Here is a 144,179-nt window from a genome sequence, read left to right as displayed (position 1 = left end):
TTAATTAGATATTGTTGTAAATGCATTGAGCCAACATGATACATCACATCTTGACTTATTTGTAATTGATTTAATTTTAATATTCTTGGTGAGCTGACCTACACATTTGGTCTTAGGTTTTGGTATATATGTAAGATCTCATTTGTGAGATAAGGTAATAGGTAGAGAGATGATATATGGTTATGGTATTATGGTATGTGCGAATATTGAAGATCATTTGAGCAGACCATAAAGAAGGTTCAAGGAAGGTTTGAAGGTGATTAAAAGAGCTTAACCAATACTAAATCCAACATTGAAGATGGTACTTTGAGCAGTACATTATCATTGGATTTAGCCATCCAATTGTAGTCATTGTGACTCTTATTTTGTGATTGAGTAGTGAGCTCTAGTCGGTTGGCCTTTTTGCATGTGCAGACCCCATTTGTATACACATACTATCTACAGTAGTATCATCTGATTATGGGTAAGGTGTCCCACCATGGTTTTTCCCCTTATAGGGTTTCCATGTACAAATCTTTGTGTTATGTGTTGTGGATATTGTTTCTCTTTTTGTTCTATGCATTAAGTTTCACCGGTATTAATATTAATTGCTAATCTGTCTATCGGCATTAAGTTTGTTTAACCGGTATTAAGTATCAAGTTTGATTAAGTTATATTTGGGTTGAAATTAATAGACAATTGATTCACCCCCCCCTCTCAGTTTCCTTTGGGTCCTAACAATTGGTATCAGAGGTAAGTCCTCTTTTTGCAGAAGATTAACAACTTGAGGAGATTCTATGACAACTAACTTTTTCAGGAAGGACTGCCCGAAACTTGATGGAACTAACTATGGTATATGGAAGATTAGAATGGAGACACATCTGAATTGCATTAGAAGAGACTGGGATGTTACAAAGAATGGCTTTGTTGCTCCTTTACCGAATCAACCTCATCCACCAACATTGGCTAAGGATCTAGAGAATGATTGGAAAGCAAGAGAAGCACTTTTGAGCGTATCGTCAGATCAACAAATCATGGGATTATTAGACCCATCTACTGCTAAAGCTATTTGGGATAAATAGGAGACATTTAATGAAAGAGATACCACTATCAAAATTACAAAACTGGAATGCTTCCGAGTCAGGTATGAAAATCTGAAAATAGAAGAAGATGAAAGAATTTCTACTTTTATGGAAAGGGTTAATGAAATTGTTTTGAGAATACAATGTTGTGGAGGATCCTTAAGTGAAGATGAAATTGTTTCTAAAGTTTTAAGAGAATTTACCCCAGCATACAAAATGAAATTAACTATTATTAATGAGTTGAGAACAATGCCTAATACATCAGTATCTAGAGATACCTTGATTGCAAAACTCAGTATTTGTCCTTGAGGAATTTGGTCTTGTTTCTATAATTAAGGTAGATTTAGCCTTCAAAGAATCATCATTTGCATCATCATCATAATCATCTGATAAATTTGATTGGAAAGCACTTTATGCAAGAGAACTTGAAGATATCATAAAGGAAAATGAAGAACTAGAAGAACTTGAAGCACTATTTGCAAGGAAAATACCTAGTAAGTATGAAGGTAAAGAACCATTTAAATGTTTTAACTACAATAAAGTTGATCATATAGCATCTAGATGTCCTAATAGTCATGCAAGATTGAGAGAAGAAGCTAAAAGGACATATAAACCTAACCCTGAATATCAGAGATATAGATTTAAGAAGAATAGTGACAAATCAAGTTACTATGCTGATGGAGTTACTGATGATTTTGATCAAGAACCGATAGACAATGGATGGGATTTTGTTTCAATAAAAGAAGATCAAATGACACCTACTGTTCCACTGGTAGAGCAAGCCCTGACAACTAAAATTGAAGAAAAAGATGAATGGATTATAGATTCTGGATGTTCACATCATATGATTGGTGAGAAAAGTAAATCCTTATCTTTTCAAGAATAAAATGGAGGTCTAGTAAGATTTGGGGATGATAAAGCTTGTTTGATTAGAGGAAAAGGCACTATATCTTTTGATGGTAAGCACAATACTAAAAATGTTTATTATGTTGGAGGTTTGAAGCATAATCTTTTGAGTGTTGGTTAATTAGTTGAAAAGGGATTTTAGTTATAGTTCAATAATGGTAAATGCAAAATCATGAATAGAACTGGTTTGGAGATCACAACCAGTAATCAGACTAGAGGTAATATCTTTCATTTGAATAATAGTGAAAAGAAATGCTTGATTGCACATATTGAGGAAAGTTGGTTATGGCATAAAAGACTTTGTCATGTGAATTTTGATTGCATTATAAAGATTAGTTCAACTAAGGCAGTAAGGGATTTACCTAAGATTGTGAAACCTCATAACCTAGTATATAAGGAATGTCAAATGGGAAAGCAAGTTAGAACAACTTTTAAGAGTATTTATGAGAAATCCAATAATGTTCTTGATTTAATCCATACTGACTTGTGTGGTCTGTTAGGTCTCGGAGACAACTGAGAGGGGGGTGAATCAGTTGTCAAATAAATTCAAACCAAAAACTTAATAACCAACTTAATGCTTAATACTGGTAAACTAGTTAAGTATGCTGGTAGACAGTGTTAATAGTAAATTGCTATACTGGTAAGGATTAATGCATGAAACATAAACATAAAATCATCCACAACACATGACACCAATATTTGTATGTGGAAACCCTGTAAGGGGAAAAACCATGGTGGGAAACCTTACCCACAATCAGATGATACTACTGTAGATAGTAAGTGTACATAAATGGGGTCTACACATGCAGAAAGGCCAACATCTTAGAACTCACTGCCCAATCACAAAATGGGAGTCACATTGACTACAGTTGGATGGTTAAATCCAATAAGAATGTACTGCACAAAATAGCATCTTCATATGCTGGATTCAGTACCAGAGTAATGCTGATATGCTTCTAGAAAAACCTAACTTCACCTTCAAATGATGTCTTCATGTATATCCCTGCTTGATCTCACATATACCTTCACTTAATTCTTTTTTGCATTCCACACTTGATCTTACAAATAAGATCTTACATTTATACCATACCCTAAGACCAATTTTAGTAGGTTAGCTCTACAAGATATTACAATAAAAACATTTTACAAAAAATATAATATCTGATGCAATAACTATTTAAACATGTTGGCTTAATGCATTTACAACAATAATAAATCATCTCCATAGCATCCCATGCTGATTTGGAAAAGATAAACCTACCAGTGTAACCCTAGATAACCTAGACCTATTTGCCGGTAAAAGCAAATATGCAAATATGAACATACCAATGATTAATTCTTCAAAACAAAGTGTCCACATGATGTCTTCAACATTACCAAGTGTCTTCCATATCATTCCAGGTACCGGTGAACAATATATCCTATCGCTGAACCATATACCAGTAACTGTTGCATAGTTTACTTGCTTGCTGGTGAATGTTGTTGGATCTTCAGAGTAGGTGTTGACATCAATGACAAAACCATACCAAAATACCAACAATCTCCCCCTTTGTCATTGATGGCAACACAAGATGGAAAAACCATCAAAGTACCAAAACAGAAATGCCAAATACAAAAACCAACAATCTCCATTTCTCCCCCTGGGAGTAACATTTGTTTATCCAAAGATTTATTTTCAATACCAATTTCTCCTTAAATGTGTTTTTCAAAATCTCTCCCCAAAAAGATAATTTGTTTTTCCATATATATCTCTCCCCCTTTGACATCAAATGCCAAAGTGACAAAAGGGTCAAGTTCATACAAAATACCAGCCAATTCAATATACCAACTACTCCCCCTGAGAAGTATCTTCCTCATCAAATACCAGAATAAAAGATTTGTCTTTTTAATTCTACTAGTTGATGACAATCATCAATTGTCTAAGTCTCTACCGATGGTGGTATGACTCCAAGTTGATCTCTAAGATACTCAAAAGTCTCCTTAGGAAAAGGTTTTGTGAAAATATCTGCAAGCTATTCTTTAGTATTCACATAAACCAGTTTTATCTCCTTTTCTTCAACTTTTTCCCTTATAAAATTCAATTTGATAGAAACATGTTTTGCTTTAGAATGTAATACTAGATTCTAAGATATATCAATTGCTACAATGTTATCACAATATATAGTAATGGGTTCCTTGCATTTTACCTTTATGTCTTTCAACATTTTCTTAAGCCATAATACTTGTGTACAGTTAGTTGCTGCTGCAACATATCCTGATTCTGCTGTTGATAAAGATGTACAACTATGTTTCTTAGTTAACCAAGAAACTAATCTCTTTCCAAGAAAGAATGCTCCTCCAATGGTGCTCTTTCTATCATCTACATCTCCTGCCCAATTTGCATCTATGTATGCACATAGATCAAAATTTTCATCTTTAGGATACCATAATCCAAGATTTGTTGTGCCTTGTAAGTACCAGAAAATCCTTTTTACTGTTGATTCATGATTTTCCCTAGGATTACTCTAAAATCTAGAAATAATACATACTACATTCATAATATTAGGCCTGGTTTGTGTCAAATACAATAAACCTCCTATCATAGATTTGTATCTAGTTGGATTAACAGGTGTAGATTCATCCCTTTGAGATAATTTGTCATTTTTAGTCATAGGTGTACTTACCGGTTTAGAGTTCTCCATCCCAAATTTCTTTAGTAATTCTTTCAAGTGCTTGGATTGACTCAAAAATATACCTTCATTAGTCTGAGAAATCTGCAAACCTAAAAAAGAATTTTATTTCTCCAATTATAGACATTTCAAATTCTTGCTGCATTTTAATAGAAAATTCCTTACATAATCCATCTTCTCCTCCAAAGATTATATCATCAACAAATACTTCAATAATCAAGATGTCATCATTAGTTATTTTGTAATATAAATTGCTATCTGCATTTCCTTTAGTAAAGCCAATCTTCAAAAGATACTTATCCAACCTTGCATACCAAGCTCTTGGGGCTTGTTTCAATCCATACAGAGCTTTTCTTAACCTGCAAACAATATCATTGTCATCTGTCAAAGAAAATCCATCAGGTTGTTCAATATATATTTCTTCTTCAAGATCTCCATTCAAAAATACACATTTAATATCCATTTGATAAACTTTGTAGTCCTTATGAGCTGCAAAGGTCAAGAATAATCTAACTGCCTCAATTCTGGCTATCGGTGCAAAGGTTTCATTGTAATCAACTCCTTCTTTCTGAGAATATCCCTTACACACTAATCTTGCTTTATTTCTAAGAACCTTACCATCTTCATTAAGTTTGTTTCTAAATACCCATTTAGTTCCAATTACATTTTTATCTTTAGGCCGGGGAACTAATGTCCAAGTATTATTCTTCTCAATTTGTCCTAATTCTTCTTCCATAGCTTTAATCCAAAATTTATCTTCACATTCCTCATTGATAGACGATGGTTCAATTTGAGAAATAAGACATACCTCTTCATTTGCCAATCTTCCTCTTGTCATAGCTCCTTTAAATTTGTTTCCAATTATCTGATCTTCAGAATGATTCAATCTTACATACCGGGGTGTCTTAGTTTGTTGTTGTTCTTCAATTATTGTGGAATCTTTTGATGATACCGGCATAACTGGATCTTCATTTTGTACCGGTGGATTCAGTATAGGTTCATTTGTCACAATTTCTATTGCCGGTTTAGAGTCTATATACCTTGAAGTTCCTCTGATTTGTTCATCAATCTTTACATTTGTACTCTCAACAATTTTCTGCAATTTTTTATTAAAACATCTTTATGCCTTGCTCTTAGATGAATAACCAAGAAATATTCCTTCATCACTTCTAGGATCAAATTTACCAATATACTCATCTCTTCTAATATAACATTTACTTCCAAAAATTCTAAAATATTTAAGAGTAGGAGTGTTACCAAACCATAGTTCATGAGGGGTCTTACCAATTTCACCTTTGCTATGAACTTTGTTGAATGTATAGACAGCAGTGCTAACTACCTCTCTCCAATACACATGTGGTAGATTTTCTTCAGATAACATAAGTTTGGCTGCATCCAAGATAGTTCTATTTTTCCTTTCAACAACTCCATTCTGTTGTGGTGTCCAAGGTGCTGATAAATGTCTTCTGATTCCATTCACTTCACAGAATATATTAAAGTCTTTAGATGTGAATTCTCCTCCTTGATCTAATCTTAAACATTTTATTTTCTTACCGGTTTCATTTTCAACCATTGCTTTGAATAGTTTGAACTTTCCAAGTGCTTCTGATTTCTCTCTGAGAAAAGTACCCCAACACATTCTAGAATAATCATCAATAATTAGCATGAAATATCTATCACCTTGTAAGCTTCTAGTTCTAGCTGGACCACATAAATCAGTGTGAATTAAATCAAGAGCATTATTGGATTTTTCTAGAATACTTTTAAAACTAGCTCTAACTTGTTTTCCAAATTGACATTCCTTACAAATTGTATCCTAAGGTTTCAAAATTTTAGGTAGATCTCTAACTGCCTAAGAAGTATTGATTTTTACCATGCAATCAAAGTTTACATGACATAGTCTCTTATGCCATAACCAACTTTCATCTATATGTCCAATAATGTTCTTGATTTAATCCATACTGACTTGTGTGGTCCAACAAGAACAAGAAGTCTACAGGGAGATATATACTTTATGCTAATCATTGATGATTATTCTCGAATGTGTTGGGTTACTTTTCGCGAGAAGAAATTAGAAGCTTTTGGGAAATTCAAACTATTCAAGGAAATGGTAGAGAATGAGATTGATAAGAAAATCAAATATTTATGATCAGATCAAGGAGGTGAATTTACATCTAAGGAGTTTAATACATTTTGTGAAGTGAATGTAGAAGACAACTATCAGCACCCCATACACCTCAGCAAAATGGAGTTGTGGAAAGGAAGAACATAACTATTCTAGATGCAACTAGAAGCATGATATTAGAAGCAAATATACCTCATGTGTACTAGAGAGAAGGAGTGAATACAACGGTTTACACATTTAACAGAGTTCACATCAAAGGTGAAACTAGTAAGACCCCTTATGAACTATGGTTTGGTAATACTCCTACTCTTAAATATTTTAAAATATTTGGAAGAAAATGTTACATTAGAAGAGATGAGTATATTGGTAAATTTGATCCTAGAAGTGATGAAGGAATATTTCTTGGTTATTCGTCTAAGAGCAAAGCATATAGATGTTTTAATAAAAGATTGTAGAAAATCATTGAGAGTGCTAATGTGAAGATAGATGAACACTTTAGAGGAAATTCAAGATCTATGGATTCTGAACCACCAGTTGAGATGATCATAAATGAACCTATACAGAGTGCACCAATATAGAATTTGGATCTAGTCACACTGACATCATTAGAGAATTCCACAGTGACTGAAGAACAACAATAAGTGAACACACCCAGGTATGTAAGACTGAATCACTATGAAAGTCAAATAATTGGGAATAAGAATCAAGGTGTTATGACAAGAGGAAGACTGGCAAATGAAGAGGTATGTTTAATTTATCAAATTGAACCAGCATCTATTATTGGCCTGTGAAGATAAACATTGGATTAAAGCTATGGAAGATGAATTAGAATAAATTGAAAAGAACAATACATGGACATTGGTTCCCCGACCTAAAGATAAAAATGTAATTGGAACTAAATGGGTATTTAGAAATAAACTTAATGAAGATGGTAAGGTAATTAGAAATAAAGCAAGATTAGCGTGTAAAGGATATTCACAAAAAGAAGGAATTGATTACAATGAAACCTTTGCACCGGTAATTAGAATTGAGGCAGTCAGATTATTTCTTGCATTTGCAGCACACAAGAACTATAAATTATATCAAATGGATGTAAAATGTGCATTTCTGAATGGTGATCTTGAAGAGGAAGTTTACATTGAACAACCTGATGGGTTTTCATTAACAAATGATAAAGATATGGTTTGCAAATTAAGGAAAGCTTTATATGGATTGAAGCAAGCTCCTAGAGCTTGGTATGCTAGATTGGACAAATATATTTTGAAGCTTGGTTACACTAAAGGTAATGCTGACAGAAACTTATATTTCAAAGTGACTAATGAAGACATCTTGGTTATTGAAGTTTTTGTTGATGACATCATTTTTGGAGGAGAAGATGGATTGTGTAAAGACTTTGCTAATAAGATGTAGGAAGAATTTGAAATGTCTATGATTGGGGAGATATAATTCTTTTTAGGATTGCAAATTTAACAGACTGATAAAGGTATATTCATATGTCAAACAAAGTACTTGAAGGAACTACTAAAGAAATTTGGTATGGAAAAATCTAAATTGGTAAGTACTCCTATGACTACAACTGACAAATTGACATTGAAGGATGATTCAGCTCTTGTTAATCTGACAAGATACAAATCCATGATTGGAGATTTACTGTATTTAACACAAAGAAGACCTGATATAATGAATGCAGTATGTATTGTTTCAATATTTCAGAGTAATCTTAAAGAAAATCATGAATCAATAGTGAAAATGATTTTCCAGTATCTACAAGGCACAACAAATCTTGGTCTATGGTATCCTAAAGATGAAAATTTTGATTTATATGCATACACCGATGCAAATTGGGTAGGAGATGTAGATGATAGAAAGAGAACTAGTGGGAGGGCATTCTTTCCCGGTAGTAGATTGATTTCATGGTTGAGCAAGAAACAGAGTTGTAAATCATTATCAATAGCAGAATCAAAATATGTTGCAAAAACAACTAATTCTACTCAGGTATTATGGATTAAGAAAATGTTGAAGGACATAAAGGTAAAATGCAAAGAGCCTATAATCATTTACTTTGATAATTCAGCAGCAATTGATATATCTAAGAATTCGGTATTTCACTCTAAAACTAAACATGTTTCTATCAAATATAATTTTCTGGAAGAGAACATTGAAGAAAAAGTTGAGATTGGTTTATGTGAATACTAAAGAGAAGATTGCAGATATCTTTACTAAGCCTTTGCCTAAGGAAACTTTTGATTATCTCATAGAGTAGCTTGGGGTTATACCCTCACTAGTAGAGACTTAGACAATGGATGATTGGCATCAAGCCGACAGAATTAACAGAGAAAACCTTTTTCCGGATTTGATTGAGGAGAGCTACTTGTCAGGGGGAGTAGTTGGTTATAACAATTGGTTATTGTAATTGGTTCTATGAATTGGTTGTGTCTAGTATTTATATTGCTTTGGCATTTGATTTCAAAGGGGGAGAGATATCTATGGAAAACCATTATCCTTTGGGGAGAGATTATTCATCGGGGGAGTGATATATACTCTTTGTGTTTGTATTTTGATTTCTAGTATTGATCTATTTGGGAGATTGTTGGTTTTTGGTTTTTGGCATTCTATTTTGGCACTTAGATGTTTTTCCATCTTGTGTTGCCATCAATGCCAAAGGGGGAGATTGTTGGTATTAAGGATGTGTTGCATTGGTTTTGTCATTGATGTCAACACTTATCCTTCTAGAGATCTTTGGTTATGTTGAACTGGCACATTATGTTCACCAGCAAGTTTGGTGACTTATGCATAGTCACCGATATATCACTCACCGACAGGTTATATTGTTCACCGACACTGAAGATGACTTGTTATCATCTAGAGATCATTTGGTTATGTTAAAGAAATGGTTTGGACACTTGGTTTTGGTTATTAGTCTAATTAGGTTGACATATTTGTTGTTACCAGCAAATTGGTCTAGGTTATAACCGGCATGCATTATCTATTCCAGATTAGCATGACACGTTATGGAGATGATTTAATTAATTGAATATTATTGTAAATCCATTGAACCAAAAATGATGCATTGCATATTGACTTATTTGTAATTGATTTAATTGTAATATTCTTGGTGAGCCGACCTACACATTTGGTCTCTGGTTTTGGTATATATGTAAGATCTCATTTGTGAGATAAGGAAATAGGTAGAGAGATGATATATGGTTATGGTATTATGGTATGTGTGAATATTGAAGATCATATGAGAAGACCATAAAGAAGGTTCAAGGAAGGTTTGAAGGTGATTAAAAGAGCTTAACTGGTACTTAATCCAGCATTGAAGATGCTACTTTGAGCAGTACATTATCATTGGATTTAACCATCCAATTGTAGTCAATGTGACTCTTATTTTGTGATTGAGCAGTGAGCTCTAGGCGGTTGGCCTTTCTGCATGTGCAGACCTCATTTGTATACACATACTATTTGCAGTAGTGTCATCTGATTGTGGGTAAGGTTTCCCATCATAGTTTTTCCCCTTATAGGGTTTCCACGTACAAATCTCTATGTTATGTGTTGTGGATATTGTTTCTCTTTTTGTTCTATGCATTAAGTTTCACCGGTATTAATATTAACTGCTACCGGCATTAAGTTTAGTTTACTAGTATTAAGTATCAAGTTTGATTAAATTATATTTGGGTTAAAATTAATAGACAACTGATTCACCCCCCCCAATCTCAGTTGCGTCTGGGTCCTAACATGCCTCTCTTAATGTAAACCCATTTGGGAACCAACATGATATTTTCTATTACTTCTATGGGAATAAGGATAAGACAACTAGTGCAGGGCACCTAACTCTCCAAGCATGACATTTTGGTTTTTTTCTAAGTTTTTGTGTTCTCTCTCATGATGTACTAATGGACCAACCCTTTGGGACTCAGTAGAGCCATGGTTGAGTTGTCCAAGTTTTTGGTTGTGTCATTTGTGTTCAGGATGCTATCAACCTAGGAAGTTGTAATGATAATGTTGATCATAGGAGTAGTACTCTAGATCATTGTCATCATGTAATAGGGGTCTCTTGTATTGTGTTTAGGTCTTCTAGGATGCTTGAGGGCCTTCAGGATACTTGAAATGCACTTGAATACAAAGTTGCATCTCAAGTGTCAAAAAGATGTAAAAGTTGCTGAGCAACGTTTTGCAATATTTTGCAAAAGTGGCATTTTTGGATGTTGGCATTGAAAATTTGGTTCAACCAACTGAAACATGGGCATATAAGCCAAAAACACCTTCATTGTACGGGTTGGAGAATTTGGAATGCAAGAACAAGTTTTTGAGTTGCAAGCAAATCTTGTTTTCTTCACCGTTTAACATTTTTCTTGGTTTTTTTTTGCATTGTATGGTCCAGTACGGAGTAGTCAGTAGAATCTCATTGTAGGGAATGAGATTTTGTTGAAACATCTTTCCAGTAAAGTAGATTAGCAGTTCTAAGTGTGTTTGGTTGCAGAGATCTGATTCATTTTCTATAACTAGGTGTAAAACCCTTGCAAAGTAGGGTTTAAGAGAAAAATGGATCTAACCTGAGCATCCATTAATGGCACTAGTTGAAATCAAATGGAATTATAGGTAAGGTTTTTTACATATGATTATAGTAGGTTATGTTGTTTTTCATGCCTTTGTGGTGTTTGTGCAATGAAGCCCTAGACTCATTGCTAGGAGTTAGTGAGTGAGGACAACAGAAGATGTACAAATTCTGAGCACATGTGGATTGGTGGAAGAGAAATGGACCCATGGTTGGAAATCCCTTTGAGTTCCCTTGAAGAATCCATAATTATCTTTGGTAGATGTTTTGACTGGTGAACCTTTTTAAGCACAAATTGGTGAGTCACTCAGGTAGGCCTAAACCCTTGAAAATAGGACAGTTTTGCTTCCCATCTATGTATGGAAAACCTAGATGCAATTCCTCAATATTTTATGCAACTCTGAAAAGGGTACTCAAATCTACAATTTATTTGTGGCCTTGTTTAGGGCAATTTCAAGCTAAGCCCTGAAAACCACCAAGGAAGGGCTAATTGTATTAGGCCTATTTGAACCTGGTGGAGACAAAGAGAGGTTAGGAAACCTTAGCGATGGGTTTGAAGGTTCAAAAACCCCTAAAAGACTTCAAAGACACTATGTAAATGTATTTTCCCCACCTAGAACAAGTTGGTGTGTTGTGATCCTTTGCAGAGGTTGTTGGAGCCTTAGGAGTGGTTTTGGGGATTGAGGTAGAAGCCTAAATAGGAGGTGTTGATTGTCTAAGATCAGTGGATATATCTTGGAGGAAAGCCAAAGTGGATCAAACCTTGGAGATCTAAATAGAAAAACCCCTACTAAGTACCATTGGATGGGCTTGAGGAGTTAGAGGGTTGAGTAAGACAAGAAACCAAGAAGGTGAATAGAACAAGCTCCAAGACTCTTTGGATCAACAACACTAGTATAAAACCCATGAAGCCTCAATTTGGGCAAGTTGTTAGTCCCTAATGTCTTTGTGGAGCCTCTATTGATCACGGAGCTTAGCAAGCACTATAACCCCGAGAGTATAACAATGAGGATGGCAAGTGGTCATATTCTGGTTAATATAGCAAAAGATGCCACAGTTTAATATTTTTCTTTGGATAGTAGTGCCCTGAAAACCATTAACATGAAAAGGTTGGAGACCAAACATGTGGGGTAAAAGCACAAACCTGTGTCACAATTTTATAAAGGAACCGACCAACACAACTTTTGAAAATCAATCGACTAGGTTATAAGGTTAATTTGAAGGCCATTTGGACGTATTTTTGTTGACGACTTTTAAAAGGTATTTTTTATTCAATTTAATTTTTTTTATTAATTTTAATTTATTAATATAAATAATATTTTAATATTTATATTATGTGTGTAATTTGATATAAACATTAAATTAGATAAAAGTGAGAGCATTGAGTTTTTACCCATTTTTTCTTTTAAATAATGTTAGAAAATTTGTCTACATGGTTGTTTGTTTTTCCTTTCTAGTTTAATTAGGCTCACACTTTTATTTTATTTTGGGGTTAATTAAATTGTTTGAAGTTTCTTATGCCTTTGGCATGCTTTGTGTTTAGATAGAACCCTAAAGATGATAACAAAAGTATCTAAACTTCCCTCATCTTCCATTGGGTATTGGATGTAAGAGAAATTGTTGTGATCTTCTTTTTAGGTAGAAGGTACTGCCCTCCCAAGAAGCCCATAAGGTTGGGTGAGATGGGAACATGTAGAGTGGTACTTCTTCAGCCCGCTATATAAATTAATATGTTAGGAAAAAGGTGTGATGACTTGGTATAGTTGGCCTATCTGACGGTTCCCTCAGTATCCACACTTGTGTGAGATGCCTAAAAATCCTCTTTATGAGGACTAGGATAGATTCTTAAGTGGATCACCATTGCATTGATAGGCACCAAGGACCGCTGAAGTTCCCCCACTAGACACCTTAGAGTAGTGGCCCACCCTTTTTTGACCAAACATCGCAATAATTTCAGTGCAAGGGGATAGCTAGTTTTCCCTCCCAAGATACTCACCATAAGGCTCCCGTGAGATGAGGCATAAATCCTCAACTTAGCATAAGCTACTTGTAGCTTTTCAGGGAGAGGGTGATAGGGTCATCCTTCCAGTCTTAGAAGCCCCTATCTATCCTCTCACAAAAAAGGAAAAATTAGTGAATACACCCCTCAAGGTGTCACTACACTTGAGCTAACGGAGATTCCAGGTTGTGGGTTTAAGTTACCACCATGAGAACATTGACCTTAGGATAAGAAAGTGTTTGATGTGTTTTTGATTTTGTTTAGACCTGTGTAAATTGGGTTGAATTTAACCTATTAACATACACATTGATGTTAATTTTTATACTCACTAGTTGTAACACCCATTGTGTCTTCTTGTTTGCAATGTTTGATCTAAATGGCTACAAAAAATTTATGTATGTCTTTCTATATGTATATGTGTACATGAATGTGTGTATGTGTGTGTATGCATGCAGGTGTGTATGAGACATGTATGTATGTGTATGTGTGTATATGTATATGTATGTGTGTATATGTATGTGCATGTATTTGTATGTATATGTATGTATGTGTATATGCATGTGTATGTGTGTATGTACATGCATGTATGTATGTGTGAGTATGTATGTGTGTATGTGTGTGTATGTGTGAGTTAATGTGAGTATATGTGGGTATATGTGTGAGTTTATGTGTGAGTTTATGTGTATGTGTGTGTATGTATGTGTGTATGTGTATGTGTGTATGAGTATGTGTATGTATATATGTATGTATGTGTATGTGTGGGTATGTGTATGTGTATGTGTATGTGTATGTGTATGTGTATGTGTGTATATATATGTGTGTGTGTGTATATGTGTGTGTGTGTATGTATATGTATGTGTGTATGTGCATATGTATATGTGTATGTGTGTGTATATGTGTATATGTATGTGTGTATGTGTATGTATATGTATATGTATGTGTACATATGAAATATGTGTGTATGTATGTTCATTCTATATGTATGTATATGTAGATTATGTACATGTGTATGTGTATATGCACATATATGCATATGTATGTGTATGCATGCATGTGTGTATGTATGTGTATGTGTATGTGTATGCATGCGTGTGTGTGTATATGTGTATGTGTATGCATGTGTGTGTGTGTATATGTGTATGTGTATGTGTATGTGTATGTGTATGTGTATGTGTATGTGTGTATGTGTATGTGTGTGTGTATGTATGAGTGTGTTTGTGTTTGTGTGAGTATGTGTATGTGTATGTGTATGTGTCTGTGTGTGTGTGTGTGTGTGTGTGTGTGTGTGTGTGTGTGTGTGTGTATGTGTATGTGTATGTGTATGTGTATGTGTTGTTGAACATAATGTACCACTAAGAGGGGGGTGAATTAGTGGTTCCTAAATTCTTTTATTTTTAAACAACCTTGGAATACTAGTTATCACCCTAATCACTAAACAATCAAATCGAGTAAGACAAATGTGGATATCAAGAGATGAAAACACAAAAATGCAACCCACAACACCAGATGTACAAGGAAAAGCCAATATGGGAAAAATCTCGGTGAGAAATGTTGCTAGAGTCTATTGCTCCAATCTAGTCTCACAATGAAACAATAAATTATAATGATTTGGGGTACCAACCCCAAGAGCACCAACCCCTGCACCAAGCTCCAACTCGGTGTTGTATAATGAAATAAAATTTAGATACAGTTATAGCACCTGGTTGCAAATGAGTTCTGCAATACTTGATCAATGGATTATGTCAGTTAACAACCTCCTCCTCTCCACTGGTTCTCACACTATCGGTTATCAAATTACTCTCTTTGATCACTCACTGGTTACTCCTAGCCTCTCTTCTTTCTCCCTCAATCCCACACCACACTGTGTCACTCTCAAATGTCTTCTTGATCAATCACACCTCACCAGATAGCTTAACTGGTAGACCTGCAACAATTTACTGGTTACTTTGTCTCTACCGGTTAGACCCTTTCACTGGTTCGCCTGCTAGCTCACTCTCTAACTTTCTTAGAATAAACTCTAAGGAAGATGATATTTCTCCTTGCTCAAGCTTTGTTCTCTCTCACTCTTCACATCAGCATCAACTAATTTCTATCTTGATCTCACATATTTACCATCTAGGGTTCCCACCAAAACAACATTCAAATAGTGTCGTGTTAGGTTTTGCCTTCACCAACTCGATCCGTATTGGATTTGATTCAATCTGCTTTTTTAGAGAGATGATTTTCATGTCATCAATCAGCACCGCCAACACCTCGCATCCTAATGTGCATTTTCTAGATCTAGAGGTCTGCACTATTGGTATTTTGGATATGTTGATATGGTTTTGTCATTGATGTCAACACTTGGAGATCTTTGGTTATGTTCACCGGCATGATCAGTGACTTATGTATAGTTATTGGTATCTAGTTAACCGATAGGATTATATTGTTCACCAGCACTAAGGATGATCTGTTATCATCAGGAGATTACTTGGTTATGTCGAAGACATTGTTTGGACACTTGGTTTTGGTGATTTTATTATTGATCTAATTGGGTTTGCATATTTGTTGTTATCGACAAATAGGTCTAGGATATGCACCAACAATCTTATCTATTCGAGATCCATATGACACATCATGAAGATGATTTATTATTATTGTAAATGCATTGAGCTGACATCATGCATCGCATATTGATTCATTTGTAATTGATTTTATTGTAATATCTTTTAGTGAGATGACCTACTCATTTGGTCTTAGGTTTTGGTATATATGTAATATCTCATTTATGAGATTATGTGAGAGTGTGGAAAAGGATTGTAATAAGGTATATATGAATATAAGCAAAGCTATACATGCAGACATCATTCAAGATTGAAGGAAGGTTTGAAGAAGGCATATCAGAGATTAACCGGTACTGAATCCAGCATATGAAGATGCTATTTTGAGTAGTACATTATCATTGGATTTAACCATCCAATTGTAGTCAGTGTGACTCCCATTTTTGTGATTGAGCAGTTAGCTCTAGGCAGTTAGCCTCTCTACATGTGTAGACTCCATATTGTACACACATACTATCTACAATAGTATCATCTGATTGTGGGTAAGGTTTCCCACCATGGTTTTTCCCCTTACAAAGTTTCCACGTACAAATAATTGTGTTATGTGTTGTGTATGTTATTTGTCTTCTATTTTATTCATTAAACTTTACCGGTACTACAATTAACTTTTAATCTGTCTACCAGCATTAAATTTTGGTTTACCATCATTAAGAATTAAGTTTGGTTAAGTTAGTTTTGGTTTGTAATTATTGGACAACTGATTCACCCCCACCCCCCTCTCAGTTGCCTCTGAGATTTAACAATTGGTATCAGAGCTTAGTCCTCTTTTTCCAAAAGTTTAACAGCTTGAGGAGATCCAATGTTTACTAACTATTTTAGGAAGGATAGTCCAAAACTTGATGGAACCAACTATGGCATATGGAAGATCAGGATGGAGACACATTTGAATTGCATTGGAAAGGACATATGGGATGTTACAAAGAATGGATATATTGTTCCTACTCAAGGTCAACCTAAACCACCAACCTTGGTGAAAGATGAGGAAAATGATTGCAAAGCAAGAGAAACACTTTTGAGTGCATTGTCAGATCAACAAATCATGGGATTATCAGATAGATCTACTACTAAAGCTATTTGGGATAAATGGGAAACACTGAATGAAGGTGATACCACAGTCAAAATTGCAAAACTGGAATACTTCAAGGCCAGGTATGAAAATCTAAAAATGGAAGAAGATGAAAGGATTTTTGCTTTTATGGAAAGAGTAAATGAAATTGTTTTGGGTATACAATGTTGTGGAGGGACCTTAAGTGAAGATGAAATTGTTTCTAAAGTTTTAAGAGCTTTGCCACCAGCATATAAAATGAAAGTTACTACTATAAATGAATTGAGAACAATGCCTAATGCATCAATATCTAGAGACTCTCTAGTTGGAAAACTTTTATCTTTTGAACTTGAGGAATTTGGTCCTATTGCTACTATTAAGACAGATTTAGCTTTCAAAGCATCATCATCATCATCTAAGAAATCTGATTGGAAAGTCTTTTATGCAAGAGAAATTGAAGAAATTAGAAAGGAGAATGAAGAACTGGAAGATCTCGAAGCACTATTTACAAGGGAAATTATTAAAGGTCCAGTTGGAAGTAAGTATGAAGGTAAAGTACCATTTAAATGTTGTAACTGCAATAAGATTAGTCATATGTCTTCTAGGTGTCCCGATAGACATGCAAGATTGAAAGAAGAAGCTAAAAGAAAATACAAGCCTAACCCTAAATATGAAAGGTATAGATTTAAGAGAAATAGAGATAAATCATGTTACTATGTTGATGAAGGAGTTACTGATGATTCTGATGAGGAATCAACAGAAAATGGATGGGCTTTTGTTGCAATAACAGAAGATCAACCAACACCTACTATTCAACCAGTAGAGCAATCCTTGGTAGCTAAAATTGAAGATAAAGATGTATGGATGATTGATTTTGGATGATCACATCATATGACTGGTGATAAGAGTAAATTCTTAACCTTTCAGGAATACAATGGAGGTCTAGTAAGATTTGGAGATGACAAAGCTTGTTTGATTAGAGGAAAAAACATTATATCTTTTGATGGTAAGCATAATATTGATATTGTTTACTTTGTTGAAGGTTTGAAGCATAATCTTTTGAGTGTTGGTCAATTAGTTGAAAATGGATTTCAGTTACATTTCAAGAATGGTAAATGCAAAATCATGAATAGAACTGGTTTGGAAATTGCAACCGGTAATCAGACTAGAGGTAATATCTTTCATTTGAATAACAATGAGAAGACATGCTTGATTTCACATATTGATGAAAGTTGGCTATGGCATAAGAGACTGTGTCATGTAAATTTTCATTGCATTATGAAAATCATTACAACTAAGGTAGTAAGAGATTTACCTAAGATTGTTAAACCTCACAATCCAGTATGTAAGAAATGTCAATTTGGAAAGCAAGTTAGAACAACTTTTAAGAGTGTACCGGAAAAATCCAATAATGTTCTTGACTTAATTCATACTGATTTATGTGGTCCAGCAAGAACTAGAAGTTTACAAGGAGATAGATATTTTATACTAATCATTTGGGTTACTTTTCTCAGGGAGGAATTAGAATCTTTTGGGAAGTTCAAACTATTCAAGGTGATGTTAGAGAATGAAACTAGTAAGAAAATCAAATGCTTGAGATCAGATCAAGGAGGTGAATTCACATCTAAGGAATTTAATACATTCTTTGAAATGAATGGAATTAAAAGACAGTTATCAGCACCCCAGACACCCCACCAGAATGGAGTTGTGGAAAGGAAGAACAAAACTATTTTGGATGCAGCTAGAAGCATGATATCGGAAGCAAATCTACCTCATATGTATTGGAGAGAAACAATCAATACAACTGTTTATACATTCAACAGAATTCACATCAAAGGTGAAACCAGTAAGACCCCTCATGAACTATCGTTTTGTAATACTCCCACTCTTAAATATTTCAGAATATTTGGAAGTAAATGCTATATTAGAAGAATTGAGTATATTGACAGATTTGATCCTAGAAGTGATGAAGGAATATTTCTTGGTTATTCATCTGAGAGTAAGGCATATAGATGTTTTAATAAGAGATTGCAGAAAATCATTCAAAGTACAAATGTGAAGATTGATGAACAGTTTAGAAGGTCTATAGACTCTAACCTGATAGCTGAGATAATCACAAATGAACCTACTATGAGCACACCAATACAGAATGTTGATCCAGTCACACCGGCATCATCTAAGGATTCCATAGTGACTGAAGAATAGCAACAAGTAAAAACACCCCGGTATGTAAGATTGAATCACTCTGAAAATCAGATAATTGGGAACAAGTATCAAGGAGTTATGACTAGAGGAAGACTGGAAAATGAAGAAGTATGTCTTATTTCTCAAATTGAACCAACATCTATTAATGAGGCATGTGAAGATAAACATTGGATTAAGGCTATGGAAGATGAATTAGAACAAATTGAAAAGAATAACACATGGACATTAGTTCCCTGGCCTAAAGACAAAAATGTAATTGGAACTAAATGGGTATTCAAAAATAAACTTAATGAAGATGGTAAGGTAATCAGAAATAAAGCAAGATTAGTGTGTAATATTCACAGAAAGAAGGAATTGATTATAATGAAACCTTTGCACCGATAGCTAGAATTGAGGCAGACAAATTATTCGTAGCTTTTACAACACACAAGAACTATAAAGTATATCAAATGGATGTTAAATGTGCATTCTCAAATGGTGATCTAGAAGAAAAAGTTTACATTGAACAACCTGATGGATTTTCTTTCACAGATGACAAAGATATGGTTTGCAGGTTAAGGAAAGCTTTATATGGATTGAAGCAAGCTCCTAGAGCTTGGTATGCTAGATTGGACAAATATCTTTTGAAGATTGGTTTCAATAAATGTAATGATGACAACAATCTATATTACAAAGTAACTAATGATGAAATCTTGGTTATTGAAGTTTTTTTTGATGATATAATCTGTGGAGGAGAAGATGGATTGTGTAAAGACTTTTCTAATAAGATGCAGGAAGAATTTGAAATGTCTATGATTGGAGAGATAAAATTCTTTTTAGGATTGTAGATTTCATAGACTGATAAAGGTATAATCATAAATAAATCAAAGTATTTGAAGGAATTACTTAAAAAATTTGGCATGGAAAACTCTAAACCGGTAAGCACACCTATGACTACAACTGATAAGCTATCTTTGAAGGATGAATCAGCACATGTTAATCTGACTAGATACAAATCCATGATAGGAGGTGAAAAGGGGAAAATGGATTAGAAGGTCAAATGATCAAATCATGATGAAATAAACATGAAAATGCTAAAATATCATAAAGAGACCATTTCACCTTTCTATTTTACCTTCTCCTTTGGATTGAGCTTGATGAAGTGAAGGCACCCCTTGATGATGCTCCACTTGATGTGCTCCTTTGATTGCTTGATGTGGAATGCTCTCCTTTGCTTAACAAGACTCATGGATGGATTATTGGATTGTTGGATTTGAGTGATGGATTATGAATTTGATAGATTTGAGAGAGGAATTAGAAGAGGATGAGAGGAGAATAGAGCAGCATGAGGATGCATGAGAAGTCCATCCTTTTGTGAGGATAATTGGCTCCAATTTATAGATTGGAAAATGCCAATGGAGGGCCAAGATCGATTTGATTATGAAGGGTTGAGATTGATTTTGGATAGAAGGCATGGATCAAAGGTGCCTTGGGAAAATAAACAGGAATATAAAATTCCTTTGTAAAAAGGGGGGAGAAATTTGAATTTCAAACTTGAGGAATTAAAAATTCCAAAATAAGGATGCATTGAGGGATTCAAAGAAATTTTAATTTCTTTGAGAGATTCAAAGTTTGATGTGACATGAGTGGGAATTAAAAATTGGAGAATAATGATCATGAGAGATTCAAGGAGGATTAATTAGGTTGAGTGGGATTAGGAAAAGTGATTTGTAGGAATCACATGACTAGGTTAATTAATTAGAATTCATTAAGTGATTGGGTTTTATAGGAAATAATTATTGAGAGGACTTTAGAAGAATAGGAAAAATTAATTTATTTGATAAATTAATTATTGGACTATAGTGATAGGATTAATTAAATTAGATTTAATTGATTCTGAGAGGAATAAGGATAACAAAATTAAGTTAATTAATTATATTGATAGGCTTAAATTAATCAAATGTTAATTTTAGGTGTCTATAGGAGGTTTACTATATTTGACACAAACAACACTTGATATTATGAATGTAGTATGTATTGTTTCAAGATTTCAGAGTAATCCTAAGGAAAATCATGAATCAACAGTGAAAAGGATTTTTTGGTATCTACAAGGCACAACAAATCTTGGCTTATGTTATCCTAGAGATGAAAACTTTGACTTATGTGCATACACAGATGCAAAATGGGCAGGAGATGTAGATGATAGGAAAAGTACAACCAGTGGAGCATTCTTTCTTGGTAGCAGATTAATCTCTTGGTTTAACAAGAAACAAAGTTGTACATCTTTATCAACAGCAGAATCAGAATATGTTGCAGCAGAAACTAATTGTACACAGGTATTATGGATTAAGAAAATGTTGAAGGACATAAAGGTAAAATGCAAGGAACCTATAATCATTTATTTTGATAATATGGAAGCAATTGATATATCCAAGAATCTGGTATTTCACTCTAAAACTAAACATGTAGAAACTTAGACAATTGATGATTGTCATCAACCGACAGAATTAACAGAGAAATCTTTTTTCCGGCTTTGATGAGGAGAGCTTCTTCTCAGGGGGAGTAGCTGGATAAATTGATAAGTTGGTATGTTGTGATAAGTTCTTTGAACTGATTGTATTTGGTTTTGTATTTCTTTGGCATTTGATGTTAAAGGGGGAGAGATATCTATGAAAAAACACTTTATCTTTTGGGGAGAGATTATTTCCAGGGGGAGAGATATTATGTATTTTGATTTCTGGTTAATGATCTCTTTGGGTGATTGTTGGTTTTTGGTTTTTGGCATTTCTGCTTTGGCACTTAGATGGTTTTTCCATCTTATGTTGCCATCAATGCCAAAGGTGGAGATTGTTGGTATTTTGCATATGTTGATATGGTTTTGTCATTGATGTCAACACTTGTCAACACTTGAGAAACACTTGGAGATCTTTGGTTATGTTCACCAGCATGATCAATGACTTATGTACAGTCACCAGTATCTGGTTAATCGACATGATTATATTGTTCACTGACACTAAGGATGGTCTGTTGTCATCTGGAGATTACTTAGTTATGTTGAAGACATTGTTTGGACACTTAGTTTTGGTGATTTGATTATTGATCTAATCGGGTTTGCATATTTGTTATTACCGGCAAATAGGTCTAGGATATGCACCGGCAAGCTTATCTATTCTAGATCAGCATGACATGTCATGAAGATGATTTATTATTATTATAAATGCATTGAGCCGACATCATGCATCACATATTGATTCATTTGTAATTGATTTTATTGTAATATCTTTTAGTGAGCCGACCTACTCATTTGGTCTTAGGTTTTGGTGTATATGTAAGATCTCATTTATGAGATTATGTGAGAGTGTGGAAAAGGATTGTAATAAGGTATATGCAAATATAAGAAGAGCTATACATGCACACATCATTCAAGATTGAAGGAAGGTTTGAAGAAGGCATATTAGAGCTTAACTGATATTGAATCCAGCATATGAAGATGTTATTTTGAGTAGTACATCATTATTTGATTTAACCATCCAATTATAGTTAGTGTGACTCCTATTTTGTGATTGGGCAGTGAGCTCTAGGTAGTTGGTCTTTCTGCATGTGCAGACTCCATATTGTACACACATGCTATCTGTAGTAGTATCATCTAATTGTGGGTAAGGTTTCCCACCGTGGTTTTTCCCCTTACAGGGTTTCCACGTACAAATAACTGTGTTATGTGTTGTGTATGTTATTTGTCTTTCTATTTTATTCATTAAACTTTACCGGCACTATAATTAACTATTAAACTATCTACCGACATTAAATTTTGGTTTATCGACATTAAGCATTAAGTTTGGTTAAGTTAATTTTGGTTTGTAAATATTCGACAATTGATTCACCCCCCCTCTCAGTTGCCTCCAGGACCTTACATTCACCATGATTTTTTGTGTTTCTCTATCACACTTCATTAATGGCTTAGTTGTTTCCTTCAGCAAATAGGTATGAAGACTTCTTATAGGATAAGATCAATTGCTTGCTAGCTTGTCTTCCTTGAGCTGCAATCTTCTACCATCCTCCCATGACTTGTGGGTTCTTGATAAAAGTCAACCTGCTTGCTGACTATTACGTCGATGCACACTTCACTAACTTGTGCATGATCACCACCTGGCTTCTAGCTATCATCTTTGTCGACATCCACCTCTGCTTGGTTTTCTATATCGGTTTGACATTATTCTTTGACCAAGATTGACTACCAGTTCAACTCACCTTATTAGTATAACGTAACTCCACCAGTGGGCCTTCATACCTACATACCTCTTCTCTATCGATGGATCAACTTGGCCTTCCATAAAACATGTTGGTCCTACTACATGTGTACCACTAACTTACCTTAAATCTACTTACATACATATGGATTGGCATCAACATGTCTTAATTCTCCTATACCAGTCACCACTTCTTACTCACCGGTGACCATGCCAAACCAGTCAACATCAATGAAGACTTAATGCCAATAATGCCAACAATCTCCCCCTTTGGCATTGATGTCAACTTACTGCAAGACTTCACATCGGTATATTTCTCCCCCTTTCACAAAATGATAAAGGGTCAGGGTACTTTATACTCCCCCTTTGATTCATACCTATCTCCCCCTTAGTCAAATCTTCTCTTAGAGAGTACAGCCAGTTCTGAAACATACAACCTTGAACTTTCCCTATGATTAGCATGTGATTCAAGAGTTATAGATGCTTCTATGAACCCCCCCTGAACCATATAATTCCTTACTAACCTAATTACATTAGGCAGGTGACACAACTCCCAACTTGTGTCTTAAGTACTCAAAAGTGCTTACTGGCAATAGTTTGGTGAAAATGTCTACCACTTGTTCTCTTGTAGGGACATAGTCCATCTTTACTTCTTGTCCTTTAACCTTCTCTTTTAGAAAATGATACTTGATGGTTATATGCTTTGTCCTGGAATGCATCACTGGATTCTTTGATATGTTGATGGCACTTGAATTATCAGATTGGATGGGAATAGGATTAGAGATGTCCACTTGTATGTCCTTGAGGGTTTGCTTCATCTAAAGCACCTGAGAGTGGCGTGTAGCTGCAACAATGTATTCTTCTTCAACAGTTTATAAAGAGACTAAATCCTACTTCTTTCTATGCCATGAGACCAACCGATCACCTAGGAAGAATTCACCACCACTTCTTCTCTTCTGGTCATCAATACAACCTACCCAATCAGCATCAATATATGCTTCCAAGAGGAATTCCCCTTGTTTAGGGTACCATAATCCATAACTGAGTGTTCCTTCCAAGTACCTAAAAATCCGGCTTACGATATTTATATGTGATTGCTTAGGTGCAGCTTAAAATCTACCCACAATGCACACTGCATCCACTATGTCTAGTCTAGAAGCAGTAAGATACAATAAGTTGCCTATCATGGATCTATACAATATCTGATCCACCACTAGTGATTCATCATTCTTTCTTAATTTTCTTCTAGTCACCATGGGAGTACTTACCAGTTTGCAGTCCTCCATTTGAAATTTCTTCAACATATCCTTTGCATACTGGTTTGTGAGATAAAGATGATCTTATCTTGTTGTGATATCTACAAATCAAGAAAGTATGTATGTAGACACTTAAAAATAATTATTTTAATTAATTTTAGTTCCTCACATAATTAATTAATTAATTATGTTAATTCAAATTCTCCTCAATATTAATTAATTATAATTAATATTGTCACTATAGTATGTAATTAATTTATTTAATAAATCAATCTCTCTTTTTATTCTTTTAAAAATTAAATCCTCACAAATATTCCTCTTAGCTAATTAATTTCAATTAATTAGTTAACCTACATGATTCCTACAAATCATCTTCCCGATTCATCATTAACCTAATAAAGTCTTCTAGAAATTCTCTAAACTCACTTAACCTTATTCTTCTAATTTTTAATTCCCTCCACTCATTCTCTCTCCTAGTCAAATCCTCCTACAAATCCTATCCCACCAAATCTTTCCTCTAATCCCCCTCCTAATGAGTTGCTAGTGGCTAATCATCATGATTAGCCACAAATTCAACTCCTTGTCTCTTCCATCCAACCACTAGCTTTAAATGCTCTTTTCCTAGGTGAATGTGAGATTTTCAAAATCCCACATTCCTCTAGGCATCTCCTCTCCCAAGGAATTTTTAATTCCTTCTTATTCCTCAAATCCCCATAATCATCCCTTTTTGGAGAATTTTAAATTCCTCCTCCCCATTCTTCAAGGAATGTCACATCCCTTGCTTTCCTCAAGGCACATTGGGAAGTCTTCCCAATGCACCTTGCTCTTCTCAAGGCACGTTGGGAAGTCTTCCCAATGCACCTTGAGGAGTGTGGAGACAAGAAATGCTTGTAAGACATATCTCTTGGTCTCCACACCCTCTCTTGGGCCTTGTGTGAGCTCACAAGAAATCCTAGCCCTTCATCTTGAATCCATCCTAGCTATCCATTTTTCCTCTCCTCTTCCTATAAATTGATGACTTCATCCCTTCATTATCCATCTCTAAGTTTAGTAATCTTATGTTGTTAATTTGAGCCTAGAAAAGTCATCTTAGCACCCTTATCATGTCAAAATCATCTACCATCCATACTTGATCATCTCATCCCTATCATTCCTCAAGATCCATCTCATTTTGTGCACAACATTGGAGAGCCATCCACATCAAGCAAGCAAGAGGAGCACATCAAGTGGAGTATCATCTAAGGGCTCCTTCACTTCATCAAGCTCCATCCAAAGGAGAAGGTATAAGGTTTGTGAGGTATATGCATCTCATTCTTGTTTTTGTGTGATTCAAATTATGTCTTTCAATTTCATATGTTTCTATGATTGATTTGCATGGTTCACTAACTAAATCCTCCTCACTAATCTTTTCCCCTCTTCATTTTGGCATGCCTGGTGGGACCCACATCCCTAAAAACTAATGTTTTTTGTGAGTTTTTATGAGTTGTGAGCCGCAGATCTTGGAATAGCACGACAAAAAACCTACTTCAGTGTGAGCATAGACACATCAGCGTGAGCAATAGTGCACCAGCATGACCGCCCTGAAATATTTTAAATTTTCCCTACTCGTCATTTAAAATTTAAAAGTTTTGCTATCTATCTGTTTGTTTGTCGCGTGCGCAGGTGTTTCGGCATGAGTGATTTATATCAGCGCGAACACTTTCATACAATTCCTACTCTAATATTTGAATTTAAATTTTGAAAATTTTACCTGCTACTCCCCCAGGTTTCTATTTTACACGGTTTAGCACGAGCGCACGTCTTTTAGCACGAGTGTTTTAGATTAGCATGACTGACAGGTATAAAAAACCCTTCTCTGTTCTATCTTGGTTGTTATTTGCTTTTACTGGTTTATTTAGTTCAGCACGTACGCGGGCATTTCGGTGCCTGCACAGGTGCTTCAGCATGGCTGACTACACTTCAGCGCATGTGTTGTATGTGTAGTACAGTTAGTACTAATTTCCATCTTTTTAGTTTTGTAGTTTAAATCGACCATCTAAGACTCAAAAAATTAGAAAAACTACTAATCCACCTTTTTGCAAGCTGCCCAGCAGATTCAACCAAACATTGTGCATTTTTTTAAAGTTAGGCACCTAGATGTTAATTAAAAGGGAATGAATAATTGTTTTACCTATTTTAAGAAAAGCGTAAAGGTAGGAGAGTATGCTCTCATCTAGCTAGATGATCATAAATCTAGACCCTCCAACATTTTCTTATTTGATTGCATGTTTACCTTTAGCGAGTCTGCCCTCCCAACTTTCTCTTTGAGAAGGTAAGAGGGGAATGACCCAAGTGAGTACACCCGGACCTGGGGTTCCCAACTTACTATAATAAATAGGCCATTTACTATGAAAGGGTCAATGGTTGGGGCTATATGAGAGTTCACTCTCACATTAGGTACTTAGTAGGATCCTAAAGATCTCAATCATGCTTGCATGACTACTAAGTTCTTGGTGCTTTTTTGGGCTATAGGCCTCAATTACGCTTGCACAACTATGAAGGGTAGTTCCTAACAGGAAGACTTACTAAACACCTTGTTCATAGCAGCCAAAAAACCTTCTAGTCATTGGTGCAGGAGGTCAGACCTTCGAAGCCACCCATATTTTTACGGCCCTTAGTAGAGACACAAAGTTTGCCATGAGGATTTTTCATGGGAATTGATTCTTGGCTACCTTGGAGAAGTGGGTACCGTGGAGGGGAGCCAGTGGGCTCAAGCATCTAAGTGTCTACTCTGGGTAAGCATAGTTGGGAAACCAATTGGGATCCAATAACTATTGTCCTTGCCAATCTTAAGAGTGTTGTACATGAGCATGAGTGTCTTTGAGATAATATGCATTTGATCATTGTGTTTTCTTTGTTCGATACATACTTGCCAAGAGTAGACTAAAAAACACCTCACTAATCCCAAACACCTTGCAAAAATACTTGTCAAGATACAAACAATTATCCAAGTCCTTACCCACAAAGTCCAAAATTGCATCCAAACTTTGTTCGTCCCATGTCTCATAAGCCCAAGTGAGAAACTAAGAGTCCATGCTCTCCATCAAGATTTAGATTTGTCCTTTAAAACACCAATTATCATCAAAACCAGGGTGGTCATGTCCCTTCATACAACTTGTCATTCTAATCGATCCTCTATTGAGTCATGTTCATGCCAAGAACAACCTAGTCATCAATTTTCTTCTAAGTCATCACTATCTCACCTCCTCAATCAATCATCCTCAAATTTCCTAAGGACTTAGAACATCAAATCAATCTCCCACCACTATCAAATCAATTATCAAAATCCAAATCCAATCATCCTTTAATCCAATTTAACCTCACATTAAGGTTGCATACCTTGTGAAGTTCTATTTAGACCTCATCATTAATCAATTAGCTCTCATGCTTGAAGAAGAATCCTTGTTAGGATTCCCAAAGATACTGAGATGGGGGGGTGAATTAGTATCTGACTGGTATAATAATTTTCTTAACTTATAACATGAAAAGCATATCAAAACTATGTACCGGTAAACCAAAAATAATGCAATAAATAAGAATAGAAACCATAACATAAGAGACACACCATAACATAATATTTTAACAAGGAAACCCGGTGTGGGAAAAACCTCGGTGGGATTTGTGACCCACAATATTCACTTACTGGCCAATAAGAGAATATCACTACTTACAATAGGGGCGTGCACATGCAGGAAGGCCAAGTGCCTAGAGCTCATTGCTCAATTACAAAAGGAAGTCACACTGACTTACAAAAATGGATTATACTAATCCAATGTCTTGTACTGCTTCAAATCAGCATCTACTATGCTAGATTTAGTACTGGTTTAAGCTCTTCTATATACATAAACCCTTATCCAATATCTACCTTACAATTCGCATATTAGGTCTGCATTTATCCTTCCATCTCTCTATCTATATCTCACCTAAATGATCTACAATGATCTCATACATATATGAGTCATATTGCAATACGCAAAGTCGACTTACAAAAGATTTTACAATTAAATATAAAATGCATTTAAACAAAATTCTTGTCAGCCATGGTGTTGATGATCAATCTTTTTGGTGCGAGTGATCTGTATGTCAGTGTAGAGTCTGCCGGTGCTGGTGCCCATGTCTGCATGTCAGTATCACATGATTGTAAGGTTGCCATCAATGACAATACCTTCAATCACCTACAATTTCCCATTGGAGTGTGTATTTGCCAACAATCTCCCCCTTTGGCATTGATGGCAACACTCATGAGAAAAATCAAAAAGTGTCCAAAAAATAATGTCCAAAAAGAATTTCTTATCAAAACTATGTTGTCAAAAATCCATGCTCCCCTTGAGCTGATGATGTCTTGTTCTGATCATTTTTCTCATCTCACTACTCCCCCTTTGACATCAATGACACAAGTTGTCATTTGATGTCAATGGAGTGTGTTTCCTGCCTGGATCCTTGTATCATGTGGGTTACAATCTGAAAGAGTTCCGCTAATACCAAATTTAGACTCTTAGTGAACTTTTCACTGTCTTTCAGTGCAACCTTTGTCCTTTGAATAGTACCAGTGAGGTGATGCATTTGTTCCTCCAGTGTCTTCAGTCCTTGAACAAGTACCTCACAGATCTCTTTACTCAAAGAGATGAGGTACTCCAATTTGGGGCTGAGTTTGCATTTAAGGTCTTTTGCCTTCCCTTTTATTTTGTCTTTTTCGTTTTCAAATTTCTCAAGTTTTTCTTTAAGACTGTGTATCTTTTGCTCTGTAACTGATAATGGTTCAGATGAACTGATGAGGTTATCAGCTATATTGTCAATTTCCTTTTGTACCTTACATATTTCCTTGTCTATATCTGTTGTCAGAACATTTGTCTTGCATGTATCTCTATAGAGTTCCTTAAACTCCATTATTGTTTTGTTTAATGCTGGTAAAAGGGTGCCAATGTGTCCCATGCACTTCTTTATTGTTTCATCAAAGAATTTCTCTTTCTCTTTATTCATTTTCTCCTTCACTGTGTCCTCATTTATTTGATCAATTATCAAAATATTGTCAGTGATGTATTTAGACAATGTGTCTAGTTGACCTAAAGAATCTTTATTATCCACAATGCACTTGGGTGCTATCAATTTAAGAATGGGGATTGTATCATCAATAGCCTTATAGGCTTGTGCACTACACTGTGATTTTCTTTATTGAGTCCAATAAGACCTCTATTACATTTGTAGGCCGAAATTCTGCTATAGAAGTACCAGATGTCTGTCCAACTATTTTTACAATTTCCATGTTGCTGGTTGTAGTAATAACCATGCTTTCCTATTTCTCAAGAGGATCTATTTGGGTATGCATTTCTATTAGCAATGGTTTAGGATTTTCAGTTTTTCCCTATGGCATTGTCTCAGTTTGAACTTGTACATCAACCTATTTCTGTTCCAGTGCCTTAGATGTTTTCTCTGAGCTCTCAACTACCATTTTCTTAGATGTAGTCTCTTAATGTACTTCCAGTTTGTGTGTATTTGCCTCTACACTATTCATTCCTTGTTTCTCTGATTGTTTCTTAGTAGAGTCCTCTATCAGTTTTTGTGTCTCTGTGCTAACATTAATTTCCACATTTGCAGTCGATGGCTCAGTAGCCACATCTTTCTTCTTATCTTTAGTGGTCTCTTTATCTACCACAATATTCACTCTTGTGTATCAATATTCATGGTATACAAAACTTCAGACTCAAGATTTGTATCCTCTAGAGGAGTCTCCATACTCTCTATAGTTGGTTGTGTGTCAACTGTTTCTACCAGTGGAGTATCAGAAGGAGGTGGGGGTAAGTTGTCAGTTATCTTAAGGTTTGAAGGTCCACCTTCCTTGCCTTTCCCCTTATCCTTGTCATTTTATATACTCTGATAGTCTTGGGTCTTTTGAGTTCTTTTTGTTTCTCCTTTTCAACAAAGAATATGTCCCATTGGTCCGCAGTCTCTTCTGAAATTACATTCATTCTCCCTACCATCAGTGTTACATGTCGGTGACCAGTTGAGAATACAGTCCGGTTGGCCTCATTGATTAATTGATCAATTTCTTCAGGTGAGTTCAGTGGGTGAACTATAAGTAATTTCTCAATTTTTATTTTCTTATCCAACTCAACAATAGCTACCCTTCTAGCTTCAAGTCTTTTGTAAAGATCAGTGGGTATTTCATCAACAATTTCCATCAAAAATTTCTTGTAAATATCCAAGTGTAAGATTACACTATTTTCTATGATTTCTCTGTCATTAGCGGAAAGTGTATTGTATAGTTTTCTAATGTTCTTCAACTTTCCATCCTCTATTATTTCACTAAGGAGCTTATCTAGTGGAGCAATATCTTGTTTTGCGTTTTTCTTCTTTAGAGTCAACTTCCTTACTGGAGGCCTCACTGCCTATTGCTTTTGTCTTGTTCTCCTAGGTGTGGGTGAGGGTACCGGTGAGGGTTTTGTTTTCCTTTCCTCCCTTTTGAATACTGTTGGTATATCACTCTCAGAAGAAGTTCCAACCGGTGAAAGATGAGCTTACAGTTGAAGTCCTTCCAACTCACTTTCCTTGATACCAGTTTGTTTCAAAACATCTTCCTTAATTGCATTTTCTTGTTGGGTTCCCTTCTTCACAGTTTGTTCAACTTTCTTAACCCTTTTTCTTGACTGAATTCCACTTTCAATTGTTTCTGCATTTCCAAAGACTTTCTCAATGGGTTCCTTCAGTGCTTCAAGGAGGGCTTTTGCATAAGTTTCTATGATGTTATCATCTGTTTCATAGCCCATTTCAGTTACCCAGATAGTCCTAGGGACAACTGCCTCCATCCAGATTTCATCTTACTTAATTACAAAACATATTTCCTTTTGATATTTATCCACAATTGCCTGTGACAGTCTTGTTCTAGTCTTCATTTGAGCTTTTAGTGCCTGAAAATGTTCATTTATGTTTTTCTCCCTGTTATCTCCCATGTTGTTTAGTGAATCCAAAAGTTACTTTCCTACCGGTATGTCAAAACCAAAATCTCTCCTACCAATACTAGGTACTTGCTTAGTAATATACAACATTAAACATACAAGTAAATTTCCAAATCTAAAGGTTCCTTTCTTATCTCCCTTTATCTTCTTCAGATTGTCTATTAATTCATCTTTGAGCCATTCACACACATCTATTCTAGCATTGTTGTTAACCATATCATATGCACTTTTAATACATAGGCTTGATACTAAGTTTAACCTATTTGCATGTGTAGCCTTGTAGCCTAAAATCATACTAACAAATCTGACATTGATATCCTTCACATCATTTACCCTTAGAGACCTTTTGTCAAATGTTGTGCCAGTTAGGTCTATTACTGTGTCATTAGAGACCTTTTTAGTTCTATCAGGCCTACTACTGGTGGAAGATAACCCTATTACTACCTTTACTACTTCTTTGGTGATCTTATGAATTGAATCCAACCAAAAAAATTCCCCATGAACTCTACTTAGCACAATCCTTATAATATCCTTGGGAAAATTTGGGACACTAAGGATTTCAGTAAAACCTAGGGTTTCCACTATCTTATGTTCCAGTTTGATATTTCCAGATTCATCACAAATCACAGTCTGATACATGTTCTTGATTCCATCATCTCCTAATTCCTCTATATGACAATGTATGTATATCCTAGGGTCTTCAGCATATACTGCTCCCTTAGGAATTTGAGAAAATGCACCTAGGGTATCATCTTTCTTTGCAATTTTGGGAACAAGCTTGAATACGGGTCTAGGGCACTTGATTACTTCAATCACAGTAGGGTTTGCAATAAATTCAGGAGTGGATGAGGAAGCCATAGTTATAAATACCTCAATCTGCCTTTAGGATGAGTTCTTGGATGAACGACTTCACTTCTTCGCTAAGGATGCCTTCGTTCGGGAGTCTTTGCACTCTCAAAGATTTGAATGCTCGGTGAATGAAAAAGGAGCCAAAACACTTGCTTTATAATGTTATTTTCTCCAACTACCACATTTAATGCTTGCCGGTTAAGTCACAACTTAACTCATCTATCGGTAAAGAAGTAATTTCAACTTCTCACCATCAACCAAGGGTATGTTAGCATGTTTTTTTAGTTTGTTGCTAAACCCCCAAAGATTTTTCCTTTAGTTAGATGAATAGTCTCCTGCAGGTGGAGTGATACTCTATTCTACTAGTGGAGGAGTATTCCCATCAACATTTTGATTTGACTTTCTGATCCATTGTTTTGAGAATTCGTTCTTTTCCTCTTCAACTTTTTCTTTACCTTTCAAACTAGGACCTTTCTTATTTGCCAATGAAGTCTTGCTTCTACAAAATTTTGCAATATGTCCAATTTTGTTACAAGCATAACAAGTCACATTGTTTTTCTGAATATCTTTCCCATATCCTATGTCGGTATGTGTTCTGTATTGATTAGATAGATGTCCAAATCTTCCACAAACATAACATCTTACATTCATTCTGCAGTTTTCTGAATTATGACCAGTTTTGTTGCATTTAGAACATTGACCGCTAGGTGTATTAGTGTTCTGATAAGTTCTAGATCTCTGATTTTCTCTATGACCATACTTGTTACAGTTAAAGCATTTCCCATTGAATTTGTAAGCATTAGGTTGTCTTACCAGTTTACTATGATCATGATTGTTTGCAGTACTAGAGCTTTCACCAATTTCAAAGCCAAGGCCATTTGTATCACCATTAGGTTTCTGATTCTTCAGCATGTCAACAAGTTCTTCTAAAATTTTCTTTAATTTCTCCTTGTGTTGATTTGCAGTAGTCAATTCATTTTCCAAGATTCATTTGTGTCTCTCAAGTTCAGTTCTATCATTTTGTGTATGCCTCAAATCTGTCTTCAACATATCATTTTCATGATTGAGTCTTGTGTTTTCATTTCCAGCATCATTTAGTCTTCTAACCAAATCATCTTCATTCTTCTTTCTATCTTCAATTTCTTTACAAAATCTCATAGTCATATCTTGCATCTCATTCTTCATTGTGATGTTCTCTTGTCTCAGTTGGTTCACCAGATCATTAAGAGTTTCTTTTTCATCTTCATCATTTTGTATCTTTTCACAAAGTTCTCTTCTTGTATTCCTTGAAGTCCTCGAATAATATCCTATGTAGCCTTCAAATCCTCCTCAAGTTTGATATTCTTTACTTTTTATGCATCATAGTCTAAAAGAGTTGTTTCCAATTGCTTTCTCAAATTTTCCATCTCTATCGGTCTCAAGATCTTCCTCAAGCTGTTAGGCTTTTGAAAATAGAGGACTAGGCTTTGATACCAATTGTTAGGATTCCCAAAGATACTAAGAGGGGGGTGAATCAATATTTGACTAGTATAATAATTTTCTTAACTTATAACATGAAAAGCATATCAAAACAATGTACCGGTAAACCAAAAATAATGCAGTAAATAAGAATAGCAACCACAACATAAGAGACACACCATAACACAATATTTTAATGAGGAAACCCGATGTGGGAAAAACCTCAGTGGGATTTGTGACCCACAATATTCACTTACTAGCCAATAAGAGAATATTATTGCTTACAATAGGGGCCTGCACATGTAGGAAGGCCAAGTGCCTAGAGCTCACTGCTCAATTACAAAAAGAAGTCACACTGACTTACAAAAATGGATTATACTAATCCAATGTCTTGTACTGTTTCAGATCAGCATCTACTATGCTAGATTCAGTATCGATTTAAGATCTGCTATATACATAAACCCTTATCCAATATCTACCATACAATTTGCATATTAGGTCTGCATTTATCCTTCCATCTCTTTATCTATATCTCACCTAAATGATCTACAATTATCTCATACATATATGAGTCATATTACAATACACCAAGTCAGCTTACAAAAGATTTTACAATTAAATACAAAATACATTTAAACAAAATTCTTGTCGGCCATGGTGTTAGTGATCTGTATGCCGGTGTAGAGTCTGTCGGTGTCAGTGCCTGTGTCTACCTACCAATATCACATGATTGTAAGGTTGCCATCAATGACAATACCTTCAATCACCTACAATTTCTAATTGTAGTGTGTATTTACCAACAATCCTCTCCAATTATCTTTTGCCTAATCCTTTTTGAGTCAATCAAGACTCTTAACTCACGCCTTTACTTTTCTTACAGTCATTAGTCAACCCTTGGTGGAAAAGAGGCTTTTTAATCATCATTCCAAGGTCTAAATTCTACCCAACTTGGTCATTACCTTGATTGTGGTTTCATTCACTACCTAATATCCTCATCAAAGGTCTAAGGTGCCAATCCTAATCAAATCCGTGCTCTAATCCAAGAACCCCACCAATCAGAAAAATCCCTTGTCATCAAAGACAAAATCCAAAATTTCACAAACATCTTGCTAAGTCCTTTCATCAAATATTTCCTCCTCCAATCTTTTCTAAGGTTATTCATGTATGGTCACAACTTGATCCCAAAAGAAAAATATGGCTGAACAATAATATGGCATGCCAAACATTAGTGTCCTATATGAAGATCCCATGCAAGATCCTACACAAAGTGGGCAACCTATCAATCAAGATCAAAGCCAAAATCCTAACATGGTTAGCCAAGATGAACTCTCCCAGAAAGTGCAAACTTTCCTAGCAGACTCTTATAACCAAGAGATGATTGAAAAGTTCATCGAACACAATCCTACTACACTTCTAAAGACTCTCCTTGAAAATGGAGCTCAACTTCCACCTGAATTTGATAAATTCACTCTCGGCCAACAACCCCAAGGAGACCTTGCTTCCACATAAAATGTTGCACCTATTATTCAAACTCAATCAATTGCAGCCCCACCAATCATCCAGACTCAATCAATACCACCCGCGGCACCTCTCACTGTGGTCTCTATCCCACCTCCTCCCTCTTTACCATCTATACCACTATCAAATCTAATCTCATCTATTCCCTAACACACTTCTATACCATCTCCGTCCATTCAACCACATATTTCTATTCCATAAACTTCCCTTCATGTCAACAATGTCACAAATTTTATCCAGGTCATACTCAATCCCATCACAACAATTTTTGGACCGCAACCAACTATCACCCAAATCCCTGTGACATCGGTCATCACATCTCAAGTTCTTGCCTCCTCATCATATCAATACATTGGTGGTGGTGCACCTTCTTGACTCACCCAATTCTTGGGGCAAATACGATTCATCATTATCAAAATCTACAACAAGACCTCATCAAGGAAATTCAAGACATGAAAAATATCATCAAGGACATGAAAGAAGGGACTAACAAAAGGAAACCTTACTCGTTTGAGGAATCTTGTCCTTATCCTTATGACCCATCTATATCAATTGAACCTTACCCTCTAGGATTTGAGATTCCTAAATTCACCAAGTATGAAGGCAAAGGAGACCCCCGTGGCCATGTTCGGGAATTTCACATCTTATGTCAATAAGTCTCCTATAGTGACCTATATCTTTGCCGACTCTTTCCTAAGAGTCTCATAGAAGACACCCTCACATGGTTCTCATCTCTACCATGATGCTCCATTGTCTCCTTTCCAGACTTGGCAGAGAAATTTATAGCCCACTATGCCTACAACATGGCTAATGGCGTTTCCATGATGGACCTATGTAACACAAAACAAAGGCCCCAAGAGACTTTTGCCAGCTTCTTACAAAGATGGTGACATCTTATCAAGAAATTTCAATGGGACATGCCAGAGCAACATCAAATTGAATTATTTCAAAAGAACTTGGTACCCAAACTTTCAAGACCTTTGACGTCCCAATGTATCAAATCCTTCCAAAAATTGACCAATAAGGGCCTCTCTCTTGAACATGTCTTGTTGGAGGAAGGAACCAAAAATCAACACAAAGTTCTTCCTCTTATCATAATGACAAGCCAAAATTCTAGTCTAAAAACAAAAATGTGGTCAACGATGGTGTAACTGATGCAAAGCGGGTCCAGACTATGGCTGCTCCCCCAAAATCCACCACCAATAATCATCAATTCAGCAATCAAAACAATCAAAATCAATCCCAAAAACCTCACAATAATGTCTCAGTCCAGGGATGACCACCCCGATCAAATAATAGGACTCCAAGAGATTTCACTCCTCTTGTTGAGCCTATTGAAATGGTGTTTCAAAAACTTGTCCAAGTAGGTGTAGTGGTTTTTCCGATCACTCACCCATTTGACCCCAATCAACCCAATCCTAGATGGTATAATGAGAATGAGTTTTGTGAGTATCAGCATATCAAGGGACATGACACACGAAAGTGCATGAAGCTCAAAATCTACATACAAGATCTCATTGATAGGGGTGAGATTGAAGTAGAAAATGCAAAACCTAGTAATAACAATGACAAACTTAAAATATACTAGGAACCCTTCCCGAAGCATGATAAAGGAAAAGGCTCATCATCTAATGTAGCGGGTTATGACTACACCAATCACGTAATAGGTTTAGTAGGTTGCATTGAGCCTACAGACAACCATGTTAATATCATAACTATCCAAGGAGTTAACCCTCCCCCTCCCCAAAGAAGACCAAATCTGGCTAGGATAGTCATTCAAGGTTCCATGCCTTCCACCTCCCATCCCCAAAATGACTGCAATGTAACCATGTGCCGAGGCAAAGTCACTATCCAAGGAGTTCCTCCCCCACCAAACCCCCCACCCATGTCTTCCACCCACCGATATGACCTCCTAGACCAACTTGGGAAGACCCCTGCGCAAATTTCCATTCTTGAACTTCTCAAGACTTCCCCTGTACATAAAGAAATTTTGGAACAAGCCCTCCTTGAGTCCCGTGTTCCTGATAACATCAATGCTACTCAATTCCAAGCTCTCATTGGAAACCTTTCTACCCAACAACACCTTGTATTTACCTCCAAAGATGCTCTTGTAGATGAAGATCACAACAAACCTTTGCACATTGAAGCCCTTATCCAAAAACACAAGGTTAAATGTATTTTGATAGACGATGGATCTGAACTTAATCTATGTACATACAAATCAATAAAACAATTGGGACTTTCTGAGGACTTGGTAGACACATCAGGAAAGATCACCATAAAAGCATATGATGATGCAGAAAGAGTTTCGAAGGGCATGATCACCTCACCTCTTCAAGTGGGCCCTATCACAGTTGAAACCCCTTTCCAAGTACTAGATCTTGATCTCCCCTATAACATTCTCCTTGGATGGCCATGGATTCACTCCTTGCAGGTTGTGCCCTCCACCTATCACCAATGCATCAAAATCCCCTTTAATGGAAGAGAAATCACTATCAAAGGTGATCCCCAACCTTTTCAATATTGCAAACTCTTAGAGGGGAAGCATCCATATCATTGCCCATTAAATAGACCCTTGCCAATGCCTTCGTCTGACACATCAAATGTTGCCTCCACTTCATCCCAATCAGATACCCAGATCAAAATCTTGGACAAAGGCTGTGGAGAGTACAAATTGGAGGATGTCTTATTAATAGGAAACCTCCCCCTCTCTCCTAAGTCATTTGGCAAACCAAAAGAGCTCAAAAAAGACTCAAAACCAATCATGCAATGCCAAAACACTACCTTCTAGTAATGGGGCCCACTTGATGAGGAGAGCTTCGAAGCAGATGTCTCTTCATGGTTGTACCGGGAAGAAGATGAAGATCCAGCAAAAATATCCACAAAGATGTACCCAAAAGCATTAGCCATAGTTGAAAAAATGGGTTACAAAGGACACGGCTTTGGACTAGAGGAGAAAGGAAGAAAAGCACCCATAAATCCTATCTCCTACAAATACAACAAAGGCTTGGGGTACACCCTGGTGCCTAAGATTACTATCACTAGTGCCTCTTCTAGTCCTTCTTTGGATATCAAAAGCATTGACGAAGAGGAGTTCCACGAAATGCGTTATGAAGACGAAAATGATATCTTCTTTGACACTCACATCAATACCATAACCCCTTCCACTTCACACAAGCTACATCTTGTCCATCCTGAACTCACAGACTGGGGCCAACAAGACAAACCCATGTTAAACATCTGCACTGATGATAATGCTCTCATTACTCTCCTGATGGTACAAAATCTGGAAGATTATAATAGAGTAGAGGGTATTCAACTTCATAAAAAGGGATACTTTGGTAGTCAGGTCAATGCCCTTAGCCACAAAAAACATAATCAAAGCAAAAAACATGATTCCTTAGGTGAAAACCTCTCCGAGGCACCTTTGGATGAGCAAAAAATAAAAACAAAGGGCGTATCTGAAAGTGAAAACCTAGAAAAGGCACTTGACGATGAGGGACTTGACCTCCCTACCATTGGTTTCCTTCTATAGGATAGATCAAATTTGCTGATAGAAGAAATAGATAGCATCAACATGGGCACCGAAGTCATCCCACAAAATGTGCTCATTTCTAAGTCCCTCATAGAAAAAGAGAAACAAGATTTCATCAACTTCCTTACAGAGGTAAAAATTAATTTTGCATGGTTCTAAGCCGATATACCAGAGTTGGATCCTGCTTGGTGGTTCAGAATCTTGATGTCCACCCAAATGCAAAACCTATAAAACAAAAATTGCGGAAAATGCACCCGCATATTTCTCTCCTGGTCAAGGCGAAACTCCAAAAGATGTTAGATGTAGAATTAATCAAACCAATAGACTATGTTGAATGGGTCTCCAACATTGTACCTATCAGCAAACCCATCAGGGGCATCCGTATCTGCACAGATTTCTGAGATCTAAATAAAGCTTGTCCTAAAGATGATTTCCCGCTCCCCAATATAGATATGATTGTGGACCTTACATCACGACATGAGATGCTATTGCTTATGGATGGATTTTCTGGATATAACCAAATCAAGATCATAGATGAGGATTAGCATAAAACCGCATTCACAACACCATGAGGTACCTTTTGTTACCGAGTCATGCCTTTTGGCCTAAAAAATGTGGGAGCTACATATCAACGTGTCATGACAATAATTTTTCATGATCTCTTGCACAAAATTATAGAGGACTGTGTGGATGATCTGCTAGGAAGATCTAAGAAAAGACAAGAACACATCCCCATCCTAAAGCAAATCTTTGAAAGACTATAAAAATATAAATTACGCCTAAATCCCAAAAAGTGTGTGTTTGGAGTCACATCGAGAAAACTATTAGGATTCATTGTTTCCCACAGAGGCATTGAGGTCGATCCTGCAAAGGTAAAAGCTATCATGGAAATGCCTCCACCAAAAACTCTTAGACAATTGCGTAGTCCCTAGGGGAAACTCCTAATGCTTTATTTCACAACTAGCAAAAAAGTGTCATCCATTTGCACACCTCCTGGGCAAGGACACAAAATTCAAATGGGACTGCTTATGCTAAAAGGCCTTTGAGAAACTAAAAGAATACCTAGCATCACCTCTAGTGTTGATGCCTCCTACTCTTGGAAAACCCCTTATTTTGTATATATGTGCTACTATAGTGGCACTAGGGGCATTACTAGTGCAAACAAATGATCAAGGGGAGGAACATGCCATTTACTACATCAGTCCGACATTAGTGGGGTATAAACTCAATTATACCGCCATTGAAAGAGCATGCTTGGCATTGGTATTTAGCACACAAAAGCTCTGACACTATATGCTAAACAAAACAACAAAACTAATTGCTAAGATTGATCCACTTAAATATCTCCTATCAAAAGTTGCTCTCACTGGCAGAACTGCTAAATGGGTCATGCTTTTAAGCGAGTTTGACATTCAGAAAGGTAATCAAGGGACAAGTCATTGCAGATCAGTTGGCTGAAGCTCCACTTCTAGGTGACCATCCTCTGCTCACAGAATTACCAGATGAGTTCATTATGATAGTTACCACATCCTGCACATGGTGATTGTACTTTGATGGCTCTTGCACCCAAAATGGATGGGGGGCAGGAATATTATTGATCACACCTCAAGGAGATGGCATCCCAAAATCATACAAGATAGCCTTTGCATGTACCAACAACATAGCAGAATATGAGGCACTCATCACAGGTTTGCACTTGGCTATCCACTGGAAAATAAAGGAATTACAAGTATATGGCGATTCCCAGCTCGTCATAAAACAAGTCAATGATGAGTACCAGACAAAAGATGATAAACTCCTTCCCTACTGTACCATGGTTGAATATCTTAAACAACATTTCATGACAATCAAGTTTGATCAAATCCCATGAACAAACAACAGGTTTGTAGATGCAATGGCCACCATTGGGTCCCTCCTTCAAATGCCATCACACAGTCAGAAGTGTGAGTTCTTGGTTGAGCAATTGTTTATACCGACATATGACCTACCAGAGTCTGAAATGGTGTGTGTTCTCATTGGTCCTAAGTCCCCTTGGTACCAAGAAACCTTCACTTTCCTCAAAGAAAACACCATTCCCCTACATCTTACCAAAACCTAGCAACAAAAATTCATTCGGTGATGTGCTCATTACACCATCCTTGGAGACACCCTATTCAGAAGGCATTTTGATGGTTCCCTCCTAAGGTGTTTAAATAAACAAGAAGTGGAATGGGCATTACGTGAAGTACATGAGGGAATCTGTGGGGCATACTCAAGTGGGCTCACATTGGCTAAAACACTTTTGAGAATAGGATACTATTGGCCTAAAATGGAAATAGATGCATATAACTATGTGAAGAAATGCATCCCTTTCTAGCAACATGGTGACAAGATTCATGCACCATCACAAGAATTGCAGCCATTTATTACACCATGGCCCTTCTCGCAATGGGGGATTGATCTCATTGGGAAAATTTACCCTCCATCTTCCAACAGACATAAATTCATTATCACCACCATCGAGTATTTCACCAAGTGGGTAGAGGATATCCCTCTTACTTTTACCCTCAGGATATCCAAATTCATACTGAACTACCTAATCTGCCGATATGGCATCCCAAAAGCTATCATTACAGATAATGGCAGACAATTTAAAAATGAGGATGTCAAAGAACTCTGCCAAAAATTCAACATCCAACATCGCTTTTCCACTCCATATTACCCCCAAGGCAATGGCCAAGTTAAGGCTTCTAATAAGACCCTAATAAAAATCCTCAAAAAGATAGTCAATGAAGGTGGCCATGATTGACATCTCCAATTCCATCCTGCTTTGTGGGCCTACTGGACCCCCATAGGTGCCACCCCTTATTTCTTGGTCTTTGGCTCTGAAGCCATCCTTCCCCTTGAGATCGAGATCCCCTCTCTAAGGGTATCACTGCAAAATATCTTACTAGATGAAGAATACAGAATTACCCGCTTACAAGAGCTAGAATTGTTAGATGAAAGGTTCCTTAAGGCCTTGAATCATCTCCGGGTATATCAAAACCATCTGTGCATGAGTTATCACAAAAAAGTCAGAACCCAAGAATTCCAAATTGGTGATCTTTTCCTCATGGAGAATCAGAAAAATCTACAAGAAAGAGAAAAGAAAGGCAAGTTTGAGCCTAATTGGCTTGGACCATATGTAATCACAGCAAAATATAGATCAGGAGCTTATCAGTTGGCTACTCTTGAAGGCGATCCTTTAGATGATCCAATGAATATCATGCACCTCAAAAGATTTTATGCCTAGTCCTTAGAAAGTCTTCAATTGTGAAAAATATCAAAAAATAAATTAAAAAATAAGAAAAAAGATTAAAAAAAATCTGTCCATTAGTGAAAACCACTTTGTGGTGCTATGGACAAGTACCTTGGTGAAAACCTCCAAGTAGGCACCAACGTAAATAACCAGATCCATTGTCTATTAGGTCGACACTGCAAATTACCTGCCATCCAGTCCTCCCATTCACAACATTCCTTCTCTTCCACCTCCTAATAAAACATGTGTATGCTGATGAGTCTTGGCTTGAGTCATGAACAAGGAATGTCCCATTAAACTGAGCTTCTATGCCTTTATGTGAGCTTCAAGAAGTCTTGAGAAACAATCCCAAGTCTGCAAGTCACTCTTCAAAAACCATAAAATCACTTGCCTAAATCCACAAGTCCACTTTGCCCTATGGATGATTCCTTCCCTCGCCTGGCAACCTAATCCCCCATCCTAGTCCTACTCTTGGCAAGAGGTATCATTTGGTCACAAAGAAGTGACTTGTTAGATTTTGTTGGATCTTTTCATTTAGACTTGCATCTTTTAACCTATGACTGCTACTATTTATGACTACCTGGATTTTCCATATCCAAGTATGTTACAAATAGGTGCATACTGGGGCATATTTTTCATAGAATAGCATGTTTCAGATCTCTCCTATATAAATTGACGACCTGGTATTAGTGTTTGTCAACACTTACCTTCTCGTGTACAAGAGCTATTAGTGTGTTTGAGGGTCTCTTTGCATGTACCCACAACTTCGTATTAGTGTTTCTTAACACTTATATAGCTGTGTGTAAGGAATTCTTGTTTATCTAAGAGTCAGTCCACGCCTTGGGTTTCTCATGGCATCCTGATTCCTATAATAAGTGGTACAAGTCACCTAAGGCAATATCAAACTAGGTTGGCTCTCCACATTTGTTGTGCACAAAATCTCACTATCATTCCATAAAATCCTAAACTCAATAAATCCCATGGAGTTCTCAATTTCCCCCATTTCCCATCTATTACATATTCTTCTATCTAAGATCATTGTCTTATTATTGGCATATTCCCTCTTTGTATTATTCATTCACATCATATAGATTGCATTACTTATTTCATTTAGATAGTCATTTTTTCACAAAACATTTAGATTGCATCATAAATCATTTTCACATCTATGAATCCATCACACATTTGCATATATACATAAAGCATAAAAAATCACTCATCCTGCATCCAAAAATATGTCGACAACACATCATAAGCATACATGTATAAGCATCCACTCTAGATGACAAATAAGTCAGCATAACACATCCATAATTGCATTCATATATGACATCATAAAAAAAACAAAAAGAATCCTTCACAATAAACGCTACACATCATCTATCACCAGTCAAATCATGTATATATATATATAAAGAGGAAAATATGTTTGTCATGATACAATGATCACCCCGAATGGTCAAAAATATAATACACAAGCAAAACAAGGAGCTAGCTCTCCCCTCCCGTCTCTCCACCCCCCTCTATTGTACCTCCCCCCCTAATCCTCCTGCTCCCCCTGCTGGTGGCCAAAAACCCATTGATCCCCTATTTGCTGACTCTGAGTTGGTCACTGACTATGGGTCCTGTGAGACTGCACACTCTCAGTGTACAAGGCTGCTCGTTGTCCTGTAGGCACTACTCCATGATATAGCCCCCTATAATATTGTGCCTCTCAAGCTAACCTCTCTGCCCTCTCCCACTATTGCATACTATCAGAAAATATTTGTGCCAATCCTGCAGGAACCAATGCCTGGAGGGCTGCATCCCTCTCCCCCCACAGCCATGTTGCATCTTCCTCCGCCCTCTGCACTCTGGCCTATAACCCCTCTAACTCAGCATCCTCTTGATGAAGAGAATCATGTAGTCCTATTATGTTTGTCCCCATCCGGGCCTCTAGCATCCTCTCTACCTCCTCCCCCTCCACCATCAAGGCATCCACTTTTATCCTGCAGTATGGAGACTCTCTGTCAAATCAGCTATCTCTTGTCTCAACCGCTCCACCTCTACCCCCGTGCTCTCCCTCTGAGCCCTCTCTACTTGTAGCTTGTCCTCCACTAAATGAAGCCTCACTCTATAAGTATCCTGCTCCTTTTGAACATGGTCAAAATGAGCCTGTGACACCCCTCCCCTCTCCTCTACCTATGCCTCAGAGACATCCATAGGTACAACCTCCTCTCCCTCACCAACCACAGCCTCCTCTCTCTCACCAACTGCGGCCTCCATAGCCTCTCCCACTGGGGCATCCTCTCCATCTCCCCCCCCTCCTCCACATCCCTCCTCCACACAAACCAGACTCTGCTCTGTTATCTACCCACACCATGCCATGCACGAACCACAACTCTCTCCTAGGCCATCATCCTCCCCACCCACCACCTGATCAACCCCTGGTTGTAGCTCCTCATTGTCCAAAACACTAGGAATGGTAAGCCACACTGGAAAGTGTCCCTCCCACCAGCTCATGTAACCACTTGTCATGCTTGGATCCTCCCATACCCCCATCCACTCATCCCAGACTATGTGAAATGTTGTCTGGAAGCTTGTCCGCCCCTCCAAGGGACTTGTTGTAGGCCCCCAATACCTCACCTCTTGTGTAATCCAGGGATACACTGGAATATCCTCGACTATATCTTCTACCTACCCAAGCTGTCAAGCCACCCTGAATGGAGCATAGTACTCCATGATATACATAAATCTCCCAAAAATCCACATCTTGACTCCTACCCAGTGTAGCTGCCAGTCAACCGTCCACTGCTTACATCCAAAAATGGTCTCCATGTGAACTGCACTAGCTCATCCAGGATCCTCCTCCAAAACCACATAGACATTTGTGTGTAGTGCAACAATCCCCTACACCTATCCATAAATGACTATCGTGGCCACCTGTCCTGAAACTCTAGTGGCCGAGTCACTGCAATATGCTCCCATGCCCAGATGTGTAATAGTATGACCCCTGCAGATAAACTGGCATACTCTCTTTACACCACCAGATGCATATCATGATAAAGATGGGCTAGCATCATTGTGCCCCATGGATACTACTGACCATCATGCAACATGAAGTACAAACATCTGCTCCACCCAAGAGGAAATCCATGACTGCCCAAATCTGGAATGATTCGCCCACTCAGGAATCCACAAATTACGAAAACCAATCAAGGAATATGCCAAACACCCATTGTCCGACCCAAGTGCATCCTTCTCCTATCTAACATAGGTGGTGTCTCATACTCACACACCTCCCACAAATAAAAATCAACTATGTCCAACTGATACTCAGGGATTACACCACGAACGGGGATCTTCAAGATCCTCCAAACATCTAACAAAGTGATTCTGGCCTCTCTAGTCGGCAAACAAAAGGTGTTATACCGACTATCCCACTTGTCCACCAATGTTGTCATCATAGTAGTATGTTCTTGTATCCTCGACCACTTGCCTACGTAATGCAACCCTAGCGCAGCTAGCACCTCCAACTCATCACGAGCTAACTCATGATATAGACTTATCATGGCAGGCCAATGCTCTCTCAAAGCTAGTGGTCCCCTCTCCACCTGCATCCATTACACCAAATCATTACTTTCACATATCAAAAGCCCCTCCTGACCTCCAGAACCAACCATACCCTTCCCCCCATTCCAAAATTCTAAGCCAAAATTGCATTTCCACTCATCCCAAGCGCACACGTTGATTTACCAGGAGCTCGTGCCAAAACCGTGACACTTGTGCCATTTTGCAGGCACTCACACCAACAAAGAAACCCTTTCCCTCTTTTGCCCCCCTCCTGGGCCCATTAATGCGAGTGCCCATGCTTCAGTGCGAGCGCTCGCGTAATCCCTTGGGTGCCCATACTAAAGCGCGAGCAATCGTGTTGATCCCTAATTCTTGTCCCAAAACCCCCTATTCTAACCAACCCTACGCGAGCACCCGCACTGATCGCTAGCACTCGCGCTGGCATAGGGGCGTGCATGCTAAAACAGTAATCAGCACGAGCATGTCACCTAATCTTGACCCCTATTTCTATCCCTAAAAATTACTCAAAATCAAAAAAATTCAAAAGAGGGATAGTCCTACTCACCAGTGGTCCATAGCGCGTTGGTCGGTCGAATCGTCAGATCCTCTCGGTGCAATGATCATGAACTAGAATGCGGTCCATCTCTCCTTCTCCTCTTCTTCACTCTAAGTGGCTCGAAGGCTTGTGTGTAACAATGACCCCTCATTGGGCTCGTTGTGGCTTATATGGTCCCCGTCAAGGCCCATTTTTCCTCTGCAGTCTCGCATATCCTATTCTTCTTTCCAAATTATTCATGATTGCTTCATATTTCTTCCTCACCTGTCTCTTCCACCCAAAATTCTTCTTTCTTTATTTTTTGATAATTTATCATCCCTTTTCCCGAAAAAATTCTCAAGGGGGCATACACCTCCCATGCTTTATGCTGGGGCATCCTTTTCTTCTTCTATCTTTTACGCATCACCAAAATTGCCGCTGTGTAAAAGAGGGGCAAAATGTAGACACTTAAAAATAATTATTTTAATTATTTTTAGTTCCTCACATAATTAATTAATTAATTATGTTAATTCAAATTCTCCTCAATATTAATTAATTATAATTAATATTGTCACTATATTATGTAATTGATTTATTTAATAAATCAATCTCTCTCTTTATTCTTCTAAAACTTAAATCCTCACAAATCTTCCTCTTAGCTAATTAATTTCAATTAATTAGTTAACCTACATGATTCCTACAAATCATCTTCTTAATTCATCATTAACCTAATAAAGTCTTCTAGAAATTCCCTAAACTCACTTAACCTTATTCTTCTAATTTTTAATTCCCTCCACTCATTCTCTCTCCTAGTCAAATCCTTCTACAAATCCTATTCCACCTAATCTTTCCTCTAATCCCCCTCCTAATGAGTTGCTAGTGGCTAATCATCATGATTAGCCACAAAGTCAACTCCTTGTCTCTTCCATCCAACCACTAGCTTTAAATGCTCTTTTCCTAGGTGAATGTGAGATTTTCAAAATCCCACATTCCTCTAGGCATCTCCTCTCCCAAGAAATTTTTAATTCCTTCTTATTCCTCCAATCCCCATAATCATCCCTTTTTGGAGAATTTTAAATTCCTCCTCCCCATTCTTCAAGGAATGTCACATCCCTTGCTTTTCTCAAGGCACATTGGGAAGTCTTCCCAATGCACCTTGCTCTTCTCAAGGCACGTTGGGAAGCCTTCCCAGTGCACCTTGAGGAGTGTGGAGACAAGAAATTCCTTTAAGGCATATCTCTTGGTCTCCACACCCTCTCTTGGGCCTTGTGTGAGCTCACAAGAAATCCTATCCCTTCATCTTGAATTCATCCTAGCCATCCATTTTTCCTCTCCTCTTCCTATAAATTGAGGACTCCATCCCTTCATTATCCATCTCCAAGTTTAGTAATCTTATGCTGCTAATTTGAGCCCAAAAAATCCATCTTAGCACCCTTATCATGCCAAAATCATCTCCCATCCATACTTGATCATCTCATTTTGTGCACAACAATGGAAAGCCATCCACATCAAGCAAGAAAGAGGAGCACATCAAGTGGAGCATCATCTAAGGGTGCCTTCACTTCATCAAGCTCCATCTAAAGGAGAAGATATAAGGTTTGTGAGGTATATGCATCTCATTCTTTTTTGTGTGTGATTCAAATTATGTCTTTCAATTTCATATGTTTTTATGATTGATTTGCATGGTTTGCTAACTAAATCCTCCTCACTTATCTTTTCCCCTCTTCAATGTCAATTCTCTAAGCATTGACATCTCAAATTCTGACTGCATCTGATCAGCAAATTCTTTGCAAAGAGTGTCCTTGTTGCCTCCAAAAATAATGTCATCTACATACACAACCACAATGATAATGTGGTTTCCATCTTTCTTGATGTATAAATTGTTGTCAACACTCCCCTTTTTGAATCCTTGCTCCTTTAGGTATTGATCTAGCCATGAATACCATGCTCTAGGAGCTTTCTTTAAACAATACAAATATTTCTTCAACTGGCATGTTGTTCTCGATTTCTGATTTCTTTATCTTCTCTGTAAGAATTTTAAGCCTTTGTCACATATGGAGAGAACAACAAGAAAATAAAATTCTAAGACAACATTTAAACAAGGTTTATACAAAAACCTTCCACACTTCAAGCTTATACTAGGCTTAGGTGGGTGCACCTTTTGTGAATGCTTTTCACAACTATGACAGAAGATTCACAGGAAACCAGTGTCAACATTTTGCAAACCTTATCACTTTAACATTACTGAATGTAAAATAAAAACGCGTGTCCATTTTCATTTTTGATCTCCAAGAAGGCTATAAAACTCAAAAAATTATATCAGTGCCTTATCTAGGCTTTAGAGTCACCTAAAATTAGGTAAAAATTCTCAATAGGAAACTCACATACACATCATTATATCAATTTTCACTAAATTTATATATCCCTGACATATATAAACTTTCACCTTATACTAGACCCAACCATCAAATTATGGCAGAATTACTAGTTACCAACGAGAAGATTTTAAGTATATCTAATTTCCCCATTTTAGAGAAAAACCTAAAACATTCCCGTAAATTGCCTTGCAACTCATTCGATTAAACAATCCTAGATTATCTAATCAAACTAGTACATCAATCACACATGCAAGAAGACAACATGAGTTAGGGCTCAACATTTTCTGATTTGTATATTAATATCCTTCATCAAATTTTACATAACTCAAAGTGATTTTCCAAAAATACCAGAAAACACTCAATATATTTTTTGCCAGAGTTTCTCTTCAAATTCTTGTGATCACCATCTAAGTAGTCCTGGTATCCATTTATAAAGATATGGATGCAACAAGCTTTAGACTTCCCTAGAAAACAATACCTTTATCCTAACCACCATTTTCTTCCAAAATTTTACATTGCTCAAAGATTTGAGAAAGAGAAATCTAACAACCAAAGTAGCCAGTTGGAAACAAGCCAACTAACTTTCTCAATATATTACAAAATTGATGCCTCGTGTCTTTGATTCTTTAAAACCACCGACCCCCCAGTAAACCTGTTGCAACAACTAACTACTTTCAATTGCTTCAAGATTACCAACTATCTGAGTATCAATTGATTCCTTTTGTGCTTCTTCTCCTTTCATCACATACTTGGTTTCCCATTCTTTAAAAGTGTCATCATTAGGCTAGGAAAAGTTAACAATTTTCTTTTTCAACTTATTTACTCTTTTTCATGTATTCTTTAACTGCTTAACTTCAGTTTCCAAAAAACCATAATGTGACTTTTTTCTTTTTAATTTCCTCAATTGTTTGAATGAATAAAGATGTATCATCTAAATAGATGACATCATTTATCCATTGAGATAATTTGTGGCCTAACTCGCCAAGTCATACTTCTTTATCTTTTCACTTGCTGGCACTAACAAAACCTCCCAGGAAAAGTTAAAACTTTTGGTTAGCATATTCTTTCACTAATTCACAAGTGGATTTTGTAGACGTCTAAAAATGGTCAACGCTTGTGCAGTCATACTTTAACATCTGCACATTGCCTTATTTTAGGATTTTTGCATCGCATTAACATTTCTTCTATATTGCACACTTGGTCTTTATCATTTGTGAGCATCGAGTCCTTCTTCTACATTCCTCATTTTTCTCACTTTCAAATTTGGTCTTGTCGATAACAATCTTCAGTCATGATTTTGGTCGATCTTATCCTATCGCATCAATGTGTGTGCTCATTTGTCATATTTTGGACATCGTCAATTTGATTTCATTTTGAACATCATCAATCCTAATCGATGATAGAATTAGGGTTTTGTCCTCTTGTCAATCTTGTCATCTTGTGAACGAATCGTCATCGATCCTCGATCTTGTCAATCTTGTCATCTTGCGATCGATTCGTCATCGATCCTTGTCCTCTTGTCAATCTTGTCATTTTGTGATCGATTTGTCATCGATCGTTGTCCTTTTCAATCATGTTGATTTAGATCAATTAGTCATTGTTCCTAATCAATTGGCACCCATCAATTTGATCTCTTTGTCAATCTTGGTCAATTTGTCAACCAATCTTAATCGTTTATCAGCATTGGTCCTTTGTCAATCAAAATCATGATCGAATCAACATTAATTTCTTGTTGTCTTGACCTAATTCCTGGCCCTCTTATTTCTAGGGTTTTATGATTTGACCATTTAATCCTTTTCTTCTTCTTTGTGGGTTAAATAAATCTATTTATTTAGTCCTAGGTCTTTTTCATGAATTAATTAATGGATGAAAACCTATTAACTAATTCACCTAATTTCTATTTCATCTTTTTCCTCAATTTTCCAATTTACTAATTTCTCCTAATTCCTAATTTTCTATTTCTCCTATTTTCTTCAATTTTTCTAATATTTCCCCTAATTTCATGGGAATGGCATTTCAATTTTGTCATAATTTGTCAATCAATCAATCTTGCATGTCAAATTTGTCATAATTTTGTCAATCAATCAATCTTGCATAGAAAATGTCAATCTTGTCATAATTTGTCATATTTGTCATTCTTGATTTGAAATTTCCTTTCAAATCTCTTCATGCTAATCTTGTCATCTCTCCAATTTGTCTATAAATTGGAATATTTTCTTCAAAAAAAGAGCTAATCACATTTTCAGAGGATCAATCACGCTTCTAGTATCCTTATGCTGCCATTTCATCTTGTCAATCTTGCTTTCATACTATGCTTTTGCATTTGTAGGTGAGATTCACAAACAAAGTAATTTGAAGGAGAAAGAAGGACAATGGAGAATTATGGAGGAGATATTCACATTTGCAATGGTTTGCATTTGGTTTGATTATCTTGTCTTCATACCTCTATTGAATGTTTTTAGGATTTCTTATCATTGCAATCTAGTTTTTATGGTTGAGCTAGTCTAATATCTATTGCTTTGATGAATTCCAAATTCCTATCTACATTTTTTGGTGAACCCGACATGAACTAACCATTTAACCATGTTGTGAGTGCCTTTTGAGCTGTTTGTAGGTGAAAACCCAAGAAACAGGACAACTCAAGGCTTTCTGGACACTTATGCGTCTATGTTAAGGAGATCTACACCTGTGTCAAAGAGATTTGTGCCTGTGTCAAGGCATTCTACGCCTATGTCAAGGCTTTCTGCACCTATGTTGAGACATTCTGCACCTGTGTAAGGCCAGAAATAGAGGTGAAACCAATGTTTTTACTTGAAAATTACTTTGTTTTCATTCTGTTCTTATATTCTGGCTTTTATTTGGTACTAATTCTTTGTGCAACACCTTGACATTACGTGTGACAAAGACTAAAAATGAAACTACTAACAAATCTTATGTAGGACATGGTCAAAGACTTTTATTAAAACATCTTGCATGTGATTTTTAAAGTAGTTGCACATTTAGTTTCTTAAAGGTTAATGAACACCATGCATGCTTTGATTGCTTTTAGTTTGATTGCATGTTTTAACCCTTATAATTGGGCCTGCCTCCTGATTTTCCTGGCACTTCACACAGGCATTAGTGAGAGAGAATGACCCTAAGTGGTGGCAAGCTAAAGATAACCTCTTCCGAACCACTCTAAATAATTGTGGATGCAATGAAAGTTGTAGACAATGGGTGTTGGAATGGTATTGCGATGATTTATTCGTCGGATCAATACCCACCCGAATGGATGCCCTTACTAGAATCTCTTATTTTTAGAGGCCAAAATCCTTCTATCTGTTGGCTCAGGCATTGTGATATGCGCATGCTGAAGACACCTCTCATGTACTCCTTAGTTAGAGATAGCAAGTTCTTGGGAAGTGATGCCCCTTGAACTCGAAGCTTGGTATGCCCGAGAAGTGAGTGCACAGTAAGGGGGAGCTAGTGCTACCAAGCGTCTACCTATATGGCTAAGTGTTGTATTTTATGGTTAGAGGATTCAACAGATATTGTCCTTGCCAGCCATAGGATTTGTTGTGAATGTGCTTGATTGTCTTGAGTCAAAGTCAAACAAACATTTTGTCTTCTGTGATTGTCAAAAGTTAAATCAAAAACAAACTTTCAAAAGTGCTCATAATCAACTTGGGTTTTCAAAATTAACAACATTCAACTCAAAACACAATCTGAACAAAGGTCCACATTTGTCCAAGTATTCATCCAACATTTGAACATGGCTTTCAAACACATTGAAAAACTTTGTCTCAACATTCATGTCACTTTAGGCTAGGTTTTACATAGTCCAACTTAGATCCTAGGACATATTGTCATCTCCCTTCATTTTAGTCCTTTTCATTGCAAGTTTCCTCATTTTGCACTTAGGTCCAAGATCATTTTCCCTAAGTTTTCATTTCATTGTCATATCCAAGTTAGATTTCCATTTAGGTGACATTTCTGCATTATCCTTGTCATGATAAAATTAGGTCTTGCCTAGGTTGCATTTTGCATATTCCAAGTCATTGGTCTTCGCATATCCTTGTTATTGTATTGTCATCTTATCTTGGCTTCATCTTGTCATATCATATCCTTAGATAATTTTCAAATCCTAAGTCATTTTCATAATCATTTCCTTCTTGCATTTAGTCTCAAAAATTTGATTTGTCAAACTTGGAAAATCAAAACTTTGGATGATACCCCAAGTTGTTGTTAAGAAGTCTTGACCTTGGCTAAAATTTGTCCTTTCATTAATATAATTTTAGTCAAACCTAGCTTAGTATCCAAGCATATAGGTGAGACATTGTCAATTTGTTCTATTGTCATTTGATCCTTTGTCCTTTAAGGTCTTGTCTTCATTCTAACTTCCTAAGATTGTGTCTTTAGCTTTGCATTTCAAAAGTTTGTCTCCAAAAATTCAAAAGGTACAAAAACATTAAGTTGCATTGTCATCCTTTTAGGTTGCATTTGTCAATCCCATTAGTTGCATTGCATAGTGACATGTTTGTTGAAATGAGGTCTCAACCTTCTTACGAAGCCACGTCATCACAATTGAGCAATCAATCATGTCAATCCAATCTCTACATGTCTCATAACTTGGATCAAACTTATCATGATGATTCAAATGTCCAAATACAAAAACTAGAGGAGAAACTAGCTCAAGAAAAGGAGATTTTGGAACAAAAAGTGAAAAACATTGAGAAGAATAGGTCACAAATGTCCAAAATGTTTCAAAAATTTCTAGGTCAAAATCCAAAAATTGAGCCAATTGATGTAAGATCTCTTATCTAACGATCAGACATACCAGCTCTCCTCTCACAAATAGAGATGATGAAACAATTTGAAGAAAAGAGACAACAACATTATGTGCCTTCACAACAAGAACAAGGTGTTTACTATCAATCAGATTTTCAACCATCACAACCAATTGTCCAACATATTCAACCAACACAACCAGTGGTCCAATTTCAACAATATGTCCAACCAACTATACAATGTCCACAAATAGTTCAACTAATGGTGGAATATCAACAAGTTCAATCAACATATCAATGTCAACAACCACAACCAAACATTCAAAAACAAAGGTTGCAGCACACACCAAGCCAAATTTTGAACATGTCAAACCAATTTCATCAACATCTAGTTCAAAATCAAAACATGACATCAGACCAGAACCAAATTCTTTCCAAGCAAGTTCAAATTCCAGATACAACCATGTCAAAACCTTGAAAGAAAGGTGGCCTTATTGCAAGGATCTTAAGGAAATTACCAAGTGAGTTCTTTGAGGAAGATCAAGATAATACACTTATGTCTAGCAATGCCTCATCCCCCCACAAACAAATTGACTCTCCAGTGGCATCTATCCCTACACCTTTAGAAGTTTCACAAAAACCTTCCATTTTGTCCTCATCAAACAATACACCCAAGGATCAAATTATCCAAGGGCTATCCATAATTGATTACCAAGATAGTCCAATTCATGATGCCCATCCTTGTCATGTTTCAGAAATACAAGACCCAATGCCACCATGCACTTTATTGCCATTACCTATTTTAGAGGACCCCATTTGAAGTCCCTCTTCCTCATGTTCAAGCATTGATTCCCTGCCAGAATCCATCACAAATGTTCAAAGTGCATTTCCTTCATGCCAAAACATTGATTCCTTGTCAGAATCCTCCATGCATATCCAAAGTCCAACCTCATCTCAAGAGGATAATTTAGAGCATGAAGAAACATGTCTTAAAACAGATCAAGATCAAGATCCTAAAACCTTATCATCCCGTCCAATTGTTGACCAAGATCCCATTTCCCCAAACACTCACAATGATTCATTTATTCCTATCAATTCTATCCAAGAACACAATATCCTTTCAAATCCTATTGACATTTCACTTCCTAAGAAAGATCAAGATATCCCTTCCATCCTTTCCGATGATCCCATTAAAAGTCAAGAGCAAAGCACCTTTAAAGAGGATTCCAATGATCTTCCTCCTTGTCAAGATCAAAGTATCCTTCCAAATTCATTTCCAACACAAGACCCTATCATTCCTTCAGATCCTCCACAAGATCCACTTGTTCCTCCATCTCCATGTCCTAATCCAGCATATCCAGTCCAAGGTCTCATTTCTTTTGATGATCCCATTATTTCTCCCATTCCATCTCTTGAAGAGCCTATCATTGAACCATATCTACTACACAATCCTAGCCCCCCTCATGATCCTAATCCCCCTCATGATTCTAACGTGTCAGTGCAAGATGTTCATGAACCCTCGACATGCATAATGGGTTCTTCCACTTTGGTGCAATCCGATCCACTTCATGATCTCATTATTTCTCTCATATCATATCCACCTCATAATGGACTCGTGTCTTCTTCCCAAAGAATAGAGTATCCTACAAGTCAAGATATTCATAAAGGAAAAGGACTAGATCTCCATAAGCAAGCATCCCTTCATGTTAAAGAAAATATTAAGGGTCATGTCTACACAACTCACTCTCAAGAAGTTGGTATCCCTCCATCAAAATCAAAACATACCCCTTCCCCATCATCCCTTCCATCCATCTTAGGTCCTTATATCCCTTCATCATCTATGTAAGGTCAGCAAAGGTAGACATCTTTGAGAACCTTCCACTCATCCAAAAGAACTCCACTTCATTCCTATCCATCCATGCATTCCTTTCCCCCTCCAAGCAATTTGGATGCCAAGCATAAAAGTTGTAAGTCTAGAAATCCACATGTATTCAAGGATCAACATGTCCAATATAATCGACATGTCAAAACAAAGAACAATATGATCTATAAAGAAAAAAATATATACAAAAGGCCACAAAGGCCCACTAAGCAAAATAAAGAAAAGTCAAAATATATATGGGTTCCTAAATCCCTTGCACAAGCAATGCACTCCAAGAAACCACAAAAGCATGAAAAATCAAAAACCATGTGGATCCCTAAGCAACTCCTTGAAGCACAAAAGCCTAAAGAAACATCCAACTTGGCATCCAAAATTGCTATTCCTCCATCCAAACCTCTCAAATTTGTTCCTCCACCGCCTTCTTCATCCATTTTGGGCCCTTATGTCCCAAAATCCCAAGCTATTCCTCCATCCAAATCTCACAATCCGAGATCCATTTTTTCTCCATCAATCCACCACCCCTCAAGGTGTGTGCAAATGTCAATCTTGCCTTCATTTCCATCCAGTGAAGCCCAATACTTCCAATACCCTATCCATTATCCAATGCATATTTTCCATCCTTCCATCCCTCTGGTCCAATCCTTTGCATAAATCCTTGCCTTAGGTTCATCTCATTTTCCATGTCCTTATCCTACCAACGTCTTTGAGAATACTTTTAAAGGTCATGGTCCATTTTTTTTCAAGGCTACTATCCAAAAAAATGAGATTCTTGAGTCCTTCTTTCATCCCCTATCATGTGTCCATCTTCTCTTGAAAAAGTCAAAATACAAAAAAAAAAGTTAAAAAAAAAAAGAAAAAAGAAAAAAAGTAAAGCAAAAATAATTCGTCCACTGGTGAAAACCTGGCAAACAAGTGCCTTGGGCAAGTACCGTGATGAAAACCTGGAAAATAGGCATCATGTGTAATCTATGAGCTTCTTGCATACCGTACTTGGGGACAGGTTTTATCCTATCATATCCTTTTGTCCTTCATTGTTCCATTATCCTATCGAACCCCCGTCATTACCCTCCATTGTCCTATTGTCCCTCATGTCCAGTTTCCCTTTCCACCTTTGATCTTGACAAGGCTGAGAATCATCATGAGCATCAGGCATCTTGTTTGCAGCTTTAAGTCTATCATAGCTTTTGGTCTTTATCCATTTTCTTATTACAACCTTTCATCCATATTCCCTGTCTCATTGCAACTTTTTGCCACTATCCCTTAGCCAATCCTGACCTTTAGTCCATGTCCCTTATCCATTCTTGGTCTTTCTTATCCTATCCATATCTTATCACTATCCATACACTCTTTCTGTCCCTTGATCTTGATCTGACATAAGGACGTGAAATGCAAAACATAAATTTTGAAAACCTCTTGACATGTCCCTCATGCCATGTCACTGCTTTGCATTGTCATATCGAGTCTCTTGTCCCATCACGCAATAGCCCTTGAAAATTGCATTTGTATTGTCTCCATGATAAAAATCCTTTGTCTTCCCTCTATCCACCAACATTTTAGAAAGCCTATTTATTCACCTGTCATATTCCTTGCCTTACTAGACACTGGGGGCAAAATCATAAAAATTGAAAAATGTCCTGAAATAAAAAAAAAAAAAAATTGAAAAGTGTCCCGAAATAATCAAAAAAATTGAATAAATGTCTTGAAATAATCAAATAAATGTCCTGAAAAAAAAAATCCCTAAAAAAATCAAATAAATGTCCTAAAAAATCCCTAAAAATCAAATAATGTCCTGAAAAAATCCCTAAAAAGTCAAATAAAGCCCTGAAAAACGAACAAAAAAAATTTCAAAACATCAAAATCCAAAAACAATTCCTTTAGCATTTTGCATTTTGTCAATAAATGGTACCCTCTGTGCATAGACAGATCACTGAGCATACATCCAATGACAATCGATCAAACATTTGTGTAGACAACAAACAGATAACATGTTACAACACTGCACTTTACTAAAATCATTCGTTAATAGATGAATTTTTCAATCAAACTAGACATTCAAACTGATCAAAATTGTCATATCAATCAATCAACATCAATATCATTTGTCCTTGTCATTATTATCATGGGTCTTATACAGGGTGTGGTATACTCGAAACCAGACTATGTCTTGTCTTAGACGAGGTACCGCATTCCCTGGAACCAGACAGCATGATCATTCTTGTGTTCCACTTTTGACAATGACGATCAGAATGTTTGTTTGACTTGGTCAAATTTGTGAGTCTTATCTTTTTACTGATTTATCTTTGGCTTCGATCATGTTCCTATGTTGCTTGAGGATGTCACTGAGTGATTTAGACTAACCGAGATGGTTCATGGTCCCTTTTTCTTTTCTTTGTTGTGTTTGCTATTTGTGGAATGTTTGTCACAAACTGGGGCAACTATATCATTGGGTGTCTGTGATAAGTACGTTCACTTTGTGAACGCCGCACATACCTTGACCCTTGATGTATGCACCCTAGGATGATTCACTCATTCCTTGTGTGCGATGTGTCTTTCTTTTGCAAAAGGGGTTGCATTTTAGCTTTGGCCTTCAATGCCATGATGCTTTGCATCCGCTTTGCTACATTAAATAAAGGTTCTCACCTACTTTTGTGCATTGGTGAAAGCAAGTTTTTCTTCATCTCTAACTGTCCTCTGTCTCATTTCTTCTTACTAACATTTCTTTCATCAATTTGGGTAGTCAGTTCGATCTAGTTCTCCGATCTCCACAAAAAAAAACATAAGCTGCATCCTACATTCATTGGTTAGTACGTTTGCATTATATCAAGCCCATATCAAGCATTTTATCCATTTCATATTATAAATGCATCAAAAACACATAAAATATATTCATACATGTTCCACAATGGTACATAAATAGTGCATAAGCCATCCATACATGGAAAGTACACATCAGCCATAACACATTGCATTCCATCATATAGCTGCATATCATATCATATATCAAAATAATATCGGAGTACAAAATTGGACTGTCTGTCCTAAGTATGGCCCATAGGCTGAGTACATAATGTCAAACTATATATGTCTCTATCATAAGGAGCACGTGCCTCTATCACTGGGTGCTCCCTCTGTCCTCCTCATCCCTACCATGTCTCAAGGATGATGTCCCTCCTGCCCTGGGTCCTGGCTTTGGTGGTCTTCTAGGTCCACTCACCCCCATGCTACTCACTGACCTCCAAGAGCGTGGCTTGCTCTCTATCCTTGACCATGACTGATATGATGCTGCTCTCTACTCTGCTGGAACTGCACTCTCATATAGTGTCCTCCAATGGCATATCTCATCTCTGGTCTCTACCAACATCTATGCCATCTCACGTGCACTAGCAACCCTAATCGACCCAATATACTCAGTCACTCTCTTCTCTGCTTCTTGTGCCTGGGCTATTGCTATATCTCAAGTCGCTATTAGTCTGGCTATCTCTGCTCTGAAGTGATCCTACTCTATCCTCAACATAGCATTCTATCTCTCTAATGTCACAATGTGATCATGCTGACTCGCTATGGTGGCCCTACATATCTCCATCTCCTCTATGCTAGCTATCTCTAACTCTATGGGTATATCCTACAATGACTCTTGATCAGCTGGATCTGGCTCATCCTCCTCGTCCTCATCTCCATCCTCATCATCCTCTCCATCCTCATCATCCCCTCTGTCCTCATCATCCCCTCCATCCTCATCATCTCCCTCATCCTCATCTTTGTCCTCATCATCTCCCTCCTCTCTAGTGAGTGGGAAGTCCTCCTGTCTCTTAGATACCAGAATATCAGGATCTATCAATGGCATAGGCTGTCATCATGCAAACCATCGCTCATACTCCTCTGTTGTCCCGACATCCATAACATCTGATCTCCAATCCCACTATCTCTGTTGTAGCTGTGTGAAGTTGGTGTATGCTATGTGTGGCTGAATCATCCTCCCCCACTGACTCGTCTCTTTGTGAGATCGGGCAAAGTTTGCAGTCCCTCTTGGTACATCCTACCTCTCTCCAAACTATCATCTGACTCTCTCTGGAAGATACATCTCAATCACTCTCTGGTGATTCACTGGTCGCCCAATCAGGTATCTCTCCTATCTACAATACGATAGCTTATCACTATCATCTAACCATCCAGGGCAATCCTGATATGGCCTCAATGTGAATTCTCTCAATCTGTCTAGCTCATGTCGCCAATGCAATATGTATCTAAAAGGACCCTATCTCAGTGTACCCCCATAACAATACATATACGGTCAATGTGGTACTACCTGTCTCTCTGCAATCAGTCGACATATGGCTATGTGCTCAAATTCCCATACCTGTAACAGTGTGACCCCACAGCTCAAAGTCTGCACCCCCTAATATGCTATCTGATGTAGCTGAAAAAATAGCATAGCAAGCACACATGGTCCCCATGCATATACAATACCCTCTATCACCATCTACTCTAACACTCTTCCCCATCCAATAGGGAATCCATGTCCTCGTCTGTCCCCTACTAATATGCATGCTATAACCACTGCTATCACCACATATCGCTGATCATACTCTGATGCCATGGTCTCCCAGCCAATCTCCCTCTCTACGATATCAAGGTCATCTACATCGCACTCCAATAATCTGTACAAAGCATCTCTCCCTATTGATGGGTCGTACACCACCATCTCCCCATAAATCGGAATGCGGAGGATACGCCACACGTCATCTAGTGTCACAACCGCCTCTCCAGTCGGTAGATGGAAAGAAGAAGTCTTTGAATGCCATCACTCTACCAATGTGGTAAGTAGTCTTGTGTCTGCCCTAATCTTGTGCATGAATGTAATATAGTATAATCCAAGTCCTACTAATGTATCTCTGTCCGTACTCCTGAGTCTATGTCGCAACATGAAGCAGTCGGGTCTATTTTCCCATGTAATCAATGGATACTGTTGACTCTGCATCACAATTGGGGCACACTTTGTCAGTTTTAGGGTTTTCTCCTAAGGGCTGCATTTCCTTGTTTCATGCACCAATCAGGGTGTTTCTTATCTATTTTGACCTATTCTACCCTTATCCCTCTTTTCAGGATCATCCGTGCACTATTTTCAGTAAAATTAGGGTCCTAAGTGCACAACTATACCTGTGTACCCTATCCTATGCCTGTGCAGCATCAAGTTGCACCTGTGTACCCTACACAGGCATATAACATCCTCACATAGGCGCAGAATGTGCCCACACAGGCGCAAATGTCCTTTTTTCCATTCCCTGTGGGCCCTGCAATATCCTGCAATCAAGCAAAATTCATGAAATTGACAACATGGATTTTTGAGATACATACCACTTCTCCCATGTCATTCGGTCATCTGTAGGTGTGTACACATTCCCCAAGGTGATCTACGATTGGAATGTTCGCCATCTCTATGCAAGGGTCCTTTTCCAGAGCAACAATTCCTCCACTTCGGCTAGTGCAAATGAGCTCTTTTCCTTCTCCTTGTCTCATTTATAGATCTTTGTCAGTGCCTAGATGGACGTGCATGCTCTCCATCTTATGCTGGTCGCAGTCTTTTGTGCCTTTTATTGCTTGTAATTTGTGCATACGACCTTCAATTCTTGATCTGTTCGAACCTATCATTTTCTATTATTCTTATCGACTAATTGGCCTCTTTTTTGGATCTTTCCGGCCAATTCCTCGAGGGGGCATGCATATGTCATTGTTATTGTCTAGGGAATTTTCATTATTTTTCTTTGAAACAACGCTTAGAATCACATTGTCTCAAAGAGGGGCAAAATGTAGACATCTAAAAATGGTCAACGCTTGCGGAGTCATACTTTAACATCTGCGCATTGCCTTATTTTAGGATTTTTGCGTCACATTAACATTTCCTCTATATTGCGCACTTGGTCTTTATCATTTGCGAGCATCAAGTCCTTCTATATTGTGCACTTGGTCTTTATCATTTGTGAGCATCAAGTCCTTCTACATTCCTCATTTTTCTCACTTTCGAATTTGGTCTTGTCGATAACAATCTTCAGTCATGATTTTGGTCGATCTTATCCTGTCGTATCAATTTGCGTGCTCATTTGTCATATTTTGGACATCGTCAATTTGATTTCATTTTGAACATCATCAATCCTAATCGATGATAGAATTAGGGTTTTGTCCTCTTGTCAATCTTGTCATCTTGCGATCGATTCATCATCGATCCTCATTCTTGTCAATCTTGTCATCTTGCGATCGATTCGTCATCGATCCTTGTCCTCTTGTCAATCTTGTCATTTTGTGATCGATTTGTCATTGATCATTGTCCTTTTCAATCATGTCAATTTTGATCAATTAGTCATTGTTCCTCGTCAATTGGTGCCTATCAATTTGATCTCTTTGTCAATCTTGGTCAATTTGTCAACCAATCTTAATCGTTTATCAGCATTGGTCCTTTGTCAATCAAAATCATGATCAAATCAACATTAATTTCTTGTTGTCTTGACCTAATTCCTTGTCCTCTTATTTCTAGGGTTTTATGATTTGATCATTTAATCCTTTTCTTCTTCTTTGTGGGTTAAATAAATCTATTTATTTAGTCCTAGGTCTTTTTCATGAATTAATTAATGGATGAAAACCTATTAATTAATTCACCTAATTTCTATTTCATCTTTTTCCTCGATTTTCCAATTTACTAATTTTTCCTAATTCCTAATTTTCTATTTCTCCTATTTTCTTCAATTTTTCTAATATTTCCCCTAATTTCATGGGAATGGCATTTCAATTTTGTCATAATTTGGCAATCAATCAATCTTGCATGTCAAATTTGTCATAATTTTGTCAATCAATCAATCCTGCATAGAAAATGTCAATCTTGTCATAATTTGTCATATTTGTCATTCTTGATTTGAAATTTCCTTTCAAATCTCTTCATGCTAATCTTGTCATCTCTCCAATTTGTCTATAAATTGGATGATTTTCTTCAAAAAAAGAGCTAATCACATTTTCAAAGGATCAATCACACTTCTAGTATCCTTACGCTGCCATTTCATCTTGTCAATCTTGCTTTCATACTATGCTTTTGCATTTGTAGGTGAGATCTACAAACAAAGTAATTTGAAGGAGAAAGAAGGACAATGGAGAATTATGGAGGAGATAATCGTATTTGTAATGGTTTGCATTTGGTTTGATTATCTTGTCTTCATACCTCTATTGAATGTTTTTAGGATTTCTTATCATTGCAATCTAGTTTTTGTGGTTGAGCTAGTCTAATATCTATTGCTTTGATGAATTCCAAATTCCTATCTATAGATTTAACAATAGCATTAGCATCTTCTTGGGATAAGAACATGAGTTCTAAATCAACCTCCCTAGCCATCCATTTATTCAAAATTGGCTCTAGAATAGTACTGTCCTCCTTCAAAGTTGTCAACATGCTCAAAACTCTTTTCATATATATATACACAATGGAAGCCCCGACTATGTTAGCAAACATCAAAAGTATGCCCCTGATCTTCTCCTCATATTTGATAGGAAAGCTAGTGTGGAAATTTGCTTCCCTTAATGTCAATTTACAGGGGAAAATAAATAGTGTTTGCAAATTTTTAACCTTTTACACAATATGGCACAAACAAAGGGCATACACAATTAAACAAAATAATTAAACAAAACACAAAGAGAGAACACACAAAGTTAATCGTGGGAAAACCCTTTCGGGAGAAAAAACCACCACCAACAGATAATTCCCTTTATTAACAGTGTGTCAAAAACAATACAATAAAGTCTAATCTGCAGACTTCCTTCACTCTGTCATACAATCATTCTAGATTAACATTCAACACTTGGATCACGTAATAGTTCTAGAATGCTCATTGGCTATCATGACTTGTTTTCACCCATTTGGTTTACATTCGGCTTCAAATACCAAACTGGTTGGCCGTTACATCTATCTGAGACGGTTGGGAAGTTGAATTGTTTCTATCGGTCTGCAATCATGGAAAATAAATTATCCCACATGCAGCCGAGAATTAGGTCGGTTCATATTCATTTACAATGGTGGTCTCATACTTAGTGTCTGAGTGTTTACCTTTTAGAACCCGGTCAAATCGCACACCCACAGTTGATCCTCATGCCATCGGCCATCGGTATAACTCTTAATTGATAAAGTCGATCACCCAATGATACTCGATCACCAAAGGTGACTTCATTGGGTCATCAACTGGACATGTAGACTGCTACTCTGATCTTTGATGACTAAGAGACAAACACATCAACCCATCGGGACCAATACAGAAAGGCTATCCCGATCTCTGATACCAAGAGCATGCACCTCATCAGGACATCAGAACTTTCTCATAACTGCTATGATGATATGCATTGATAGCCCAATAACATAAGGTGGTCTCATCGGGACATTGACATGACATTCAGAATGTCAACCCAATTGCCGATATGCAACCTGATCGCCAAAGACGACCTCATCAGGTTTTGGCATAAAGAAAAGCATGAACTTTTGATCTCCTAATGGTTCCTAAGGTGAATCCATCCGCTTGAGACCAAAACCATCGGTCATTAGCATAACAAGGAAACAACTACTCTGATACCCATAGATATGATGTTAGGATTCCCAAAGATACTGAGAGGGGGGGTGAATCAGTATCTAACCAGTATATCAAATTACTTGATTTAAAACATGAAAAGCATATTAAAACTAAGTATCGGTAAAACAAAAATAATGCAGTAGATAAGAACAATAACAACAACATGAGAAGCACACCATAACATAGTATTTTATTGAGGAAACCTAGTGTGGGAAAAACCTCGATGGGATTTGTGACCCACAATATTCGCTTACTGGCCAATAAGGGAATATTACTCTTACAATAGCGGCCTGCACATGCAGGAAGGCCAAGTGCTTAGAGCTCACTGCACAATTACAAAAGAAGTCACACTAACTTACAAAAGTGGATTATACTAATCCAATATCTTGTACTACTTCAGATTAGCATCTGCTATGCTAGATTCAGTACCAGTTTAAGCTCTTCTACAACATAAACCCTTAACCAATAATTCGCATATTAGGTCTGCTATTACTTTTTCATACTTTGCATCCTATCTCTTTTCTACAAAATGATCTACAATGATCTCATACATATATGAGGCATATTACAATCTGCCATGTTGGCTTATAAAAGATTTTACAATTAATTACAAAATATATTAATACAAATTTTTTGTCGACCAGGATGTCGGTATTCTTCCTTTTTATTGCCAGTGTAGAGTCGGTCGATGTTGATGTTTGTGTCTTCTTGTTGGTATCACATGATTGCAAGGTTGTCATCAATGACAATACCTTCAATCACCTACAATTTCTCATTGGAGTGTGCATTTGCCAACAACCTCCCCCTTTCGCATTGATGGCAACACTCATGAGAAAAATTCAAGAGTGCATCCGAAAATTGAAGTCCAAAAATGTGTGCTTCCCCTGAGCAGATAATATCTACTTCCTTCTGACCATTTTCCTCATCACACTACTCCCCATTTGACATAAATGACAAAGGTTGTCATTCGATGTCAGTGGAGTCCTGCCTGGATTCTTGTAACCAGTGGGTTACAATCTAAAAGATATCTGTCAAAATCAAATTTATACCATTATTGAATGTTTTGTTTTCTTTTATTGCCTCTTGTGTTCTCAGCACTGTACCGGTGAGTATGTTCATTTTCTCTTCTGGTGTCTTTAGTCCAGGAACTAGAGCCTCAGATATTTCTTTTCTCAAAGAAATGAGGTATTCTAGTCTTGGATCAAGTCTACATTTCAAGTCCTTTGCTTTATCCTTTATTCTCTGTTTATCATTCTCTAACTTCTTGATTTTCTCTTCTAGCTCTGCAATCTTCTTTTCTATCTCCAAAAATGAATTCGATGATCCTATCAGATTGTCAACAATATTGTTAATCTTATCTTGTGCTTTGTTGATTTCCTTGTCCAGGTCTTCTGTTAAGATATTTGTCTTACAAGTGTCCTTGTACAATTTCTTGAAGTCAAAAATTATTTCTCCAAGTTTCGGTAATAGGGTATCCATTTTCTCTTTGTTCTTCTTCACAATTTCCTCAAAGAATTTATCTTTTTCTTTAATCATTATTTCCTTAAATGTATCCTCATTTATTTGGTCAACAGTCAATATGTTGTCAAAGATGAACTTAGACAATGTGTCTAGTTTACCTAAAGAATCCTTATTATCAACAATACACTTTGGTGCTATCAATTTAAGAATTGGAATTGTATCATCAATAGCCTTATAGGCTTGTGCATTACATTTTGTGATCTTCTTTATTGAATCCAATAAGACCTTTGTTATATTTGTAGGTCTAAATTCTGCCATAGATGTACCAGATGTTTGTCCAACAGTCTTTACAATAACTTCATGCTATTGGTTGTGGTAATTGCCTTACTTGATTTGACCTCTGGTAGGTCAGTCTATGTTTGCATTTCTATAAACAAAGGTTTATGCTTTTCAGTTTGGGCTGGTGGCACTCTCTGTCTGAACCTGTGCTTCAACCTGTATCTATTTTGGTTTCTCTATGCTTTCAACTACCAGTTTCTCAGATGTAGTCTCAGTTTGTACCTCTGAACTCTCTTCTACCAGTTCTTCAGATGGTTTTTTAGTTGTTTCTACCAGTTTCTCAGTGGTATCCTCAGCCGGTTGTTTTGCCTGTGTAGGTTTTTCTATACTTATCTTAACCTCTGTAGTCGGTGACTCAGTAGTCACATCTTCCTCCTTATCTTCAGTGGTTTCTCTGTCAACCACAACATTTACTTCTTGAGTGTCTACATTCTTAGTATACAAAATTTCAGACTCAGGATTTGTATCCTCTAGTGGAGTCTTCATACTCTTTGTGGCCGGTTGACTGTCAGTAGTATCTACTAGTGGAATATTGGAAAGAGGTGGGGGAATATTGTCAGTTGTTTTAAGGCTCGGAGGTCCACCTACCTTACCTTTACCCTTATCTCTATCCTTTTGATATACTTTAATAGTCTTTGGTCTGAGTAATTCTTCCTATTTTTCTTTTTCCGCAAAGAATATACCCCATGCACCTATTGTTTCGTCAGAGATTTCCTTTACTCTACCTGCCATCAGTGCTACATGCCGGTGAGCAGTAGAGAATACTGTCTGGTTTTCTTCACTGATTAGTTTATCTATTTCATCAGTTGAGTTAACTGGATGTACTGCAAGTAGTTTTTCAATCTCAATTTTCTTGTCCATCTCAACGATTGCTAGCCTTATAGCTTCAAGTCTCCTATACAAATCATTTGGAATTTCATCAACAACTTCCATCAAAAATTTCATGTATATTACTAAGTTTAAAATTACACTGTTCTCTATGCTTTCCTTATCATCAGCTGATAGTGTATTATATATTTTGTTAATATTCTTTAGCTTACCATCCTCTGTAATTTCACTAAGAAGTTTGTCTATTGGAGAAATATCTTGTTTTACCTTCTTCTTCTTAGGAGTCATTTTATTTGTTGGGGGCCTTACTACCTATTGTTTTTGTCTGGTTCTTTTTGGTGTAGGAGAGGGTACCAGTGTGGGTTTTCTTTTGCTTTCTACCCTTTTAAATACTGTCAGTATATCACTCTCAGAAGAAGTTCCAATTGGTGAAAGATGAGTTTCTAGTTGAGGTGCTTCCAACTCACTTTCATTTATACTAGTTTGTCTCAAAACATCTTCCTTGATTGCTTTATCCTGTCGGGTTCCTTTCCTTACGGTTGCTTCAACCTTATTAACCCTTTTCCTTCATTGAATTCCACTTTCTGTTGTTTCAACATTTCCAAAAACTTCCTCAGTAGGTTCCTTGGGTGCTTCAAGGAGGGCTTTTACATAAGTTTCAATGATATTGTCATCTATTTTATAGCCCATTTCAGTTACCTAGATAGTTCTAGGGACAACTGCCTCCATCCATATTTCATCTTTCTTGATCAAAAAAAAAATTTCCTTCTAATATTTATCCATAATAGCTTGTGATAGTCTTACTCTAGTTTTCATTCGAGTCTTCAATGCTTGAAAATGTTCATTTAGGTTTTTCTCTTAGTTTTCTCCCATATTGTTCAATAGATCCAACAGTTATTTTCCTACCGGAAAGTCAAAACCAAAATCTCTTGCACCAATACTGGGTACTTGTTTTGTTATGTACAACATTAGACAAACAAGCAAATTTCCAAATTTGAATGTTCCTTTCTTATCTCTTTTAATCTTTCCTAGATTGTCTATCAACTCATCTTTGAGCCATTCACATACATCTATCCTTGCATTATCGTTAACCATATCATAGGTACTTTTGATACATAGGCTAGAAATTGAGTTCAACCTATTTTCATGTGTAGCCTTATAACCTAAGATCATACTGATAAATCTGACATTTATGTCTCTTACATCGTTCACCCTTAGAGACCTTTTATCAAAAGTTGCACTGGTTAGGTTTATCACTGTGTCATTTGAGACCTTCTTTGTTTTTCTAGGTCTGTTACCAATGGAAGGTAACCCTATTACAGCTTTTACCACTTCTTTTGTGATTTTATGAATTGAATATAACCAAAAAAATTCACCATGTACTCTGCTTAACACAATCCTTATGATATCCTTGGGAAAATCCGGGATACTAAGAATTTCAGCAAAACCTAGGGTTTCCACTATTTTGTGTTCCGGCTTGACATTTCTAGACTCATCACAAATCACAGTCTTATACATATTCTTGATCTCATCATCACCTAATTCCTCAAAATGACAATGTATATCAATCCTAGGGTCTTCAACATATACTACTCCCTTAGGAATATGAGAAAATGCACCTATGCTATCATCTTTCTTTGCGATTTTGGGAACCAGTTGAAATACGGGTCTAGGGCACTTAACAACTTCAACAATAGTAGGGTTTGCAATAAATTCAGGAGTGGATGAAGATGCCATAGCTATAAATACCTCAATCTACCTTAAGGATGAATCCTTTGATGGATTGCTTTACTTCTTCGCTTAGAATGCCTTCGCTCGGGAATTTTTGTGCTCTCGAAGATTTGAATGCTCGGTGAATGAAAAAGGAGCCAAAAAATTTTCTTTATAATGTTATTTTCTCTAACTACCACATTTAATGCTCACCGGTTAAGTCACAACTTAACTCATCTGTCGGTATAGAAGTAATTTCAACTTCTCACCATCAACCAAGGGAATAATAGCATGTTTTTCATTTTGTTGCTAAACCCCCAAAATATTTTCCTTCAGTTAGATGAAGAGTCTCCTGCCGGTGGAGGAGTATTCCCATCAACATTCTAATCTGACTTTCTATTCTGTTGTTTTGAGAATTCTTTCTTTACCTCTTCAACCTTTTCTTTACCTTTCAAACTAGGACCTTTGGTATTTGCCGATGATGCCATACTTCTACAAAATTTTGCAATATGTCCAATTTTGTTACAGGCATAACAAGTCACATTGTTCTTATGAATAGTTTTCCCATATCCTATGCCGGTATGTGTTCTGCATTGATTAGATACATGTCCAAATCTTCCACAAATATAACATCTTACATTCATTCTGCAATTTTCTGAATTATAACCAACTTTATTGCATTTAGAACATTGACCAGTGGGTGTATTAATATTCTGATGATTTCTAGATCTACACAGATTTTCTCTATGACCATACTTGTTACAGTTAAAGCATTTTCCATTAAATTTGTAATTAGTAGGTTGTCTTACCGGTTTTCTATGATCATGATTGTTTGCAGTACCAAAGCTTTCACCAACTTCAAAGCCAAGGCCATTTATATCACCATTAGGTTTCTAATTCTTCAGCATGTCACCAAGTTATCATAACTTTTCTTGAATTTCTCTTTGTGTTGATTTGCAACAGTCAGTTCATTCTCCAAGATTCCTTTCTATCTTATGAGTTCAGTTCTATCATTTTGTGTGTGTATTAGATCTGTCTTTAACATATCATTTTCATGATTGAGTTGTGTGTTTTCATTTCCAGCATCATTTAGTCTTCTAACCAAGTCTTCTTCATTCTTCTTTCTATCTTCAATTTCTTTACAAAATCTCATAGTCATATCCTGCATCTCATTCTTCATTGTACTGATTTCTTGTCTTAGCTTGTTTACCAAATCATTAAGAGTTTCCTTTTCATTTTCCTCATTCTGCATCTTTTCACAAAGTTCTCTCCTCTTGTTCCTTGCAATAGTAAAATTCTCTTGAAGTGCTTGAATAATATCCTGAGCATCCTTCAGATCATCCTCAAGTTTGATATTCTTCACTTTTTCTGCATCATAGTCTGTAAGAGTTGTTTCCAATTGCTTTCTTGGGTTTTGCATCTCTACTGGTGATAAGATCTTCCTCAAGTTGATAGGATTTTGAAAATAGAGGACCAGGCTCTGATACCAATTGTTAGGATTCCCAAAGATATTGAGAGGGGGGGTGAATCAATATCTAACTGGTATATCAAATTACTTGATTTAAAACATGAAAAGCATATTAAAACTGAGTACCAGTAAACCAGAAATAATGCAGTAAATAAGAACAATAAAAACAACATGAGAAGCACACCATAACATAGTATTTTAATGAGGAAACCCAGTGTGGGAAAAACCTCAGTGGGATTTGTGACCCACAATATTCTCTTATGGGCCAATAAGGGAATGTTACTCTTACAATAGGGGCCTGCACATGCAGGATGGCCAAGTGCCTAGAACTCACTGCTCAATTACAAAAGAAGTCACAATGACTTACAAAAGTGGATTATACTAATCCAATGTCTTGTACTGCTTCAGATAAGCATCTACTATGCCAGATTCAATACCGGTTTAAGCTCTGCTACAACATTAACACTTAACCAATAATTTGCATATTAGGTCTATTATTACTTTTTCATACTTCGTATCCTATCACTTGTCTACAAATGATCTATAATGATCTCATACATATATGAGTCATATTACAATCAGCCATGTTGGCTTACAAAAGATTTTACAATTAATTACAAAATATATTAATACAAAATTTTTGTCAGCCAGTATGTCAGTATTCTTCCTTTTCACTACCGATGTTGTGTATGCCAATGTAGAGTCTACCAGTACCAGTGCTTTTGTTTGTCTGTCGGTATCACATGATTGCAAGGTTGCCATCAATGACAATACCTTCAATCACCTACAATTTCTCATTGGAGTGTGCATTTGCCAACATATGAAGACATCGATCTAAGTCACACTGATCAGAAAATGATCAACAACCAAGAGGTATCACTCTGCTGCTTCATCGGTTTAGGCTAGTCCGATCATCCTGAAACTGTCAAGTGAATTTGAGGCACATTTCCAACAATATTTACTTGCAAAAATGGCCTGAGTGTGCTTCAATTTTTCCATTTCATCTTGGATAGTCTCAATAGATTGGAAACTGGGAGTCATAGGGGAAGGGGGAAACTCAATGATTGGAATATTAGATGGAGGTTTGGCTGGAGAGGAAGCAATCATCAAGGTAGAAGATTCACCTTTCTGATGTTTCCTTGCTATTTGGTTCTTCAATTTTGCAATTGTACTATCCTTTTGAGCTATTTCAATTTTAGCTTCATTATAGGCTTTTAGGATTAGCTCCAACTTTACCTGGAGATCAACCTTTTCCTTGGACTCTTTCTTAGCTACAACCATATTGAATTTTGTGGATTCCAAAATTGTACTAGCAGCTTCCACCACCCCTGTTTCATTCACCCTCTTCACAATCATGCCTCCAGAATAGCTAGACTTTGAGGAGTCTTTCCTATTTTTGCTACCCTCCCTTCTTAATGACCACATGACTAAGGTAGCATGATCATTACTCTAGGTTACTCCCTCCCATAGAAGACTCACCTCTTATCGGCATTAGTACACTATATTTTGACCTTTTATGCATTACATATTCACCCAGGGAATCACCTTGACATAGGCAAGCTTGGCTAAAACTAGGTTATCCTTTTTAGGATTAGCTTTCATCACAACCTCCTTCTTCTCCTTCAAAGTTTGCATTAAATCCTCAAAATAAACTACCAAAAACTTGATCTTTTCTTCCAAAGGATGAAAGATAACCAAGGGATCATAGTTGTTGTCAAAATGGTGAATGAAATCCAAGGTTTTCTTGAAGGCTATCCATTTTTACTTCCTTATTTCTTGCTCATCTAAATTGAACTCATTCCTTATTAAGTCCTTAGGGAAGTGAAACTGGTGGGCCCTACCTACACATTTGTCTCTCTTCTTAAACATATTGTTAAATAAATCCTCTGGATCAACAAACCTCACCACTGCATTAGATAACCTATATGGCTGAAAGAAATCATCAAAATGTGTCCAACCACCCTTAGTGATTACAAACTAATGTGCTAGGGTAACAATTGGGAAAATTGTTCCCTTCCCCTTATTTGTCAATTCTAATTCCTGCAGGCCTTTGATTTGTCTCAGGACCTTAGCAATTGCTATCTTCAAAGGGACTTGATAGGGGAGCAGATATGGAGTTCCTCTAAAACCATAAACTCTGAACATAGTGGAGACTGGGTACAAATATATATCACCCCAATTGTGTACAATTTTGATGTCTTCAACAAACTCTTTAGGCTTAAGGAATTCAAGGAGAGCTTTAGGAATCCTAGGGTTTTGTGGGCACAAAAGAATTCTAAGCCTAGATGTAAAACATCTATCAAACTTTAAGTAACTTGCATCCTCTCTATCCCAAGACAAAATTGTGCTCCATAACTGAACAAGCATCTCCTCTCCATCCTTTTCCTTGAGCAGGTCCATTTCATTAGCAAAATATTCAGGACCTTTGAATAAAAACATGTGCATGAGGAGAGAATACCATACAAAAGGTCTTTCCACCTTAGAATTATTTATCCCTTTCATTCCCTCATGAATGGAATCAGTGAGGTTAGGTGCAAAATCAAAAGTCACTGCTAGAGATAGGTTCAAAATCTATGCTATCATGAGCATATAGTGGGTTGGCATGGTAATTTCCGCAACTTCCCCAAGAATCTGACATAAGGACCAATACATTCCCTTAGCCCTCAAAGTAAAGAAGTTTAAGGAAAAAGGTTCCATGGTGCTTGGGCCTACTACTGTCAATCCTCCTATTTTGGCAAATAATTCTTTCAAGGGTCCATTTCTGAGGTGATCTCTCTATGCCTCATAGACCTTCGCCAACATTTCAAAATTGATAGGTTCTAGATAATTTGACACCTCACTGAGTCGAAAAACTCTCCTGAACTCATCATCATTTATTTCAATTAAAGACCCACCATTTACATTCCTCACAGTCCTGGTATTGGGATCATAATTGTTTGCAATTTGGGTTAACAGGTCAACGTCCATGAAAACCCTAGGGACTATAAGCTTCCCAACATCTAGCTCCCATATGCTATTAATTGGAGTAGGAGAATTTTTCTAGTTGAACCCCACTTTGAAGAGTCCCAAGCCCACCATTCCTATCTGGGCATCTCTCAACTAGTTCCCTTTATCATATAGACCATCGCCAATTCTCAAGTGGGGAGATTTAGGCACCAATTCCTTTATTTTAGCTGAACTATTAGTGGATTGAGTTAATTTCTCTAGAAAATCATCACAAATGGATCTCTTCATAATCAACCTTCCCTTTGAATTCTCTTCATGGTGCCATCTCAAAATTATATTTATTTCAGTGGAATTTCAAACAGACTCTTTGGAAATTCAAACACCCAGTAACACCAAGGAAACTATAATTGTTAAACAATTGCAAGAAACTACTTGTTTCCTGAGAAATTTTGCCATGTGCACTGGTTCCTTGAACGCATGCAAAAATATTCAACTCATGTAAGTATTATTATGGCAATTGAGCATTGATTAGAGTCAATTAAGCCACATGCTTAGGCAATTAATTCATAAATCTTAATAGTCGAGCTTCTCTTCATAGTGGTTTAGCGACAGGCGTGAGATCATGTAAAACTTGCACATCCTTTACCTTACCTAAGTCATCCTCTTTATAATGGATCCCACCACTTTGTTGCTAGTTCGCAAAGGGTAACCTTCGTGTTACTTCCCTTTGTGACACAATGATGTCCATCATATCAACAACTAACTACTCGATCTTTATTCTCCACCATAACTGTTTGCCTTTACAAATGACTTTAACCGCCATCACCAGTGGTTTGTTGTTGTTTTGTAAAGGGTAACCTTCATGCACCTTCACATTGCGAATCAGCGACAATCATCGATCATCTTTGAATGTGCCCAATCATTAACTACCTCAGGCTTCAAAGTGGGCCCCTTATGTAAATCCATTCACCTGCAAACTTCTGCCAAATGTCTCCATGTGTATGTCACTTATTTTCTCAAGAAATTTGTCGGGCTACACCTTCTAACCACCACGTGTCTCAACAAACTAGGAATTCCATCAACACTGTTGCTTTATTGAATGGACTAATTGAAAATCCATTGGAGCTATGCATCCTGTTGATAGATCACCCTCTACATCATCTGCACATCTATTTGTCTTGCCACCTAACCTACCACATAATAGCCCCTACATCTGCCACCGGACAGCTAGCTCATCGGTCATTGTTTCATGAAGGGTTACCTTCGTGCACCTTCTCATTGTGAATCAGTGACATCTGCTGATCATTTTTAAGATGCTCAATCTTTATTTTTATTTTTCCACATGTGCTTTGTCATTTTTTCATGAAGGGTAACCTTCATGCACCTTTGAATAGCGAATCAGCGATAACCATCAGATTAACAAGAACTTGCATGAACATTACGAATCCTGACAGACAAATGAAAGGGAAATAAAACTTTTGGAAAAAGGTGACAAATCAATAAAATATTATAACCCACCTAGGCCACGACCTTAAAAGGGGCCCCCTTTCTAACAATGGACCGACCCTTCCACTTAAGTGGAAAAAGGTAACGAGGAAACATAAGCAAAAATCTTGCATAATGAAAATTTGAAATTGCAAAACCTTGAACCCTCAGAACTTCAACCTTAGGATGAATATAACTCTGAAAACCTGAAAACTTTATGGATTGCAAGGAAAAACTCCCAATACTCAAAATACTAACAACATGGCACATAAAGGTTTCACCTCATGTAACAAAAACCCTTCTGGTTTCTCCATATACACTTCTTCCAAATATCCACTGAGGAAGACAGAGTTTACATCCATTTGATATACTTTATAACCCTTGTAGGCAAAAAAGGCCAGAAACATTCTAGTTTCTTCTAATCTAGATACTGGTACAAATGTTTCTTCAAAATTAATGCCCTCTACTTGAGAGTAACCCTTGCACACAAGTCTAGCTTTATGCCTAACAATTTTACCTTCTTCATTCATTTTATTCTAGTGGACCCATTTGGTGCCAATGATGTTCTTGTCTTCCGGTCTAGGGACTAATTCCCAAGTCTTGTTCTTCTCAATCTGCTACAACTCTTCTTCTATGACATCCATCCATTTCTGACTTTTTTTGGCATCATTGAATGTTTTAGGTTCTACTTCAGTCATGAGGTAGAAGTTGACTTGTTCATCATTCTGGGAAAGTCTTCTCCTAGTCTACACACCATCACTCTTATTACCTAAAATCTGCTCTTTCGGTTGGTTCATCTGCACATACCGGTTAGGAGCCTTTTTGGATGCTTCTTCCAGTTCATTGTCTGGCTGAGATTCCTCACCTTCATCACCAAAATCATCATACCAGTTTACCTATGATTGACTTCCTTTGTGCATATCCTCATCAACTCTTACATGCACACTCTCAATGACTCATCTTAGTATTTTTTTATAGCATTTATAGACCTTTCTATTAGATGAGTAACCGAAGAATATTCCTTCATCACTCCTGGAATCAAAACTACCTAGACCATCCATATCTATCTTGATAAAACACTTGCTTCCAAATACCTTGAAGTATTTGACTGATGGTTTCTGGTCATACCACAACTCATAAGGTGTCATTTTGTTGTTTGTTCTTAGTTGAACCCGGTTCAAGGTATATGCAGTAGTATGAACTACTTCCTTCCAATATATGTCTCGCAAACTAGCCTCACTTAACATGGTTCTGGCCATCTTCTTGACTATCATGTTCTTCCTTTTTACCACACTATTTTATTGTGTCATCCTAGGGATTGAGTATTGTCTTCTAATTCCATGTCTTTCATAGTAATCTTCAAACTCATTTGATGTGAACTCTCCACCCCAGTCTGATCTTAGACATTTCATCTTGCGCCCACTTTCCTTCTCCACCATGTTCCTAAAGATCTTGAATCTATCAAATTCTTGTGATTTATCTTGTAGGAAAGTGACCCACGTCATTCTTGAATAGTCATCAATGAAGAGCATAAAATATCTTTCACTGGCAAGATCTCTTGTCCTAGTTGGACCATACAAATCTTTATGTACAATTTCAAGTGGTCTTCAAGTGTTGTGTTCTTTTGTTCTGAAGCTCACCTTAGTCTACTTCCCTTTCACACATTCACCACAAAATGTGTTTACCAGTTTGATGATGGGTGGAATATTTTTGACACACCCCTTTTTGCATACTACAACTAAGTTATCAAAACTTATGTGGCCTAATCTTATGTGCCACAACTAGCTTTCATCCACTTGTCCCAACATACAATGGGATTCAAAACATTCTTTCAAATTATATACATTACCATTTGTCCTCTTTCCTTCGGCTACAGTTTGACCAATACTCTCTTTCTTTATCCAGCAGCAAGTAGAATCAAAGGTGAATTTGTAACCTTTATCACACATCTAACTCACACTTAGCAAGTTGTGCTTTACCCCTTCCACATAATACACATCATGTGCCTTCAATTTTCCATCAATGTTTAGAGTACCTTTTCCCTTTATTTTGATGGATGAATTGTCTTTGAATCTTACTGAACCACCATTCCAATCTTCAAGCTTGATAAACTTATTTTTATCACTAGTCATGTGGCTGGAACAACCATTGTCTACAACCCATAGATTTTTCCTTTCAGCATGTAAGGCAGTTTGCACTATCAGACTTGATTTTTCCTTGTCGTTTTCTTTCTCAACCCATACTAGTTTGGTTTCCTTCTTCTTGTCATCTGCAATTTTGTGCTTCGGTTTAACTACCGGTTCTTGATCAGGATCTATCCTCTTCTGCTTGATTTTCCTATTTTTACAAAACTTTGCTATATGTTCAAACTCTTGACAATTATAGCAATTCACATTTTCATTTAAGGATGAATCTTTGAAACTATTGTAGGACACTGGTTTATTCTTCCTACATTCAAAACTCATATGACCAAATTGATTGCACTAATAACAAACAACATCCATATCCCAGAGTACATTAAATGGATTTTTACTTTCATAACTCATAGTGGGCTTTCTAGTTAACCTACAGTCAACTATCACATGTCCAAATTTGTTACACTGATAACAATAACCATGAAAGTTTGGAACATACTGGTTAGGTTGCCTTGGTCCTGCAAACGTCTGCCTCAATGGGGGTCTTCCTTTCATGCTGCAAACTCTAGTGAATCCTTCATGATCAACTCTTGCATTTCTCCTTGGATTTGCATGTCGGTACATTGAGTGTGGCCTTCGGTTCATTAATTGTGTATACCGGTTTGTGTGGTGGTTTCTAATAGCATCTTCATAAGTATTCTTACTAGTATCCTTTCTTACCATGAATGTCTTCTTCTCTTCACCTTCACTCGAAGAAGTGAACTGTATCTCCTTATTGGATGTGTTCTTATTGCTTTAACTTTGTCCTTCTTCAAATCCTAAGCCACCAGTATCTTTAGATGACTTCTATTTGCTCATCATCTTGTCCAAGGCTTCGGTCCTACCTTCATTATTTCTTCTCACTTTCATTTCTTCCTTACTTTTTTCAAGCTCCTTTTTTAGCTTCACTATTTCGGCTTCTAGATCTTGATACTCCTTTTCTTTCTTCATCAGATTAGAGAATGTAACTTCACATATCCTCTTGGCTTCTTCCAACTGGAGTTTCAAGTCAGATATAACTTGATTGGACTCATCCAAGGATTGATTCAAGAGACCTTGTTCATCTACTGCAACGAGCTTGAAATTGTTGGGTTCTCTTCTTATTTTACTCATCTCCTCAAGAGCACTTATGAGCTCACCTTCTACATCCACTTGAGCCTCAATATCTTCTCCTTCCTCATCTTCACCAACAGATTCATCAAGTTCCATAAAGAGATTAACTTCTCTTTCGTTCTCATGGTAGTCATCTTCTGATGTTTTTTCTTTGTCTATGGCATCATCATCAATAGTATATAGGTTGTTCTACTTTTGGTAGCCTCTTCTTCCTTTCCAGTAGACATTTCTTTCTTTGTCTTTACCAGCAAATCTACTCAAACTTCTTTGCTCATCTCCACCGGTTTCATTATAAAGACATTTTGTAGCAAAGTGTCCAACTTTACCATAGTTGAAACATTTGAGTGGTAACTTTCCTTTATACTTGTCGGATCCTCACTTGAGCTTTGTGACAAATTTTGCTACCTCTGCATCCAAGTCTTCACTAGATCCTTTATGAGAAACCTCTTCTTTGGACTTTTTGGTGGAGTTGAATGCTGCCTCTTTCCTTGAGGATGCTTCACTGGTTGTTCTCATTTCATAGGATGTTAGAGAGCCAAATAACTCATCCATTGTGAAAGCCTACAGATCCATGGCTTCCTCTATGGTAGAAACCTTAGTATCACACTTAGATGTGAGAGATCTAAGTACCTTCTTGACAATAATCTCATCTGTAATTTCTTCTCCAAGTCCTCTGATGGTGTTCACAGTTTCATCTATTCTGTGAAAGTCTGCAATCTTTTCTTCATCCTTCATCTCAATGCCTTCAAGTTGACCCCTTAGTGCTTGCAACTTGACCTCTTTGACTTTTGCATCTCCTTCAAATAGCCTCTACATTTTATCCTAGGTCTCCTTGGTGGATGCACAGTGCATGACCTTGACAAAATCTTTATCAGATAGCCTGCTTAAGATAGTATGTTTAGCCTTTGCATTATTCTCATACTCCTTCTTAGCATCTAGATCAGTGGGAGTAACACTAGGGATAGTATACCCATTCTTGGCAGACATCCACACATCAAAACCAAGGGAGGAAATATAGGTCTCCATTCTTCTGCTCCAAAAGGCATAGTTAGATCCATCAAACATGGGGTCTTTTGAGGAGGCAAACTCATTTCTTTCCATTGTGTTCTAAGACCTATAATACCGTAAAATTGGTCACCTGAACCATGGGCCCCTAATCTCGACAACATCACCAAGGTCCTAACCAAAGGCAATTAAATCAACTTTGAGCACACAATTAATTAATTCTTCAATCATTAAATGTCACATGGCAAGTGAATTATTCTATATTAATTAAATATTTATTTAATTAATTAAATCATTCCAAGTAAATGATTTTGATCAATTATCCTATTTAATTTATTAAATATCCTAGCATATTTAATTAATTAATAAATTTGCCATTTAATAATAATAAAAGGAATTAATTTATTACAAAAGAGGAATCAATATGCAAACCAAGAGTTAAATTAAAAATAAAATAAAAGAATTGAATTGAGAGAGAAATCAAACTTAAGATATTATTTCTTCTTCTAAATTTAGAACTTGAAATTAGAAAAGTAACTAATTGAATTATTAATCATTCTCTAGAATTGGAACTCAAAGCTTTTGAGAAAAGAAGTTCAGTTGCATTGAAAGGACTTTTTTTCTTGAATAAATCAAACAAATCGCATGGAATCACCTATTTTCATCACAAGTGCATGAAATTAATTGAATTTTATCTCCAATGCAAACTCAAACTTATAATCTGAATGCATTTCAATCAAACTATAATTGGAATCTATCTCAAGGTTAACTGAATCTGGTCTCTTAATTATTTCAATTATCCTAAATTGTGCTTTTTCTTTAATAATCTCAACCGCTCGTTGCTAATCGATCTTGACCATTGGTCTCTTTTGTGATTTTCTATAAATTTAGCCTTGCTCTGGAGTCATTGAAGATATTATTCTTGCTTTTTTGAGATTATCACATCTTAGTTTATCTTTTTTTGCATTATTAGTTCAATTATGATTGTTTGAATTCAGATATCTTACTATTCATCCATCTAGCATAATCTTGCATCCATTTAGCTTAATATCATGCTCATATAGATTAAATCCTTCATCTTGGTGTAGTCTAGTCACTAGTATTGCTTCTACAATTTTGAGAGCAAGTCTATACTTGCATATTTTAGAAGGCAATTGGTCTATTTGTGATGGTTTTATTATTCATGCTTATAACTGTCTAACCATACATGTAATGACTTAATTGAAGTGTTGTGTCTTATAGCTTGCAGATACTTATTCCACTTTTCACACACACATTTTTGGTGCCGATCGTGGGGTAGAAGACTACATCTTTCGGCCTCAAAGACTAACTTTTTTCTTATTTTTCAGATTTAAATTTTTTGGATTTTTTGTCCGTACAATTACTGCGAAATATTATACAATTTTTCTCACAGTCCCAAATGACAAAATGTAGGTATTGTATGGTCTCATACAAATTATCATACAGCTTGGTGTCAAATTGTAGATTGCTTTCTTCAGGTTCTTTATTGGATTTTGATCATACTAACGCTGACCTAGGCTTGTTGTCTTTTTGTCTAAGGAATTTACACAGGCTTGTTGTCTATTTGTCAAAACTCTGTCCATATCAAAAACTAGTCTACCTTATTCATCAAAACTCTTTCCATGTCACAAACTAGTCTACATCAGCTATCAAAAACTCAGTCCATCTCAAAACTAGTCATCGTCAGTCATTGAAAACTCTATCTGTCAGAATCTCATCTTTGTCTAGTAAACTGTCGTAGGAGTCTTCTGAAATATCATCCTACTACCTACAGTTTGTCATACAAGGTTTCATCAATCCTGACAGCTTGTCATCTAATTCTCTATTCTGTGTCATACAAAATCTAATAAATTATTGTCCTGGTTAGGGAAGTGTCGTCTGAGTCTCTATTCCTATCATACGAAAAAATCTTCATATCCATCAGTTTATCGTCTTAGGTATACCCACCTGTTGTATGAAACTAGGTAGAAACTCATAGGAAATACTATTTTCATCATCCTAAAGCTATCAAACTATCATCTAGTCTTGTAAACCCTATCGTATGAATCTCGGATTTTGTTAGTCCAAAATAGTCAAAATTGCCTAAAAACATTCTACATCGAGCATAAAACTAGTTATCACCATCTTAAGTATAAACAAATCTAAATAGTGTACTTTCATCATTGTGTTGCACAATTTTGTTGATCATCTTTTAGCTAGTTCAATCAACCATTTATAAAACTTAAGTTACTTAGATAATGTCTTACATAGGATAGATCATTCCTAAAACCACACTGAGTCTTAGTCACTTCTCCCAAATCAAACTAGGTAACGTAGATCACATCTTACATAGGATAGATATTTCCTAAAACCAGACTAAATCTTAGTTGTTTCTCTTAATCAATACGTTAAATGAACAACTAGCTCCAAATTTGATCTTGACTTCTGCATCACAAACAACTCTAGGTCACATCAGTCAATAAAAATGCCTACTCAAACAAGAAGTTCTCATAAGAAAGCCGACATAGGAAAAGGACCATCCTTTTCATATTAGGATAATCCATTTTATGTAGAGGACCCTGTCACTAATAAACCTTCATCATCAGATATACCATTTTTTTATCAACCCTTGTCTCCCACCATATCTGGAACAAAACAAGAAAGACAAGCTGCTAAACACAATGCTTATGGTGATCTCAGTATCCATGCTATTGACAGTGATTCCTCATCAGGAAAATCTGAAGCCTCTGAACCTACTAAAATTGATATTCATAAATGTCAAAAGGATAAAGATTTCCAAAAAATGATGAAGGTTATCATGGCTAGAGAAAAAGAAGACTATTTTCTAGAACTAGCAAAGCAAGGCACGAAACTTCCTACTGATTATAATGTTGAGGCCCTCATCACTAAAGAGAAAGAGACACCCTTAGCAATGGTAAACAAACAATTAGAAGCATTACGGACTGAGATCACATAACTGAAAAACAAGGATAAATCATCGAAACGATATTCTTTGGACATGATATGCCCATTTCTATTTGATAAAAACCTTTACATGCCTCCATTTCCTTCATGAGTGGAGATTATAAAACTTGACAAATATGATGGCAACTCAGATCCTCAAGACCATGTCAGAGAACTTTGTGCTTTACGTATGGAGTTCATGCACGAACAAACATATCTCATGTGCCTTTTCCCAAGAAGTTTAGGAGGGAAAGCTATGGAATGGTTCTCAAGCCTACCTATGGGGATCAAAACTTTTGAAGAATTAATCCAATTATTTCTACAACAATACTCCTATAACATTTGTCATCTAGTCACTATGATTGAGCTTTGCAATACCAAATAGAAAACAAGAGAGCCCTTTCTCACTTTCCTCCAATGTTGGAGAAAGATGTTCTCTAGATATTCACGACCTATTCCAAATTCTGAGAAGATGGATATCTTTGTCAACAACTTGATCCCTGAAAAAAATACAATATACAAATTTAAGTATACCCTTCATTCAACAAAATGGTAGACAGTGCCCTCAGAATGGAAGATGTGCTTATAAAGAAAGGAGATATCTCACTTTGGAAAGAAACACAACAAGCTTCTAGTTCCAAAGAAAAGAAAAAATATTGGAAATATGGCAAAGACAACAACAAAATATGTTGTTAATAATGGAGTGGTAGACACTGTTAAAGAAAAATCAAAATCCATGATATTTAATCTGGCTAGTGGCACACAAGCACTCAAAGCAGCTGAAACTACAATAGAAAATTCTTTGAAGAAAGTAAAAGAGTGGTTTAAAGAGAAACCTTGGCTTTCGAAGCCTAAACACGACTTCACTCCTTTGGAAGAATCATACAAATCTGCTTTCAAAACTTTATTAGCAAATGATCTGATAACCTTACCAAACAATTCTAGGCCATATGATCCTGAAGTCAAACCAAAATGGTGGAGAGAGAATGAATACTGGGAAACCATCAAAACAAAGGTCATAACACAAACAACTACATGAAGCTCAAGCATGAGATTCAAGATCTTATCGGCACTTGCAAAATTGTTGTTGGAAATCACACAACTAATGCTTATCACAAAGTTTTTAAAGATCCCTTACATATTTATGAATAAGGTGATTCCTCAAAGTCAAAAGGAGGTGCCAAAGTTAATTACACCTATACCAACAATGACAATGTGATCAACATGATTGATTCTTCCCAACCTAAATATTGCAATGTGATCATAATCAAAGATAAACAAAACAAATCACAAAATGCAAATGTTGTGACCCGCGCTCAAAAGAAAGTCACTCTCCAAGGAGCTCGTTCTTCAACTCCTACTCAAACAACATCAAACTTACCAACTTCTTCGAACAGACAAATAGATACAACCATGGCTAAATCCAAATAGTTGGCTTCATCATTCTCTCCTAGTTATAGCATTGTCAAACAATTGAAAAGAATGAATGCTCAAATCTCCATATTTGAATTGCTCAAAATCTCTTATGCTCATAAAGAGATCCTAGACAAAACCTTTCTCACTACTAATGTCCCAAAAGATTTAAATATCGATTGGTTTCAATCTATGGTGGGTCACTTGACTTTGCCTCATTATCTCACTCTCTGAAGAAGATGACAACTTGTTGAATCACCCACATAACTAGCCATTGCACATTGAAGCTATGATTCATAAACACTGAGTTAAATGTGTTTTGATAGATGGAGGTGTTGGGTTGAATATTTGTACCTATAATCTGCTTACACAGCTGGGCTTTTCTGAAAATGTCATTGATTCGGCCAAGAAAATAACAATCAAAGCTTATGATGGAGAAGAAGGAACCTCAAAAGGTTTGGTACTATTACCAATGAGGGTAGGACCTGTAGAAAGAGATATTATTTTGCAGGTACTTGATCTCCCTCTTTCATACAACATCTTACTGGGCAGGCCATGGATTCATGAAATGAAGGCAGTTCCATCTACATATCATCAGTGCTTGAAATTTCCTTATAATAGAGTTGAAGTCAATATTACTGCTGATACAAACACCCCCTATAATGCATCGACAAAGAGTGTCGATACCTTTGTACCTCATAATAGAGAAGCCTCTACAGCTAAAAGTTCAGAAACCTTGATGAAGGACTTAGAAAAGAAATTGAAAATTACAAATAATGGCATGGATGGATACAAGATAGAACCAATACTTTCACTAATCTCTCTCCCTCCATCACCAAGATAGTCAGGAAAACCATCAGAGGTTATGAAGCCACATACTTCAACTCCAAATTTTATTTATGATGGTCTCTTTGTACAATCCTCTACTTCCCTTGCAGATGAAATAGAAGAGGATGTTATTCTCAAATGACTGTTCAAAGAAGATATTGAAAACAAAGAAGTATGACACTCTGAATTTCTCCAACATGATATGGTCCAAGATATAAAATGATTCAACGCATGGGATATTCAGGTACCGGTCCTTTGGGAAAATATAAAGAAGGTATTGTTGAACCTATTCAACTACAAACTAAGTCTACAAATGATAAAGCTAGATTGGAATACAATCCAGGAAAGACATCAGACCAAAAACAACTTCCCATCATCAGTCTAAGTGGAGGAAAAATATACTGCCTTCAACATCATAGGAAGTAAACACTCAACAGACTCAAGAAGAGTATGAAAAAGAACAAGAAGAACTAGCAATCAGGAGAGAGGAAACAATCAATACTCAAGCTCCAATGGTATCAGTTACAACACTACAAGGAGTAGAAGTCCCAAAGGATATGAGAGAAGAGGCAGAAAGAATCAGAGAATTGTTTCCACCGCTGAAAATTCCAGTCACATACAATGGTAGAAAACAAGTAGATGATTCAAAAACTTACTCGAATGAGTATGAATGGGGTCTAGATCATCTCTCAGATACATCTATTATAGAAACTCCAGAAGAGTCTAGTTATATCATAGATGACACATAAGAGATGATGCACTTAAAGCTGCAAAAGGAGATAGAAGAAATCAAACTAAAAATACAAGAAGACTACGCACAAAAGCTAAAAGAAGGAAGAACATAAGAAAATTCTTCACCTAGTATATCTCCCTCTAATAGGACAAAACAAATCAGGTATAGAACTAGACAAGAAGAAGAACTAGTCATTAGTCCAGAAGAAGCTGAATGGAGTAGACAACAAATATTCACAAAGCCATCAAGGTTATATAAACAGGCACGCCAGACACAAGTGATAAATGAACAAAATCATGAAGGAACTTGCAGCATCAAATATGTAGGTATTAACACTATACATACTTTTACTCAATCACATGAAGAAGAGTCACAAACTTCATCCTATGACTCTGATGACTCCAACAATAGCTCTATTTATGACAATACCAATTCAACATCAAACTATGACTCCTCCATCATGAATGTCGAGAATCTGTCTACTGACCCTATTGTTGTTGAACCATGATATTTAGTCTAGTCTAGCATACAAAATGGTGCTATGAGTAGGTCTATTGGATTTGGTCAACTAAATATTAACATACACTTCAATGATCATGTTGTAACTCTTCCTATTCTTGAGACATTTACGCAAGGTAGTCTTCTAGAACTCAACTTGTTGGTCCAAAGTTATGATGATAATACCGTTAACTCCCTTGAACCTGTTCAAACTTTATCCTTGGTACATTCTGAACTAATTAAATGTAGTCTCGAAAACCAACCTATGAATGTACCTATCTTTTCCAATGACTACACGTTAGCTTACTACCTTAATGTCATTGAACCAATGGACTCTTCCACCAGCGAACAAAGTGAGAACATGACTGAAACATATATCAAGTATCTTAGTCACCAAAAAAATAAAAAAATAAAAAAAAGATCTGATGGCGAAAACCACATTGTGGCGGTGTCAAAATCAAAAATAGAGAAAATAAAGGATGTACCTAAGGGTGAAAACCTCTCTTAGGCACTTGAAGGTGAGATGCTTGATATATTGCCAAGTCACTTCTAGGAAAGGTCTTCTATATTGATTGAACCAACATAGCCAGTAAATATTGGGATTCAAGAGACACCACTTATCATCCACTTAGCTCAATCATTATCAGCAGAAGAGTTCAAATATTTCAGCAATATCTTTTTAGAAAAGAAGATCAACTTTGCATGGACATACTCTGATATGCCAGGCTTAGATCTTGATCTTATCATGCACCATCTTTCTATTACACCAAGAGTTAAACCAGTCAAGCAAAAAATCCATAAGATGCACCCTCATATGGCACTACTAGTCAAGGTTGAGCTAGAAAAATTGCTAAAAGCTAGATTTATCAGAGTTATAGACTATGCATAATTGATTTCAAACATAGTACCTATATAAAAGGAAGACAAATCTATTAGGGTTTCCACAGACTTCAGAGATCTCAACAAAGCTTGTCCGAAGGATGATTTTCTATTGCCTAACATTGATATGATAGTGCATATGACTGTTGGGTATGAGATGTACTCATTAATGGATTGATTCTTCAGTTATAATCAGATCAAAATAGCTCCTGGGGATCAATAAAAGATAGCTTTCACCTATGCATGGGGAACCTTCTGCTGGAATGTCATGCCATTTGTGCTAAAGAATGCATGAGCATCTTACCAAAGAGGAGTAACAACTATCTTTCATGATATGATGCATAAAAACATGGAAGATTATGTTGATGACACCTTAGTAAAAACCATGAAGAGATCAACACATATTCAAGAGCTAGGCCTCATACTAGATAGAATGGAAAAATTCAAGCTCCGGCTAAATCCTAAAAAGTGTGCATTCGGAGTGACATAAGGGAAATTACTTGGTTACATTGTTTCAAAGAAAGGAATTGAGGTTGATCCTAAGAAGGTCCAAGCTATAATGGAAATGCCACCTCCAAATAATATTAGTCAAATGAGAAGTTTACAAGGACGTCTCCAGTCAATAAGACATTTTATTTCTCAACTAGCAGATAAAGCTCAACCCTTCACAAAAGTATTAAGGAAAGGAGTAACATACAACTGGGATCAGGAATGTGAACAACACCTTCAACAAATCAAAGAATACCTATCTAATCCACCAATATTGATGTCACCAATTCAAGGTAAACCATTGATTCTATACATTTCAGCTATTTATTCATCACTGGGGGCACTCCTGGCACAACAAGATGAAAATAAAAAAGGAAAGAGCTATATATTATATAAGCAGAACTTTGGTGTCCTATGAAATGAACTATACTATAATAGAAAAAGCATGTTTGGTATTAGTCTTTGCATCACAAAAATTGAGAAACTACCTGTTAGCACATTCAATCAAGCTGGTGGCTAAGATTGATCCACTCAATATCTTCTCAACAAAGCAACACTTACAGGAAGATTGGCTAAATGGGTCATGGTTCTTATAGAATTTGATATTGAAATATAGAATGCAAAGCCATCAAAGGATGAGTCATTGCAGATCAACTTGTTAATGCTCCACTTGAAGACACTTAACCTTTGCATATATAATTTTGAGATGAATCCATCATACACCTTACTCAACAATCATGAAAGATGTTCTTTGATGGGTCTTTCACTCAACATGGTTCCGGTGTTGAAATACTTTTTATTACTCCTCAAAAATATTCAATCCTAGAGGCTTACAAGATTCTCTTCCCTTGCACAAACAACATTGCAGAGTATGAAGCTTTGGTAAACGGGATCAAGTTGGTCATTGAATGGAAGGTTCTAGAATTACACATCTATGGAGATTCTCAACTAATCATCAATCAAATCAATGATACATATCAAACTCGAGATGAGAAATCGATGCCTTATAAGAGAATGGTTGATGATCTCAAGAAAGATTTTACTTTTGTATCATTCCAATAGATTCCCAGATCAGCAAACAGTGCAGCAGATGCTATGGCCACCTTGGCATCTATACCAGAGTTACAAGAATCTAATTTTCACTTTGAATTCCTAGTGGAAGAGTTACCTTACCCTGCCTATGATTCTCGTAAGTCCCAGTCCTAGATGGTCTGTTCTATTATTGGACATGACTCATCTTGCTACAACCACATTTACTCTTATCTGCATGACCAAATTTTCCCTACTAATCTTACCCGTAATGAGAAAAGGAGCCTAATCCAAAATGCTTCATAGTATGTCATCATCACTAACGATCTATTTAGGTGAGGTTTGGATAGTACTTTTCTTAGGTGTCTATAAACTGAAGAGTCCCAATGTGTGTTATCTAAAGTCCATGAAGGTATTTGTGGATCTCATTCAAATGGTCTAACTTTAGCTCAGAAACTACTAAGGGTTGGCTACTACTGGTCAGATATGGAGAAAGATGCTATAAAGTTTACTAAAACTTGTGAGAAGTGTCAGCTACATGGTAATCTCATATATGCTCTAGCAAGGGATCTCATACCCTTCATTACACATTGGCCTTTTCAACAATGGGTGTTTGATCTCATTGGCCAAATATATCCTGCATCATCTAATGGACACAAGTTTATTATTGTAAAGCGGAAAATCGCGATCGAACCCTAGTTGCTCTCCCCTCTTCCAACTCCAAGGAGAGAGAAGGGAGATTCACTAGGGTTGATGGTTTTCACTTAGGGGAGAGACTTTACATTCAAAAGAGGGGTTGAAACCCACAAGATCCAATCCCACACAATGCAAGATTGGATGCTAAATGTGTTTCAAGGGTTATGACAGCAAGGCTACCCTCTTTTGTAAAGAATGTGCATAGAATAATTAAGCTAGGAATGCATAGAAAGTGAGAAAGATTCGCTTATAAACTGAGATAGGAATACAGTATGAAGCTACGGACCTAGAATTAGCAGTAAAATGTCGATACGGCGCTGTCCTGCAAATTTGAGCGAAAGTTGCCGAGACGATGGCGCCCGAGCGCCACAGTCCTCTGAAAAATCCGCAAAACGAAGGGGGATCTGTTTGTCTCTGCACAAGGATTCCAGATCTTCAATTTCAGCCGCGTACCTGCAACCTACACATAGAAAAGCAAAGACGATTGGGGGGTTAGGGATTAGGGGTTTGCCTTTAGGTCAAACCCCAGTTTTGGAATTAACCAAGAAATGAGCAATGCTGTAAATGTAAATGTTTGTAATGTAAAACAAGTACTAATACCTTGTTGTAAGGATGTTTGTATCCTTATGTGCGAAGGTATAGATGGTGTATGTTGTATGTAGCATGTAGTATGTGATCTCCTTTTCAATGGTTGAATCCTTGTCTTGAATGCAACACTTAGCCTTGAATGGAGACTTGAAATGATCAATTGCTTGAAGGAATGCTTGAATGCTTGAATGCTTGAGTATAGTTTCCATGCTTTTGCACATATGACCTTCTTTTCTCAAATGGGAGAGGACAATGTAGTCTATATACTTGTCATTTAGGGCTGATAGACTGATTTTCCCGACCTTAGGCCGACCAGGAAAGATAATTTTCCAATTTGCAAACATAAAGACCCGAAGTCCAAAAGAGACCGGGCCCAAAATAGGACCCAGGGACTAGGGTGCTGGGCACCATGGTCCTGGGGGACCAGGGCGCTGGGCGCTCTGGTCCCACCTCCCGGGACAGCAGGGTGCAAAGGAGGTTCAGGCTAGGGTGCAAGAAAATGCAGTTTTTAGTGTCATAATCAGGTTTCGGGGTCTCCATTCAGGTTGCGTGTTGCGTCGCCATCGTGAAGACCCAAATGCGGTCGAAATTGTAAGTGTCACAATTTTAGGATGCTACATTTAGCCCCCACTTTAGTGGGAGTATGTATGCCCATACTTTCGGTAAAGTACAAGGAAACAACATTGAAAGACTTTCACTACGTCAAGGAGGCAAGATACACCAAGCCCCCAGTGGACTAAGGATCTTATGACTTCGATTGACAAAGTAAAATGGAAGATCACGAGGGAGAACCATGACTGTCAATAGTAAGGTTCCCTCACTATGAGTCATGCAAGAGAAATATCAAAAATTTTCAAGGCAAAGCTAAATTTGTCAAGAAATTTTCAAGTATCTTGAAAAGATATGAACGGGATGTATGCCCCCCTATGTTAAAGCGATCGCACACGCCTCACCGGGGGTGATTGCTTTAAGGTAGTGATACATATAAGGAATGAGAAGGGAAAGGAGCACGTTATCACAAGGATTTAGCCCCCAAGTGTGAGATAAGCCCAAGGATAATAGACACAAAACACAAAGCACAAGGTGACTTCGCTTTCCTCGGGGTCAGTATGCTGTATGATAATTCATGTATATCATATGTATGTATGCATAATTGTTCTTCTTTCCCCAATCAAGGAAGGTCACCTAGAAGAAGGGAACACATGTGTCTTTTGAGTCAACATGAGAGAGATCAAGAGATCTCAATGCTTTGCATCGTCCTCAAGTAGACAACACTAAGGACAACAAATAGAAGAATGAGAATAACATATAGAAGAAGTAACACAAGAGAGGAGGAGAGAATCTGCTATGCTAATGTATCTAGTCTAGCACGTCATCTACCCCCCGATCTTGCTGATCAATGTTTCGGGAAGGCAGGGAACACGCTAGAGGAGGAACATTCAACACAACAGATGGAGCTATCACAAGATCCAAACAAGGGCTATGTTCATGTTCCAAGCCACGTTGTTCTTGTCTAGGAGCTAGGATAAGTGCTTTAGAAAATTCATTAGATAAATGGTTATCAATATCAACAAGTTCATATTCACTATCAGAAGCAAGAGAAGTAGCATTTTCATCATGAATAACATTTTCATCTATATCATCATCAAGATTTATAAAAATAGGGTCTTTAATTCGCACAGGATCAAGACCATCATGCATCTTATGTTTTGGAGATTTTGGAGAAAATGGAATAATGCTTGTTGAAGGTGTTTTTGGAGATTGCAAAGTTTGAGAAGCAGCTGCTTGAGCTCTAAGATGATGCTTTCATCGGCGTTCGCGTGCAGAACGATTTCGTCTAGTCTTAGTAGGAAGTGAAGAAGATTGAGGAGGAGGAATGTTCTCATCCTTATTACTTGGGTGTTTAGGTTGTGGTCTCTTAGGCTGGATAATAGGAGAAGAAGAAGGTCTCTTCTCTCTATAAAAAGAATGAGGAGGAACTGCTCCATATAAGGGAGGAATATTTGGTTTAGGAAGGAGACCAAGTCCCTCATGACGAGGAGGGATAGGTCTACTTTTAGGAAGTTTATTAGATATAGACATAGTCACATCCATAGGGATGGGTTGGGAATCTTCTTGAGGAAAGACATTAGTTTTATCTTTCAAAGGAAGAACTTCCTTCTCAAGAACGATAGGAATGTCAAGTTTGGGTGTTCTAGGTTCACTTAGAGATAGGATCATATCTGTTTTCCACTTTTGATAAGATTTGAAAAGATGATCACTTCACGGAGGAAGAGATTGGAATTGTTTAGGCCAAAAGTAATCAAGAGGAACGCTAGAAATTCTCAACTGGTTTAAAGAGACTATGATTGACAGTAACAACTTCACCATTATGGAGAAATTTCAAACACTTATGAATAGGAGAAGCAATAGCTTTCATGGAAGATAGCCAAGGATAGCCAAGCTTCACACGAAATTGTTCGGAAGATGGAATAATAGAAAAGTTCACATCAAGGGATTTGTTATGGACCTCAATAGGCAATGTAATAGAACCCATTGTAGGAGAAGAAAATGCATCAAATAGTTTCACAATCACATCTGTTTTGTCATATATCACTTGATTCAATTGCAAAGTAAAAAGAAATTCTTCAGTAATAACATTAACCATGCACGAAGGATCAATAAGCACTCCACGGCAAGGTGTATTCTTGACTTTTGCAACTATGTATAAAGGACCATCAGGTGCCCTAATGGTTTCACTGGAATCAAATGTGATGGAAGGTTCTTTAGGGTTTTCTTGCTGCTCTACAAAGTTAATCACATTCGAAGTCATAGACACAAGACCATCAGATGAGAGAGAGGAATCATTAGTCTCAATCGCATTAGAGATATGAGAAGGTAATGGATCAGTGAAAATCTGAAGATTTTGATTAGGAGGAGCTACAGATGTATTGCCTTTATCATTCACTCCAGAAACAGAAATAGTATTATTATCAATCAAATCTTGAATTTTACCCTTTAAAGAAAAACATTTTTCAGTATCATGCCCAGGCTGACGATGAAATTGACAAAAAGCTTTGTTATCAAAATAAGGTGAAGTAATCTTTGCAGGATCAATTTGTCTTATAGGAGGAAGAGTAAGCACATTTTGTTCCAATAACTTATTCATAATACTATGCAATGATTCATTCAAAGGAGTATACTTTCTTTCTTTCTTGAAAAATTTAGAAATAGGAGGCACACCTGATGCTGCATTCACATTGTTGTTGATGATGTTTTCATTGAATTTGATGGAATCTCTGTTCGGTTTAAACTTCCCAAATGGTTGTTGACTGCTATCACCCTTATCACTCGGAGCCATAGGATGTGATTGTTCCATTTGACTCACAGTTAGTTGATAATTGTGAAGAGTTGCACACAACTGTTGGAAAGAAGTAAACTCAGAAAATAGAAGTTTGTCTCGAATATCTTTTTGTAAATTAGAAATAAAGATTCTTTGAATATCATTGTCAGGCACTGGAAAAGAAATTTGAGCATACAAATGCTTATATCTACCAATGACATCAGTCACTTTTTCTTTAACGCCTTGTTTACAATGCATTAAATCAATCAAAGTAACTTTAGGACTTATATTGTTTTGAAATTGTTGAATGAAAGCATTTGCAAGTTGTTCAAAAGAAGTAATAGAATAAGAAGGCAACGAGCAATACCATTGTAGGGCTTTGTCTCTTAATGTTCTAGTAAACAATTTTGCAAGCAACCTTTGGTCATAAGCAAAATCAGTACATATTGTTTGAAAGGTCTTAACATGTGTTAGAGGATCACCCTTACCATTATAAAGCTCCAAATGCGGAATTTCAACATGTTTAGGGGGAATAGCTCGAACAATGTCAAGAGACAGTGGGCTCGCAACATCAAATGTGGGCACACTAAACTTAGATTGATTTATAGAGGCAATTTGTTGCTGTAAAGAAGAGACAGTTTGTGCAAGATTGTTAATGGTCGCATCGGTCGAAGAATTCATATTAGATGTGTTAGATTGAGATGGAGGTGTTATGTTATTGAAAGAAGGTAAAGAGTAAGGTGGTGGGACTCTATGATAATTAGTCATAGGAGATGATTGGACAGGAGGAACACTACAAGGAGGAATGGAAAATGAATTGCCCCCTTGTGTCATGTTCATTTGTGGTGATATAATAGGAACACTCATTGAAGGAATGAATGAAGAAGTTGGATTAAATGAAGGAAGAGGGTTAATTGAAGAAGAGGGATTGACCCCATGACTGGTGATCATAGGAGGAATGTCTTGTGTAGAAGTAGCCATTATGTTTGATGTAAAGGTAGGTATGCTAGCAATAGAAGTCATCAAAGGAATAGAATGATTGACTTGAGTAGGAGGTTGTGTATAACCCAAATTTTCAGCACAACTCTTCACAGGCATCACATTCGAATCCACAATGTGTGCAATACCATGCAAAATATCAATTCCATTCTTATCACTTTGAAGCATATGTTTTAGACCCTCAATTAAAGGAAGAGCTTGACTATCGGGGTATTCTTGAGACATCCATTGTCGAAAATCGTCAAATTGGTTATCCAATTTTGAAAGTTGTTCTTCAGAAACCTCATGGAGAGCTTCTTCATCATTAGGAGGATTAGAGGAATTACCCATGTCCTTGTTAAAAAGGCTATTCAAATTAGGTTCCATCTCCTCGGTAATTAAACCTCGGAAAGACTTAATTCTACGGCTTCGTCTAACGGGAATAGTGTAAGTAGGGCTTATTGTTGTAAAACTCATGCACTAGAGAGGGAGAGAAAATTTTGATTTTAGAGGTAGCAATTTTCAGTAAAATCAGCCAATCTTCTGGATTTAAGCTATTAAATGCAATCACGACAATCTCCCGAAATTTTGGAAAAAATGTCCGGGACCGTGGCGCTCGGAGTGCAACACGGTCCTTGCAATTTTTTTCAAAATTTGTAGGGATGAAAGGTATGATGATTTTAGAGCTAATCTGAAAAAATTGAGTGATTTTACAATCTGTAGATAGGCCAAATTAAAGTTGCAATCTCAAAATTGAACCCTACCAAGATTGTCGAAAAATGCAAAATTTGAATTTTTGAAAAAGAGAGGGAAACTAAAATTTTGAATTTTATGATTTTAGAGGGAATGTCAAGAGCAATGCAAATATTAAAATTTAAAAATTGACTCAATTTCATGCAAAATTCAATTTTGAAAGCGGAAATTAAAGTTGTTGTAATTAAGCACTTAATTTCAAAAGTCACGAATTGCAAGAATTTGAATAAAGCACTGAAATTTCGAATGAATGCAAACACACTTTTCAGATTTAGGACAGTAAGAACACAATTTTGACACAAAATTTCAGTTTCAATGATTTTTGAATGATTAGAAGCGTTAATCCAAGCAATCCCTAGACCAACTTTGACTGTAATTTTGAAAGTGTTAAAATTGATAAAATCAACCAAAATTCTGGATTTTAGCAGGAAAATACAGTAAGATCTAGCTCCCAAAATTTCGGAAAAAATGTCAGGGACGATGGCGCTCGGAGTGCACACGGTCCTCACAACTTTTTTCCAGATTTTCAGGGATGAAAGATATTGTGATTTTATTGCGGAATCCAAAGTTACAGCTGATTTGGAAATGTTTTGATTAGTGAAATTGTCGGACAAAGGTTGAATCAAGAGGGTTTCAAAAATTAGGGTTTTAACACTTAACCACTTAATTTTTAAAATTAAAGCACAAATATGAATTGATAATTTGTAATAGAAGGGCAGATCTGAAACAAGCATTAACATTTAGACATTTCACATGTTCAATTACTAAAAAGAAAATTTAGGGTTTTTATGCAATTAACCTCTAAAATTTTGCAAAAGATCAACATGGAAATGTAATCAAGGAATCCAATTTTCAGATCTAACCATGAATAATCAGAAAGGATGTTCACATCGGGTTCACCAAAATGTAAAGCGGAAAATCGCGATCGAACCCTAGTTGCTCTCCCTTCTTCCAACTCCAAGGAGAGAGAAGGGAGATTCACTAGGGTTGATGGTTTTCACTTAGGGGAGAGACTTTAAATTCAAAAGAGGGGTTGAAACCCACAAGATCCAATCCCACACAATGCAAGATTGGATGCTAAATGTGTTTCAAGGGTTATGACAGCAAGGCTACCCTCTTTTGTAAAGAATGTGCATAGAAGAATTAAGCTAGGAATGCATAGAAAGTGAGAAAGATTCACTTATAAACTGAGATAGGAATACAGTATGAAGCTGCAGACCTGGAATTAGCAGTAAAATGTCTGTACGGTGTTGTCCTACAAATTTGAGCGAAAGTTGTCGGGACGATGGCGCCCAAGCGCCACAGTCCTCCGAAAAATCTGCGAAACGAAGGGGGATCTGTTCGTCTCTGCACAAGGATTCCAGATCTTCAATTTCAGCCACATACCTGCAACCTACACACAGAAAAGCGAAGATGATTGGGGGGTTAGGGATTAGGGGTTTGCCTTTAGGTCAAACCCCAGTTTTGGAATTAACCAAGAAATGAGCAATGCTGTAAATGTAAATGTTTGTAATGTAAAACAAGTACTAATACCTTGTTGTAAGGATGTTTGTATCCTTATGTGCGAAGGTATAGATGTTGTATGTTGTATGTAGCATGTAGTATGTGATCTCCTCTTCAATGGTTGAATCCTTGTCTTGAATGCAACACTTAGCCTTGAATGGAGACTTGAAATGATCAATTGCTTGAAGGAATGCTTGAATGCTTGAATGCTTGAGTATAGTTTCCACGCTTTTGCACATATGACCTTCTTTTCTCAAATGGGAGAGGACAATGTAGTTTATATACTTGTCATTTAGGGCTGATAGACTGATTTGCCCAACCTTAGGCCGACCAGGAAAGATAATTTTCCAATTTGCAAACATAAAGACCCGAAGTCCAAAAGAGACCGGGCCCAAAATAGGACCCAGGGACCAGGGCGCTGGGCGCCATGGTCCTGAAGGACCAGGGCGCTAGGCGCTCTGGTCCCACCTCCCGGGATAGCAGGGTGCAAAGGAGGTTCAGGCCAGGGTGCAAGAAAATGCAGTTTTCAGTGTCATAATCAGGTTTCGGGGTCTCCATTCAGGTTGCGTGTTGCGTCGCCATCATGAAGACCCAAATGCGATCGAAATTGCAAGTGTCACAATTTTAGGACGCTACAATTATAACTACCACAAAGTACTTCACTAAGTGGGAAGAAGTGATTCCGCTCATCAAAGCAACTGGTAAACAAGTAGCTTTGTTCATCCTTAACTATATCATCTACAGGTATGGGATACCTTCTTCAATTGTGATTGATAATGGAGGACAGTTCAAGAATAAAGATCTAGATGAGCTCTATGAAAAATTAAAAATCAAACAGCACTGGTCATCCATATATTATCCTCAAGGTAATGGGCAAGCTGAAGCATCTAACAAAAATCTGCTGACTATCTTACATAGTATAGTAAATAAATCTAGAAGGGATTGGCATCTGTAGCTCAATCCAACATTATGGGCTTATAGAAAAAGTATTAGAACACCTACTGGGGCTACACCTTTTTATTTGGTGTATGGATCTGAAGTATTCTTACCTATTGAGGTAGAAATACCATCTCTAAGAGTTTCTTTGCAAGGTCTCATTACTGATGAAGACTACAGAATATCTAGATTGCAAGAACTTGAGTTGCTGGATGAACGTCAGCGGGTGGCGTTTAATCATCTAAGAGTGTATCAAAAGAGAATTTCCAAAGGATATAACAAGAAGTTCTGACAATGATAATTTTAGGTTGGTGACCTTGTTCTAAGAGAAAATCCTAAAATATCAACAATATCAAGACAACAAAGGGGAGTTTGAACCCAACTGGTTGGGTCCCTACATTGTTACTACAGTCTTTGGCTCTGGTGCCTATCAATTCTTGACATCAAAAGGAGAATAGCTTCATGAACCTATCAACACCATCCACTTGAAAAAATTCTTCACTTAGTATTCTCTGCTCCAACAACCTGTACAGCTGAAAAAGTCCTAGGAAAAAATCCTAAAATGTCCTTTAAAAAAAAAGAATCTTTGCCAAATAGGTGAAAACCTGGCAAACAGGCACCTCTTGTACTCAAGTGCTCCATCTATCAATGCAATGTTGGCCTTTCCCACTTTCTTGCATCTTTTATTTCTCTTGTACATATCTTTTAGTTTCTTTTTGTGACATCCTAGTTCTTTTAGAACCCTCATGGTTTGAAACTGATCAATGTCCTAGTCTTAGGGTAATCAACTGAGCATTTTATGTGTCCTAAGTAGTATCAACCAAGTCATCTTTCTGTCAATGTTATCTGGTCATCCAATTTGAGTCAATCACCTGTCTCCTAACTACTAAAGAGTTTTATCACTAAGTAAACAAGCAAAATAACATGACTGCAAACAATCACTAAATAGTTTGAGATATGCATGAAATTTTCTTTGTGTGCTATCTTTTATATTGGTTTTTTATTATTAATCCCTCTGAGTAACTTGAGGAAGTCTATCTTGACTAAGAGGAGCAAGGTTTGGGGCCATAATATTTTCTTTGTTTACTACTTGTAGGAATGATCTTGATGATCTAGAAACATCTAATTAGATAGGTGTCTGTGATAAGTGCCTTCACATTAAGGTGAAATCACCACACATAGCTCGACTCTGCATATTTGTATGCTACAAGGAGGTTGGCATCATTTCTTTGTCTATTTTGAGGGAATTTATTTAAATGTGCAATTTGGATGCATGTGTACTATGTCCAAGGATATGAACAAAAAAAGGGTCATGGTGGACAAGATAATTAATATTGCACATGAAAAGAAAGGAACTCTATTCTTCCAACTATGTTTGTAAACGCTCAGTGATGAAAATTAAGCATTCCAAATCCAGTGACTAGCTTTTAGGTTGCATTTATTCTACATTTTATGCATTTTGAGTGATTTCAGCATGATAACAATGATCTCTTTATCTTTTGAATTATAGTTTGAAGTATCATCATTTCTCGGCTAAGTGGTCTCTTTTTCATCATTTCTCGGCTAAGTGGTCTCTTTTTCATCATTTCTCTGATCGAGTACTTGTGTATTGAGATGTTAGCTACATACATAAGCATCTTATATAGATCCATACATTTCATTATACACATTCATTTGCATTCATATTATCGCATAGAAAAATAAAAAATTTCATTACTAGTTACTCTTTTTCATCATTTATTTGCATATGAAAAGAAATAAAAAAAAATTAAACATCCATATTCATCCGCATTACATACATCCATTTTGAACAAATATGCATACATATAGAATAGATCATATAGAAAAATATCTCATAATCAATCAACACAAGTACGATGAAATCAAATCAAGATCTCGTATATATCATAAATATCTTAGAGTACAAATGATATCAATTGTCATATACAATCTCTCATTGGAGAAAGAATTGTATAAGCTACAAAAAATGGGGTATATAACAAAATCTAGGAGGTATAAAAAAATTTAGCTCTCTGCCTCTCCCTCATCGCTAGGTGGTGGAGGAGGTGGAGCCTGCTGACCAGCATCCTGCCTAGGTGCTCGAGCTCCCTCATATAGAGCCATATACTTAGAATATGGGACAACCTGTTGTGCTATAGGAACTACTACACTATAAGCTGCAACATAATATGTTGCTCAACTCATCTGGTGCAAAACCTCTCACTGGAGAGTACCTCACTCTACCCTGACCTCCACCAGCTATTGGTCTCACTCTGCAAGCTATGTCTAAGCCACTATCAACTGTGACTGCAAACTTGCTATTCTAGCTCTCATCAACCGTAGGGGGTCCACTACCCCCTGCTCTCTCATAGTCTCTCCACCTCCATCTCCACCCTACTCATCCCTCCACTGTCACACCTATCTAGGAGTTGTTCACTCTTCCTCTCCTCCACCCTCCGTAGCCCTAGCACCACTCGCCCCCACACCAATAGCTCCAAGGGATCCACCCTCCCCTCTTTATTGTTGTCTCCCCCTAGCTGGTACTTTGCTACTACTAGAACCAGGATCACCACTTTCCTACCTAGAACCCGCCACTCTCCATCCCTATGCCTATCCCTGTACTTATATGGGGGCCTCATCCTCAGCCTCCTCTATGAGAGGTGCATGCTCTATCGGCTCTGTAAATATAAGGAAGGGATGTCTCTCAAACCACTCCTTGTACTAGGGCAATACCCCTACATTTGCAATATCCTCTAGATAGTCCCATCGTCGTCACTACAATCCAACTAGCTCCTACATGCTCAATGCGTAGGACAACCTAGGGGCCCATCCTCATCTCTCCTCATCACCATATCGGGTGTAGGTGGTGAAATCCTATGATATCCTCTAAGGCTTGCCATACTACCTCATAACTCTTGAACTGTGAATCACTCAATGATGGACACCAATCTCCCAATAAGTGGATGAATCATGAACATATCTCTCCATTGAGCTCTCCATTCATGCCATAGCTCTAGACCCCTTTATGGTCTCCATACTACAACAATCAAATCATCGAGTTTTCATCTCCAATACTCTATCTTGCCCAGAAGGGGTTGAGAAACATATCCAGAATATCTATAAACAATCGACTGGTGTGGATCTCTAGCATCGTCCACAATCTCTCTACAAGCTGGGATATGCTCTCAAGACCATATCTGAATAACCAACACTCTTGTTGCCATGCTCTTCCCATCCTTGTATGCAATCTCATGTATCTCACGATACATGTGGGCTAAAAGGAAAGATCCCCACCCTAATCTTTGAGGCTCAGTCAGTAGTCTCTCCAACATCCTAGCCCACCCACATACAAACCCTTGTTGTCCCCTGTCTGGCATAAGGAAACAACCAATGAAACCTGCTAATACACATGCCAAGGGAAACTTCCCACTGTACCTATTCATCATATCATCCTAGGTGATAGCTCGCTCAAGAATATCCTCATCATAAAATATGCATCTCAAGGCTAAGATACCAGGACACTGAAAAAAGTCATAGTCAACCTTATCCCCAATAAACGAAATCCTCAAAATCCTGTAAACATCCTCTAGCATAATAGTCATCTCTCCAACTGGTAGATGAAAGTTGTTATGCTTAGAATGGAACTGCTCAACAAGTGTAGTAAGAATCCCATGATTCACATGGATATCAGGCATTTCTAAAAGGTGAGTAAAGCCTCACAAATTAATATATTCTCTATCTGCATCTGACAGCTCATGGACTAGCCTCATTGTAGGAGGATAGACACACCAAAACAGGATATGTGGCAATCGAACCTCCAAATATCAAACAACAGAGCATCAGCAAATCATCCCAATTATGCTACAAAACATGTTAAACATCACACAAATCCAAATACACCAAATGCCAAATGCAAATTTCATATTTTAAACCTTAAAATGCACACTATTTTCCATACTATATTTCACAGTGTAAGCAGAAACTCGTACGAGTCAGGAATTCATACCGCACGATAAAAGACTCTCATACGACAAATTTCATAAAATCGCACGATAATATGGGCTATCAAGCAAACTCTCGTTCAATACAAGGGATGACTCCACATGACAAAACATATAGCCTTAAATGACAAAACATGTGAGGATGGTTTGTCGTATGAAAGACAGTGTCATCTCGCATGACAAAACGACATTGACAGATTTTCAACAACATCAAAAGGCAAAAAAACTCAACAAAAATTCAAAATTGATGAAATGCAAAGGCTTAAGCTTAGTCACTTACCACTGGCTCGTAGTTCCACGGTCGATTATGTCATCTCTGGTGCTCAAATCGATGCTCCTCGATCGGAATGACCATTTTTCTTCACAAAAGGCTTTTCAAATTTCAAACTTGGAGAGGTTAAAATGAATTGAAAATGACACTTGGACCCCTTATATAGCCAAAACCCTAGTTTTTCAACTTGCTCCAATGGACATGAAAATTGTACCCTAAGTGAATTTGCCGATTTTGATTCCATTTTCAGGATCAAATCAAAATACTAGATCATTATCCTAGTCAATTTTGCACAACTTAGACCATTTAGTGCTTTCATTAAATGCTCATTCTTTTCTTCAATTTGCACTCAATTTCTCATTATTCAATGCTAAATCTTCAAATATTCCTTTGAATCATTCTTTGTGCTCAAATAATTATCATTGCCAATAATTGCCTAAAATTATCTATCCTCATTATCTTTCAAAATTGCTCTCAAGGGGATATACTCATGACCTCATGACCTCACATCTTCAATGTCAATAAAATCTTCAAATCTTCATCAAAAATCAAACAAAATCTATTGAACTAAAGAAAATCAAACAAATTCTTATCGCTAGGGGCATCTCAACTTCATCTCTTCATATCAAGTTGAGCTTTCTTGATCATCTAAATCAAATCAATCTCTAGGGGCTTATTAGTTTCATCTCTTCAATTCAAGCTGATATTGTCTTCACCTAAATCAGTCTCTTAACATTAATCAGTTTCATCTCTTTTCATCAAGTTGATTATTCATTTAAACTCAATCAAAACTTTAAAGAGTATCTTTGATCGCATGCTCAATCTAAGCAGGTGTTCAGTTTCATCACATCAAATCAAGCTGGACAATTTATCTTCCCTCATCGTGTCTTGATCCATCAAGTTCAAGATTGATTTTATCTTTGCTCACTGTGTCTAGTTCAATCAAGTTCTAGATCAATAAGATCCGCTTCTTGATCAATCAAGTTCAAGTTCAGTATCTTTTCTCTTCATCGGTCCTAGTTCAATCAAGTTCAAGATCGGTATCGCTTTAATCAACTCTATTCAGTTTCATCGCTTCAAAATAAGCTAAACACCTCGCTCTTCATCTAGTTTGTGATCAATCAAGTTCAGAACTAGTATCTCCTAGACATCAACTATTCTTTGAACCAACGCGCTGCCCGCACATTAATTCAAAGAGGGGAAAATGTAATACCCTAAAATTGGTCACCTAAACCATTGGCCCCTAATCTCGACAACATTACCAAGGTCCTAACCAAAGGCAATTAAATCAACTTTGAGCACACAATTAATTAATTCTTCAATCATTAAATGTCAAATGGCAAGTGAATTATTCTATATTAATTAAATATTTATTTAATTAATTAAATCATTCCAAGTAAATCATTTTGATCAATTATCCTATTTATTTTATTAAATATCCTAGCATATTTAATTAATAAATAAATTTGCCATTTAATCATAAAAAAATGAATTAATTTATTACAAAAGAGGAATCAATATGCAAAGCAAGAGTTAAATTGAAAATAAAATAAAAGAATTGAATTGAGAGAGAAATAAAACTTGAGATAACTTGAAATTAGAAAAGTAATTAATTGAATTATTAATCATTCTCTAAAATTGGAACTCAAAGCTTTTGAGAAAAGAAGTCCAATTGCATTGAAAAGACTTTTTTTCTTGAATAAATCAAAGAAATCACATGGAATCACCTATTTCCATCACAAGTGCATGGAATTAATTGAATTTTATCTCCAATGCGAACTCAAACTTATAATCTGAATTCATTTCATTCAAACTATAATTGGAATCTATCTCAAGGTTAACTGAATTTGATCTCTCAATTATTTCAATAATCCTAAATTGTGCTTTTTCTTGAATAATCTCAACCGCCCGTTCCTAATCGATCTTGACTGTTGGTCTCTGTTGTGATTTTCTATAAATTTAGCCTTCATCTCTCATTCAAAACACCCTAGAGATTTATTGTTATTATACAGTTTTTGCTCTGGAGTCATTGAAGATATTGTGCTTTCTTTTTTGATATTATCGCATCTTAGTTTAGCTTTTTTTGCATATTTAATTCAATTATGATCGCTTGAATTCATATAGCTTACTATTAATCCATCTAGCATAATCTTGCATCCATTTAGCTTAATATCTTGCTCATATAGATTAAATCCTTCATCTTGGTGTAGTCTAGTCACTGGTATTGCTTATACAAATGTGAGAGAAAGTCTATACTCGCATCTTTTAGATGGTAATTGGTCGATTTGTGATGGTTTTATTAGTCATGCTTATATATTTCTAACCATACATGTAATAACTTAATTGAAGTGTTGTGTCTTACAACTTGCAGACACTTATTCCACTTTTCACACACACAAGATCAGAATCTACCCAAGCTATAATCAATCGGGAACCTAGGCTCTGATACCAAGTGTTGAACACAATGTACCACTGAGAGGGGGGTGAATCAGTGGTTCCTAAATTCTTTTCTTTTTAAACAACCTTGAAATACCTTTTATCACCCTAAGCACTAAACAATCAAACCCGGTAAGACAAATGTGGATATCAAGAGAGGCAAACACACAAATGCAATCCACAACACCAGATGTAGGACAGAAGCCCAATATGAGAAAAACCTCGGTGAGAAATGTTGTTGGAGTATACTACTCTAATCTATCCTCACAATGAAATAATGGATTACAATGATTTAGGGCACCAACCCAAGGAGCACCAACCCCAACTAATCTAGGGAACCAACCCAAGGAGCACCAACCCCTGCACTAAGCTCCAACTCGGTGTTGTATAATGAAATACAATTCTGATAAAGTTATAGCACCTAGTTACAAATGAGTTTTGCAATACCTGATCAATGGATTTATGTCGGTTAACAACCTCCTCCTCTTCATTGGTTCTCACACTACCAGTTATTAGATTACTCTCTCTAATCACTCACCATCTACTCCTAGCCTCTCTTCTTTCTCCCTCGGCCTCAACCACACTATGTCACTCTCAAATGCCTTCTTGATCAATCACACCTTATCAGTTAGCTTAATTGTTAGACCTGCAACAATTTACTAGTTACCCTTGGTGAATACTAAGAGGGGGGGTGAATTAGTATACTAAAAAATACTGAACTCAAACTCTTAAACAGTTTAGCAGATAACCAGTATAATAGATTCACTAATAAACTAGTTAAGATAAATGCAAACCAAATAGAAAATAAAGAATTCACCCACAAAAGCACAATCCCCATAACATAAGATATTTTGATGTGGAAACCCAAATGGGAAAAACCATGGTGAGCAGAAACTCACAAGTAACTATCTACAGCATAAAAACCAAACCGGTTAAGGTCATACAATGTTCTTCACCAGGACAAATCCTAGTAGGAATCTAGATATCTGTTAGGAGATAAGTCTTATTAAATACTACCTTGTTAAAGTATTTTAGATCCACAGTTGTGAACCACCTTGTTAGAGGATTTATAAAGGCTTTGTTGGGCCTACCTAGTTAAGGGTTTCAGACTTGTCGAAGATGTGAGTAATCAAAAAGTGAGTGATCTAGATACTAGCACAGTATTCTTGGTTAGATCCATGATAGCTCATTGTTAATGCATTTCAGTATTATTTTAGTCTTCAATATCTCCACACTCTAACTCTTCACACAGACCTAATCTTCTCTGCAAAGATTGCACATAACCATCTCATACAGCATACATCTCTCACATATGCAAACTCTAGACATGATGTCCTTATAAAGGAAACTGATTTCATGTCAGTCCAATAGGATTAAACTACGAGTTCCTAGGTTCAATGCATCTAGACACATTTGGTAACATGGCATAAAATCACTGCTAGAGTGTCGGTGGATGATAACTCATCACAGAAGTACCAGTTGGTAACTCATCATAGAGTAATATCGTTTCTTACAATATACTGATTACCGGTTGTCAAAAATGAAGACTGGTAGTGTTAACTACCACTTAGGTCCTTCGTACCGCTTGTAGTCTTCACACCGCTTGGGTTCTCCATATCACTTGAGGTCTTCAGTCAAATTGTGGCTATAAACATCTTCTGCAAAACACCAATAGTCTAAAGAATATAATACATAATACCGGTTGGAACAATTACCAGTTGAGCATAACTCATACATCAAGAAAGTATGTGTCCATCAATGACAATCAAAACATCATCAAAATGCCAACAACTCTGTCTCTACCAATTAGACCCTTTTTCCAATTTTCCAACTAGCTCACTCTGCAACTTTCTCAGAATAAACTCTAAGGAAGATGATCTTTCTCCTTGCTCAAGCTTTCTTCTCTCTCACTCTTTGCATCAAGCATCAACTAATTTCTATCTTGAGCTCACATATTTATCATCTAGGGTTCCTGCCAAAACAACATTCAAATAGTGTCATGTTAGGTTTTGCCTTCACCAACTTGATCCCTATTAGATTTGATTCAATCTTCTTTTCTAGAGAGATGACCTACATGTCATCAATCAGCACTACAAACACCTTAAATTCCAATATGCGTTTTGCAGATCTGGAGGTCTGCACCATGTTTTTCTGTGTTTCTCTATCACACACCATTAATGGCTTGGTTGTTTCCTCTAGAAAATGGGTTCAAAGATCAGATCTTCTTGTAGGATAAGTTTAATTACTTGCCATCTTGTCTTCCTCGAGCTACAATCTTCTACCATCCTCCCATGACTTGCGAGTCCTTCATAAAAGTTGGCCTGCTTGCTGACTGTTACGTCGATGCACACTTCACCAACCTATGCATGATCACCATCTAGCTTCTAACAGTCATCTTTGTTAACATCCACCTCTTCTTGTTTTTTAATGTTAGTTTGACATTCTTCATTGACCAAGATTGACTACCAGTTCAACTCACCTTACTGGTATAACCTAACTCCATCAATGGGCCTTCATACCTACATACCTCTTCTCTATCGGTGGATCAACTTGGACTTTCATAAAACATGTTGGTCCTACTACATGTGTACTGGTGACTTACCTTCAATCTGCTTACATACATATAGATTGACATCATCATGTCTTACTTCTCCTATACTAGTCACCACTTCTTACTCACTGGTGACTGTGCCAAACCAATTGACATCAATAACAAATTAATGCCAATAATGCCAACATATGTGTATGTGTATATATATATATGTATATGTATATGTGTATGTGTATATGTGTATGTGTATGTGTATATGTATGTGTATGTGTATGTGTATGTGTATGTATATCTATATGTATGTGTGCATATGTAATATGTGTATGTATGTTCATTCTATATGTATGTGTGTAGATGTATGTATATGTGTATATGTATGTGTATGTGTATATATATGTATGTATGTGTATGTATATGCATGCATGTGTGTATGTATATGCATGCATGTGTGTATGTATGTATATGTATGTATATGTATGTGTATGTATATGCATGCATGTGTATATGTGTGTATGTGTATGTGTATGTGTATGTGTATGTGTATGTGTATGTGCATGTGCATGTGCATGTGCATGTGCATGTGCATGTGCATGTGCATGTGCATGTGCATGTGCATGTGCATGTGCATGTGCATGTGCATGTGCATGTGCATGTGCATGTGCATGTGCATGTGCATGTTTATGTGTATGTGTATGTTTATGTGTATGTGTATGTGTATGTGTATCTATGTGTGTACTTGTGTGTATGTACGTGTATATGTGTGTGTCTATGTCTGTGTCTATGTGTCTATGTGTGTGTGTGTGTGTCTTTGTCTATGTGTATGTGTGTACATGTGTCAATGTGTGTATGTGTGTATGTATGTATGTATGTATGTATGTATGTATGTAAGTGCATCTATGTAATATGTATGGTTCTCATATAATGTATCGACTTGTTAGATCAGTTAAGTGGACCATTCATTATCAATTAACAAGAGAGTCTTTATCAGCTAAGTATATTAGTTAAGTGGACCATCCATGTTCATTTTGTACGTTCAGTTGACAAGTAGAATAACTTAAACATGTATTCACATTTAAAGCTAGGTCCAATTGACTTGACATATATGTGCATGTGGGCATGTGTATTTAGTGGTCTATGGATTTGGATTTCTTCTCAATAGCAATTTGTCCAATGGGCAATAAAAGGACTAGATTACAAAAGTAAGATCCTACTCAAGAACAAGTTCCCATTGATGATGAAGTGGTCCCGATTCAGGAATGAGAAGAAATTGGTCCTAGTCAATCCATAATTTTTTTCTTTGGTATGACCAGTTTGATGGAGATGGATGAAGATGATCTTTTCAATGAGATTTTAACTAAGGATATGGTACCAAAAAGCACATTAAAATTACATGGTAAAAAAATTTGGGATGTATATTTTCAAGATAAATCTCTAATTGGAAGAGCACAATTGTTTGCAAAGTTATTTAGGAGAAAAGAAATGACTCTCATTTTGGAGTTGTTGGGCATTGATAACAAGAACAAATCATCAGAGAGATGAGTAAATTAGACAGTGATTGAAAATTTGCAAGAAGCTTTAAAATGTATTGAGAGCACAAGTCAAGTTGTCGATTTCAATGTTACCCAAAGAGCATTAATGATTATGATTTCTAGTAAGAAATTATCACATAGAAGACAAACTCAAGCAATTGCTCAATTATTGAATGTGTCTAGAAGAACTGTCCAAAGATATATTAGGAAAATAAATAGGTTGGATGAGAATATTGAAAAGAATTGGGTCAATATTTGCAGGGTTCCTCAAAAAGATAGAATTGTTGAAGATGTAAAAAGACTTGTTATTGGATATTGGACTAGTCACTCTCGTGTTTCTTCCAATATAAGAGGCACTATATAGATTAGAGATGAAGATGGTACAAAAATTGCACATTTTAAACAATTTATACACACAACACAAAGAGAACTATTTGAAGCATTCAAACAAGAATTTCCAAATGTCAAAGAATGTTTGAGGGATTATGACCATGTTTTGCACATATCAATAAGGTACATGAAACTTCTTGTCAAAATCACGTTGAATTTCAGCTGCACCTCCAGTCATATAAAAAGACAACGGCAGAAACTAATCCAAGTGTAGTCATCCCTGCAAGTACAACACAGTTTGTGAAGTCTATTTTATGTGATAGATTAGAAGGTTCAGATGAGTACAATGTAGAAAAAATACATGTGCTGACTGTGGGGATTTGAAAAAATTTGTACAAATCAAGAACATTGATCTTTTGGAAGAGATTTGAATATGAAAAATATCAGACAAATTCAAGAGCTCAATAGAAAAAAATTATGTAAAAAGAGAGTGAATTATCTTACAAAGAGTTTATGTGTAGATTTTACAATATAATATATCCACATATCCTACATTGTCATGGTGCAAGATGGCAAGCAAAATAGTTTTGTATCTCAAAAAATTTCTTTCCTACAAGTTGCATTCTTTCAATAGTAGACTTCTCTGAGAACTATACATAAAGTCCTCACATAGAGATTCAAAGTCAATACTATCATTCTAAGGAGAGTGCAATTTTTGTACAAATTTTGTATAGACATGCAGAGTTCCATGTGGACAGTGTAGAATCTGATGAAGATAAACACATTATCATTAAGGAAGTTCATTTTTACATCAGTGATGATATTTGTCATGATAGGAGTTATATAGTACATTTTTTTAAGAATTTTTTGAAAATATCATACATCATTCGATAAATGCTTCACAACATTGGATTTGGTCTGATGGATGTGCTAGTAAGCGTTAAAATTTATTAAATTTCTTGTAGTCATTTAATTATCTAGTATAATTAAGTTTTCTAAACTAATATATTATGTTTGATTGTAAATACACAGGACAATTTAAATCTGCAAAAGAATTCAATTTGTTGTCACAACAACATGCTAAACATGGTCTAAAGTTTTTGTGGAACATTTTTTAGAGTGGACATGGGGAGAGCATGATGGAGTAGGAGCCTATGTAAAGCGTGCACTTCACTAATATGGACTTTGAGGTACATGTTCAACGTATATTTATGTACTTCGTTCAACAAGTTTTCTATTTACTTGAGTATGTATCTTATGGGTCGGAGTTAAATTGCTAAAATAAGTTAATGTGCAAGTAACAGAATACAAAATTCAAGCAAGATAGTAGAATGGTGCAAAATTCATTTTGGTGCTCGTGACATGACATACAACAAACATTATTTTTGGGAAGTTAAAGATATTGATCAATCCAATCCTTATATTTGTCAAACAATTAATGTCATTAGAAGTTGACTACAAGACATAGAAAACCTCTTGTGATTCAAGTAACAAAACTTAGAACTTGTTTTTCTATTGAAATTGCATTGAAAATAAGTCATGTCTACAGAACTTAACAAACCTCTTATGATTGAGGTAAGAGAAAAATCATGTTTTTGAGTTGATTGCATTGAAAACAATGCAAATATTAAACAATGTCAAAATATTAGAGATGAATTTGTTTCACAATGGGACATGAAACAATTAGTCACAATGCCTCCTTATGAAGATACTGACATTGTAGATATCCATGATCCTCTATATTCAGCTGATTATGAACATGTTTCTGATTTAGTTGTACCGAGTACATTTCCATTTTATTTAAATATCCTTATCCATTTTTATGTGCTGTGTTTAAATTTTAATTAAACTTGAATTCTTTTTACATTCTACCATACACTTTATAATTTAATTGTTTGTAATCTATGGTGTACAAGTGATATTTTTGTCATGGTTGCAAATCCTAAAAATGTAGAAGGTGTTGACTATTACCTACTACAATGTACAAAACCAAAATGTAAATTGTCAGAATTAGTAGAAGATGTTGATGGGCAACAATACCCCGCTGGATCAGTCATTGTTGAAGGTACTTATTATCAACAAACGAAGATAGATAACAATGGTGTTACATTTATTGAATACATTCCTGACCAAAATTTTTTGCATTATAGCAACAAGATTACATTTTGAAACTTTACAAAAAAGAGAACGTGGCCCCCAAAAGTTGAGGTTGCCTATCAAAGATCATGAAAGGATATTAAAGATAGTAAAAGACAGAGAGGATCCAGATTTTATGAGCTCACTTAATTTATTAGAACAAGTGAACTCATGTATTTTTTTGACCATGATACATGTCTATATATGCATATATTATTGGAATCAAAGGAACACTGAGAGGGAGGGGTGAATCAAAGTTCAGAAAATTTAACTTTAAGAACCTGATCATACAACCACTTTAAGAAAATGAAGAAAAGTAAGTGCAGAAATACAAAGCCAAGATCATCATCATCATAACACCAAGATTTTTATGTGGAAACCTAGTCAAGGGAAAAACCATGGTGGGATTGAGACCCACAATATTATAATACAATGAATAGGAGTATAATAATATTACAAATGGGAATGCACATGCATTCAGGCACACTACCTAGAGCTCACTACTCAAATACAAAAGAGAGGGTTACAACCCCAGAGGACTCACTATCCTACAAAAGATTACAAATGATAATTGATTGAATGAACTAATGGATATCATCTACAAATGCCAAAATCCAATTCCTATTAAGCACAAATAGTCTTTAGCCACTTTTTTGTCACATACTAGAGCACAAATCTCTCAACCGCACAAGTGAAACTACTCACAATCACTCATACATGCTTCCTGCCACTGTTTTGTCTCTCTGCTCTGTCTCATCACATACCAAAGAAAAAAATTGTCAACTATGCAAGTGAAACTACCCACAATTGCTCATACATGCTTCCTACATTATGATCAACATGCCAAATGATTATATCAATTGGACTAATATATCTACATTGTCAAATTAGATCAATTCCATGTCAGCCTAAAAACCACATATCATGCAACATAAAAGGTGTTACCCAAGTTGGATTGAACCGATCTAAAAACACCTAAGCAGACCAAAAAAATATGTCCACATGCTTCCCATATGTTGGGTCATCAACCTCAAACACACAAACAACCATCAAAATTACTCTGCACAATCTGCACAACAAATTTTCACACGCTGCTACACCAAAACATTGTTATACCAGAGAAACTGTTTACCAGATCTTCTAACCAACTCCAAACTAAACATTGAAGGCCACAAACCTAGATTAAGGAAAATTGCATATCCACAATACATCTCCCACATCCACTAAGAAAAATACTCAACCAAATTAATTCGTTGACCATTAAACTGCACACTCTACTGGATACACTATTCTTCCTATCAAACCCCAATGGACTTCAATCAATCTTCCAGAATGAAGGAATCATGAGTTGTGGATTAGATATCTGACTCATGTTGCCAGTTGCCATTGTAGCGTCGTAAATTGTACGCACTTGCTAGGGTGGTACAATTTCACACCTAGTTTAGCACCCGCCTTGGCGCATCTTACACTTTGCATCACATTTTCCTTTAGCACTTTATTAATCAAATTAATTAGGTCTAAGGTCCTATTTCATCATCTTCCACATCATAAAGTTGGGCCCTTTCATTAAAGTGTGCCCCTTTCATTTTATTCTTCCAATACATCATTTAATCAAGAACCCTAATTAGGTCCTATTTTGAACTTGGGGGCTTGATTCCGGGGGTCAAAACATCTTGAAATCACCTGTAACTTCGGGGTTTGCTCTAAAATCATCATATCTGATGGCCCTGAAAATTTGGTGAAAAGTTGTCGGGACCATGGCACCCGACGTGCACACAATCCCAGACATTTTTCCCGAAATTTTAGGAGCACAATCCAATCATAAAATAAATCTTAACCCCAAGAAATTGGCAGGAGATTCAATCTCTAGGTCAGCCAAAAGTTGAAATTAAGACCTAGGGTTTCATATATAAGAGCTCTCTTTCTTCATTTGAAAGGATCCGATTTTTGGTTTTAGTGACCTTCTATGTAGTGAAAGAGCAGATCTTTGAAGACTTCAACAACATTCAACATCCATCCATCAAGCATTCATCAATTTCATCCATTCATTCAGGGCTTTGAAGGCATTGAAGAGCAATAACGGATCACCGACTGAAGATTGGCTTGTACCCCTCCCTTGGGGTTGGGTATGATTTCATGATGTTTTCATGTCTTTGCATAAGTCTCATTATATCATTTGTATTCATGCTTTAGATCACTTTGCATATTGATTTGGAGCATTTACATTATCATTTACAAGCAATTAGGGTTTACTTTCTAGGTTGCTCTAGTTTGCTTACTTGCATTTTAGGATCTTGCACACACGCAAGGTCTGTACACACACTACTTTTACAATACAACTTGGCTATTCATGGAGGTGGAAATCACCAAAGTGGGGGTTTGACTAAGGCAAAACCCTATATAGCCACCCACCATACCTTTTCAGATATAAGTGCAGATTTCGGGATTCGAAGGACGCCACAAATTACAGATTCGACGGAAGTGAACCGAGACAGAACTTCACACCAAATTCCAACCCAGAAGACCAAGACAGGGGTGTGGGGCACCCTGGTCCTACCAGGATAGGGGCGCTAGGCACCCTGGTCACTGGGACAAGGGTGTTGGGCGCCCTGGTCCTTCTGTCAGATAGCAAGTTTCAGATAGCTTTTTAGGTGGCAAAATAGTAGTTTCAGGAGCAGTTTCAGGGGCAGAATCAGGACAGTGGCACCCGCGCCCCCGTCCCGAACATTTCCACTCAGATTTTAACTCCGGTTACGCATTTGCATTCTTGTCTTGTCCTTGTGTTTACAGCTTTCCATTGTTTAGTTTCAATTCTGCAATCTTGTTAGTAGTTCATACTTGCACTTTGGGGTTAGGAGTTGAACTTGCATCATTTTATCTTTCAATTACAACAAAGGAATACAAACCCTAATAGGTAGCCCATGGCTCTCTCTTCCACAAAAAGAAGTAGCCAATTGTGTGATACCTCTAGGCTCTTTCGTATTCTACAATGTGTGTCAAAAGGTAGGATTAGGGCATGTTAGCCTAGTCTCGCTTTTTCCCCTACACAGCCATCAATTACAATATCTAATCATCAATGCAGTGTCTCTTGCCAACAATCTCCCCATTTGTCATTGATGGCAAAACTTAGTGAAAAATGACCAAGAGTCAAACCAAAACCAAAATCAAACTATTGGGTTCAAAAGAATCAAGGAATCAAGAATCTCCCCCTAAGATCAACATTTTTCACTCATCTATTCTTCCCCTTTGACATCAATGACAAAGGTAAAGTTTTGAAAAACAAAAATACTATTTACACATGCATACACAGTTCTTATACACACAAAAATTTCAAGATATCAACATAAAAATTCTTTAATGAGTTCAAGTTGTTGTCCCAGCCTTTCTGCAGATTCTCCAATACAGTTATGAACCCACTAAGAAAATAAGCCTATGCCTCTGTTGTCTTTACATCATTCGGATCACCATTGGCCAGAGCATCTTGGGCATCTTTGAAATAACTCTAAATAATATCCATCTTAGGAGTAATAAGACTCCTAACTTCACTAACTCTCCCAATTATTTTCTTCCAGTCATGGTTTAGGCTTCTGATTTTCTCAAGTAGAGAAGTTACCTGATTCTCATGATAGCTCAATTTTGTTGTCAAGGAATCAAATAATTGAGATATGTGTTCAAGATCATTCTCATGCACCTTATACTTCTTTTCAATATCTACAGTGAACTTCCTCAAGAATAGACATGATTTGCACAAGTTTCCACATGTAGACAATGCACCTTGTATGCTCTTTACACATTCTCCTAATGTGTCTTTATCTTTAGGAATCATTCTTTTCAAATTTCGAAGCCTTTTTGCATTAAATTCATTTAGGACCTTTTCTTCAGCTGATCTTTTAAAAGACAAAATGTTTGTCTACAAAATTAATCAATCTCTTTAATTTCCCGAATGGAGTATCTTAAGTATCCTTTTGAAACAAGGGCATCAACTTCTCAAAAACACTAGTTGCCAAGTTTAGCAACATATTATCCTCAGCATGGAACTTCAAAAGATATACACTAGCTTTGGCTTGTGCAAATGATGCAAGTTGAAGCTTTTGAATTGGGGACAAAGAACCCAAGTTCATTGGACCTTGAATGAATTTTGTATCATCAATGATTGTCTTTCCCTTTACTTCCTCTACAGTGTTTGTGTCTTCAATCTTGACTTCAACCTTGACCTCCACCTTTTCTTTTTCTGCATTCTTCTTGAGAACCGGAGGGTCAACTGCCACAGCTAGAGGATTTTCAACCTTGTCCTTAACTTCCTCAGCTTTCCTCATGTCCTCTTCTCCAACTTCTTCCTGCACACTGACTTCTGGATGCTCGAAAGTGTCATCTACTATCTTCTTAGCTTCTGGATTTACTTGAGATGTCATGTTATGTTCTTCCAGATGAATTTATTCTTCCCCTTTTTCCTTATTTACTCATATTAGTTGTCTAACAAAACTTTTATCAAAATATTTTCAGTCTCCTTGTTCACTTCATCAATCTTCCCTAACATGATTTTATTTACCCTGTGTTTGCTCCCAAATTCATTTTAATACTTTCAGTAATCTATGTATCTCCTTGTTGTCATGGGTATTTGGACCCAATACAAATATGAAATATCTGCAATCCCTTGAAATGTGGGACTACTCTCAGGATGTGGATATCCTATGGCAAGAGTAGACCTCCAAGTTATCGGCCAACTTGAGGAAAGGGATAGAAGAATGCTGCTAAAACTAAAACTATTACTTAATAGGTGATACACCAATGATTTTGATTTTGAAATGACTACTACTTCACCTAAAACTTGACTAAACTTAGATCTTTCTATGTTCACAACTTTGTTTATATAATGTTGATCATCAATGCTTCATGTAGAGGTTTTGTCTTCCTTTTAGTTTTGTTTGAAGGTGAATTGAATCACACAATCACAAATATCTGAAAATAAAACTAAAAGGAAAACAAAACCTCTACATGAAACATTAACGATCAACATTATATAAATAGAGTTGTGAACATAGAAAGATCTAAGCTTAGTCAAGTTATAGGTGAAGTAGTAGTCATTTTAGAATCAAAATCATTGGTGCGTCCCCTATTAAGTAATAGTTTTAGTTTTAGCACCATTCTTCTATCCCTTTCCTCAAGTTTTTCAATTAGTATTAGGTGATAAAAAAGCAAGCTGGCCTATAACTTGGAGGTCTATTCTCGCCATAAGATACCCACAGCCTGAGAGTAGCCCCATGTTTCACGAGATTCCAAATATTCTGCATTTGTATCAGGTGCAAATCCTTGTGACAATAGTTTTTGGCATGCTCGATGGGATTGTTGAACTATTTTAGTACATAGAAGGTGACCTTTACAGCTGCCTTGGTGTGAGCAGCAGTATAACCACCTTTGGAGGCAAGAAAACATCACACCTGGAAACTCAAAGTTCATATCTTTTGGTTTCAAGGATCAAGTGTTGGTATATTTTCAAATTAGTTTCTCCATTCTAATTTCTATCTCTTTATATGTTTGAAGATGTCAATTTTTTATGGCCAAAATGTATACTCGCCACCACATCATGAGAGTATTGCTCCTACCTCTTCTTATCAGCCATTTTCAAGCAACTGCAATGTTGCCTCTAGTCCAAATAACCATGTTACAATAGCAAACCAACATGTTTATCCTACTTACCACCCACTTGTTAGATAGTTCAAATAACCGGAAGACAACTAAGAGGGGGGGCGCGGGGGGTGAATTAGTTGTCACAGATTATAGGAACCATTAGCAATTTAAAATTTAATACTGGAACCCAAAATATTAATACTGGAATAACAGATAAACCAATTAAGCACAAACAATAATCATATAATAAAAGCCATCAACATAACACCAATATTTGTATGTGGAAAACTCGGTAAAGGGAAAAACCACGGTGGGAAGCCTACCCACAGTCAAATAATACTTTTGTAGTAAGTATGTGAATTACAATTAAGGGGCCTACACTTGCAGTAAGGCCAACAACCTAGAGCATATTTCTTATCACAAAAGGAGCCTCACTAACTACATAGAAATCCAGACTACAATCCGGAGAAGTGTTGAACTACAAAAGATATCATCTCCTATGCCTGAGTATAGTTCCTGGTTAAGCTCAATACTAGAGGACTAAATCCTCTTACATAAACCCAATTTGATCTCCAATGATTGACCAACTCCTCTTCCTAAATGATATTACATTATTCACACATTACAATCCTTGACCGTGACCTCTAACATTAACAATGATGATCTACAATGAGATCTTACATCTATATATACAAACCCTCGACCATAAACAATCACGTCGGTCACTAGAAAATAAACCAGTTACATAATTACAAACCATGTCGGCCTTAGACCAAACAAATAATATAAACACATAAGACATCCTGAAAATACATTAATAGGTCCTATCCACACGTTACATTAAAGTCAGTCCATAACCTAGATCAATTGGAACCATGTATAGGTCCATAGGCTTCAACAATTATCTATGTCCACCAAGTCTCGAACATGATCACCAACAGCATCATGAAACTCCATTAGAAGCTACACCAACACCGCTTATGCAATTCATCAAAATCTCCATTAAAAGATCTACTGGTGAAACCCTCACCGGAACCAGAAACCAATCTTGTAAGCAAGCAGGATAACATCTGATTACCAGACCAAAACCAACTAACTGAATATGAGTATAAGTATGATGAAAAAGTTGATTCCATCATCAGGATATACCAGAGCCTACCAGATCATGTCGGATCCAAGTTAACCATAAACCACTTAACCTACTGGGACCAGAAAGGTGTCGATAAAGCATCCAAACAGCTAGTGTTGGCATCAATGACAAAACACATAATCAATTCTACCAAATGGCCAAAAATCTCCCCCTTGGCATTAATGGCAACACTAGATGTGAAAAACATCTAAGTACCAAGAAATATCAAACAAGTCTCCCCTTGTGGAAAACAACCAACAAATTCCCACATATAGCTCTGAATTTTTCTTTATCAGTATCTCTCCCCCTTTCTTTTTCTTTTTCACATCATTATCACTCCCCCTTTGACATCAATGCTAGAAATCTGATAGAAATATCAAAGAAAAGACATAAGCCTCTAAATCACAAAGTTGACTACTCCCCCTGAGTAGTAGCATCCCACATCAATGTCAGAATGAATAGTATGTCTGATAGTGCATGTCGGACTGATGCCAAACCACATCAATCAAGTCTCTACTAGAGGGGCAGAAACTCCCAATCTATCTCTCAGGTACTCAAATAATTCCTTGGACAAAGGTTTAGTGAAAATATTTGCAATCTGCTCTTTAGTGTTCACATAAACCAATCTAACTTCATTTGCTTCCACCTTCTCCTTCAAAAAGTTATACTTGATAGATATGTGCTCTAATACAGATTGTTAGATGGTTCAAATAAACAGATTCTTTGATATATGAATAGCAGCAGAGTTATCATAGTGAATAACTACCAGTGCATCACAATCCACCTTTATATCCTTCAACATTTGCTTCATTCATAAAACCTATGTACAATTAGTATCAACTACAACATACTCAGCTTCAATAGTAGATAAAGAAGTACATGACTATTTCTTGCTGATCCATGAAACCAACTACTTTCCAAGAAAGAAAGCTCCACTAGAAGTACTTTTTTGGTCATCAACATCTCCAACCCAATCAGCATTTGTATATGCACATAAAATAAAGTTATCATCCTTAGGGTGCCACAAACCATATTCTGATGTACCTTGCAAGTATCTAAAAATCTTTTTCACTACCATCTCATGATTTTCTCTAGGATCACTCTGAAATCTTGAAACAATACAAACAACATTCATAATGTTAGGCCTAGTCTGAGTCAATAAAGAAAACCTCCAATCATATATTTGTATCTTGTAGGATTTACCAGTGTAGAAACATATTTTATTGTCAATTTCTTACTTGTAACCATAGGAGTACTTACTGGTTTATAATCTCCCATACCAAATTTCTTCAATAATTCCTTAGCATATTTAGTTTGACAGATGAAAATACCTTTGTCAATCTGAGTAATCTGCAAACTTATGAAAAATTTCATCTCACCAATCATAGACATCTCAAATTCTTTCTCCATATTCTTAGAAAATTATATGTATAACTTATCTTCACCTCCAAAAATAATGTCATCAACAAATACTTCAAAAATCAGTACATCATCATTAGTGATTTTATAATATAAATTTATGTTAGCATTGCCCTTAGTAAAACCAAGCTTCAAAAGATATTTATCCAACCTTGCATACCAAGCTCTAGGTGCTTGTTTCAATCCATATACAGCTTTACTTAGCCTACAAACCATATCTGTATCATCTGATAGTGAAAACCCATCAGGTTTCTCAATATAAACTTCCTCCTCAAGATCCCCATTCAAAAATGCACATTTAACATCCATCTGAGTCTTCTAACTTTCTGTTTATCTTCCCTATTCTTCAATTACTATAGAATTCTATGATGTTGTTGGAGTAACTGGTTCAACTCTCTATTCTGGTAAAGGTGCTACTGGTTCAGATATAATCATTTCCACTATCGATTCCTTCTCATAAACTCTGATTTGAATTTTGTTCAGCTCATCTACTTTGACATTAGCACTCTCCACAATTCTCTGCAATCTCTTATTATAACATCTATATGCTTTGCTATCATTAGAATAACCAAGAAATATGCCTTCATCACATCTCGAATCAAATTTCCCAATAATATCATTTCTCCTTGTATGACATTTACTACCAGAAATTCTAAAATACTTAACTGTAGGTGTATTCCCAAACCATAATTCATAAGGTGTCTTACCAGTTTCTCCTTTGATATGTACTCTATTGAATGTATAAACCATTGTACTTACTACTTCTCTCTAGTAGATATGAGGTAGACTAGATTCCATCATCATTGTTCTAGCAACATCCAAGATAGTTTTGTTCTTCCTTTCCACAACTCCATTCTGCTGAGGTGTCTGGGGAGCAAAAAATTATCTTCTTATACCATGCTTTTCACAAAAGTTATTAAACTCACCGGATGTGATATCTCCACCATGATCTGATCTCAAACATTTAATCTTCAATCCTATCTCATTTTCCACTTTAGACTTAAAGATTTTCAACATTTAAAATGCTTCATATTTTTCTCTCAAAAAAGTAACCCACATCATTCTAGAATAATCATAAATGATTAGCATGAAATATCTATCACCTTGAAAACTTTTTAACTCTAGTAGGGCCACACAAATCAATATGAATAAGATCAAGAACATCATTTGATTCATCTTGTATACTTTTAAAAGAGGTTCTAACCTATTTACCCACTTGACATTCTTTACATACTGGATTATAGGGCTTCATAATCTTAGGTATATCCCTAACTACCTTAGTTGAACTGATCTTCACAATGCAATCAAAATTCACATAACATAGCCTTTTATGCCATAGCCAACTTTCATCGATCTATGTAATCAAACATGTCTTCTCACCAGAGTTCAAATGAAATATATTACCTTTTGTTTGTGTACTGGTTGCAATATCCAAGCCAGATTTGTTAATGATTTTGCATTTTCCATCCTTGAACTATAATTGAAATCCCTTGTCTACCAATTATCCACATTCAAAAGATTATACCTCAAACCTTCAACATAATAAATAATGTCAGTATTATTCTTACCATCCAATGATATAGTTCCTTTTCCTTTGATCATACATGATTTGTCATCTCCAAATCTAACTAGACCACCATCAAATTCTTGCAAAGATAGAAACTTCCCTTTATCTCCAGTCATATGATGTGAACAACCACTGTTAATTACCCATTCATCCTTATCTTTAATTTTAGAAGCAAGTGCCTTCTCTTTAGGTACATTCTCTTCCAATGTAGGATCATCTTACTTGATAGCCAGGAATACCCATTCCTTCCCAATGTCGGATCCACTAGCAGAGTCTTCTATCGATTCATCATTAGAGTCAACAATGCCTTCCTCATTCACTATGTAGCATGATTTGTCTATGTTTTTCTTGTATTTATACTTGTTCTGATATCCTAGGTTAGGCTTAAATGATCTTCTAATGCTTTCTTCAAATCTTGAATTCCTTTCAGGACATCTAGATGCAAAATGGCCAATCTTATTAAATGAAAATATTAAAAAGGTGCTTTCCCTTCATACTTACTTCCTATCAGTCCTTTAGCTACTCTTCTAGCAAATAGTGCTTCAAGTTGCTCAAACTCATCATCTTATCTCTTCATATCTTCCAATTCCTTTTCATATAAATATTTCCAGTCTTGCTAACCAGTTGTAGATGTAGATGGATTAAAAGAAGGTCCAATCTTCACAGCTCCAAAAGGTCCAAATTCCTCAAGCTCAAAAGAAGATAGTTTCCCAACCAAAGTGTCTCTGTTGATAGATGTATTAGCCATTGTTCTCAACTCATTAATAGAAGTAGCCTTCATTTCTTAAGCAGATGGAAGAGCTCTCGGGACTTTAGAAACAATTTCATCTTTTCTTAGAGTTCTACCGCAATATTGAATTCCCATAACAATCTCATTTACCCTTTCCATGAATGCAGTAATCCTTTCATCTTCTTCCATCTTCAGGTTTTCATATCTCACCTAGTAACCATCAATTGTACCATTCTTCACTATAGAGTCACCTTCATTAAGAGTTTCCAACTTATCCCATATAGCCTTTCTAGATGATTTGTTAGTTAATCACATTATTTGTTGATTAGAAAGTGCACAAAAGAGGGCTTCTCTTTCTCTAAAATCATTCTCAAGCTCCTTGTCTAGGTTTTCCATAAGCGGATTGCCAGATCCTGGATTATAGGGTGTGACAACATTCTATGTGATCTCCCAAATCTCCTTTCCAAGACATCTCAGATGAGTCTCCATCTGAATCTTCCATACTGTGTAATTTGTTCCATCAAGCCTCGAAATATCCCTTTGAAAGATAGCTCTAGAAGAACTAGATGAACTTGAATTGTTAGTCGCCATAGGATCTTCCTCAAGTGGTTAAGCTTTCTGTAGAGAGGACCAAAGCTCTGATACCAATTGTTAGATAGTTAAAATAACCAAAAGACAATTGATCAAATACCAAATAAACCAATTAAGCATAAACAATAATCACAAAATAAAAGCCATCCACATAACACCAATATTTGTACATGGAAAACCTCGTAAAGGGAAAAACCACAGTGGGATGCCTACCCACAGTCAGATAATACTTCTGCAGTAAGTATGTGAATTAGAACTGAGGGGCCTGCACTTGTAGGAAGGCCAACAGCCTAGAGCATACTTCTCATCACAAAAGGAGCCTCACTAACTACATAGAAATCAATACTACAATCCGGAGAAGTGTTGAACTATGAAAGATAGCATCTCCTATGCCTAAGTACAATTTTGGTTAAGCTCAATACCAGAGGACTAAATCCTCTTACATAAACCCAATTTGATCTCCAATGATCTACCAACTCCTCTACCAGAATGATATTACATTATTCTCACATTAAATTCCTTTACCATGACCTCTAACATTAACCATGATGATCTACAATGAGATCTTACATATATATATACAAACCCTCGACCATAAACAATCAGGTTGGCCACCAGACAATAAACCAATTACATAATTACAAACCATGTTAGCCTTAGACCAAATAAATAATATCAACACATAAGACATCCCAGAAATACATTAATAGGTCCTATCCACATGTTACATTAAAGTCAGTTCATAACCTAGATCAACCAAGACCAAGTATAGGTCCATATGCTTCAGCAATGATCTCCATCTGCCAAGTCTCAAACATGATCACCAACAGTATCTTGAAACTCCATCAGAAGTTGCACCAACACCACTTATACAATTCATCAAAGATCTCCATCAAAAGCTCTATCGGTGAAATCCTCACTAGAACCAGAAACAAATATTCTAAGCAAGCAGGATAGAATCTGATTACCAGAACAAAACCAACTGACCAAATATGAGTATAAGTATCATGAACAAGTTCATCCCATCATCAAACTATACCGAAGCCTATCGGATCATGTCAGATCCAAGTTAACTAGAAACCACTTAACCTATCAAGACCAGAAGGGTGTCGGTAAAGCATCCAAACAACTAGTGTTGGCATCTATGACAAAACACATAATCAATTCCACCAAATGGCCAACACCACCCACCCTACTCAATATTCTGCACAGCTTAACCAAGCTTGCAACCAGTCTCAAGACTATTTTGTTCCAGATTAGCATGATCACATTACCAACCATCTCTAATAAGAGATTGAAGAGCAACTAGAAGAATGGTCTTATCAAGCTTATCTCCATGAGCAAGAAGAGTTGGCTCATCAAGAGAAACTTCATAAGAAATATCTAGTTGAGTAGTACAAGCAACATGAGTATAATCTTGAAATTGAATTAGCTGTATAAAAACAAAAGTATGAGGGAAGAAAAAGGAGAATTGACGATGATTTTTCTTGATATATTACAAATGGTAGAGGCACTATCAACTCTTTCTCCCTCATTACAAGAACCCAAGCAAGAGGCTAACCCTATTGGTGTCTTTTCAAATCCATTTTTTGAAATGGGCATTCCTATGTTCAATAAATTATTGGTGCAGGGCACCTATCAAATTTTGGTTTGTTCTAAGCCTTTTGTATTGTCTGTCAAGTTGTAATAAATGGACCAACCATTTAGGACTAAATGTAGTCATGGTTGAGGTGTCCTAGTTTTTGTTGTGTTTAGGATGTTGATATCCTAGAAGATGTAATGTTGATGTTGTTCATAGGTGCACTACTCTAAGAATAGAGTCATCATGTAATAGGGTGTATTGTATTGTTCTAGGTCTCCTAGGATGCATTGAAGGCCTTTTTGAGCCTTGGAATGCACTTGATTGCAAAGTTGCAGTCTCGAGATGAAAAGATGTAAAGTTGCTAAGCAACATTTGCAATTTTGCAAAAAGTGGCATTTTTGTTGATTGGCAGTGAAAAGTTGGCTAAACTAGCTAAAATAGGTTGTTTAAAGCCAAAAACAAATTCATTATAAGGGTGAGAGGATTTGAAATGCAAAGCAAGTTTTGGATATAAGAGGAAAATCTTGTTTTTACACCATTTTGACTATTTTTCTTTGTTTTTGTTGTGTAGTATGGTCCAATATGGACTTGACAGGAGAATATACTTACAAGGAATGAGAGTTTGTTGATTCTACTTTCCAACAAGGTATATTAGCAAGTTTGATTGTGTCTGGTTGTAGAGATTCAATCCATTCTCTGTGACTAGGTGTAAAACCCTTGAAAGCTAGGGTTTAAGCAAGAAATGGCTCTAGCATGAGCATCCACTAATGGCACCGGTTGAAATCATGTGGAATACTAGGTTATGGTCTATAAATATGTTTAGAGTAGGATTTGTGTCTTTGTAGTCCTTTTTGATGATTGTACAATGATACCCTAGGCTCACAACTAGGAGTTGGTGACAGTAGGACAGCAGGAGATGTGCGTTTTCTGAGCACATATGGATTGATAGAGCCAAAGTTAGAACATGATTAGAGACCTATTTTAATTCCCTAAAATAATCCTTTATTGGCTTTTGTAGAGGTTGTTGGCATTTTTTATGATGATGTTGTGATTGTCTTTGATGGACACACACTTGCTTTGAGATCACTTTTTGTATGTATGAGTTATGCTCAACCAGTATTTGTTCCAACCGGTATTATATATTATAGTCTTTAGACTATCAGTGTTTTGTAGAAAGTGTTTACCAATCTCAAGCGGTATGAAGACCCAAGCAATATGAAGACCTCAAGCAATTTGAGGATCCCAAAGTTGTACAAAGGAACAAAGCGGTTGTTATCATTTTTCCCAGTCTTCATTTTGACAAATCGGTAATTGGTAAAATGTGTGAACTGGTAATCGGTTAAATGTATGAACCAATATCTCTGTGATGAGATACCAAGTGGTATTTTTGTGATGAGTTATTATCCACCAACACTTTTGTGGTGATTCTGTGTCATGTTACTAAATGTGTCTAGATGCACTGAACCTAGGAACTTGCAATGTAATCCTATTCGATCAACATGAAATTAGATTCCTTTATAAGGACATCATGCCTAGGGTTTTAGGTGGTTGATGAGGTTTTTATATGTGCGATCACAGAAGAAGATTAGGTCTGTGTGAAGAAACAGAGTGTGGAGATATTGAAGACTGAAGTAATGCTGAAATGCATTAACAATGAGCTATCAAGCATCTAACCAAGCATACTGTACTAGTATTTAGATCACTCACTTGTTGATTACTCACATCTTCGACAAGCCTAAAACCCTTAACTAGGTAGGCCTGGCAAAGGCTTTGTAAATCTTGTAACAAGGTGGTTCACAACTATTGATCTGAAATCCTCACACAAGGTAGTCTTTAATCAAACTTATCTCCTAACAGAGATTGAGATTCCTAATAGGATCTATTCTAGTGAAGAACATTGTATGACCTTAACTGGTTTGGTTACTATTTTGTAGATAGTTACTTGTGAGTTTCATCTCATCATGGTTTTTCCCATTTGGGTTTCCACATCAAAATCTCTTGTGTTATGGTGATTTTGCTCTTGTGGGTGAATGCCTTATTTGTTGTTTGGTTTGCATTTGTTTTAACCAGTTTGTTAGTAAACCTGTTATATCAGTTTACTAACAAGGTGTTTAAGTGTTTGAGTCCAGTATTTATTGGTATACTAATTCACCCCCCTCTTAGTATTCATCAATTGGTATCAGAGCCAACCTTTATATAAGTCTAACCACTTGGAAGGAGATATGGGGGAATACACTATGAGGGAGCTTACTCATCATCTCACTCAGACTGAGAAAGCCTTTGATGAACTTAAAGTCAAATATAAGTCCTCTCTAGCAAAGAGAAGAGAGCATGTTGAGAAACTAAAGGAGCTTATTGAAAATAGTTCTTCTAATGAAGCAGACATGGAAACCCTAGTTGAAGAAGTTGAAAAACTGAATGAATCTAATGCTAACCTAAGAAGGGAATTGGAAGGACTGACTATCAGAATGTGTCAAGAGCTTGAGAACTGGAGGAAAGCTGAAGACCTAGTTAAAGACAAAGATCATGAGATCTCCAAGCTGAAGCAAGAAATCAGTGCCCTTACCACTCATCTCCAAGAGAGTAAAGTGGAAAAAGAAGAAATGCAAGGTGAACTAAACATAGCTATTTCTGAGAATGCAACCTTGAAGGAATCCAATGCTGCTATTTCCAAAGAACTCACTAGGTCAAAGGAAATACTTGCCAAATTCAATAAGAGTACTGTTAAGCTTGAATCAGAAAAACCAGTAAAGAATACCACTGGACTGGGTTTTTCTGGTTATGAGGAAGGTGAGACCTTTGGAACAAAAGATGGAGCATCAAAGAAGCAACCGACACCAAAGGATAAAGGTAAGCAAAATTTTAAATCTATTTTCTTTAATTGTCTCAAGGAAGGACATACTGCTAATGTATGTAGAAATAAGGCTTACAATATTTTTCCTTACTTTCTAAACAATAAACCTAGATCCAATATATTCAGTGGTAACTGTTATGGATGCAACAAGCTTGGGCATAGAGCATTTGAATGCAAGTATGTTATACACAACAATGGAAGATATCCTCAAAGGAGTCAAGGAGTTTTCCTTGAATCCTCTGTGAATTGGAATCTAAACCAATATAATGCCTATGACCATCAGTTAGGTGGTGGTGACTATCAAGCGGCAACCAGTTGGAGAGAAACCTATTTGATTTGCCATGGTAGTGGTCACACTACTGCAACATGCAGAAGGAAGAATGGAAACATGAATAATGGACCATGGAGAGCACCTAGAATGGTTTGCTATCATTGCAACAAACCAGGTCACATAGCTAGAATCTGCAGGATGAGAAAGTACATATCAGATGATATATCGGTCACTCCGGAAGGAAAGATTGATGTTGAAACTATTCAAGCAGATATGAAAACAACATGGAAGAAGAAACCCGAAGAAGTGTCACAAGAAGAACCAGTTTCTGCACCTAGTGTGGAAGTCGTTGAACTAGAAAACTAAGCTTTAGAAAATCTTAGGGGGAGCAAATCAGTGAAATGTTTCGAACCCTCGGTTTACACCAGTAAAAAACCTCAATCGGTATGTGTTACCTGTCAATCGGCAGAAGACCAGAAATGGTGAAAGATAAAAATTAGGGTTTATAACCTAATGGTGGAGCATTTATTATGGTAGGTGAAGAATTTATTTAAAAGGTATTTTTAAGTCATTTTCACTTATCAATTTGTGAATGAAGAAATTCTCAAGTGTAGAGTGACCAAAGGCGATTTGTTTTGTGATTCAAAGAGATTTCAAAAACTTTGAAGTAGAATCCAGAGATAGTATCAATCAGTCAAGTGAAGAACACTAAGCAATGTTCCAAGCGACTGAAGTGGTGTGTTGCTAGCTACAGTGTCAAAACCCTAAATCTTGATTCGTGAAGGTATTTTTCAAGTTTCTTTGTTTATAATGGCTTCTGCTTTGCACTCTAGTTCAAGTGCACCTGTTGATTTAGTGGATTTCATACAAAGGAAGATGAAATATAATGCCCTATCCCAGATACCCACTAGTGTTATAGTTGAGGAAGGTATTTAAGATTATATTGATTGCAAAATAGAAGACCTAGGCTCCCTAGTGATACATTCCTAGTTAGGTTTATTCTACAAGGATGACAAGAAGATCAAACCGGAATACAACATCCTAGAAAGAAAGAAACTTCACAATGCAGACTATTTTCTTGAAGAATTCACAGAAGATCACATTCGCATCATCCTAAGCAAAGTGCACGGTGACCAAATGTATCTTGAGCGAACACATGACATCACACCAAAAGCAGTTCATGTCATCACCGATTTCTGTAATGTTGGAGAAGTGCCAGCCCTAAGGAAATTCATTAAGATGAAAATGACCATACTCACCGGTTCTATGAGCGACCAATGGGGAATGACCGTTAACACCGTCAAGGATGATTTGGTCAAGTATGCATGCATGGTGATCGTATACCGGACATTCTATGCTAGCAGAATAAACTCTGTCTCTATAGCTGCGGTGAATGCTACCTACAAAATGATCATGGAAGATGCATCATTTGATCTATGCACCTTTATGCAGAGGCAACTTTTGGTAAACCTGAAGTCTATCAAACAGGACAATGCCTTAAGATTTAAATTTGGACAACTATTGGTAGGTTTGTTTTTCTATTTTCAAGGCTATTTTTCGGGAGTCAGTGATATGCAATGGTCTATTGACCAACCGATTACCAAGCAAATCAGAGAAAGTCTTCAAGTGGTGGGAACCGATTATCCTAAAGTCTTGAACAAATACGTTGATGAATTCAAGTGGAAGATGAGCCAGAGGATGAGGATATCTGGCGATATTGTCAAGAAGTATGAAGAGGATATCTGCATTATCATCAGAGTAGATGAGTGCATAATGGAGGCGGTTGATCCCAAAAAGAAAGAAGTGAAGCCCATAGGATATGAGGTGATGTATGACATGCTAGATTGGTATGCCTCTACCCTACTTGCCTCACCTCTTGATCCAAAGAAGAAGAGAACCAGCACCTACTTGGAAAGGGTAACACTAGTTGAAGAACCTTCAACAAAGAAGGGAAAGATAATGCCATCGGTATCGACACTGGTTACTTCAGCAAGTCCTAAAGTGACAAAGTTGTCACTGGCCAAGAAGAAACCAGAAGTTGCACCCGCCAAGGTCTTTGAAAGAAAGTGGAAGACTAAGAGAAAATCATTAGATTCTGAGGATACAGAACCTGAAGTGCAGCCTAAAAACACTAGGCAAACAAGGAAGAAGCCAAGGGCAACCAATAATGAATCGACATCGTCACCACCAGTAAATATAGACATTTCCTCTTACAAACCATTGACACATTGTTAAATAACTATCAAGAATATTAGGAGAGAAGTACTAAGTGATTTAATAGATCATTTTGATGATTTTAATGACAATGAAAAGGAGGAAGTCGAACAAGAAGTTATTCAATATCTATGTATTAATGACTGGTCGCCATCAGAAATTAGATCTGTGACATTGGATTCTTTATACAATTCTTTAGATAACAAATGGCGCATTGCCATAGAAAAAGAACAGGAAATAAGAGAAGAAATTTTTGCACAATATTTTCTTGATGTGTCAAATTCAGAGCTCTATGAAGTTATGGATAAATACAAAGGCCTCTTCTTCATGAGAAGAAGAAGACTCTTGTTACTGGAAGGAAAAGTCCCTGAAGTGGTGAAAGATACACACTCACATGCCAAAGCTGCTTTGAGGTTGCACCAAGTGTCTGAAGCCAACAAGAAGGCTGAACAAGAACTAGAAACTGGAAAATTGGATGAGGTATATGATAGTGAAGGAGAACCAGTCATTGAACAGATGGACATAATTGACGTTGATGCTTTAAATGGTGAAAATGTCACTTTGAATGCAGCAAAGGAAAAAGATGACAAAGAGAGAGTGGACAAGGAAAAATAGGACAAAGAAAAGGCCGATAAAGTGCAAGCGGAGAAAGACAAAAAGAATCAATAGGAAGAGAAGAGGAAACAAGCAAAAGAGGATAAAAAGAAACAGGAAGAGGAGAAGAGAAAAGAAGAAGAGAAAAGGAAATGGGAAGAGGAGAAGAGGGAATAGGAAGAGGAGAAAAAGAAAAGGGAAGAGGAGAAGAGGAAATAGGAAGAGGAGAAGAAGAAAAAGAAAGAGGAGAAAAGGAAACAGGAAGAGGAGAAAAGGAAACATGAAGAGGAGAAGAAGAAAAAGAAAGAGGAGAAGAGGAAATAGGAAGAGGAGAAGAAGAAAAAGGAAGAGGAGAAGAGGAAATAGGAAGAGGAGAAGAAGAAAGAAGAAGAGAAGCATAAGGAACAAGAAAGGAAGAAGGATGAAGAGAAGAAAAAGAAAGAAGCAGAGGAACAAAAGAAGGCAAAAGAGGAAAAGTAAAGAGCCGAAGCGAAGAAGGAAGCGGCAAAGAGCACACATGTGGAGACACCAAAGGCCACCAGCCAAACCAGCTAACATTACCAGTCCTATTAACCTCCAATCTGCAAATGAATAAAAGCTACTCCAAAGCATTAAGCTTGCATAGGAGTGACTGGAAGAATTAAGGAGGAAAAAGGAGCTAGATGTTATTAAAGCTATGGTTGAAACTCTTACCAGTTTGATTCCTAGTACAAACCTCCCCAGTATCGATTCCTCTCTGGCCCAACTAAAACTTCTATGTACAGTTGTGGAGGACTAGGTACAATGCCTGGAAGAGGTGTCTAAAGCTAATGCATAGAAGAAGCATCAAAAGGCACTAAACACTACCTTAATGAAGAAACTGAACGAGCTCCGGTCTGAACTTCAGAAAGAATAGGACATAAGAGATTCTATGGATGAGGGAAAACTATTGCTCAGTAAGATAAGCCAACCCCATCTATTTTGTGATGATGGGCTTGCACAGAAAGAAAAACTGCAATCTGATTTGTAGGCATTTCTAAGCACCTTCAAGACACCTTATGATTCCTTCACTTCATATGGGCAAACTGTTCACTGATTTCAGCTCCAGTATGCCAGAATCGAGTTGGAGATCACCAACCTAACCAAAGATTTGCAAGAACTTCAACTGGTTCTACTACCCAGACTGCAAATACTTTAGAAATGCTATCTCAATCTAGATTCCTTAATAGTCACTCAAGAGATGAGCACAATTGATGTCATGGAGGATCAGGTATCCCAGATGCAAACAGAAAGTGAGGTGGCCACCTCATTACTTGAATCATGGTCTTTATCCATGAAGACTTTCATGCAGGATTTTAAATTGGTTTTTGGCACGTGTCACTCATTATTGTCATAAACATTTATAATATTCATGATAATGAGGAATGGGTGTTATTCTGCAGTACTTTGTCATTGGTGGCAAAGGCGGAGTAGTATTTTGTATTTAAAATTTTGGTGAATGCTATGTATACTCTCATGTTATCTCTTTTAGGGACTAGTATACATTGTATTTTCTAAAAAAGGGATAGTGTATATGCTTAGGGGGAGTAATTTTGATTATGGCATTTTTTTTTGTAAAACACTTAGATGTCAAAATTTTCCTAAGTGTTGCCATTAATGCCAAAGGGAGAGATTGTTGGCATTTTTGATGATGATGTTGTGATTGTCATTGATGGACACACACTTGTTTTGATATCACTTTTTGTTGGCATTTTTGCTATTTATGTTGTGATTGTCATTGATGGACACACACTTGTATTGAGATCCTCTATATATGTGTGAGGCCTCACCTCGACTCAGTTTGACATTCAGTGGATTTTATATTTTAGACTACTATGGATACTTTGTTTTGATGCATTTTGAGATTTAGAACTTTTATGACTTCAGGATATTGGATAACATTGCTATGAATTGATGTTTTACTTACATGCTTTATGAGATAGAACACTACATGATTATTAGATAGAATGATATTGCAATGATAGATGTCGTTAATGAATTTGCAGGACTTTACTTTGAATATAGAACTATGATGTATGTTTAGTTTATGTGAATTGGGATGAAAATTGCTTATGTGAATTTGCTTGACAAAAGATGTATTCAATCTGTGCAGATGAAAATTGTATGCAAGTAATGATGTGCATTGTTATATTATTGAATTATATTTTATATGAATATTTGGGAGTACTAATGTGTACATTGAGATGCGCAGGAAATTTACCATGTGACCATGGAAAATTACGGAGAATCAAACCTAGACTTATGTATGTTCGTAAAACCAGGGTTTGTCTATTTGGAGAGACAACACCCCGTTTGTGTTGTATTTTATTCGTATCAGTATATGCTGCATGTGTGTTTTGTGTTATTTAAATTTATTGTGTAAAAACCTCAAGAGACAATTTCATGTTTATTTTTGTAAAAGTATTTTATTAGTGTCACTTGACACATGTGAGGATTTAAATTTTAATATTTTATCTTGTCTCTTGATGGGAAAGTGTTAATTATTATTAATTTTAAATAAAATAATGTGTTGTCAAAAAGATATTTTGAGAATATAATATTTGGTGTGGTCAACTTATGTTTGACCCGAAAATAAACTTCAGAGGGGTTTAAGATGGGTTAAATGAACACCTAGGGGTAGTTTATTAGGGTTTCCTGAAGCCCATAAGGTATACCTAGGGGTTAGGGGTAATTTTAGGCAAGTTTCTACTTTATTATGATCTTTTTAATGCTTTTAAAATTGGTTTTTTTGAGTTGAGCGAAAATTGAAAATTGAAGTGAAATCAAATCCAGATTTTCCCTCTTGGAAGGAAAGTCTTTTTGCATTTTTGCTTTCTTCCTTCCTTTTGTTGATTTTTCTTAGAATCCTGTGAGAACTCAGTGAGTGAGCTTCTTAAGGAAGATTTTTGGGAATAGCTGATTAATCACCCACTCTCCATTTTTGGAGACAGAAGAAAATTTGGAAAATAATGTTATGGGATAAAGAAATTGATTAAGGAAAAATAAAGAATTGTGGACTGGGCAGCTCTTCTTCAGATATCATTATAACCTTTGGGCAGAATAAGGTTGGTTTCATTTTTACTTTTAATGTCTAGTTTTGTTTATTTCTGAAAGTTGTTGAATAAGAAAATCTGTATTCTTGAAAATGGATGTTTGAAAAACTTTTGGTTTGATTTTTGAATGAATGTGTTTTGGGAGTTTTCTCAAGATCTCTCTTTCTCTTGGGAGAGAAGAGGATCTTGAGGGTGGTAGCAGTGACAGCCCTCGAGTGAGAGACTCTCTTTAGAGAGCGATCACAAGGGATCTTTGTGTGACCCTTGCTGCATGGCCTGTTTGTGCAATGGGGGTCATAAGGAGGGTTATAAGGCTAAAATGCCTTTGGGGGCCATAAGGATTATGGGGTTGAGATTTGATATGTTATTTGTGCCATGAGGTGGCTTCTTGTTATTACATACTTGCAGATTCTCCTCAGGGTATTTGGTCCACTACCACCCTTTGAAAATGTTCACCACCAGAGTGTGGTGCTGTGAAAGCCAGGTTGGGAATGTGTCTGGAATATTTGTATGTTTGTGTTTCTTTGTGTTTGCCTGTTTGATACCCGTCTAGGAATTGGTTCTCCAAGCTCGGGGGTGGCTACCAGTTAGCCTAGGCTGGGAGGTGAGCACTCCGTGGTCAGTTTTGTGTTTTCTATTATGCAGGAAATCCAGAGGAAAGAGGATAGAAATTCATGAAAGATATTCAGAAGATGGAATTTTGAAGATATTGGAATTCAGTTGCAGATGTTGTTTTAAAGTTGTTGTGAATAAATGCCTCATTCAAAAAAAAAGAGAAGCAAGTTGTAATTTTGTAATTTCAGATTTGAAGTCTTATTGTTGTGACTATTCAGAGAAAACATTCTGTGAATTTGGTAGTATATATATATATTAGAGATGTTTTAAAGAAAGAGAAAAGGCTTGATTTTACTTCTAGTATATTTGAAAAAGGAAAGTAAATTAGTGATGCATGCAAAGCTTCTTGTTTTATGAAGGAAATAAAAAAGTCTGTTTTCATTTAGATTTTTACCTGCATTTTTAATTAAGTCAAAATAGAAGTTTATTTAAGCTGGAAGCTTTTAAGTATTTTAGATAGCAAGAAAAGTTGTTTTATGTGAATATTTTATTTAAAGAATATTAAAGGATTTCTTATTACAAAAAAAAAACAAATAATGAATCCTTGTGGAATACTATAGATTGTATTAACTTTAATTTAGAAGTTTTTTTTTTTTTTTGTGCATTTAAATTTGTATATATATATATATATATTTTATATATTTGATTTATCTTAAGGTCATCTTTTTCCTTTATTATATTAGCAAAAAAAAAGATTGTATGTAATAATTCCTTTTTAAAAAAAAAATATGTAAATTTTATTTGGAATTAAATTTATCTTGTTATTTACGCATGTTAATTTTTTGTAAATACCGTATATATTTATATATATATACATATATATATATATATAAATATATATATATATATATATATATATATTTAAATGTTAATGTGTTTTAAAAAAAATTTAATTTTCAAAAAAAAATTTATGTTGGGGACCCCGCGGGTTCCACTGTGTGTACGCACAGTGGACGCCCGCGCGGCGCCCACTGTGTGCACACACAGTGGAGCCGCTTGCGGCTCCCACTGTGTGGGCACACAGTGGACGGCCGTGGCCGCCACTGTGTGGCCACACAGTGGTGCCGCCAGCGGCGCCCACTGTGTGGGCACACAGTGGTGCCGCGGCGCCACGGTGCGCTCACACAGTGGTGCGCGCGGCCAGCCACCACCTAACAACCTCCGCGACCTGCGATTTATTTCGGACATGGCCGCCGGAGAATCTTCGGCCCGCCATGAGCTCTTCGCCTGTTAAAAAAATGGGTAAAACCCTAGCCCGATAGGGGCTAGGGAAGTTTAGTTTTTTTTTAAATATAAAAAAGAAAATAATATGTATTTGGGGTTTTAGGTAATGGTTAAATAGGAATTTAGAACCCTAATTAGGGTTGAGGAAATTAAGTGGTAATTTTTAGCAAGTTGAAATGGATTTAGGAGGTTAGGATTAAAATATTGGAATATATGTAGAATATATATATAATAATATATATGTTTCCATATATATATATATGGGGATATATATATGAATATATATGTATGTTTTTTTTAGTTTAATTGATTTAAGAAATTAAATTATGGATTTTCAAAATATATGCACAATCTATATGTATATATGTGCATTTTACATGTTCTCAATATTGTTTTAAAAAAAATCGTAAAGGAGAAATTAATTAAAATTACTAAGACTTTATAGTCATAGTGGGAAATAAATCTTGAAATATCTTCCCTAATATTTTTAGTATGATTAATTTAATAAAACTATAAATTAAATACCTTTTGGAGATAGAAATTTAAACCAGTAGGTTTTTCCGCAATTAAATTATAACTGATTGTCGATGCTTCGTTCGTTTCAGAATGAGCTCGAATTTATTAATGAAATTTTCGTTAACGCCTGTCGCAAGAGTGTGCTTGTTAATTAAATTTAGTATCTTTTTTAAAAAAAAATTTGTTCCGTTTTTGCCCTAAATTTTGGGCATGACAATATGTATGAGCTCATGCTCAACCGGTATTTGTTCCAACTGGTATGTTGTATACTAGTCTCTAGACTAGTGATTTTGTAGAATATGTTTCCCGGTCTGAAGCGGTATGTTGACCCCAAGTGGTTCGTAGATCACAAGCGGTACGAGGGAGCAAAGTGGCACAATACATTCTTACCAGTCTTCATTTTTGTCAAACCGGCAACCAGTATTTTGTATGAACTGGTAATATTCTGTGATGAGTTACCAATCCATCGATTCTTTGATGGTGTCGACACATTGACAGTGTTTTTTGTGTCATTTTACTGAGTATGTCTAGATTCATTGAACCTAGGAAATTGTAATGTAATCCTATTGGACTGACATGAAATCAGATTCCTTTAAAAGGACATCATTTCTAGGGTTTTAAGTTGTTGCTGAAAGTGTTAATGTTGAGCTAGGGTTTGAGGTGGAAGTTGAGTTGTTGTTAGAACGATCTTATCTGAGAAGATCAAGTTGTAACTATGAGAGAGAGAGAAAACTAAAGTAATGCTGGAATGCATTAGCTGTGAACAATACTAGATCTAACCAAGCAGTTTGTGCATTAGATAGATCAAACACTTGTTGATTACTCACATCTTTGACAAGTCTATAGCCCTTAACTGGGTAGGCCTCAAAGCCTTTGTAAAATCCTCTAACAAGGTGGTTCACACATGTGAATCTAAAATCCTCTAACAAGGTAGTCTTTAATCGAACTTATCTCCTAATAGAGATTGAGATTCCTAACAGGATCTATTCTGGTGAAGAACATTGTAAGACCTTAACTGGTCTGACCTTAACTGGTCTAGTTTCTATTCTATAGATAGTGACTTGTGAGTTCCATCTCACCATGGTTTTTCCCAGTTGGGTTTCCACGTCATATATCTTGTGTTATGGTTGTATTTCTTTTGTGGGTGAATGCTTTATTCACATTTTGGTTTGCATGTGTGGTAACCAGTTTGACTGTCAGACTGCTTTACCAGTTTATCTTTAGACTATGTAAGTGTTTTAGTGCAGTAGCTTTTGGCATACTAATTCACCCCCCCTCTTAGTATTCATCATTTGGTATCAGAGCCTACCTTACTATAAGTTTAACCACTTGGAAAGAGATATGGGGGAATACACTTTGAGGGAACTTACTCAATGGCTCACTAAGTCTGAGCAAGCCTATGATGATCTTATGGTCAAATACAAGGCATCTCAAGAAAAAAGGAGAGAACATGCAGAGAGGCTGATGGAACTATCTAAAAGCAGTTTTGAAGATGAAGCTAACATGGAAGCCATGATTGCTAAAGTGAATAAGTTGAATGATTCAAACTCCAATCTAAGAAAGGAGTTGGAAGGATTGACTATTCGGTTTAGTCAAGAGCTTGAGAACCAGAGAAAAGCTAAAGATCTGGTAAAAGCCAGAGATCATGAGATCTCCAAGTTGAAAAATGAGATTAGTGCACTAATTGCTTGCCTTCATGAGAGAAGAATGGAAAAAGAAGACATGCAAGGAGAACTGAACATTGCCATCCTAGAAAATGAAAGTCTAATGGAGACAAACACTGCTATTTCCAAAGAACTCTTTGAGTCAAAAGAAATACTTGCTAAGTTTGGCAAAAGTACTGCTAAGCTAGAGCAAAAGCTTGAGTCATCTAGACCGGCAAAGAATACCAATGGTCTTGGTTTTTTTGGACATGAGGAAGGAGAATCCTCAGGAACAAATGTTGAAGCATCAAAGAAGAAACCGACACTCAAAGGAAAAGGTAAGCAAAATTTCAAACCTATTTGCTTTAACTGTCTTAAAGAAGGACACACTGTCAATGTATGTAGGAGAAAAGCCTACAATAATTTTCCTTATTTTATCAACAATGTGCCTAGATCCAATAAGTTCAATGGTCATTGTTATGCATGCAACAACTTCAAGCATAGAGCATTTGAATGCAGGTCTATAATGGATAAAATTGGAAGATATCCTCTGAGGACCCAAGGAACTGGTCCTGAACCTTTTATGAACCGGAACCACAACCGGTTTAATGTCTTCAATCATCAATCAATAAGCGGTGGCCATCAAGCAGCAACTGGATGGAGAGAAAGTTGTATGATCTATCATGGTCATGGTCACACTACTGCAACATGCAAAAGGAAGAATGGAAACATGTACAATGGACCTTGGAGAGCACCTGGACTTGTTTGCTATCACTGCAACAAACCAAGTCACATTGCAAGATTCTGCAGAAGCAGCAAAAGTATATCTGATGATATACAGGTCACTCAGGAAGGAGAAATAGATGTTAAAAAAGTTCAAGGAGACATGAAGAAAACATGGAAGAAGAAACCAATATTGTCGGAAGAGGAACCGGTTTCTGCACCTAGTGTGGAAATATCAGAACCAGCAAACTAAGCCTCAAAGGCTTAGGGGGAGAAAATGGCAAAATGCTTTCGAACCCCCAGTTGACACCTATAAAAGTCCTTAACCAGTATGCAATACCTGTTTCTTGGCAGAAGACCGAAAATGGTAAAAAGGAAAATTAGGGTTTACGCCCTAATAGAGGAGCATTAATGACGGTAGGCGAGAGACATGTATAAATGCATTCTTCAAATCATTTCTCACTATCTGTTTTCGAGCGAAGAAAAGTTTTCAAGTGTAGAGCAAAGAAAAGGTGATTTGAGCTTAGATTTCAAGAAATTTGATAACCTTGAAAGAGATTCAAATCTAGTTTGCAAGCGGTAGTGGAGAAATCAAAGCGGTAATTTGGCATCCGATGCAGAGTGAAGTGAAGTAGAATTAGGAAGCCCTAAATTTGTGTTTGAAAGGTATTTTTCATGTTCTTGAAATACTCTTCAATGGCTTCCACATCTCATACCAGTTCAAGTACATCCATTGAGTCAAAAAGTTTCATTTAGAGGAAGTCCAAGTATAATGCTTTATCACAAGTTCCAGCTGGAGTCATAGTCGAAGAAGGAATTTTTTATTATATTGATTGAAAAATAGAAGACCTAGGGTCTTTAGCCATTCATACTCAGTTAGGTCTATTTTGTGGAAAGGACAAAAGGATCAAACTGGAATTTAGTGTCATAGAGAAGAAGAAATTCCACAACATAGTATATATCCTGGAAGACTTCATAGAGGATCACATCGGGATCATCTTGAGCAGAGTCCATGGTGACAAGATGTAGCTGGAGAGGATGCATGATATCACACCTCAGGAAATTCAGGCAGTCACTGGTTTCTACAACACAGGGGAAGTGCCAGCTCTGTGAAAAAGTGAGCAAAATGGAAATGACCAAGTTCACCGGTTCAACAAGCGATTCACGGGGTATGACAGTCAATCCTATCAAGGATGATCTGGTGAAATATGCCTGCATGGTGATAGGCTACAGAACATTCTCAGCCAGCGGGATTAATTCAGTATCTATTGCAGTGGTAAATGCCACTTACTGAATGATAAAAGAGGATGCATCTTTTGACTTATGCACCGGCATGTAGAGGAAACTCCTACTAAATCTTAAGGCAATAAAGTAGGACAACTCACTGAGGTTTAAGTTTGGACAACTACTGGTAGGGTTGTTCTTTTATTTCCAAGGCTACTTTCTAGGTGTAGGAGATGTCCAGTGGTCACCTGACCAATCGGTAACCAAGCAGATAAAGGAAAGCGTGCAAGCCATTGGAATCGGCTATCCTGAGGTACTGAACAAATACTATGATGAGTTCAAAAGAAAGATGAGTCAGAGGGTAAGAATCTCAAGTGACATAGTGAAGAAATATGAAGATGACATTTATTTCACTATTCAGGTGGACAAATTTCTAATGGAGGTTGTTGAGCCTAGAATGGAGGAAGTGAAGCCTATGGGCTATGAAGTCATGTTTGACATGCTGGAAGGGTATGCTTCAACCCTTATTGCCTTGCCTCTTGATCCAAAGGCTAAGAGGACCAGAACCTACTTGGAGAGGATTGCACCAGTTGAAGAACCATCAGTGAAGAAGGGAAAAGAACCGGCAACTAAGAAAGCTAAGCCAGTGCCTGCAACATTGGCACCAGCTACCACTGCAACTTCAAGAGTGACCAAGCGGTCACTGGCAAAGAAGAAACTAGAGGTAACACTGGAAAAAGTCTTTGAAAGAAAGAGGAAGACTAAGGCAAATGAACCGAACTCCGAAGAAACTGAGTCTAATGAACAGCCAAAGAAGGCTAGACAGACAAAGAAGATGAAGAAGAATGAACTGGTAGCATCCACACTAGTAAATATAGATATCTCCTCTTACAAACCTTTGACACATTGTCAAAGAATAGTATAAAATATTAGCAGAAAGTTACTTCATGATTTAGTAGATTATTATGATGAATTCAATAGTGAGGAAAAAGATGAAGTACTACAGGAAATCATTCTTTATTTATGTAAAAATGACCGGTCACCATCAGAGATTAAATCCTAAACACTGGATTCATTATTTAAAGCATTGGATAATAAATGGCAAAATTTCCATTGAAAAGGAATAGGAGATTAGGGAGAAAGTTTTTGCACAGTACTTCCCCAAACTCTCAAATTCAGAGTTGTTTGATGCCCTGGATCAAAATAAAGGTCTCTTCTTCACAAGGAGAAGAAGACTATGGTTGTTGGAGGGGAGAGTTGATGATGTTGAAAAAGATACACATCAACATATGGCTCATGCTATCAGCTTCACAAAGCACGAATGGCCAACCTCCAAGCGGAAAAGGAACCGGTTATTTCCAAACCGGATGAGGTCTTTGATGAGGAAGGAAACCTGGTGGAAGAGCCAATCAACACCATCAATGTCAATGCCTTGGATGTAGAAGATGTCACTCAGGACATACCTTCTGAGGGAACAGAATAGGGACAATAGGCCGATCAGGGTGGTGAACAAGCTGAGGACACACAACAAGCGGCAAAGGAACAGGAAGAGAAAAAGAAGAAGGATGAAGATGAGAAATAGAAGAAAGAGGAAGAGAAGAGAAAAGAGGAAGAGGAGAAATGGAAAGATGAAGAAAAGAAGAAGCAAGAAGATGATAGGAAAAAGAAAGAAGAAGAGGATAAGGAAGAAAAGAGAAAGAAAGAAGAAGAAGAGGAGAAGAAAAAGAAGGAAGAGGAAGAGAAGAAAAAGAAGGAAACAAAAGAGAAGAAGAAGAAGGAAGAGGAAGAACAGAAAAAGAAGGAAGAGGAAGAGAAGAAGAAGAAGGAAGAGGAAGAATAAAAGAAGAAGGAAAAGAGGATGTTAGGTCCTGGAGACAACTGAGAGGGGGGGGGTGAATCAATTGTCTAATATATTAAAATCAGAAACTTATTAACCAACTTAATACTTAATATCGGTAAACCAGTTTAGTATGCTGGTAGATAGAGTTAACAGTAAATTGCTATACCGGTAAGAATTAATGCATGAAACATAAACACAAAGTCATCCACAACACATCACACCAATATTTGTACGTGGAAACCTTGTAAGGGGAAAAACCACAATGGGAAACCTTACCCACAATAAGATGATATTATTGCAGATAGTAAGTGTACAAAGAGGGGTTTGCACATGCAAAAAGGCCAACAGCCTAGATCTCACTACTCAATCACAAATGGGAGTCACACTTACTACATTTGGATGGTTAAATCAAATAAGAATGTACTATACAAAATTGCATCTTCATATGTTGAAATCAGTACCGGTGTAATGCTGATATGCTTTTACAAAAACCTAACTTCGCCTTCAAATGATGTCTTCATGTATGCCTCTGCTTTATCTTGCATATACCTTCACTCAAATCTTTTTTGCATTCCACACTTGATCTTACAAATAAGATCTTACATTTATACCTATAGCATCGGAATTAGGATTCATCACAAGACAAGTAGATCAATCAAAACATTAAACATGATAGCTCAATCAAAGAAATACTCATTGCAATGAACCTAATTCTAAAGCACATTCAATGAAGGTATGAAAATGAAGCATTCAAAAGAAAACATTATGCAAACCAGATTCAAGATTGAATACTCCTTCCATGCGGCTCCATTTTTGTTCTTTCCTCTTCAATAGTTTTGTGGATCTCACCTACAAGTGCTCTCACAATTGAAAGCAAAAAGCTCAAGAGTACTAGAACGAAAATTCAGTAGTTTGATAGCAATTCGGAATTCATGAAGTGATTGAAGTGATTGAAGGGGTCAAGGATTTGAAGGGGTTGAAGGGGTTGAAGGGATTTGATTGAAAAAAACATCCAATTTATAGAGAAATTGGATAAATGACAAGATTGGCATGATGCAATTCAAATGGAAATTGCAAATCAATATGACAAAATATGACAAATTATGCACTTTCCATGCACAATTTGATTGATTGATAATTGATGACAAATTATGACACATTTCATGTCAACATTGATTGATTATCAATTATGACAATTTCATGACAAATTGAAATGTCACTCCCATAGAATTAGGAGATGAAATAGGAGGGAAAAGGAATTAGAAATTTGAAAATTAGGAAATTGAAATTGATGACAAATTAGGAAATTGGAATTAGAAATTGATGAAAAATAGGATTTAGGAATTAGTGAATTAATTAATAATTTTTCATTTATTAATCAATTCACAAAGAGGAATAATTAGCCAATTAAATAAAGATTTAATTGTAATAAGAAGACCTAGGATAAATAAATAAATTATTTAATCCTAGAGGAAGAAATGACACATTAGGTTAAATGACTAAATCATAAAACCCTAGAAGACGAATTAGAAATGCGAAAATGACAATTAGGTCTTGATTGAAGATAATTAATATCATGATTTTGAATTGATAAATGACCAATGCGACAAAATGATTTGATTGGTAAATGCGCCAATTGACAAATTGATCCAAATTGACATACTTGAGATAGACAACGATCGATGACAAATCGATCGTTAAAATGACAAGATTGAAGGATTTGATGATAAATCGACAAGAGGACAAAACCCTAATTAGGATTGACGATGTCCGAAATGATAAGATTGATGATAAAATTGATAAGAGAACAATGATTGATGACAAATTGATCGCAAGATTGACAGGAGGACAAAACCCTAATTAGGATTGACGATGTCCAAAATGATGACAAATAAGCATGCTCATTGATGCAATAAGATAAAATCGATCAAAATCATGACTGGATAATGTTGTCGACAAGACCAAATTCGAAGACGAGATGATTGAAGAATATAGAAGAATGACTTGATGTTCGCAAATGATAAAGACCAAGTGCATGACGTAGGAGAAATGTTAATGCGACGCAAAAACCTAAAATGAGGCAATGCGCAAATGTTAAAGTATGATTCCGCAAGCGTTGACCATTTTTGGGTGTCTACAATACCATACTCTAAGACCAATTTTAGTAGGTCGGCTCTACAAGATATTACAATAAAAACATTTTACAAATAATATAATATCTGATGCAATAACCGATAAAACATGTCGGCTTAATGCATTTATAACAATAATAAATCATCTCCATAGTGTGCCATGCTGATCTGGAAAAGATAAACCTGTCAGTGTAACCCTAGATAACCTAGACCTATTTGTCGGTAAAAGCAAATAGGAAAATAAGAATATATCAATGATTCATACTTCAAAATAAAGTGTCCACATGATGTCTTCGACATTACCAAGTGTCTTCCATGTCATTCCAGGTATTGGTGAACATTATATCCTCCCGGTTGATCATATACCAGTAACTGTTGCACTGATTACTGCTTGTCGATGAATGTTGCTCGATCTCCAAAGTAGGTGTACTTAGTAGGTGTTGACATCAATGACAAAACCATACCAGAATACCAACAATCTCCCCCTTTGGCATTGATGGCAACACAAGATGGAAAAACCATCAAAGTGCCAAAATAGAAATGCCAAATACAAAAACCAACAATCTTCATTTCTCCCCCTGGGAGTAACAATACCAATCTTTAAAAAAAAACTTTCCCTTAAAATCTGTTTTTCTTTCCAAAAGGATAATGTGTTTTTCCATAGATATCTCTCCCCCTTTGACATCAAATGCAAAAGTTACAAAAGGTCAAGTTCATACAAAATACCAACCAATTCAATATACCAACTACTCCCCCTGAGAAGTAGCTTCCTCATCAAATACCAGAATAAAAGATTTGTCCATTTAATTCTACCAGTTGATGGCAATCATCAACTATCTAAGTCTCTACCGGTGGTGGTATGACTCCAAGCTGATCTCTGAGATACTCAAAAGTTTCACATAAACAATATCTACAAGTTGTTCTTTAGTATTCACATAAACTAGTTTTATCTCTTTTTCTTCAACTTTTTCCCTTAGAAAATTCAGTTTGATAGAAACATGTTTTGTTTTAGAATGTAATACCAGATTTTCAGATATATCAATTACTGCAGCGTTATCACAGTATATAGTAATAGGTTCCTTGCATTTTACCTTTATGTCTTTCAACATTTGCTTAAGCCAGAGTACCTGTGTATAGTTTGTTGCTGCTGCAACATATTCTGATTCTGCTGTTGATAAAGATGTACAACTCTATTTCTTACTCAACCAAGAAACTAATCTTTTTCCACGAAAGAATGCTCCTCCAGTGGTGCTTTTTCTATCATCCACATCTCCTGCCCAATTTGCATCTATATATGCACATAGATCAAAATTTTCATCTTTAGGATACCATAATCCAAGATTTGTTGTGCCTTGTAAGTACTGGAAAATTCTTTTCACTGTTGATTCATGATTTTCCTTAGGATTACTCTGAAATCTAGAAACTATACATACTCCATTCATAATATCAGGTCTGGTTTGTGTCAAATACAGTAAACCTCCTATCATAGATTTGTATCTAGTTGAATTAACAGGTGTAGATTCATCCCTTTGAGATAATTTGTCATTTGTAGTCCTAGGTGTGCTTACAAGTTTAGAGTTCTCCATCCCAAATTTCTTAAGTAGTTCTTTCAAGTACTTAGATTGACTCAAAAATATACCTTTATGAGTCTGTAAAATCTGCAATCCTAAAAAGAATTTTATTTCTCCAATCATAGACATTTCAAATTCTTGTTGCATTTCAAGAGAAAATTCTTTGCATAATTCATCTTCTCCTCCAAAGATTATATCATCAACAAATACTTCAATAATCAAGATGTCATCATTAGTTACTTTGTAATCGAAATTGCTATCTGCATTTCCTTTAGTAAAACCAATCTTTAAAAGATACTTATCCAATCTTCCATACCAAGCTCTTAGGGCTTGTTTTAATCCATACAGAGCTTTTCTTAATCTATAAACCATATCATTGTCATCTGTCAAAGAAAATCCATCAGGTTGTTCAATATAGACTTCCTCTTCAAGATCTCCATTCAAAAATGCACATTTACTATCCATTTGATAAACTTTGTAATCCTTGTGAGCTGCAAAAGCCAAGAATAATCTAACAACCTCAATTCTGGCTATCGGTGCAAAGGTTTCATTGTAATCAACTCCTTCTTTCTGAGAATATCCCTTACACACTAGTCTTGCTTTATTTCTGACAACCTCACCATCTTCATTAAGTTTGTTTCTAAATACACATTTGGTTCCAATTACATTTTTATTTTTAGGCCAAGGAACTAATGTCCAAGTATTATTTTTCTCAATTTGTCCTAATTCTTCTTCCATAGCTTTAATCCAAAATTTATCTTCACATGCCTCATTGATAGTTAATGATTCAATTTGAGAAATAAGACAGACCTCTTCATTTGCCAATCTTCCTCTTGTCATAACTCCTTTAAATTTGCTTCCATTTATCTAATCTTCAGAATGATTCAGTCTTACATACCGGGGTGTCTTAGTCTGTTGTTGTTCTTCAATTACTGTGGAATCCTCTGATGATACCGGAGTAACTGGATCATCATTATGTACCAGTGGATTTATTGTAGGTCATTGTCATAATTTTTGTTTTCGGTTTAGAGTCTATATATCTTGAAGTTCCTCTGAATTGTTCATCAATCTTTACATTTGTACTCTTAACAATTTTCTGTAATCTTTTATTAAAACATCTATATGCCTTGCTCTTAGATGAATAACTAAGAAATATTCCTTCATCACTTCTAGGATCAAACTTGCCAATATACTCATCTCTTCTAATATAACATTTACTTCCAAAAATTCTAAAGTACTTAAGAGTAGGAATATTACCAAACCATAGTTCATGAGGGGTCTTACCAGTTTCACCTTTGATGTGAACTTTGTTGAATGTATAGACAGTAGTGCTTACTGCCTCTCTCCAGTACACATGTGGTAGATTTGCTTCTGATAACATACTTCTTGCTGCATTCAAGATAGTTCTATTTTTCCTTTCAACAACTCCATTCTGTTGTGGTGTTCGAGGTGCTGATAACTGTCTTTTGATTCCATTCACTTCATAGAATGTATTGAAATATTTAGATGTGAATTCTCCTCCTTGATCTGATCTTAAACATTTGATTTTCTTACCGGTTTCATTTTCAACCATTGCTTTGAATAGTTTGAACTTCCCAAGTGCTTCTGATTTTTCTTGGAGAAAAGTAACCCAACACATTCTAGAATAATCATCAATAAT

The sequence above is a fragment of the Cryptomeria japonica genome, chromosome 8 (genome assembly GCF_030272615.1).
Source record: "Cryptomeria japonica chromosome 8, Sugi_1.0, whole genome shotgun sequence".
In the NCBI taxonomy this organism is placed as follows: domain Eukaryota; kingdom Viridiplantae; phylum Streptophyta; class Pinopsida; order Cupressales; family Cupressaceae; genus Cryptomeria; species Cryptomeria japonica.
Note: the sequence above shows the minus strand (reverse complement) of the source record.